This window comes from Pollicipes pollicipes, unplaced genomic scaffold, assembly GCF_011947565.3.
Source record: "Pollicipes pollicipes isolate AB1234 unplaced genomic scaffold, Ppol_2.1 Scaffold_6138;HRSCAF=7277_pilon_pilon_pilon, whole genome shotgun sequence".
Classification (NCBI taxonomy): Eukaryota; Metazoa; Arthropoda; class Thecostraca; order Pollicipedomorpha; family Pollicipedidae; genus Pollicipes; species Pollicipes pollicipes.
This window is the reverse complement of record NW_023596818.1, coordinates 36399659-36526499: the sequence shown is the minus strand read 5'-3', so window position 1 is coordinate 36526499 and position 126841 is coordinate 36399659. Positions and strand designations below refer to the sequence as shown.

At 53.0% G+C, this 126841-nt stretch overlaps 5 protein-coding genes across 9 annotated transcripts; 1 reads left to right on the top strand and 4 right to left on the bottom strand.

Annotated features, from left to right (window-relative positions):
* Positions 1 to 5666: 5666 nt before the first annotated feature.
* On the bottom strand, positions 5667 to 25965 carry Culd (CUB and LDLa domain). Its single transcript, XM_037229089.1, has 12 exons — positions 25858 to 25965; positions 24885 to 25048; positions 24081 to 24256; positions 23351 to 23501; positions 22503 to 22706; positions 21502 to 21702; positions 20575 to 20703; positions 16250 to 16378; positions 15740 to 15850; positions 7446 to 7596; positions 6090 to 6234; positions 5667 to 5675 (listed from the first exon to the last, which is right to left on the bottom strand). Exons 2-12 carry the CDS (start codon positions 24949 to 24951, stop codon positions 5667 to 5669), a joined length of 1473 nt encoding a protein of 490 aa, XP_037084984.1. The 5' UTR covers positions 24952 to 25048; positions 25858 to 25965.
* A 4746-nt stretch (positions 25966 to 30711) lies between these two features.
* On the bottom strand, positions 30712 to 42298 carry LOC119106382 (terminal nucleotidyltransferase 4B). Of its 3 annotated transcripts, none has more exons than XM_037230015.1 (9): positions 42271 to 42298; positions 40508 to 40868; positions 39365 to 39535; positions 39061 to 39181; positions 35326 to 35562; positions 33900 to 34043; positions 33337 to 33530; positions 32435 to 32579; positions 30712 to 31831 (listed from the first exon to the last, which is right to left on the bottom strand). In XM_037230015.1, the coding sequence occupies exons 2-9, from the start codon at positions 40762 to 40764 to the stop codon at positions 31811 to 31813; spliced, it is 1290 nt and encodes a 429-aa protein (XP_037085910.1). In that variant the 5' UTR covers positions 40765 to 40868; positions 42271 to 42298; the 3' UTR covers positions 30712 to 31810. The 3 variants fall into 3 exon arrangements, with proteins under 3 accessions (XP_037085910.1, XP_037085911.1, XP_037085912.1); XM_037230016.1 differs by lacking the exon at positions 42271 to 42298 and adding an exon at positions 42168 to 42253; XM_037230017.1 differs by lacking the exon at positions 42271 to 42298 and adding an exon at positions 42194 to 42230.
* Positions 42299 to 42648: 350 nt separating this feature from the next.
* On the top strand, positions 42649 to 49537 carry LOC119105854 (eukaryotic translation initiation factor 3 subunit H). The gene is made up of 7 exons (XM_037229409.1): positions 42649 to 42884; positions 45348 to 45498; positions 46322 to 46489; positions 46925 to 47076; positions 48064 to 48164; positions 48617 to 48740; positions 49157 to 49537. Exons 1-7 carry the CDS (start codon positions 42816 to 42818, stop codon positions 49385 to 49387), a joined length of 996 nt encoding a protein of 331 aa, XP_037085304.1. The 5' UTR covers positions 42649 to 42815; the 3' UTR covers positions 49388 to 49537.
* Positions 49538 to 50395: 858 nt separating this feature from the next.
* On the bottom strand, positions 50396 to 77348 carry LOC119105629 (photoreceptor-specific nuclear receptor). Its single transcript, XM_037229088.1, has 10 exons — positions 77298 to 77348; positions 61669 to 61839; positions 58183 to 58298; positions 54786 to 54971; positions 54597 to 54680; positions 53993 to 54156; positions 53350 to 53443; positions 52249 to 52401; positions 51922 to 52022; positions 50396 to 51051 (listed from the first exon to the last, which is right to left on the bottom strand). The coding sequence occupies exons 2-10, from the start codon at positions 61794 to 61796 to the stop codon at positions 50902 to 50904; spliced, it is 1176 nt and encodes a 391-aa protein (XP_037084983.1). The 5' UTR covers positions 61797 to 61839; positions 77298 to 77348; the 3' UTR covers positions 50396 to 50901.
* Positions 77349 to 110522: 33174 nt separating this feature from the next.
* LOC119106245 (coactosin-like protein) lies at positions 110523 to 126228 on the bottom strand. Of its 3 annotated transcripts, none has more exons than XM_037229847.1 (5): positions 126136 to 126228; positions 117431 to 117521; positions 114218 to 114335; positions 111755 to 111877; positions 110523 to 111439 (listed from the first exon to the last, which is right to left on the bottom strand). In XM_037229847.1, the coding sequence occupies exons 2-5, from the start codon at positions 117505 to 117507 to the stop codon at positions 111332 to 111334; spliced, it is 426 nt and encodes a 141-aa protein (XP_037085742.1). In that variant the 5' UTR covers positions 117508 to 117521; positions 126136 to 126228; the 3' UTR covers positions 110523 to 111331. The 3 variants fall into 3 exon arrangements, with proteins under 3 accessions (XP_037085742.1, XP_037085744.1, XP_037085745.1); XM_037229849.1 differs by lacking the exon at positions 126136 to 126228 and adding an exon at positions 118223 to 118294; XM_037229850.1 differs by lacking the exon at positions 126136 to 126228 and having other exon boundaries at positions 117417 to 117505.
* Between the last annotated feature and the right edge of the window lie 613 nt (positions 126229 to 126841).

Sequence of the window (126841 nt, the reverse complement as noted above, 5' to 3'; positions counted from 1 at the left end):
TATAAATATATATATTACATATATATATATATAATATATATATATACATATATATATATATACATATATATATATATACATATATATGTATATATATATATATATAACAAAAGTAATAAATATAGACATATCTTACTATGCGCAGCCCTTTAAATCAAGGCGTTCCACGTGTGCACGTACGAAGAGCTCATTCACTTTCTACAGGTCATGTTAAATCCTACAATTTGTGGCTGAGTGTTTCGGAACAACAAGCAAAATTAACTTGAATTGGCTGCTAACGACCATCAAAACCAAGTACGAACTTTATTCTTAGCTTAGTTGCGGCTAGCCGGCTGGACGATGCAATCAGCTGATGGCTGATAACTAATGCAGAATTTTTCCTTTGCTATATAGTAGTACAAAATATCCCAGCATTCAAAATATGTTAAGAACATGATGCACTAGTATAATAAGTGTCGCACGCTCAAAAGCCAATGGAAATTACACGTGCGACGCCGGCGGCACGTAACATTAAGTTTGACAATTACGCGCAAAAATTCACCGGCGCATATCCGGCTGCTCCTTTAAGGCGAACACGCCAAGGCCAATAAGGATGGAACCTGAGTGATCATGGGTGCCGCAGGAGGCCAACAAAGTAGCTGCCCTCAAAAAGTATAGGGTCCTCAGAGCAAGCAAAAACAACCGAAGGCCAACCTGGTGGGCCCTAAACGATTGGTAGTGCCCCGACAGGCTGACATAGCAGGCCCGGGCCAAAGCACAGTAACCTCTGAGCAAAGCGGAATTATCTGAGGCTATGATTAATACCCCTGTGCGATCAACAAAGCACTGGCAGGTTGACAGAAAGAGCCTCGATTATAGTTAAGAGTCGTCCGCAAATAAGGCCAAGGGCAAAGAGCCCTTGATCAAATTAGAGAGCCCCTGAGCATTGAGTTTCTCAATGCCTTACCTTATAAGCGCCCCAGCAATAGCACAAGGCCCTCCAGGCATGTGGGAAGAACCCGAGACTAAAATGAAGGGCCCCTGGGGAACTAAGCGCACCCCGGTATGTGGTGCCCCAGAAATAGCGTATAGAGCCTTTCGGGCGAATGGAAAGAATCCGTGAAGGAAAACCTGCATCGACCAAGAGTGTCTCGGGATGAAAACAGATAGCGTCCCAACAGCACATTGGGCCCTACAAGAAAATGCAAAGAGATCCATGGCAACGTGGAAAGCTCTTTAGCGATCAGATTGCCCCGGAAAGGGAATATATAGGGCCAAGGCAACCAACAGTGTAATGCTTCTGAACAGCGTAATGAGCCCCAAAGTTGCCCCAAGCAACGCCCTCTCAATCAGCGAGAAATTAACTTTGTCTTCTTAGGAACTCTGTTTTGGAACTGTCTTAGGAACTCTTGTTTTACTGGCAATTTTTCTTGGTCGTCTGTTGGCCCAAAGTCGTCCAATTTTGTTGTGTTTTTGTTGTTACAAGAGTACGTCCGTTCGGGCAGTTATGGGCTCCTTTGGAGCGTCTAGATCCCCTCGGCATGGTCCAGGGGGGCGTGATCCTGTGCCCCCCCCCCCCCTTCTGCATCCGCCACCGTCCCAAGCAGCTTAATGGATGGAGCCCGCCAAGAACATAGGGTCATCCATTAAAAAAGAAATGCTCACGACACAAGGTGTAGGGCCCCGAAAGATGGAGTGTACCCGAGCAGATTATCGGATGACCCCAATAGGAGCGCAGGGCCCTAATTTCAAAGACCCAGATTCAATGTGCAGGCCCCCCCCCCCCGAGCAGTCCAGTGTAGTCGAGGAGGCGAACAGATGGGGGCCCGACAGGTGCGTAGGGCCCCGATTCAAATGGGACGTGCCCAGGAACCGATGAAAAGGACCCCGAACGTTCGAATGAGCCCGAGCAGGTTATCAGATAGGTCCCCACAAGAGCGTAGCCCCGTTCCCATTCAGATAAGAAGATTCCAAGACCCAGTGTGGAAGGTCCCCGAACGACCAAGTGTGCCCAAGCAGGCTATCAGATGGGTCACCGACGAGAGCGTAGGGCCCTAAGCAAGTGACGGAGAGTTGGAAGCGCCCTAGACCAATGTAGAGGCCCCCTGAACACATTACGTGTGTGTCGGTAGGTGAACCGAGATCCACGTAAAGGGCCCCTGGAACAGCCGAGACTACCCCGGCAGGTTGAGATATGGGGCCCCGGCTATAGGTCACAGATCCTTTCTGACGAATGGAAAGAATCCGTGGAAGGGCCCGTGATTGACAAGAGCGCTCCGGCGCGTTAACAGGAGGGGGCCAACAACAGCGCAGGGCCCTCCGAGTAAAATGCAAAGAAATGGACAACGTGGAAGGCTCCTTAACAATCGAAATGACCCTGCGAGCTGACATATAGGTTCCCCAGAAACAGCACAGGGCTCCTACAGTGTAATGAGGCTGAGAATTCCCAGCTCACAACTTCTTCTATCATTGAAGTTTTTTTCTACTTCTCGTGGGCCTTTTACTTTTGCTTGCAACTGTTGTTGGTCGCCTGGAAATACAAAAATGTCTAAGTTTGATGCGACTTGTGTTAAAAACCGCACCTGTTCGGCCGGCTATGGGTCCCCTTGGAGCCGATGGCCTCTTCGGGGTCCAAGGCGGGGGGCCATGGCCCCGTGGCCCCCTCTCCCTGGATTCGCCCCTGGTTATAGGAGGTTATTTGGTCTTCCCGTGGTGTGTAAAAAGCGCGTTAAGTCCACGAGCTTCTGGGCCCGGTCCATCTTCACACGTAATTACTGGTCGGTGCAAAACAGCGCAAATACAAAGCAACCATTAATGGTGATGTCACAGATGCAGGATCTGCGAAGAGAGAGAAAGATGAGAGTCAACACATGTTAAAAGACGAAGTTCGGCACATGTTTAAAATTTGCTTTGCACCAATTACTTTGCGCGCTTTGGGCCACCATTTTCTGTTCATATGTTCGCAATTTCAATTTGGATAAACTTGAAGTGAATGTGTTACGTGAATGTGAATATAGCCTCAGCAGCTGAGTGCGTCGTAAAGCCCCAATGACATGAAGTGAATGTGTTGCTCACTTGCTTCCAAAAACAAAATGTCGATTGTACAAATGGAGTGACATCCCACAATTCTCTTTGGGGCTGCGCACTCATGTCAAACAAAAATGTCTTCACAATTGGTGCTCATTAGCACTTTTCAAGCTAGCAGTGCAAGGCACGGACCTAAGTTGGTATCAAATCTGAAATACACGTACAGTTACACAAATACAAAACACAAGTACAAAACAGCTGGTCAGTGGTGCTATGGAAGCGTTATTGTTTCGTCATGTCGACACCATTTCACCTTCATAAGTTTGCAAAATAGGTCGCGTGCGACCAAGCCATGAAGCACGCCACATGTGAAATGGCGAATGGGTAGGCGCATGGTGAGCACATTGGTCGGTCTCGCCACGATATGCATGTACGCATTTTATGTAATGTACGTCTTTCCACGAAAAGCCTTTTCTGAACATTACGATGACGGTGATAGTTACGAGGAAAGAAAAGGCCTACGCGTTGCGATTTACTCGTCATTTTGATGAAGCTGACAATATTCCGTGGATTTCGCTCCATGTTTCCTAATTTTTGCACCTTTCAGATTTGGCAACAAAGTAGATCTGTCTTAAAGTGTCAGCTTAAGAAGGGCTGTTAGAGCTGTTGCACATGTAAGCTCAGTCGAATATGGCTTAATAGAAATGCATTTGTAAGCATACCAAGTCCTGATTGGAGATCTCTCGCCGTGACGTCAGACCCATTATCAAAAGCGGAACAACCATCCTCAGAGGCCTTGGCCCAGGGGCGTAATGTAACTCACCAGGGGCATCCGCATATCGTAGCCCGCAGGTCACGTGACTCCCCCCCCCCTTACCGAATTTATGCCGCACTTTGATATAACGTGACTAAATGTTGACAGCTAAAAAGTCTGGGTAGATTGGATAGATGAATTCTAGTTACACACAAATAAAGAGATTGACAACGCATGATGTCATTCCATCACACGTATGAACTGCGCGCGCCTGCGGTACGCTTGTTTGTTTTTCAGCGAGAGTTTTTGAGTTGTGCCGTTTGTCTTCCTTCCCGAAATCCAGTGTGCGCCGCTGGATGCGGGTCTCGTTTTTGCTTCGGTTCGCTTCTGCGCTATTAACATCACTGATATCTTCGTTGTTTGTCATTCAGGCATTCATCTTTTCCATATTTGTTGCACTTTTTACCTGCTTTTCTTACTATATTTTCAGCTTCTTTTCATTCAGGAACATTACGAGCCTCCTTTAGTCCCTTTGTTGCAGGAGTATTCAGTCCACGGTTAATTTATTTACATTTTCTAGATCAAAGCGATGATACGTCCGCGTGTTTCACCAAATAAAACCATCAGGGAAAATTTAATAATATAGCAGCATTTGCAAAATGTAACATATTTTTTTTAGCAATCTGTTATCATTTACGCATTCCATGCCTGGAGTTTTTAGCTGTTGACAATATGCGGCATAATCAGATTCATAAATCGCAAGGCATGCGTGCATTATATTTGCGCCCAGATATACGGGCGTACGTTCATTGAATGGATCCTTTACATTTATTACAGAATATCATAAGGTATATGCTGAAAAAGTTTTATGAGCACTTTTGTTCTCCAATTTTCACCAATCGGCTGTTGAACCCTGTTATAAACCCTTGTCAGCTTAGCACTGAATGAGCTTCCAAAACTTACGAAAACAGGCAAACGGTCTTTTTGATTGCTGATGTCCATCGTAGGCGTCATTTGTTACCTCTGTTAGAGGGATATGCGCTATATATGTATATATGCTTATATAAGTATATATATGTATATATATATGTATATATATATATATATATATATATATACATATATATGTCATACATATATAATTTGCTTATGTTTCTGCTTATACACGCGTTCCTCTCTGTAGGGCTCTCGCGCTTTGGGCATTCTGGGACAATAAAGAGGTATCAAGAAAGCATTTCAAAGTTCATCCTCAACCAGAGCCCAATTTTCCTCATAACATACCGGAACATATGAGAATGTCCGATGAAAGCCGGGTACGATGCCCCGCGACCAGAAGCAGACCGTAAAAGCGATGCTGCATGTGAGTGGTTGGTTGATACCACGGCTGCGAAAGACGCGTAGAGAAAATTTGTCTGCGCAGGGACATTGTGCAACATGCTATGAAATAGCAAAATTTTCCATAGCTGAATCCCATGAAAAACGACGCTGAAGAAATGATTGAGAGAATGAGCTGTAATGCGAACACCCAGTAGCCAAATACAACTACGCCGCATAACCACATCTATCGCTGCATCCGAAAAAGATAGAAGGACCAGACACTATCAACAACATATATCATTGACAACTCATTAGGTTCGCATGTTTGAATGAATATCAGCGATAGCTAATAAGCACACGTGCCATTCCCACAATCAGTGTATGAGAAGTCAACCAACCGCGTTACCCCACAGCATACGAATAGCGCGGAGCGCGATAACAACATTACGACCCACGTCTGGCCGACACCCGGTATGCTTTAGACGCATCTACTCCGCCATTCACTGAGAAAGTTCGACATTGACTGGAGTTGCATTCACGGCGTGACATGCTCCGAGCCGAATGAATGGCAGCCAGGCTGCTGACTGCCTTAAGCTAGCTGCGACGGAGGCCGAATATGCGCTACGTGAGAGCTCATCGATCTGGTGTTCTGGCCGCGTCCGGCGCGTCCACCAGCTCGTAAGGCGGCGGCGGCGAGCGTCCGCCGGCGCCGCCGCTCTGGAGAGAGACTGCCGCGCCGCCGCCGCCGCCGCCGTCGGGCGCCGCCGTCACCAGCCGGTCAGTCTCCCCCAGCGCCGTCCCAGGCCGGCTGGAGAGCACGTCCACGGACTTGGACCGGGGTATGGAGCGACGGCGGTCGGCCGGCGCGCAGCCGCACGCGCCTGCGCAGGCGCAGCGGCCTGCGCGCGCTGCCGCCACCTGCTCGGGCAGCAGTACCCGCGACGGCTGCAGCTCGACGCTGCGGTCCGGCGGCCCGGCGGCCGAGGGGCCGGCCTGCTCGGCGGCTCCGGGCGTCGTCGGCCGGGTCGGCGGCCTCAAGGTGGCCGCTAAAGTGGTGCAAGCTCGGCACGGTGTTGTGCCGCGGCAGCTGACGTCGCGGTCCCCGGAACAGCGCCGCGTTCAGCTCCGTTGACAGCTGGAGGCGCAGGTTTGGTAGCCTGCGGCAGCGGAAGGCATGGTGTCGGGGATTAACACACAGGTTTGGCAGCCTGCGGCAGCGGAGGGCGTAAAGTCAGGGATTGACGCGCAGGTTTGGCAGTCTGCGGCAGCGGAGGGCGCGAAGTCGGGGATTAACACACAGGTTTGGCAGCCTGCGGCAGCGGAGGGTGGAAAGTCAGGGATTAACACACAGGTTTGGCAGTCTACTACAGCGGAGGGCGTAAAGTCAAAGACTAACAGTGGACAGCGACGGAGGCTGGGTGGATCAAGGACAACGGAGAGGGGTACACACGATGATTGTATTTAACAGACAGCGCATTAGTCTCCATGAACGACATGTGTCATATTCAATTATTTCAAATGAGCATCTTATGTCCTCCAAAGGGCTGAGAACTGCGCCTTTTACATGATGTCCAAATCGTACTGTCAAGATATTTAACAATATAAATTACCTTGTTCTTATTTATGGATAGCTTTCAGCGCACACAAATGTTGGTTTCATGTGTATGTGGCACATCCATGGCCAGCCGAAGGATTTGACTCCGTATCGCATAAACTTTAAAATACAAGGAAACACACCCAACTACTCTGGCTGAACACAAATTAATATGAGGAAACGGGTCCGGTGAAGTTCTCCCTGACCACGGAGGTGCGAGAACGCAAGCTCCGCCGCCGCGAGTTACCGCATCGGCACCGCTGTTGGCTCCTGCGCTAATGCGGCAGCTCGGCACCGCTGCCTGCTCCTGCGCTGGTGTAGCAGCTCGGCACCGCTGTTGGCTCCTGCGCTAGTGTAGCAGCTCGGCACCACACCTGTTGGCTCCTGCGCTAGTGTGGCAGCTTGGCACAATACCTGTTGGCTCCTGCGCTAGTGTGGCAGCTTGGCACCATACCTGTTGGCTCCTGCGCTAGTGTAGCAGCTCGGCACCACACCTGTTGGCTCCTGCGCTAGTGTGGCAGCTTGGCACAATACCTGTTGGCTCCTGCGCTAGTGTGGCAGCTTGGCACCATACCTGTTGGCTCCTGCGCTAGTGTGGCAGCTTGGCACAATACCTGTTGGCTTCTGCGCTGGTGTGGCAGCTTGGCACCATACCTGTTGGCTCCTGTGCTACTGTGGCAGCTTGGCACCACACCTGTTGGCTCCTGCGCTAGTCTGGCAGCTCGGCACCATACCTATTGACTCCTGCGCTAGTGTGGCAGCTCGGCACTATACCTGGAGTGCGGCCGCTGCGCCGCCTTCTTCCCCCGCTTCTTCTTGGGTTTCCGATGGACGGCAAAACAGTGCACGATCTGTTCGTAGTCTGGCGGCGGTTCGTAGACGGGTGGCTCGTCCGGTGCAGCGCTCACCACCTCCACGCTGGACTCTGTAGGAGGGGACGTCACCGTCACCACCTCCACACTGGACTCTGTAGGAGAGGGTGTCACCGTCACCACCTCCACACTGGACTCTGTAGGAGAGGACGTCACCGTCACCACCTCCACACTGGAATCTGTAGGAGAGGGCGTCACCGTCACTACCTCCACACTGGACTCTGTAGGAGAGGACGTCACCGTCACTACCTCCACACTGGACTCTGTAGGAGAGGACGTCACCGTCACCACCTCCACACTGGACTCTGTAGGAGAGGACGTCACCGTCACCACCTCCACACTGGACTCTGTAGGAGAGGACGTCACCGTCACCACCTCCACACTGGACTCTGTAGGAGAGGACGTCACCGTCACCACCTCCACACTGGACTCTGTAGGAGAGGACGTCACTGTCACCACCTCCACACTGGACTCTGTAGGAGAGGACGTCACCGTCACCACCTCCACACTGGACTCTGTAGGAGAGGACATAACCGTCGCCACCTCCACACTAGACTCTGTAGGAGAGAACGTTACCACCACCACCTCCACACTGGACTCTGTAGGAGAGGACGTCACCATCACTACCTCCACACTGGACTCTGTAGGAGAGGACGTCACCATCACTACCCCCACACTGGGCTCTGTATGAGACGACGTCACCGTCCTCACCACCTTCAGAAAGCAGGGTCATAAACAGCTTCAAACTGGACTCTGTAGGTTATGAGAGGGTCATCACGCTCTTAAAACAAGTCAACTTTGTAGGCGAGGACGCTGCTATCACCACTCCCACACCGGACTCTATAGGAGAGAACAGGACCATCGCCAGGACCATCGCCAGCTCCACACTGCCTGTCGGAGATGCTCGGACATGACTTACAGGAGACTGCATTGCAGTGCGAACCATTTAATTGGCGAATTGGTAACATCCGACTGCCAACGTTTAGGACTTTCAGCAATGATGTTGAAACTCTGAAAGTGAGCATCATTTTGTGACGATTGCAAACAAAGATGAAGTTTGTAGGAATGTGTCCAAGCATGAAGCCAGAACGAAATCATGAATTCCCCGGCTCGTACTCCGGGACGAAATCATCGAAGAGATCTGAGAGCTGGCATGCATTAGAGCGTTGGCTTATTCGGCGGACCCATTTCTCCAGTTGCTTGATTATGAGATGACAATAGCCTGCTGAGATTAGCGAGACATCAGAGCGTGATACATATACTTCCGAGGACATTTGTAAGGCAGTGATGTGCTAGAAAATGTCGAAGATTTGAGGACCTTTGAGAAAGCACACAGAAAGGTTGCACTATATCACTCTATCGCGGAAACGACAATGGCACGCATGGATTTAAAAAATGGACTTCGTCCTGGTTCATTTCATTAGGCCACTCTGCTAAAAACGTTGTTCGAGTCGTGCTGACCATGAGGGCGTGTGAACTTCAAACAGTGAAATTATTTGAATAATTCAGCAAGAATAACTGAATGACGTCTTTGAAGTTGATTAGGCAACTAAGTTCATTTTACGTAAGTTGTGAAGTGCATTTGTGGGGAACATTATGCACGTAGCATAGCCTTCTTCCTCGGAGGAAAATCTGGAGAATGGAAATATAAATGTGTTGATATTCCGTCAACATGCCTTTGTCGAAACGAATAGCAGAAGCAATTTTCCTGCTATTCGTTTTTATAAATGCATGTTACCAGCATATCAACGTCCCTATATTTCCATTATCCCGGCTTTTCTCCGAGGAATAAGACTATTACCGCTGTCTTATCTAAGCTCATTTTAAGCTTTTTTTTGTTTTCTGGGAATAACATGCTCCTGTTCAACTTTTCCTTGCCCAGCTACACCAGCTCCGGATTAGTGACTGTTCGAAATTGTAAGATTGAATGGAGGTCGCAATAGCTTGCAGCTTGCATTGGCATAAGTGCATAAATAGACTGGCTGCAAATATCACGGAACCTTGTAGACGTTTGATCTCTGTAAAGTGGTCTTACATTTATATATATATATATATATATATATATATATATATATATATATATATATATATATAAATGTAAGACCAATGTAATGTAATGTAAGACAAAATGTAAGACAAATGTAATATATATATATATATATATATATATATATATATATATTTCTCTCTCTCTCTCTCTCTCTCTCTATATATATATATATATATATATATACATATATATAAATCACCGAAGAGATCTAAGAGTTAACATGCATTAGAGCGTCGACAAGTTCGGCTGTTGCGTGATCTCATGATGTGTATATATATATATATATATATATATATATATATATATATATATATGTTGTTTTAAAAGACTTCATGGCGGCTTCCGATGACAGCGGGGCCAGCCGCTGCGCTGCCGCGGCGGACGGCCCGGACGTGACGCGCTGCGGGCCAGTCTACCTCCCGGGGACCCCGGTCCCGCGCTGCAGGCGCGGAGCGGAGAGGCAGGGGAAGGGGAGGGGATCAGCCGGCAGGCCAGGACGTGGGCGCTTGTCAAGTCTCCATTGCGTGCGTGGCGCGCGACACTCTGTGAACTGATGCTTCGTGGTTTGTTTTCAACCGCGCTGATGTTTGTGATGGTTGCCTCCTCCGTAACCCGGAAAGAGGCAGTCCTGACCGAAGATGTACCAATGCCCAACAAACATCCAAACAAGTGGAGACCTCGTCATGTCGTCAGTTTTCGCCATTACAGACGCGCTTCCTCTTAAAGCTTGATCAGGTAAGTGCTTGGTTATTCGTTGGTTCTTTCGCTACTGCCCATCGTATTTTAATGTATACCGACTACGAGAGCAATTTTGCCTGCCAACAAATGGACCCAAAATTACCTTGATTAGATGCTCCCTGACATTAGGTACCAGCAGAGGGCCTGGCGTCAGGACCACTAAGCGGCACTCTGGGGAAAGCCAGCCTGTCTGCAATCACACGACCAAATCAATATAATCTCGTTCACCTGCCTGCAATATGCTGTCCATCGCTTCCTGTGGGGACATGTGTTCCTTGTTAGCCATATTGGCAAGTTTCGATACAGACCGCATTGGATATTTATGGTCTTGAGTGCAGTTTACTTCGGAAACATTATAGCGTATCCAGAATTAATATCCATCCCAGAACGAGTCGTCTCCTGTGATACCCGCCCACCGTTGGGTTAATCAAAACAAACACTTTGGAACAAAAAACTGCTTACAATTGTTATCAATCTCAGGCAGGGCAATGCGCTCACCATTTTACCTCATTGCTTTGAAATCACATATTTCATCCCAACGTTCACATTTCTTAGGGCATCCACATTTTCTTCGGTCATGCGGCTCTTAAACATGCCCACAACGTCGTGATACCATCCTACCAATCCTTGTGCTCAGTGTTTCGGGCACAGCATTCTATTAACCTGTTACAAATTAACTGATTCTACGGTGTTTTAATGCGCTGAAAAACTATTAAAAGCTGATATGGTGATTTTAGGAAGTCTAGATGTATACTAAAAAATTACAAGAAAACTATTGTGTTGATGCGATGTCACTGGCATTCAATAGCTAAACCGCCTTGATCCAAACTCAGTATAAGTTTATTATACGAAACAAGACTCTTGATAGACTATTGTTTCTTCAGCCTATGCCTTTGGTTCATCCGACATCTAGTATAATACCGGGCCAAGCACCGATGTGGATAGGTCCAGGGCTTTTGATGCTGACCGCACCACTTCTGTTTACATCGGCGCCGGCTCTGGCTGGGGCAGGGCGGGCTTTGAAAACCATCTGATTGAAGGATCACTCGTCGTAGACCATGTTTAAGTATGCGAACAATGTAAGTTCTGCGCGCCTATAATAGGGACAGGATAAGATAGCCTGCAGCGTGTTTTGTCGCGTCTGCGTCAGAGGCGCCACCAAATCGTTTTCACAGGTTGAAATATTTTCGGAAAAAGCTTGTCACAGCTACTCGTACAAGTATGATCTTGCTTATAACCAGCAGACCGCAATTATACTGACATAAACGTCCTTAAAGCATGTTTTTAAATCTCTGCAAAACAAGCCTGGTCACAAATCGTTTATAACAGTTGTGTAGCTAAAAAACAAACGCTGAAGACTTTCGCGTTGTAGTCTCTCGTGGAAACGGCTGTTGTGGCAGGCATGACCCCAACAACGTGGCAACCAAAAACACTAAACTAACAAGAGAGCTTAAGAGCATTAAATATGAATTCATGCGACATCTCACCGCCTGGCTGGTGCCGGCACGCGCGCCATCTTGTCGTTTTACGAGACTTTCAGTTTTAAGGAAATGTTCCACATTTGAGGATACTGAGGCAAGCATGACACATCGTGAAATAAGCTCACTTATGACTTTTGGTATGCCTTTAAGTGGAAAAGGCTGCTCTAGACGACACGATGTCTCTGCTTAGTAAATAAACCCCTCAATAAGTCACTGTTTGACTACGTCCATCATACCTTGTGCAACATCGATTGAGCGCCAACTGACGGCCGTTTTATCAGGAAATCGTGCTCCCGAACGCCAGATATTAACGACTCGACAATTATAATTTTATTGGCCTTGATCGCCGCATGGCCAATAGAATGACAGGGTTTAGGTGACGTTATTATGGTGTCATACATGCACGGATTACCTTGAAAAAGTCTCCCCAAAATAGTCTGCACATTTTCGCGGGCGTACAGCTGAGAAGCTAGAAGTGTTTAGGTCTAAGAAGGACAGGGTTGTGAACTGCACCAAATAGTCTTCTAGATGAATGTTCCGATTCAAGACAACCTCATACAAACGTGGAACGCTCTCCTCAAGGTCTACGGGCTTTCTCTCCCACCTAGTGGCAACACTAATATATTTTCAGGAGATATTCCACCGGAAGCTGGGCCAACTGATGCAGGCGCACGCTCCTTCGTAATTCACTGCGCTCTAAGCACCGGACATCCATCAGGAACAGCGCGATCCTCGTCGAAGCACGGTGACCTACATCAGCTATCTACATAAATCTGCCGTAAATTTTGCACAGCAACTAGCATCTGAATCTCTCATATACAGCCATTCGGCTTGACAAGCTCTGCGGAATGATTAATTTCCTGTGGGAGCTCAGCTCAAATTTATTGAAGATCCGCCGGGATTTTAGATCAGCCCAATAAATGCGCGGGGCTCGGAAGCAATAGCATGAAATGACATTGAGGCTGACGAAGATTCAACTCTTTTCAATGCAGTTCCACACCGTCAACGTCACCATTCGCCACAGCTAACACGTCAGCTTTTTCCTATCCGAGCGGAATCAGATATCCAACTTATTAAATGCTTCTGCTACGGCCTTTGACCGAGCCAATAAACGGCCCTCTTGTTGAGCATGCGCTCAACTAGAACACCACAGTACTCACCAACGTTCACGTTTTTGATTGGTTGCCTGGAAAGACGTCGTTGGGGCTTGGAAGGAAGCCACTCTTCCTGCCGTTACGGTTCATAGCAATGATTGTAACACGTTTCATTTCATCCGCTCGCCCCCGCTCGTTTCTTCCCGGGCTTGATTCGGGCGTGTTAAAGCTGCCGAGCCGCGCCATTATTGCCGCTCAGACGCCCTGAGCATCGTCATGTGCAGCTGCGGTGGTGGCTCGCGACGGCAGTGGCCGTGTTTCACATACGACGTCCATCTATCCAGCAGCCGGGCTTTATTCAGAATGCTCTCGCAGTTGCGACCTCTCAGACCGATAACATCCAAAGTCATGTCAAGGTCATGTCAGGGCTCGGTGAACAGGGTCTGCAAACACCTGGCACGGACGTGGACTTAGGTCAGCGTAAGCCGCGGTGGTGGTGGGTGGCCCTTCTACCTGTAGGAACGGGCACGCTCTGAACCTACGCTGGATTTCCACCTCTGGTTTCGCCAGTCATTAAAAATGCCCCTGCGATTAACATGCAGCTTGTTTCGATCCCTTTCCATTCGCATGAACCTAGCTGAGTACATTTTGAAGGCAGTCCACTGTCATTTCATTTGCCCGAGGCGTGTGTTACGCGGATTGATTCAACACCCTACGCTCTCGCTGAGCTTCGCTGACTGCTTGATCTGTGTTTCTGACATGAGTCTTTCTTTGCTCGTGAACTGGTCGCGTCATTGACTGCATTTGCGAAGTTTGGTGAGAGGAGTCGCAGGCGGCATACGGATACAGTAACGTCTTCTTTGCCGGTGTAGGGTAACGCGGCGTCTTTTGCCCGACTGACCTAACAATAACTTCTTCACTCACCTAGTTTCACTCATTACCTGATTTATTATAATATTGCATATAATATCATACGTATAATATCATATTAACATTATATATATATATATATATATATATATATATTACTTACGCATATAAATTATAATGACATGTAAAATTATATATAATATGATAATATAGTATAAATTTAGTATATAAATATATAATATTCAAAAATACATCATAATATCATTACTTGAACGTGTGCGTGCGTGCGCGCGCGCGTGTGTGCATGCGTTTGAGTGTGCATGTGCGTCCGATCTTAAATATATATATATATATATATATATATATATATATATATATATATATACGATCTATTCCACTTTCAGCACACCGTTGGCCAGACAATTTGTCGCGCGCCTGACATGTCTCATCAGTGGTGTCCTCCCGCAAGAACTATAGTACAGGGGTATCGAGGCACTTATCGCTTGGGGGCATTTAGGGGGACACTAACCGCTTTTGCGACAGTCTATCATAAAAATATATAGAATGCCTGGTGATGATGTGTACGTACATGCCTTCGTCTGCTAAATTCCTCCGACATTTTTAAAAAAACGGCAGTTATAGAAGTTTATGCGTGCCGCTCGACGAGTCTTACCCTATTGTGGAGAGCGATTAAGTAATACTGGAATGTTCAATGCAAAAATGAAATTATTCACCTCACAGGAAAACAAATGAAAGGCATTGCCACAGACAAACTCTTCCCTACCGTATGGGCTTCCGCACATTTACGAGAGGGCGAAATTGGACTGCTGTCCTGCGCTCACTTCGTGCCAAGTCACACGGGAGGCGTTTATCTTGTGCTGTGACGCAGCCAGCAATTGTTTACAGCCGGGATGTCCTGGCTGATTGGGGAAAGCTGGATCGACTGACCCACTTTTGTCCACACGCTGCTCCGCCAAGTTGGTGACACCTGTTGATGTTTAAGGGATCTTCAGGAAATAGTTTACCGAACAGTAAGGCGTCCTGACCCTGCGTCCCACACAACCAGCCGTTACTTGACAAATCATGAGCAGCCTCTGGCCGGCTCTCATAACGGAATGTGTTTTACTTTGAAATAAGCTTTTTGGGGACGTCTTCAAGTTGGGAGGCGGATCCAGTCTCACACAAAGGAGCTACAAACCAAAACACCTCTAAATCTCGCCGCATCAGTGCACGCCCCACAGCTGATGTGGCCTCGCTAACACGCCTTATTCATCATCAACAAGACCGAAAGCCGAAACAAAATCGACGAACTGCCTACCTGTAAGCTCACTCGGCACGATTCAGAATTGCGAAGTTGGTATCCTTTATTTTATGAAACTCAGCTCTGCATTGATGGAGGTGTCATGATTCCTCACTAGCGTCGTCAGCCACATGTTGAAGATCTCCGCGTAAAGCTACCGCTCCAGACGCCATTACGCGATAACTTGCTTTCCATACCGCCATAATTGTATCGACGTGGAAGAAACGATATTGTCATGACAATATCGATGTGTAGTAACAATAACGAAGTTGGCAATATCGATGTGCAGCAACAGTACTGTCATGACAATATCGATAACGACAATACCGATGTGGATTGTACTTCGGCTTTCTTCGTGTACAGCACTGTATCAAGTCACCCAATTTTGGACGCTATTTTGTTTATAATTTTGTGCTATTTCTGAAGAAACTCTTAACACAATTCTGTAGACCGTGTAACATCAAATCATGGTGTGTGTGAAACCCTCAAGCTGTCTTTGTCGGAGAAGACTTTCCCGGATTCGCGACAAGCCATGGGGCCTGCTATATTTCACGGGACAGCGGACAGCCACAGCTCATGATACTGGAGATTTGGGTTCACCACAGCGCTTGGCAGCAGACACCCGTCTCGCGGCAGATCGGAGATGATAGAGAGGATACCCACCTCGCATGAGATCGGAGATGCTCCGCAGGAGGCGGTTTCGGGCGCGTCGCTCTGCCACCCGGCCGTTAGAGTAGATGAAGATGACCGCAGATGTCATGGTGAGCACGATGACTGCCAACGAGAGGCGCGGACGTCAGTGCGAGGAGGCCAGCGGATGGACGGCGGAATGGAATGGGGTGGGGCGAGCTAGCGGTAGGTGCAGTTGACCATGGGACCTAACGTAAGCTGCTAACTCAGGGGACGCAACGGAGAGAAATGCGGCTGGAAGATGAGGAATGATAAAAGGCGATGGCTGTCAACATTGCTCGCCGACACGCGAGGCGCCCTGCGGGGGTGTCGGAGAGGTACGTAAGGGGAGGGCAGGACAGGACGGGGCAGGGAGACTCCGTCTCCGCTGCACACGATGGGCCTCAGGTGGGCAGCGCGGCGAGCGGAGACCGACGGCGGCTGTCACGAGCTAGGGTGATCCGCTGCGACGCGCCGCGCGCCGCGGCGGCCGGCGTGACTTACTGAGGCACATGGCCAGCAGCGAGAGCGTGGCCGACTCTATCGACGCCATCGAGTGGCTCGGGCCGGGGAAGTAGAAGTTGGGCGGATTCAGCGTCCACGTGTCCTCGTTCTGCACCCCCAGGCTGGTCGCTGAGGGAGGGACACGCGCTCAGCCTGGCTGCACTCAAACGGAGATCAATCAGTGGGGTACCGGACGATCAGTCAGAGATGACCCAAGCGAACACTTTGTCCCGACGCAGCATTCTCGCAGCGGCCGAAAGGTCAACCCCGGTTGATATTGTTTAGGCGCCTCTTGGTACGCAAACCCCGCAGGCATGAATGCCAGGAAGGCCATATGCCAAGCAGACCTTACTCATTGAAATAATAAGTGTCACAGCATGAATAGCCGAAAAGCTAATTATTAATGATTGACAACAGCTGTAATGTGTTCAGGGGGATTTGCGCGCAATGTATGTGATGAGACGTAGACTTCTCGCATCATCGCGATATGACCAATTTTGTCGTCCCCATTTTAATCGCTGCATGCCATAATAAGATACAAAACACTTCAATGCGCAGCATATTTCAAACGTACGCCGGTTTTACCAACATACAAGACATTTCGCACGAGGAAGGCAAAATTCATTGGCCATATCTGGACACGCTGGAGGAGCAGCGACACGAGCTCAGCACAACTAAATTGGGGAAAACAAATGGCCGATAGCGTCAGCACCAATGCGCCACAATGCTCCACAATGCGTGCGCCAGTTGAACCATGCGACGATCCTCCGCGGCAACGTGAGCGCCAACGACGACCGGACCGTTTAGCACGCTAACGTTCAATGCAAGCAACCAGACCGAATCTGGACTTGAAACCAGCTGCAGGGTGTTGGCAAATGCGGTGTGCCCGCATCGCAGGCTCAGCGCGGCGCAGGGTAAAATCAGGGGGGAGCCGGCAACCGACCTGACAGGGGAACAGCCTAGACCTCCACTACATCGGTCTCGAAAGCAAATCACACACGAGTCACCTACCAGCCGAGTGTATTCGCGAGAGAGCCACGGAAAACGTGGCCGGATGTGAAACCCAATCAGCCGGGACCAATGTGTACCCAAACATGCTTACGTTTGTGTCAACGTTTCGTGGCAATCGATGCAAAACTAACTTGGTGCAAACTCGTCGATGCCGTTGTTTGAAACAACCGTGACAGTTGCTGGACTGGAACAAATCAAAGAGAGTTCAGTAATCTCTCGGGCAATATTGCTTGCTAGTTGGTGGATTGTTCGTTAGTTGGGTTATTTGGGCCTAGTTGATGGATAAAGACCACATCAGTGAACACCTCAGAAAAGAGTTTCACCGATAAATTACCAGCTAAACCCTCGTGAAAAACGGACATGTCCAATGTTCATCGTTTCAAGTTAGGCTCATTGAAATGCCTTCCACGCACGGCTGTTATACAAGCTTGCATTTTGGTATCGTTCTGCCTATGCCCATTATTCGTCCCATGCCAAGTAACGCGTCCCACTGGCAGTGGTGGAGGATCCTCAGAAACACTGGTGTGACAAAGCTTCCGGAACGGGCATTCCTCGAGGAAAATGTTTAAATCATGGCCGTTTGAAGCTGTTACGTCTCCCATACCCTTCACTCAAGTTTTCCATCCACGTTTGTTGGGTTACGCCTGGCCGAGGGCCAGCAACTTACATTTCCCCAAGGTTGGAAAGTTTGTGCTCGGACCCTGAAAGCCGGGCCCATTTTCTACCGGTGCCGAGAGATCACGCGGAAAGGTCGGTGGGATACGCGGCACGGCTTCACCTTCCGGTTCTGGGAGAGCTGGGGGACAGTATGAGACCATGACGAACAATGCTCCATGGGATTGGGCTTCTATTTCCTCGCAACATTAGCGTTATGGATGGTCATGCTTTAGGATAATGGGCCATATGAGACCTATTTAACGCTGTCGCGGTGGGCGGAGACAAATGTAACCGTGTAGATTGTCCCAGAGCCTCAGCCTAATAACACCCACAATTCTAAGAGATGTGACAATCCACGTCATACACGCCGATATCTGTATACGTAAGGCATGCGGCGCGGTTCAACCTGAAAAGTTATCCACTCTTTCATTCTCTGCACGTTTCGCTAATCCGGACGACTAACGTGACGGTTTAGGCTCCTGGGATCGGTCTGAAGGCCTCGGCTCTCCGGCGCTCTGTTGGCAACGGAGTTCCCGCGTCTGCTCGATTCTGGGAGAAAGGTCAACGTCGCCCACCGGGGTCATGGGGACTGCTGGGGACGACCAGGCTTTCAGTCACCAGCCTCTGGAGGATTTGGCTTCCCTAATGTTTCAGCTTAAATATAAGCACCGCTCAGCGTTGGGCGCATCATTAGGCCGGAGGCCACGCCAGCAGGTGTATGTACGCCGTTTGAACGCACTACCGTTACCGTTATCGTTGCCGAGCAAATGTTACACACATTTTTAGCAGCATGAATTCATACCTGACTGAAAAAGGATGCTGGAAAACATGCTGTGGGTTGTACTGGCGAGACTGGCTGTAGCGCTGGGACGACACACCGAAGATAATCCTCGAGTTTAGTGGCAGTTAGCTCGCTCCCGACGCTTTCTCAGCGGAGTCCGTGCTTTTGTGACGTCAGCACCGGGACGACACACCGAAGATAATCCTCGAGTTTAGTGGCAGTTAGCTCGCTCCCGACGCTTTCTCAGCGGAGTCCGTGCTTTTGTGACGTCAGTTCTGCGCTTGTTCCATTGACCTTGCTAAGTTAACACGATGTGAGAACGCATTCCATGAATTTCAGGTGGCATGCCCTTCAAGTCAGAAGCGGTACAACGGGAGTGTTCCATTCTTAGAAACACGGCCGGGAGCTGATGAGCAGGGTCCTAGTGCAGCTTCTATTTGAGCTTGTCTACGGCCAGGTTTTTCCGTAGAACTATGGGTGCTGTCGCGGACTCACTCCAGGAGCGAATTCCAGTGATTCCTCCAACAGTCCTGTTTGGCTTCACCGAGAAAACCTGCGCAGCACATTGCGGGAATAAGACGCAGTGTGCGAGTGTGAATCGAGCGAAGCGATGACAGCCCTGAGATTATCATCATGCAGATGATACTGAACCCAAGTAAATGGACCCACGCAAAACCTGAGCCAGTTGAGCCAGACGAGTCATGTTGACAGGCACTGCAACGCGCTGAGGAACTCGTCTTTTAAGACGGTCTTGAGCATGCAGGTGAACAACTGATGTAGCTATCATACGCTAATATTCAACTCACAAGCTTGAGGTCTTCTTGCTCGCTATAAGCCGGACCAGACCTAGCGTTTGAGTCGGGAAGTCGATCGACTGAGAATGCGGTGCCTGAGACCAAGTAGTGAGAACATGTTAAAACGTGCCATGCTCAATGCCGGTTTCAGGAACGTGCTACGAGTCTCTTTCTGCTCCCATGGGCTTCCCTCCTGGCGTCCGTTTCATTACTGGTGCGCCCGTGAGTCTACCAGTTTTACGCTCATTCTCATGGGTCGGCCAGTTATAAGATGCCAGTGAGCTACGGACAGTGTGATCGCCAGCACTATGCAGCTGGTTTCGCCTGTTTGTCTGAACTGGTTGCTGACAACGTACATCAGTCCCTAAACACACTCTAAACCAGCGGAACTAAGCTTTGTGCTGGGTCGCGTGGGTACGTCTGAACTCGCAAGCTGTCCGACTCCCCCCCCCCCCCTCCCCCCTCCTCCTCCGTTAGTCGGAGCTGTGACGCTGCGCTGTCGAGCCGTGGGTGCAGTTTTAACCCTTGGCGTGCTGGAATTCAAGTCTGCTCAGTTATGGATTTATCATTTCCATGCTTGCCTTGTTAATCGAATGGGAGATGTCACATTCGGTTTGCAATATGATGCACGAAAATATTGCCGGGTAAAAGCATCTGCATACAAATTTCTTAAGATTCAACTAGCAGAATCTGCAATGAGTTCCACCCATCGCTGCACTTTGCAACACCATACGGAACGTGAGACATTGGTCTTTATGATGCTGACGGTAACGCAACAATGCTGGCGCGTTGTCACCGAAGGACAGAGCTTCGGGAAGCAGACCTTCGCGCACGGGCGGAGGCAATCTTGGGTCGGCCGAGTAGAACCAAGTCGCCATTGCAACAGGTCCTGGCATGCGAGTCTGTGCACCCGTAAGTGATCGTTTACGATATGCGACGAGCAGATGCCGGATGCTGGAGTCTCACTCCTCGGCAGGCACTTGAGCCGAGTGGTCGCTGGGCCTGTACGAGGACCCCATAATCTCCGAGCTCTCTGGTGTCGACCACCGCGGATCCTGCGCTCCGGTGACATGCCTACTTACACAGTGAGTAGGTGTAACAGGAGTCGGCCTCGTCCGACTTGTCCGGGCAGTGGGCGAAGCCGTCGCACTTGAGAAATTGGGCGATGCAGCGGCCGTCGCCGCACGCCATCTCACGATGAGCTCCGCAATCTTAAGTGAAGGTACAGTACGTGAAAATCGCCGAAGCGCGGACACCCGAACAACAACCACGGACAGCAGGGGCAGAGTCAGAATTTGCAGCGGGAGTGGCTACCATTTAAAGCGATGGGAGGGTGAATTTCTAACCAGCAAGTCCAAGCTTCATTGGCGTACCTACGCACTGCTAACTGATTAACGGACACCACAAACGCTAACACGTACGGTGCCTGGCGTATCAACGAGCTATCGATGTTGGTTTGCCCTTGTGCCTTAGCCAGCTGTTTCAGCTGTTACTGTCAACATTCACTCGGCTAGACGCAGATCTCGCTGTGATATCGCACCTGTTGGCCTCTACATGTCGCTGCTCATGTTGGTGATCGTGAGATATAAAGCCAAAATAGCTTTCCGGATCACCAGATTTCGGAAGTTTATCTAGTAGTACCGTGGTGAAAAACTACGCTCGAAGCTGACAGAAGGAAGCTAAGGCTCCCCTTTGTCTGAGACTGAGCCACCTCCTCCATCTTGGATGCGCCAATGATGACATTATTACTTAAGTCGACTCAACATTAGCGACTCATTACTTAAGCATGGCAGGAACTTCTTGAAAACCAGCGCAGGCAAATGAAGTACAGCGTTAACCGCTGGCTGTTGGTCGGCGTCGGCGCAGGATCAGAATCAGCCGGGCCGGGCCTTTGGTGCACCAATGCATGGACGTTTGCGAAAGAGCTTGTTCTCATGGGTCTTGCACCTATGGCATGATGATGATGGTGTGATGGCATACTTGCAGCGCAGTTCCCTCAGAACCCTTACCTCCAAGTCGGAAGGATGAGTAAATAAGAGCCAGCTGGGAGGAGGGCCTGAATCCAGCCTGCAGATGCACGTAGAAGCTGCCGTCTGCGTCTACCACGTGCTCGGCGCTCGCCTCCGCCCCGCTCAGGTCAGATGTGACCAGGGTGACGGTAGCGCCTCTGGTGGTCGGTCCGTCAACTATTTTCAGGCGGCTTCCGGGAGCTGCGAAGACCGGGTGCGTGGCGGGGCTCAGTCCCAGCACGAGAGACGGACCACGAGCGCGGAGGAAGGCCGCTGCCGCGGTGGAGGAGGGGGGGGGGGGGGGGGGGCGGGCGTGGTAAACATGACCCGTGAGGTATGCGATACGATAATAAAGCTGTACAGTGGCGGTACTCTCGTACGTGGTGTTGCCGTTAGACGAGCCTGAGACGTGAATAGACACGACGGACCTCGCAGGAACAAACCGTGCGGCGGAAGCTCTGACATGACATGGCATGACATGACGAAGCTCTTGCGGACATCTACCCTTGTACAGTTCGTCTCGCTTTATCCTGCATCCATGCGACGCCCCAGTTCTCTGGGGCAGGCTGCACGCGTCAGCCAGATGTGGGCCGAAATGCTCCCTGGTGAGGTCCTCCGTCCGAGCGCCCAGCACACATCCCGCAGAAGGGTCCCTGTGCTGGCATAGCCTCCGCGGAAAGGTTTCAAGATGCAAGTAGTCTTGCCCACAATAATCCATTCGCCCCCCCCCCCCCCTCCTTAACCTGAAAAGGTCATGGATGGCCGAAAGGGCTCTAATCAAAACAACGTTGGCAACACACCCTATCAAAGACGGCAGCTACAGTGCAACGCCTTCATCTTCGAGAATGACGGCATCGCATTACAAGAGCGCATTTCTATGAGAGACAGCATTGCCTTTGCGCACGCATTGTCCACCACTCCGAGTGACAGACACCGGCGTTGCAAGCATAGAACTACAAGACAAGTCGCTGGCCTTGCAAAGAAACACCTGACCAACTCACCGAAGCCTCTGAAGACGCTGAGCCGGAGGGCTAGCCGGCCGGCGTGGCCGCCAGGCAGGCGCGCGCGCAGCAGCCATACACAGTCGTACCAGACGGTGCCGGCGTGCGTCATGTTCAGCATGGTGATGGCGCCGCCAGCGCTGAGCACCACACCGCCGCAGTCGGTGCGCGGCGGCAAGAGCGGCGCCCCGTCCAGCGGTGGCGCTGGAGACGTCAGGGGCGTCAGCAACGTTAAGAGTGTTGAGGGTTCAGGGACTGCAGGAACGCCAGGGGCGTCAGGAGCGTCAGGGGTATCGGAGGTCTCAGGGTAGTAGGGGCTTCAGGGGTGCCACGGTCGTTGGGGGAGTCACTGATGCCAGGGACATCAAAGACGAGGGATGCCGAGGGCGTGGACGGCTGTTGTTGCTGGTCGCGGTCGCGCAGATGGCAGACTAGGCGTAGTGCAGCCAAGCCAGCAATGTGTTTATAACTGAGGCGCTCACGCGTGTAAATGGACATTAGCGCCCCGTCGTGACGGGCAGAGCATAGCAGGTGAGCTGGTCCATCACAATGCTGTTCATGAATGGATCTTAAATGCCAGGGAATGGTTTCCTCGACTGTTTTTCCTCCAAAAATTCGCGTCACCTTATCCACGTTTCAATGGTGCGAGTCCCAGTGAAAGAACTACAGCAAGCCAATCTGATTCACATAAGGCGCATACATTGTTAGCATGCATCGCGTTAATGGAGCTCACGCACCACATCAGAAGCGCGGCGTTGCTCCTTACACCTGAGCGACAAGAGTGGTGCAGCCAAGTCCAATGGCACCAGCTGGCACGGCGGCGCAGTTCCCCGGAGCGGTGCGCTTACGGACGAAGTCGAACTTGGCGCGGAAGCCGATGCCCGGCCGACCGTTGGCGTGGAAGTGCAGGTGCAGCGCCGAGGTGTTGGTCACGGTGACCGGCGGCCGGAAGACGTCTCCGGTGTAGCTGGCCACGCGGCTGCCATCGGCGTCCGTCACCTGGCGGTCAGAGGTCAGGGCAGAGTGTGACCCCGGAACGCCTCTCTGTCCTGTCTGGAACGCGGCCGCATGCCCCTGGCCATGCAGCCGAGTTTTCCATCAGTTTGCCTATGGTAAGGGAGAGGGATCAGCCACATCAGTGCCAGGGTCAGTCAGTGGTTCCTGTCTGACAATGACCTTCTCATAACCGCTGATCCGGGGCATCCGCTCGGACAGGGTTTAACCGAGATGACACTGGGTGTTACGTCAAGATTCGTCTCGGTGGGGGAACGGACGGGGGTCAACGAAGCCGTCGCTTCACGTGCGCCCACGCGCGTCATCTTCGCTAGCTATGGCGGCAGAGGGACAAGATAAGTAGGGCCAGCCACCCTACCTGCGTAATGATTGAGTCAAACAGGCTACAGCCCCTTGTTCAGGAGAGCGCTCTCATTCAAGCGTCTAAAACCTACTGCTCGCACTTTTCCCCGACAGTTCTTGCAGTGCGGTGGGATAGCAGTGACCGTGCTGAGACACAGAGGCTAATGACTCAGTCCAGTGCTTGCACACCTACCTTGGCATCAGCCCAGTGCCTACGCTCACCTCGAGTAGCGCCCAGGGTGCGAGGAGGTAGTCGGTGAAGGAGAGCAGGATGGCAGAGCGGTGGTCGTCGGCCGGTCGCCGGATGACGTACTCGGCCGCGTAGTGGGCCGGGTAGCCGGCCGGAAACCGGGCCGACTCCGCCACCTCGGACGGGTCACCGTAGCTGAACACGTTCTCTGCGGCACAGCAGGGTGACGTCAGAGTGACGTCACGGCCCCGGTGCGGTGACGACTTGGAGGTGCGGGCGGTCTGCTTAGTAGGAGAGCGCCATCTAGGGGGGTTGTGCAATAGCACAGTGAGAATGTGAATGGGGTACTTCAGCCGAGCGTGCTGTCTGTCGAACAGTGTCACTTTGTCCCGACGAGTGGCGAGTGGGTAACATGTGGAAGTCGCAGTTGTAGTAAAACCTCACTTTAAGGCTAAACTGACAAGGAGAAATCGCCATGCGTGCTGCACTGCGAGGTATAGATGACGAAAGGCTTACCGCTTAGCCACAGTTAGGGAACGGTAATCATTTTCATGCATGTTGGATGGGACTGACTTAAATCAGATCCAAGTAAGGATCTAAGTGCGGAAAGAATCTGGCAGGCAGGGAAGCTGGGTGGTGATCAGACTGGCACCTTACGGCCTCAGCAACTGAGTACGTCATAAAGCCCGAGGGCGACGACGGAAAACAAACTGGATGGAGATTGTCGTAGTAATGCAGAGGAGATCGTCAACGCACGCACACAAACGTTTCCAGAACATTGCCTTTAAATTTAACGCCACGAAACACGTTCAGACGCATCGCTGAAACCTTTTCACCTTTGGAGACGACCCTGAAGTGAACTTCTCCTGTTAGCGCCTCAGAATACGAGAAGCGCACGTCCATCGTCCGCCCCACGGAGGTCACGGACAGGTCACGGTCAATGTCGCACCCGGACGAGCCGACATCTCGACCATGCTCCGTCAGGCGCAGGTGGTGACAGCTGCGCACCGGAGACGCGAGGGGTCATTTGGGGTCATGTCCTATGACTCGAATTCCAAGACCACTCACCCACCGACTTGTCTAATCGCTGCAAAAGTTACTTTCTCTTCGTCCCCAGCATTTAAGAAAAGTCATCAATCCGCGAAATAGCTCTCCCTTCTCTTGCCGTTCTCCTTGATCTCTCTCTCTCTCTCTCTCTCTCTCTCTCTTCTCTCTCTCTCTCTCTCTCTCTCTCTCTCTCTCATCTCTCTCTCTCTCTCTCTCTCTCTCTCTCTCTCTCCTCTTCTCTCTCTTCTCTCCTCTCTTTCTCTCTCTCTCTCTCTCTCTCTCTCTCCTCTCTCTCTCTCTCTCTCTCTCTCTCTCTCCCTCTCTCTTCTCTTCTCTCTCTCTCTCTTTCTCTCCTCTCTCTCTCTCTCTCTCTCTCTCTCTCTCTCTCTCTCTCTCTCTCTCTCTCTCTCTCTCTCTCTCTCTCTCTCTCTCTCTCTCTCTCTCTCTCTCTCTCTCTCTCTCTCTCTCTCTCTCTCCTCTCTCTCTCTCTCTCTCTCTCTCTCTCTCTCTCTCTTCTCTCTCTCTCTCTCTCTCTCTCTCTCTCCTCTCTCTCTCTCTCTCTCTCTCTCTCTCTCTCTCTCTCTCTCTCTCTCTCTCTCTCTCTCTCTCTCTCTCTCTCTCTCTCTCTCTCTCTCTCTCTCTCGCTCTATGTCCCACAATCTCTCCCACCGTGCCACTGTGTAACTGTTAAGCTCTCTTGTTTTGCTTTACCCTTTCCCTCTTCCCTCCCCTCATTTCATCCTGTCTCCGACGGCTTCTCACCTGCAAGCGTCCCCTCCGCCGCAGTCCCCAAGCCTGATGGAGACCACCGCCAGCTGCAGGTGGCAGTTCAGGCAGCTCACCAGATCCGCCGCGCACACGCGCCTCCTCGCCGCCGTCCCGTTGGTGCCGGCCGCCGCGCCGGAGAACCGCGTCACCAGCACCACCTCGCTGGTGACGTACACCAGCCGCGGCCCGACGCCCGCGCACAGGTCGTCGAGCGGGTGCGGCTGCAGCGGCGCCGCTAGCGCGCGGCCGGCCGGCGGGCCCGGGCCTGCGCACGCAGGGCACCGTACAAAGCCGGGGCAGGCGAGGGCGGCTCATGAGGACGAGCGGGCAAGAGCTGGATGCAACCGAAGCCATGTTGGGTGAATTTAACGTGTCGATAGATCGGTGATTTGGTATGCGTTGTTAAATTCAGGCTGAGAGCCCATTGATGACTCAAAAGACTACATGCGTTTGCACCGCGTGACGTAGCTAGCGTAGGGACCAGGCCTCCTACAAGCTTAACCGTGAACTTCACTAGCAGCGCCAAAAACAATACAGATCAATTGTAAAAAAGCGACGCGACGTGCGCGTGCTGTCGTACAGGGCGCAGCGCAGTCCGGCCTCAGCTCCACCTCAGCGGCGCGAGAGCCGGCTGACGCCAGCACGCCCCGCCGCACGGACACCGTGCCGCCGAGGCCCCTCACCGAGCGTCAGCGGCAGAAGCAGGAGCAGCCGCGGCACCGCCATGTCTCCGTCTGCGGGCCGTCCGCCGCCGCCGGCTCCGGGACGACCCTGAAGCCCCGCCGGACGACAGCTGGCGCCCCGCCGCTGATGAGATCACATCCCATTGTATGGCTGCCCCGTGTGTGGCCTCGTGTGGCAGAGTCAGCTCCAAGGCCACGGCGGTCGCGGCCAGCGGCGCTGGACGCGACCCTTTGCAAGGTCGCGGCGCTGTCCCGCACTCGGTTTGGAGCGCAAGTCTTTGTATTGTTTTCTGCATGATTGAAGTGCCACGATGTTTTGCAGCAGCTTGAGGTCAAACTCATCTTCCCAGGAACGAGTCGTTTAAACAGACCAGCCAACCGTAACTGGGACGTGGGAACGTATCAGTCATGAAGCGGACAGGGTCTTTCGCTTAGATCGGCTCTAGTTATCCCACTAGGATTTTGTTTTCAATTTTACGAGAGACGGTTGGCCCATGGTCTTATTCTGTCGCCTGTGATTCGCATTGAGGCCAGCTCGGGCGATCCAAAGTAGATAAGTTCAGGCCCGATCCTGGCTGTGGAAGAACCGCACCCACATGACTGTCCGCTTGGACGCGGACATTCTAACGATCTCCCGCAGGTAACACTTCCGCGTCGCCCGTCCTAGCCGAACCAAGCTCCAGGCAGCTGTTCCTTAGCGAGCTGAGGCTCGTAGATAACGCGCTGATCGCGTCATCTGCCGGGAAGCGGCGGTCTGACGCTGCGACCCTCTGAGGTCTGACGCTATGAACCTCTGAGGTCTGACGCTGTGACCCTCTGAGGCCTGACGCTGTGTCCCTCTGAGGTCTGACGCTGTGTCCCTCTGAGGTCTGACGCTGTGATCCTCGATCCTCTGAGGTCTGACGCTGTGTTCCTCTGAGGTCTAACGCTGTGACCCTCTGAGGTCTGACGCTGTGATTCTCTGAGGTCTGACGTTGTGTCCTTTTGAGGTCAGACGCTGTGACCCTCTGAGGTCTGACGCTGTGAACCTCTGGGTTCTGATGCTGTGACCCTCTGAGATCAGACATTGTGACCCTCTGAGTTCAGATATTGTGACCCTCTGAGATCAGACACTATGATTCTCTGAGATCTGACGCTGTGACCCTCTGAGGTCTGACGCTGGTCTGACGCTGTGACCCTCTGGGATTTGACGCTGTGTCCCTCTGAGGTATGACGTTGTGTCCCTCTGAGGTCTGACGCTGTGACCCTCTGAGGTCGGACGCTGGTCTGAGGTTGTGACCTTCTGATGTCTGACGCTGTGTCCCTCTGAGGTCTACCGTTGTGTCCCTCTGAGATCTGACGCTGTGACCCTCAAGGGCCTGACGCTGTGTCCCTCTGAGGTTTGACGTGGTGACCCTCTGAGGTCTGACGCTGTGTCCCTCTGAGGTCTGACGTTGTGTCCCCCTGAGGTCTGACGCTGTGACCCTCTGCCGGTGTTTTCCCATCCCTCGCCGTCAGCCGGCGACAATAGCCAACAGCCAGCCACCTCGTGTCAGTGCCTGTCTCCGGATAACACCCTGACGACAGAACACTGGATCCCTCGTGGATCTACGGTCATATCCGCGCCATCGAGTTTAACTCATGGAGCATATTTCAAGTCCTATAAGGTCGTAAGGTCAGTCTGTACCATGCGTAGGCGCATCCCTCAGGGCAGGCGTGTGCTGCCACCAAAACTCAGGGGGATTGAGATTGTGTGCGGCTTAAACGGAAATGCTTTTTAAAGAAGCCCGTTCCTCGAAAAAAAAATGTAGTCTCTGTCGCTGCGCAGGGTGCGCATACACGAAGGAACGCTGCCAGGAGTTGATTAAATGTAAACCTTGCTCGGACTAGAAGGCCTGGTACAGCTGCGACTGGAGGCGCACCAACAAATATTGCCCCACTTGCGATATCGCGTCATTATCTTACCTTCTGGCTTCCATTCAACTGAAGACAATTAGGCAAATGCGAAAAGACAAAGGCGGGCAACGGACGTCGCAGGGGCATGTCTTAACGCCGTTGCTTTCGCAGTTGAATGTGCAGCATCAGTCAGCCGGCAGATCGGGACACGAAAACGCAATCGGGCAATGGCACCAACCGTGAGATCCTCCATGGAAGCCGGCTCTGGTCAATGAGCGATCGGCCAAGGACACCACCCGTAAGATCCCCCATTGAAGCCGGCTCTGGTCAATGAGCGAGGCTGCTCGAATCATATGAGGCCGCTGTGCAGCGGGTGAGGCCGTCGCACATAAATCCATACTAAACCAACTCAACGCGGCTTGCGTAAGCTTGCGTCAGTGACCGGTCGGTCAGCCCTGCAGCGCCTTAGGAGGTTATACGACGGCGTTGGACGGCTGCCCAAGGCGGATTGACGGGGCCTTGTGTGGCCTCCGCCGACGGGCGGCGGAAGGTTGCGTAAAGGCCTCGTAAGTCCCGCCTCCGGGGAGCTCTCGCACAAAGGCACTGCTGGTATGGTGCTAGAAGTCAGAGGGATCTCCAGGGACAGGCAACTTTGACCGCTCAATGTGATCTTCTTCATGTCTACCGACGTGAAGACATTTGATATTCACATTTGGATGTTTTCATTCCTCCCTGGATTAACACGTGACGGCGCAGCACGGCGGGTGCTGCAGCGGCCACTTCGTCTGCACTGGATAGACATGGCTTGTTCCGAGTCGTGCCTTTGTCTGCGCTGGATAAACATGGTTTGCTCCGGGTCGTGCCTTTGTTTGCGCTGGATGGACACGGTCTGCTCTGAGTGGCGCCTTCGTCTGTGATCGGATAGACATGGTTTGTTCCGAGTTGTGCCTTTGTCTGCGCTGGATAGACACGGTCTGTTCCGAGTCGTGCCTTCGTCTGCACTGGATATACATGGTTTGCTCCGAATCGTGCCTTTGTCTGCGCTGGATAGACGCGGTCTGTTCTGAGTCGTGACTTCGTCTGCGCTGGATAGACATGATCTGTTCCAAGTGGTGCAATGGTACTACCGCAGGGTCGCACGATGTGTGTACTGCTATGTGTCACTTGTATTTGTACTTCTACGTATATTTGTAACGGCGTCAATCCACTAAAGCTACCTCCCGCTGCCCAGCCATCGTTATGGAGCATGGGCTATGACTGTTCTCTGTCCTGTGTTGTAACTCCTCGCCCAGATACGCTCAAGTGAGGGTATCCCAAAATACGCTGAGAAACAGGTCTCAAGGCAGTGCAGTTTGAAGTTGCAAATCAGTGAGTTCTGGTCACCCGCGTCGAATTAAAAAAAAAACAGCAGTGAAACCCCTGCTGATCCGCTTTATCGGTGGTGGCGATCATGCCGTTCGATACGGAGACCAGCACGGCTCCCGCTGAGTCCGCTGAGTGACGACAGAAACCGTGCTGGGAGGCTGAAGGGAGGTTATCATGGGAAGATAGTGCTGGAGCCGCCGTTGGACGAACCCTCCACTAATCTCAGCGATGACTGGGACAAGGGATATAGATCCGAGCTCGAACGGGCCGTAGGAATCACCGGGCTTGTGGATGGGGCGGGCACCCGAATGTTTCCACGGATCGCGGATGCTGCGATGGACCGCACTGGAATTGACGATGCGGATGATTACGTTACCGAGTCGCCGCTGTCCTGACGCCGGGTGGCTGGTCAGTTCGCTCGCGGCGGCGGTCCCCACAGACGGTCAGCCCGGCGGGTAGGCCCTGACCTGATGACGTCACGTGCAGGCCGCGTGACGTCACTACGGGCACCGCCAGCGGGCGCACCGGGGCTGTGCAGCCGCGCCGCAACGACGCTATCCCCCCGCCACTGACGCGCTCGCTTCGGCAGACGGGCCAGGTCAGCTCCTCTCACATCCAGCCGTGCTTAGAACAGGCCAGGTCGCAGTCCTTGCCATGACCTCGGCCTGGCACGGGTCGCGCGGGCCTGACCCCCAGCCTGCTGGTGACCTCTGTTGCCGGCCGGACAGCGAGTGTGCGCGCCGTAGACGGTGTCGCTGAGCCAGGCGCGAGCACGGTCGGGCTCGGCACGGCGCGCGAAGCTGTCGCCGCAATGGTAAACCTCCAACCATAATGGTCTGACCAATCAGAGCTGATTCTTGCAAAACTAGTCAGCCGATGGGCTGCCCGGAACAGCATCGCACCTTACGAGGCTCAAGCGAACCACTTGTTAACAGTGATGCATTTTCTTTGGGAAAATAACAGTTTCAACTGATACAATGCATACACTATCACTGGACAAGGTCCGTGGAGCCGTTTAATCGCCACACAGCCGCATGCAGACATGGAACACATCCAAATCGATGTGCAATAAATAAACATGACTTGTACTTTGAAGTTTTCGAAGCAGGAAAACCCCCAAACTTGATACCCGGTAAAAACCTTTAAATCACCTAAGTGCATCTATCAAAATTTTTTTTAAAGAACACTTAACCGGCATCGGTTCATGCATAGAAGGCAGCTATTCATCCCCGTTCAAAGTCTGAGTCTATGATCACCAGGCTAGAACTGCGCTCCACCTCCACGGCAGCCACGTCCAAACAGTGTGCAGCCAGCTGATCCCCGTCTCTCTATCCTCTGACGACACTCCCAACATTACGGCCCGGATCACAAGCCGTCTCACTCACGCGTAACAGCCGACGAGCAGACCGCCCCTCCCAGGGACACGCCCACACAAGCCGAGCCGCCCCTCCCCGAGACACGCCCACACGAGCCGAGCTGCCCCTCCCCGAGACACGCCCACACGAGCTGAGCCGCCCCTCCGCGAGACACACCCACACGAGCCGAGCAGTCCCTCCGCGAGACACGCCCACACGAGCCGAACAGTCCCTCCGCGAGACACGCCCACACGAGCCGAGCAGTCCCTCCGTGAGACACGCCCACACGAGCCGAGCCGCCCCTCTCCGAGACACGCCCGCACGAGCCGAGCCGCCTCTCCCCGAGACACGCTCACATGAGCCGAGCCGCCCCTCTCCGAGACACGCCCACATGAGCCGAGCCGCCCATCGTATACACAGCAGGTCAGACGACACCCCGGCATCCCCGCAGGTCGGATCGTCTCAGCGGCGGTGATGAGCGCGGGCCGGGCCCGGCGGCCAGCTGGCAGCTGTGATGGGCAGACCGCGGCGCCGCTTACGGGCAGCTCCAGCCGCGACGCCCGGCGGTGCCCGTCGGTGGGACCGTGCACTGGCGCTGTGACGGCAGGAGGTGTCGGCAGGGGCGGAAGGTCACCGGCCGGGCTCATCCAGCGCCGGCATGGCCGCCGGTCATGACCTCGTGTCAGCGTCCTGAGGGAACAGGCCTTGATCCAGTGCAAGGGACGCAATGACAAACACTGTTCTCAACCTGAGACATGCGCGAGAGGTTCGCTGGCCGGTCATCCAGTAATGATGGGCGCGACTGGGTCACGTTCCTCCGTCAACAGATGACACAGGACGGGCGATGGCCGAGTGGTTAGCGTCTTGGACCCCCACGTGAGGGCTCAGTTTAGAGTCCCGCTTGCGCCATGGCCGCTGAGCGCATATATGGCCCATACGGTTCCTGGCGCCCCATAAAAGCGGCGCGACGACGTGCGCTGTGCTCCCTTTTACATAAGACGGGTGCCAGTGTAACGCGATGATTTGTACGGTAAAATCAAACGCCCCTGTCATGTCTTTTCGCCCGCACGCCAAATTGACCCAGCTCGGCGAATTATAGCTTCAGGCGCTTTTCACAAAAGAGAATTAACTCCACATGCTCCACCGCGCATTTCCCCAATTGCGACTGCCACTACCCTCCCCCGGCAGACCGGGGGGGGGGGGGAGGGGGGGGCAGGGCGTGGCATCAGCTACCCGGGTATTCGCGACACATGTGGGCCAACAGTCCGTCGGAAGGCGGGCTGTAAGGCGTACCGAGCCGTCCGACGCGTCCTGCTCCGGCGCCGCGTGTCCGGCGCGGGCCAGCCCGTCCTCCTCCTCGGGCGCCGGGAAGCAGGCGCGGATCCAGCGTCGGTACTCCACCACCGCGTCCTCGATCACCACTATCCGGCCGAGCAGGCTGAAACAGCAGCAGAAGAGTCACGCGGTGGTGCCAGCGGTCACCAGCACCACAGACCGGTGGTGCGGCACTACGGTAGGTCGCCGGTTCCACAGCATGGCCACAAGGCACCGCGGTACCTCGTGACCACATGGAGGTCAACACCGCAACAGTGCGATCACACGCCTCAGTGACTACGGCCACACCATGCCACAGCGAGACCTCATAGCACCGCAGCGTGGTTTCGCAGCGCCGCGTCCACAAGGTCAGACACGCCACAACACGACTGCACAGCGTGGCAGCGCAGCCATAGTGCCGCAGTTCTGTCACTCGGCACCCCCAGTCCGACGAGAGCACGGTGTGGTTACAGGGCGCCACAGGGCGGTCACGCAGCAGCACAGGACAGCGCATAGCACCGCACGAAGTTCGCGTGGCACCACAGCACCGTCACTGACACCACAGTCCCGCCAAAAGACAGCCATACAGCAGCACAGGACAGCGCATAGCACCGCACGAAGTTCACACGGCACCACATCACCGTCACTGGCACCATAGTCCTGCCACAGGACGGTCATAAAGCAGCACAGGACAGCGCACAGCACCACACGAAGTTCACACGGCACCACGGCACCGTCACTGGCACCATAGTCCTGCCACGGGACAGCCATACAGCAGCACAGGACAGCGCACAGCACCGCACGAAGTTCACACGGCACCACGGCACCGTCACTGGCACCCCAGTCCTGCGGCTGACGATGTGCAGGGGCCCTCGCCTCACCTGGCCCGGCTGGGGTCGCCGGCGGCTCCTTGGGCCAGCACGCTGAAGCGAAGCTGGTGGTAGGCGTGCGTGAACGCCTTCTTGACCTTCAGCATATTGTAGGAGGAGCGCCCCACGTCGTTGGAGTCATTGTGCGGGTCCTCGATGCACAGTGGCGAGTTGTGGGTCGCCACGCCCACAAACTGCTCCTCCATCTGACGGCAGGTGACGGCGGCGGAGTGAGGAGGGACCAGCCCCGACGTCCGTCAGCTCGCCACCCGGCGGGCAGCCAAACAGTGGCATGCAACGGGATCGTCCCAATCAGCGACATACAGATCAGTGAAATGAACTGCTTAAACACAGTCACCAATAGCAAAACGGGACGTATCCAACAGCACGGCGCGTACAGCTGCATAGCGACGTAATAAAACGCGAACTGACTTCAAAGCGCACCGCCCATGACGCACACCAAATCCCTGCCCTCTGGAATGACCTGGGTGTGCATACAACGGAGCACCCCGGCGGCCACCCCGCAGGCCACCCCGGCGGCCACCTCGGCGGCCATCCGAGCCGCGGACGCCCACCTCGTGCCGCGGCGCGTAGCCATTTTCCTTCACTCGGATACACGTGCCGTGGTAGTTGAACTTGAGGCCGTACAGCTCGAAGAATTCGATCAGCAGCACGCCCAGGTTGCAGCCGGGGAAGACGGCCAGCGCTCGCTCGTGCGTCTGTCGGGGAGCGGGACCGCCATCACAGCCGAGCCAGAGCTCGCGTGTCTGCCGGGGAGCGGGACCGCCGCCACAGCTGAGCTAGAGCTGGCGCGTCTGTCGAGGAGCGGGACCGCCGTCGCAGCCGAGCCTGAGTTCGCGCGCGCGTCTGTCTGGGAGCGGGACCGCCGTCACAGCTGAGCCAGAGCTGACGCGCGTCTGTCGGGGAGCGGAACCGCCGTCACAACTGAGCTAGAGCTGGCGCGTGCCTGTCGGGGAGCGGGACCGCCGTTACAGCTGAGCCAGAGCTGGCGCGCGTCTGTTGGGGAGCGAGACCGCCGTCACAGCTGAGCCAGAGCTCGCGTGTCTGTCGGGGAGCGGAACCGCCGTTACAGCTGAACTACAGCTGGCGCGAGCGTCTGTTGGGGAGCGAGACCGCCGTCACGGCTGAGCCAGAGCTGGCGCGCGTCTGTCGGGGAGCGGGACCGCCGTCACAGCTGAGCCTGAGCTGCCATGCGTCTGTCGGGGAGCGGGACCGCCGTCACAGCTGAGTCAGAGCTGGCGCGCGCGTAAGCTGCTGATGCTATCACACCAGATGCCTTCATCACCCGCTCCTCGACTAGGGGCGGGCCCCTGCCCATGACCACCCATCACCAGCCCTGACAGGCGGTTTTGCGGGTGTCTGAGCAAAGCTAACTTTAACCAGGGTCTCCATCACGATGCACCGCGAATATCATTATCGAACACGTCACCATCAGCCGCGGATGGCTTCCTGCACCGCCCTGTCAACATGGGCAGGTGGGGGCAGGAACCCGAAAGGGCAAGCAAAAACGGAAGAAGCCGTCTCTTGAGATTCCAGAAACGCAGTCTTGGTGGCTTTTAATAGCCTGAAAAGGCTGTAACAAAACCTGCCTAAGCTGACCAGTGAGTGCAAAAAGCAAATGAAATTACAAACAGAGACCTAAAATGACGACTCGCGGCGGCCTGTATCTAGGCCCGAAATGAGTGAAATTCAGCCTGTCTCTCGCTGTGATTTCGGAGGCGGCAGATATTCACAGCTCCTGCATACAGCAGCTGCACACGGGCTACCCTAACCGCAAAGCGGCAGGCTTAGAGAACAGTCAAAATATGTTCTCGGCAACAGTGGGACGCATTTTGCGTTTCAAAAAGCTCGAAACCATAACGCGCGAGAGCTGGTCATGGGACAGCAATCAGCACGAGACCCCAAGCCCGGCGAGATCGCTGGACACTTCGCTCCAGTCCCATTCAATGCGTCCGGGTCGACGACGCCCAGACTCAGTACCTGCAGGAAGCTGACGACCATAAGGATGATGCTGTAGGAGCTGATGCCGCCCGTGAACACCTGGTTCAGCTCGCGCTGCATCAGGAACTGCTTTAGCACCATCACCAGCTTTGGCATGTGCGGATACTCGGCCTGGTACTGTTTGATCCGGTTTGCCGAGATCAGACCGTTCGTCATATTGAAGCTGATGTCGACCTTGACGTTTGTTCGCATGTCCGTCAGCTTGATGAGGGGCACCTGTGGTAAGGCAACATCGCATCAAACAGTCCCGTCATGAATAAGTTTTCGTTCGGTGCACAGCTTAAGTTCCACAATGAAATACACCGCGACCTTACCGGGACCATATTTATGGCAGGCCAATTTACTTGCACACCTGATTGCAACCTAAACATCTGCCAACCCATTAAAGGCACCTTTCAATCAGCCTCATCCATACATTGGCCCTCATTGCATCCTCAAAACATTGTATGCTCATCTGTTTGCCTACCACTTCGCCCCTTGGCTCCTCAACGTGCATTTTTTCTTTAATTTTTGAACTGTCCATTACAGACATCGACTACAAACGTTCTGGCTGCGAGGAATCAACAGTGGCGCCTCGAAGAACCCAGGAAACATTGGGGAGGCACGGCATGAATCCAGGTCCCACACAAGTCCCGCAACACTAATGTTCGTATGAAATATGTATATACGTATATATATATATATATATATATATATATATATATATATATATACATCGAATGAATATCAGAAAGGAATTCGACACGTCGCCATACAAGCACACGGAAGATATGCTCGTATATCGCGCTTATGATCATCTCATTACGGCAGGACTGTGATGTCTGCTCTCCCAGCACGACTCTGATGAGCAGAATTCGGATGTTTCATTCAAACAATGTCTCCTAAGAAACTCCCCACACTCCATTTTGTACTTTATTTTCTATGGTGGATCCATTTACCCGCATTTTCTCCCTATCCAACTCAGCAGCATGCGATCGCTGCATGCTCAATCGCGCAGCAGAGCAGTGTCGGCCCGAGCGTCCCGTCAACACACCCTGAACGCGGATACGAATACGGATACGGATACGGATACGGATACGGATACGAATATGGACACGGACACGGACACCGACGCGGACACGGACACGGTCGCGGACACGGACACGAACACGGACACGGACACGGGCACGGACACGGACACGGACACGGACACGGACACGGACTCCGGACACGGACACCGACGAGGACGCGGACGGCAGCGGCCGGGCTCGGCCGGTGCTCCGGCCAGCAGAGGCGCCGCCACCGACCGAGCCAAGTTCCCAGTCCCAGCGCCGGCGACTCGCCGGGGACCCGCCGACGCCCGTCCGCCCCTGGGACGTTATCGGCCGGACGCAGCCGGCTCGGCCATCATCAGAAGCGCGCACACCAACCACCACCGGTCACTGGACGGAGATCAGAGGCTCATGCCGGCCACTGGCGGGAGCCAAGAGTTCTCGCTGGCCACCGGCGAGGCACCACAGGCGTTCGCCACCCGCTGAGCCACCCGACGAAAGACCGGGCCGCATACCAGCAGTTTCCACCAGACGCTGGACCAGCGCATGACAGCCTCGGTATCAACAGTCCCCGGCAGATACTAGCTAGTGAGCTCGGCAGTTCTAGCCAGCCCCTGGACAAATTCACGAAAAGACAGGCGTCGGACATCAGCAGTTTTTCTGAGCCGCTGACAGGACATCAGCAGTTTTTGTGAGCCACTGATGGGACATCAGCAATTATCGTTGGACAGAGTCTGGGTGTCTTCAGCAGTTCTCGCCGGCCGCAGTCAGATGCCTTCAGTCTTTTCCCCCTGGCTACATTTCGGGTATCTCCGGTCGTTCTCGCCGGCCACAGCCTGGGTGTCTTCAAAAGTTCTCCCCGGCCGCAGTCCGGGTGTTGTCAGCAGGTCTCGCCGACCACAGTCCCGGTATCATCAGCAGTTCTCGACGGCCACGGCCCCGGTGCCATCAGCAGTTCTCGACGGTTACGGCCCCGGTGCCATCGGCAGTTCTCGCTGGCCACAGTCTCAGTCTCATCGGCAGTTCTTGCCGCCCACAGCCCCGGTGTCATCAGCTGTTCTCGACGGCCACGGCTCCGGTGCCATCAGCAATTTTCGCCGGCTACAGTTCGGGTGTCATCGGCAGTTCTCGCCGGCCGCAGTCCGGGTGTCTTCAGCAGTCTTCGCCGGACATCGAGCCGATGCACGAGAGGTTCGGCATCTCCACGATGCGCCGGTAGCCGATCACTACCCAGAAGTATATGATGGTCATGATGTAGACGGTGACCCAGAGCACGGCGAACATGCAGCAGAAGTCGGGACGCATGCTGACGGCGCTCGCAGCCCAACAGCGGCGGCGGACGGCGACGGGCGGCAACGCACACACAGCTGGCCGGCAGACGGCCCCGGCCGGCGCAGGCCCGGCTCGACGGGGCGGGGAAGGGGTGGGGAAGGGGCGGCGGGGCAGCCTTGCCTCGGAGCCGCCTCCGCTGAGGCGCGGACGTGCGTGTGGTCGGCGTCACTGCTCGGCGCCAGAGACGATCGGCAGGCGGGACGGAGCTGACTGGGAGCGCCGATGTACCCGAACATGGCGCAGACCGCCGGTGGGCGCGGCCACGAGAGTTGGCACCTCCACCCAGTAATAGACACACAACACAGGTGTCCGGGCCCAGCGGCGGACTCAGGCACGCGTTGCAGGGGGCACGGCGAGCGACACCCTCAATATAGAGAACAACCGCGAGATGTCGTCGAAAGCAGGAAACGAAGCAAATACCTGATTTATCACGCGGCGAGAGAATCAAATTATTGCTCGCATACAGGTTTGGCTACCGTTTCATCAGGTGACGTGACACGTTCATTTCTGCGTTACTAGGCACATCATCATTATCTCACCTGACTTGCGAACTTATATCCATGTGATAAGTCACTTCAGGCCGGAACCACGCCTCAATGCGTGCACCCTTAAAACAGCTGCTTGGAACCACCAAACAGGGTGTGACGTGTACTGTTGTTTTGTGCCTGGCGATCATTATTTTCAGTCTTGAAGTGCAGAGTCACTAACCAGCGCTGGTCGCTGTGTCGCCTTTTCATAAAATAAGCCTACACTGTCAGATCAAACGAACACTCGTGGGGGTCAGCAAAATGTAGCCGAAGCGGATGAAAGCCGTATTTTGCATACAGCACGACGCCGGACGGTTGGCTTACTACGGGTCAAACTGAGAACAGCAGTACCATGAAGCACCGAAATCTCCATTTCACATAGACACAACCTTGGAATGCATAGTGTCACGGTGGCATGAACGCCAACACGCGATAATTTTTCTCACATCCCAAAGAATGTGGGCGCTCGCACTTAGGCCTCTGCGTGCGTGCGTGCGTGCGTGCGTGCGTGCGTGCGTGCGTGCGTGTGTGGCTTTACGACGCTCTCGGCTGCTGGGGCTATATGGCGTCACGCGTCTCTCACCCTGGCAGAAACGGCGGCGTGGCGGGGGAATCGACCTCGCACTCCAATCGAAGCTGGCTTATCGTCCAGTGCAACAGCTGACCGAGTACAGGCGTCTGCACTCATCAACAGCAGTCTAAAAGCTGACCAACAGCAGCAGTCCAACAGCAGTCCAACAGCTGACCGAGTACAGGCGTCTGCACTCATCGTCGCCTAATGTGTCCAACAGAATGATCCAATGTGGCTACCCGTCAGTACTCACCGCGGCTTTGTCCAGCACTCTGATTGAGTCTGGATGGCAGATCTTGGCTCGGATCAACACGTCCTTCAGCATCTCCAACGGTGAGTTGTTCCACTTGCCCGTCACCACCATGTCTATATCACTATCGGGGCAAACACACACAGGTACGAATTAACGGTGGCTGGCTGTAGGCCACAAGCAAACTACCAGAAGTAGGTAGCGTACTCTTGTTGCCAATCAGATGAGATGCACAGACAAAACGACGCTTAAAAATACTAGTAGAGGAAAACGCGCGCAATTATTGTCCGACATGGCGGCAGCCCACCTGGTCGGCAAGTAGAGCCCCGTCTCAAAGCTGCCGAATATGAACACTTCTGCTTGGCTCCAGACGCCCTTTATGACGTCACGGATCGCTTCATACACGAGCGCGCGCATGTGATGCTCGTCCGGCGAGGGTGAAATGTACTGGTAAAAATCCTCAATCTCTTCGTGAAGCCTGCAGAAGACATAAAACATGGCGTAACTCACGGCATCCACATGCATCCACCATACAGGGAATGATCGCTGATGATTGACCGCTATCAAAAATACCTCTCCTTGGTACAAAAGGCCCGCAGCTCCTGGTTGTGCAGCGCGAGTTAAAAATCCTTGTGTTCAGTCAACAGCCTTAAGCAGTCAGGAGGTACCAGGTTAAGCGATGTTGTAGTGCCAGACAGCAATAGCTGAACTGTGTTCATCTTCAAGAGTGATGAGCACATGCTCGTGAGGATGATGACAGCTCGAAATTTGTATTACCATCAATGTCACCATTATATAACACTGCTTCATTTGTCCAGCATCTCCCCATACCTTGAAGGGTGCTAGCTCGACATAAGAACTTTGTACACAACATGACAAAGATGTTTGCTCTGCTATCTTGCAATTCAATTTTGGGAAAACAATAAAGTCTTCTGAAAAGTGTCAAAGCCTAAGTTAATAGGAGATCAATTTGAAGCTCAATCCACGTATTTCTGTCTGAACACGCTTCTTCCTGGAACTTGGGTGGACGAGGTTTCTGACATAACATTACTGAATCTGAGCACAAGTGATTTAATCTGATGTTGCATGAATCGAATTACTAAAAATATTGGTATCAGGGCATTGCAATGGTAACTTGTACAGCCCAAGCATTTGGAACTGGTACATTTTCGCCCTGGCCTCCTCGCCAAATGTGTCTGGAGGCGTATCAGAGCACCCAGCACGTTCATGACGCGGCATCCATCGAAACCGATGCATCTATTACTGTGAGAACAGGCCAGCATGCTAGCCACTCACACTGAGATGGGCCGGAAAGCAACACAAGTTATGTTCAGTGTCGACAGAACGCATCTCGCAAGAGCATCAAACTCTCCTGCATCCTGATTAGCGACACAGCCCGCCCGCATCCCGCTGAAAGAGGCGCGAGGAGAGACCCTGCCTGCCCACGTACCCGACGATACCGCGGCTGTAGACCTTGCCCGGCTCCATCCAGGGGCAGCTGTGACGCGGCGCCGGCGTCCGGCCGGGCCGGGGTCGGGTCGGCGCCTCCCAGTCGGCGGCCGCCCTGCGAGCCCGCAGGGGGCCACCCCCAGCTGGCGCCCGGCCGCGCCGCCGGCCAGGCCCACCCCCGCCCCTGGCTGCCCGGCCAAACGAGATGAAGTCTTGCTGGGTGTGCGCCACGGCACCTCCAAGCTTCTGCTGCTCCATCCGTCAGGCTGTGAGGGAGGTGGCACAGAGCGGCACTAGCAGCTGGCTCTCCTCACAGGGCCTGGTGTAAGTCTGGTGTAAAGGTTCTGGTGGGCACTGCCAGCCTGAAAGAAAATAGGTGATGGTTCTGATAAACTGTGGAACAAGCATCTCCCGTCAACTAGTTGACATTGGCCCATTGGACAATGAAAATATACAAGGCTTATTGAGCTGAGCCTGGACCACCAACCCCAGGAGCTCTGTCAGCCTTCAAACTTTGTGACATGTGCACATGACTTCAGGAACAGCCAATCAAATGAAGCTGTGAAAACTGGAACTGCATTCAATGCATGGCCATGAAAAACCACAAAATTAATGTGGTGCTGGTAGCAATGTGAGATCAAAGTTGCATGCAAGTGAAAGTGATGAGTATGGTGCAGATAACAGTGAAAATCATTATTCCCAAAAGCAGTAATTTGCAAAGACAATGGGGGTCAAGAGCAGGCAATATAAAGCTTCAACATTTCCCTGATTACAAGCATCCTCTTTAACTACTCTTAATTGTTGCAATGTCCATGATTCCCATCAATAGTTTGTCATTGTTGAACACAACTTTCCTCTTTTTTTCTACATATTGATATGCACCTGGACCTTCTCCCAGTCACACATCCAAAAGCAGGTCAAATTAGATAATAGGTGAAAACTATTTGTTTGTTCTTAATTACTTCATCAACATTCCACTCATTCTAAACAAGCATTAACATTTTATGTGTTAATGTGGTTTACTATAGTGTAATGTGGTTAGCATGTTAGTGTGGAGACCAGGACCTGTCTCTATCAAACTATTTGTTGAAAACACCAGTGATGTCGAAGGGCACATGATAAGAGCAATGCAGCATGTGATTCTCTTTTCAGTTCATATGCATATTAACATTTAACTGGCATGTACCTCACTTTGGGCCACCTCTAAACCCCATTGTGTTTGCAGAATTAGGTGCACATGGTATACATTATCCCAATGAGCTATGCTATACAGAAGAATCATGTCTTTTTTAGTGGCTTCAACTTGCATTATTCACCAAGGGAGGAAAGCAGGGCTCTGCAACTAAACCTGCACAAACCTGGCCCATCTTTCATAAGTCTGGTGACCACTTTAGAAAGGGGATGCACTGGAAAACCACACATATGCAATGTTGCTTTGATAGACTAGGAAATAAAGAAATATGGTCAACACGGACCGTCATTCAAGGTTTTCCAGATTCTCATACACAATGATGATTTAATCCCCAAGCCCAAGGCAAGATCGGTTAAGACAGGACCACTGTCGCTTAGCAACGTCTAGAGGATGTGGGGGGACGGAGTGTTAACAAGTTACTCGTCACATGGTGACGTTCTCCAGTAAGAGCAGCACATCCAACCAATACATGTTCTACTGCAAGCTGGCCATCACAAGTCTCGCAGGCGCGTGGTGCAGGACGAATGAATAGGTGGTTGTGTGAGCCGAGTGTGGCTGCACCCCTAACGCACCAAAACCCCTCATCTCTGCACGTTCTCCTGATGACACGCGTGGTAAATGCACGCACATTTTTGTTTCATCCTTTAACTGTCTCTGCCTCGTCAAAAATGTAATAATTTGGTATCATTAGGGGAAAAATGATTTTCCGAAATGAAAAGAAAAAGACGTTTGCCCGTCTCCGCCTTCCTCCTGACATTTCCTTTTTATGTACATTTAATTTTACGTTTCTATTTCGGTATTCATTTCCATACTATTCCTTAAATTTCAATCCTCCCCGTTGTTGTGTTCACTCGCAATATGTTTCAAAACTGTTCATACCTTTGACAATCCTTTGTCTTTCACAGCCAGCACTGAAATATGGTAACATAAGCGGCGAGCTGCCTGCTCCAAGCGCACGGCCCCATGTGCTGAACGCCGCAGGAATATCGCGTTGTGTTTGCGGGAGATTGGTTGTTGAAACCATCTGTTTTCTGTCGGAAGAGGAGTGCGAAAATTGTTTTAAACGTTTGGATTGGACTATTCATTACATATTAGTTTGAATCACTGCAAGCGAATCATGGCATCAAGATCCAGAAAGGGAGGAGATTCGGACCCTCAGATTACTCATGTCCAGATTGACGGACTGGTAAGCTCCGCTCGTGCTTAAGCGATGAGCGAAAATATCGGCATTGATGGTCATATATGATGATTTTTAGGCTTTGGGAGCATGGAGGTTTGTCTGTGTAGATAATCGTCGCGCATTTGGATTCTTCACTTTGCCAACATAGGTTTTTTACTTCTATGATATAGCTACAATCGTAACTGCAAATACAAGAGATACACATTTTGCCAGACATTCAATGTATAGCAACGTAACAGCATCAATATCAGCACATTATTCTGTAAATATGAGAGCCCTGAGTCAATGTACAAGGGCCACCAGTTTCAGACCATGTTGCACAATGACCACCAGTCTTGGAGAATAGAAAGTTAAAGTTTTCAAGAAGTGGCCCACTGTCAAGGCACTTTCAAGTAAAGATATCTTCCAAACCTTTAAGCAAGGATGCCATGAAAATTCAGTGCAATTTCTCCAGCTTGAGTGTGCAGAACAAATTATCTAAATTCAGAGCACCAATGTCATAATTGTTTGTTGCAGTGAATGAAAGGTTCCAGATAGGCATATAATCCTGCTTTGCAGTCCTGATTACTCATGGGTAAAGGGGTATTGACAGAAGCTTTGTAGAAATAAGAGCTATAATAATATTGTTCCATACCAGTAGGAATATTGTTAGGCATATACTATGGTAGCATTATTGATGCAATGTGATAGTGAAGGCATATGCAGGTTTAAATCCCTGGAAACCTGTTTTGTCATGCTTAGGGTTTGCATGATTTTTTGTGCTTTGCATGTGAACATCACACTTTTTCTTGTCCACCTATTTGTACACCCTTACCCAAATATTAGCATGCTTGACACCAGGTATTATGACCATCTTTTTGTTGTTTGACTTTGCCATTAACGCACTCCCATGTTGCCAGTTGAATATGCATCACTTGGGTGGGCATAGTTAATCTGACCCCCTGAGATCTTAAAAACTAAGATAGCATGAGATACAAAATATGCAGGGTAGATAAGCTTCTACTCACTTCTGCTGAAAGTTGAGGTTCCTAGGCCATAACCTTGAAGTCAAACAAGGTCAAACAACAGATTGGTATCAAGTGCCCCAGACCTCCTCATGCAATCACTGCTGGGTGAGATGCCTGTTCTAGGCTAAAGGTCACTATGGTCCAGTGACCTTGTGTGACATTTTAAGGGTGAGGCAGCCAAATATCTGAAAGATTGCTCTTATTTCATTCTTTGAATAAGCAAAAGGGGTGGCATGGGGTGGCATGTTCCTAATAACAAAATGTTGACCTGGGTCAATTTAGGTCTGTGACATATTCTGACCCTTGAAATGTCTTTCAAACATGTGTTGCGGTCCCTGTCATAAAGAATTGACCTTCTTTTGACTAATGCCTGACCCTAGGTCAATGGGAGCAGATTTACTTCTAAATTCACTTGCTCTATTGCCTACGGAACTATCCCAGATATGTATGGCTTTGTGTTACACTCTGTTACTACATCACATTGAATGATTCTCTAGAAATTCCCTTTGCAGACAGCCATGGCCTGACTATGACAGGTTGCTCTTGTTATATTGGGGCATGGCCAGGGGTGAGTGTGTGGTATGGGTGTACTCGTCTTGTGATCGTCAGGTTAAAGAAACTGGGTTACATTTAAGTAAATTGCACACATTCTATGGCCAGAAGGCCTTTCTTTTCACTTTCTCTCCATGATCAATGTCACTTGATAGGTCTTGATATAGCCAAATGTCCAATGATTTCATGGTTGATTCAGTTCATTATTTGATTCATCATTCTGCTGATTATCATTGCATATCTTATATCTGATATATCAACATCAGTGCATATCTGATTCATCATTGTTCAGGCACATATATATGATGCAGTTTGATGAGAGGTCTCCAATCTTATTTGTTGCACAGCTCTTGGTGATGATATCTCAGGGGGCCACTGAGGCCACTCTCTTAGGCAAAGGTGAAAGCTCCCTAAGGATGTGGATGAAAGAGGATGATTTAGCCATCTGGTATGAGGCAATGTACCATAGCCTGCTGGAGCTACCAATGCTGTTTGAAAAAATGGGCTCATTCACCATGTCATAAGTGTGTGCACAGATCAGTGCATGCATCTGCACAAGCATAGACTTCACCTGAGCTGGTTGCTGCCAACTCTGTGACCTGTTGAATGGGTTGGGCCATTGTTTTTATTCACCTGTGTTAAACAATTTATGTCTTAAGCAAACATGCACATCAGGCTTTGAAGTTCATTTTGCATGCAGCAGAACTAGTCAACATTAAATGTGTTACTAATGGATACTGACCGTTTTGAAGAAAAAAAGTAAAAGTTTGTATCAAGGTCATTTGTGGACTGATTAGGTACATGACTGCATTGCCATTGTGGGGCATATTGATCCAATGGTACAAAGTCAGCAAAAATAGGTGTCTGAAATGCAAACCAACATCTCACTATGAACATACATGCCTTGCAGGCAATGATGAAGATCATCAAGCACTGTCACCAGGACCTAGCTAGCCAGGCTGATGAAGCACAGGGTGTTCTGCTGGGTCTCATCATGGAAAACAAGCTGGAAGTCACAAACTGCTTTCCATTCCCAAGGAGCATAGATGGTGTTGATGATGGTATGTGCATTGTGTTTTCATTTCAGCCATGTTGAGGTGGCACATATTCTAAGCAAGGTGTGGCCAGCATGAGGGTTTGTGTCTGAGAAACCACACATATCTTACCTGTCTATTGCAGTCAGTTAGCAAGTGGCCTGGATGGTTATGCAAAGTTGGGGTGATGATGATCATGCATTACATACACTCAAAATATAGAACTGATGTTATGTTGCACTGGTGGTAAGATGGGATCGCCACACTTTATGATCTGTGGGGCTCAGTGACGAGAGTATTAGTGGGATCAGCACACTGCATCATCTCTGGGGCTTGATGGTTAGAGTAGCATTAAACAGCTGAATTTTTCAAGCCTGTCAAACTTTAATGTGTGCACATTGCACACCATAAAATGAGGAACTTGCATTCCTCCATTCCCTCTTTACAGTTGTTGATATGTTAATGGCAAGCTGAAGGGAGCATCAATTACCAAGGTGTTACCTTTAAGGTGAAATATTTCCAGTTCCATGGCTTTCATTTTTCGGGCTTTTTCCAAACTCCGAAAATCCACCTTCCATAGCTGGCTATGTTTGACTACATTGTGTTTGTACTGGGACGTGTTCGGCACAGGCCCGGGGTAGGACGCGAAACCCGCAGCCATCTGCAGCCATGCCATCAGACCATTTAAAGCACTGTGCGCCACTGAGAAGACAGCCTGCGGCGACCGATGCAGTGTCATCGGGCTGACAGTGCCATCAGATGTAACTTTTGTTGGCGCCGTCGGCCTTTTTCGTGCTGCGGTGTGTGTGTCGGTGCGTGTGCTGACTCGGCGCCGCGCGGGGCAACACAGAGCGCTACCAGCTGGACATGATGCGGCTGCTGCGGCTGGTCAACGTGGACTACCTGTCGGTCGGCTGGTACCAGAGCGCCTCCAGCGGCAACTATATCAGCCGCCAGCTGCTCGAGTCGCAGTTCCAGTACCAGGACTCCATCGAGGAGTCGTTCGTCATCATCTACGGTACGTGTGCCGCCCGCCCGCGTGGCAGCCGCGGACGAAGCCGTGCCGCTAGTGGTCCCTCATGAAGCGTTTTGTATGAGCAGGCAGTCGGAGGAGGTGGTGGCATGTTTGAGACTGTTTAAAATGAATGTGGACCGAAATCTGTGTTGGGCCGGTTGTTGGTTGGTGCAGCACTTACGGCACGGACACGGATACGGTAGTTTTAGTGTGGGGTTCTCGTCGTCTCTCGTCACGTTATAGAAGCCAGGATCATTCTTTCGGTGTAAGTTAAGTTTTACGTTGGTTTGCGGGCCCTGTGTTGTTTGTTTTGTCAGCGGTAGCGGGCGAGACGTGTGCAGCCTTGGCAGACTGGTGTGTGTGGTCGCGCCGTGTATCCCGAGCCGCGTTCTGTTGAAGTCGAATGACGGTGTGTGGATGGGCGGCGGTGCTCAACAGACCCAATGAAGACGGCCGCCGGCTGCCTGGCCATCAAGGCGTACCGGCTCACCAAGCCGGCCATGGAGATGGTCAAGGAGAGGGGCTACTTCAACTTCGACATGCTCAGGACGCTCAAGATCGGTCACGAGAACATGTTCCAGGAGCTGAAGGTCAGACTGGTGGGCGGTGCGTGGGCGTGCAGTCTGCTGAGCCTCATCGTGGGCGGATGGTACGCGCGCGGTGCCTTTAAGCTTCGGCAGGACGTTGCATGTTCTGGCACCGCTTCTTTATGGCGTGGTAGAAGAAATCGCGTTTTTTGTCATCGGCCGTCATTAAGGCTAACAAGACGTAATTAATCATCGCTAAATCTGACTGAAGAAACATTCTGAAAACACGAATAGGAATTGCAACAAAAAGGTGCAACTTTGCGCAAGTTTTGCTAAAAAATGCGACTTTTTTACCAGGGGTATTTTTTACGCTGTGGTGAGCACGCAAAGGTCTGGCATTGCCTTCGATTAAACTGTTGTGGTGCTTAATTACGGTGACGTGCTGTTTCACAGCTAAAGAAGTTTACCAAGAGTTATAATGTGATCATAATCGTATGAATGTAATGAAACATTAACCATATATATATATATATATATATATATATATATATATATATATATATATATATATATACATATATATATATCATCTTATAAATATCTATGCATACATCGTGATGTCGCGCATGTGACCTGTCCGCTACGTTATAACGCTACCGCGGGAATTCCCTGCCACGGTGTGTATGATCAAAACTGGCTGGCCTCCCATGACCAGTGGAGACGTTGGAGAAATGTGGTGTCAAAATAGTTGTAGCTGGAAAAAATATCATGCCTTGCGAATCAAATGGGGTGCCACCATTTTCACCTACGGTTTTAAAATAATCTGTGACCTTTTCAACGCCTTCGAGTCGAATTGCATTAAGCGATGCACCGGTCTGCTCTCCGAACATGCTTTCATCGTATTGTTGGTCACATCTGATAAAGCCTAGCGCGGCTGTGACGGTAGCGTCTCGGCGCCGTCGCTGCCGCCGCCGCCTGCCTGCCTCCGCTGGTGGCGATCGCCGCTCTCGCCCGGCGAGCGGCACGTGACGTGCGGCCCGGCCTCCGCAGGTGGTGGTGCGCAACTCTCACCTGGTGAACGCGCTGCTCTCCGAGCTGAGCGAGGTGTTCCCCGAGACGCGTAACCTGGAGATGATGGATCTAGGCACCGCGTGAGTCTTGATCGGAGGGCGCAGACTGGGCGTTAAGAGTGGGTCGCTTGTAACGGTCTGATACTGCAGTGTTTGTAGCGTCTGTCCTTGTGAAGCTCCGTTATGCACGGCTGCAGCGGCGGCTCGGCGCTGGTGCCGGCTGGCCTTCTGAACTGAGCCGTGGGGCCAGGCTAGCGGGGGCACGTCTTTGTATCAAATCTTGCTGGATCAGACCAGTAGGGCGCCGCCAGCGCGTGAAGCCGTTCGCTGTTGGCTTAACATGAGAGCCACGAAATGCCCAACAAATTAATTTAATTCTGAACATGGCCCGGCGGACAAATTCAAGTGTATGAGATAGCAACTGGTTGGTTGGTAAGTAGGTCGAATGCGCACAAAGCTCCGTGCGGCGCTCTATGTGAGGCGCTAACGCCTCTGTGTCAGACCGTCGTCCGAGCCTACTCTACGGCCCTCAGGCCCGTGCTGCAGCGCCATCTGCGCAGCATCATGGACTGCACGGACGAGATGTCCCAGTTCCACCAGTTCCAGAAGCAGACGGTGAAGCAACAGCTGGAGAAGCAGCGGTACACGCAGCGACGGGTGAGCAGCGCGGCCGGCGGTGGCCGGGTGACCGCGGGTGGCGCGTGGCGGCGCAGGGCCCGGCCGCAGCAGGGCACAGATCGGAGATATGAACGAGGGGGGGGGGGGGGGGACTGATTGTATCCGCATAACCAGTGCTGTGAACACACAGTTGACGGAACAACGTATGTGATACTGCCTGGATTATGTGATTCCCTGATCGGTGACTGGGTTTGTATCTCTCCTGGCATGAGAGCCGGGCTTCACCGTGCCGCAAGTTGTTACGTTCTGACAGCCCAGCCCAGTTCGGGCCAGGTTTGTCTGAAATCAGCTGTCGAGTCCCCTCATGCCAGCTGATCCTGGCCCCCATTGCGCCTGAGTTCGAGCCAGTCTTGAGACGTGCCGGCCAGCTGACGCCGTCTTCCCACGCCCGCCAGAACGTGGAGAACGCGGCGCGGAAGGCGCGCGGCGAGCCGCCCCTGCCCGACGAGGATTTCAACTTCAAGCCGATCCAGCCGCCTCGCGACCTGGAGGCGGGCGTCATCGTCGGCGGCCAGATGGCCATCTACTGCCAGCAGATCAACGACTTCTGCTCGCAGGCGCTGGCCAAGCTCTTCTTGGTCGACTCACTCCACCAGAACCCGGCGCCGCGGCCGCTCGGCCAGTAGTGGCGCCACCGGGCGGCCGGCTCGCAAACTGCCGCTCGCTGGTGGCGGCGATGGTGGCGCCCGCTTCGCCCGCTCGTTTGGTTTCACGCCCGGTGTGGGTTTGCCGCGTTATATGTGGGGAAGACGGTCAATACACGTGCTATCCGTTTTGAGGTGGCTTTGATATGAATATGTTGCGGCGGAAAACAGGCCAGTGATGTCATGTTTGCACGTCGACCCATGAAAAGTAAGTTTGATTCTTGGTGCCACTGATATTTTTCTAAGAACTAAGCACGACGAAATTTTTTAGCGGTTTGATAGTTTTACACGTCATGATATGACTGGTTTGAGGGCCATTCAGCACGCCCACGAAAAAACTAAGATGTTGAAAAGTCTAATGCTTTTTAGTTTGTGTTAGTTCAGGTTTTATATTTTGTGAAAGCCCTCTTGCTGTCAGTTTACTACATGATGTCCGCCTGTGTACCTCGTGCACACCATCGCTGTTATTTGATTGCTTTGTAACAGTAGGTTGAAGGTCAACTGCGAGCCGGCGCCTACACGGCTGTTGTAGCTGGCTGCTGTCGTTCTGTCGCGCCTGAGGTAGATCGCCGCATCGTTACGCCACCGGCCCCGCCGCCGTGCGCGACGTTGAGCTGCTGGTGTGACCCTGCAGCTGGTGTTCGCCTGCCGTGGCAGCAGTGGTGAAAAACGGGCGTCAGCTTTGTATACGGTCTGAATTTTTTGCTTTCCTAGTTTGACTGCACTCGCATGCTTCTCTCGTCAGATTAAGTCAAACAAAATCCGGGCCTTTCCTCTCTCGGTGTAGTAGTTCGGTTGCTTGATGGTGAACGCGATTCTCAATCTGACCATCCACTTCTCAAGAGGAGGGTCAATCACCTGAGGCGATCCCATAACCTTGGTTGACCTGCCTCTTCGCCGAACTTTCATCTGTTTATACATGCGACAACAGCTGCACACTGAAGTGTCCAGCATTGCGTTGGACAGATGTTTAGACTGCCGCTACCGTGGGACGATTCCGCCAGCAGGCCTCGCCCCACGCAGGGGCAGGGACCTGGACTTCGTGCCGGCGCAAGGGTTGGGCCCTAACCAGGGCGGCAGTGAAGCCGGCTCATGACGCGACAGCCGTAACCTGCCCTGGAAGGACGGGGACGCTGCTGGGATCCGGTATGGAGCGGGAAATGAGGAAAGAGGAGTGTGTGGTCTGAAGACAACAGCCTGGTGTACACCTAGAAACGTGTATGCAACATCGAGATGCGGTCGGTCGTGGCGCTGAAGCCGGGCGTGTCGGCGACCGCGAACAGAGCTACCCTCCAACACCTGGCTCGGTTGATCGCCGCGGCTGCCTCCTCTGATCCGCTGCTGCCACCCGCCAACAAATAACACGCGCGTGAATGAACGCGTACCCCTGTCACCGACGGCACGGGGCTCGCCCGCTCCATCCCGGCGCGGCACAAACAACGAGCGGGTGACGCGGGCGGTGGGCCAACTAGAGCTGTCAGTACCGCTGCCTGCCGCTAGATGGCAGTGGAGCTGCCGTTGAGGTCCGCCAGCAGCTGCGATATCGGCACGCCTCCCAGCGCCCGCTTGAAGAACACCTCCTGCAGGAACGTGCCGGACACGGTCCGCAGGGACGAGAGCAGCAGGAGCAGGCGGCCGAACCGCGCCTACCGACGGACGCTGACGTCACTACACCGACGGACGCTGACGTCATTACACCGACGGACGCTGACTCATCACGCTGATGGACGTTGACGTCACCACACCGATGGACGCTGACGTCACCACACCGATGGACGCTGACGTCACCACACCGATGGGCGATGACGTCACCAGACTACTGTAGCAGTGCACCGCGTCTCCGATGTGGAGACGCGAGCTTCAGCGCCGTACGTCTCGTAATTGGTTAATTGGTCATTCCTCGACAAATGGCATGCAAGATGTCAGTGGCCCTGGCAAGGTCACTGGGAGCAGACTGTTAAGGCTCTGCGGGCTGGACTTTAACATGACGCCTGTGGGAGCTGAATATAAATAGGCTTAACAGAAATAAATAGAAAAAATTCAGGCTTCGAGCGCAGCCTCCCCGCAACTCTAGACATGTGATGGGAACTCATGTGAGCAACTTAGATGCTGAGGGGGGAGGCAGCCATGCTTGATCACGCTAAGCCTTTGATGCGCCGCACATTTGTCCTTAGTCATCGCTCCAGGTTTTACGAGCCCGAGACACGCGCCCCTATTTCCTCACCCACCGCTTCATCCGAAATCCCCGTAACTCCCCGTTAACCCGAGGCAAGCTGAAACATCAGCCTGGAGCGGGCCCATGACGGGTGAGCCGCCCAAACGTCCGAACACAGCCCAGAGAGGCTTCCCGTTCGGGCTAAGTCCCAGCCACACAGCACCGCCAGATGCCTGCAGCTGTTTCCCGGGTCACTCTCTGTGTCCCTTCATTCCAAAGACATGAAAGGTTATTGCTGGCCGAAAGGGCCCTTATCCCAGCTAAACCAAGCCAGGGTCCGTGGACCAGGATTTAAGCTTACCTTGGCCGCCATTTTCTGAGAGAAAACATACTCGTACAGCATCAGGTGAGTCTGATCCTGCAGAATTTCAATGTATTTGGGGTCTCGTACCGACTTCACCTCTGAAACAGCACATCACACGTAAGACCTCGAAGTTAGGTATGGTGCAGCCGCCCGCTAAATCGATAAAACAAGTGCATAGTGGAGATAAAATACTGCACAAATGAATCACTAAGTCTCTGGCGGACCCAAGCCAGCACGCATAACCACATCATCTACTGTATGTGAGTACCTGCCCTCGGTTACCACATGGAGCGCGGCGCGGCGCCCGTGTTCATCAGACCGCACCTGGTTTGAAGAGCACCAGCGCCCGCAGGCAGGCGTACTCGGTGTGATCGACCTTGAGGTCGGCGAAACGCTGGATGATGTCGATGAGCCCGGCCAGCTGCCGCTCCAGCTCCGGCTGCAGGCGCGGACCGCAGGCGGCCGCCAGCTCCGACGCTGAAACACGGCCCGGTGCTGAGACACGGCCTCGGTGCTGAAACACGGCCGGGTGTTGAAACACGACCTCAGTGCTGAGACACGGTCCGGCGTTGAAACATGGCCTCGGTGCTGAGACACCGCCCAGTGCTGAGACGGTGCCCCGGTGCTGAGACACGGTCCGGTGCTGAGACACCGCTCCGGTGCTGAGACACGGTCCGGTGCTGAGACGCGGACCGGTGCTGAGACGCGGCCCGGTGCTGAGACGCCGCTCCGGTGCTGAGACACGGTCCGGTGCTGAGACGCGGTCCGGTGCTGAGACGCGGCCCGGTGCTGAGGCGCGGCCCGGTGCTGAGACGCCGCCCCGGTGCTGAGACGGTGCCCTGGTGCTGAGACACGGTCCGGTGCTGAGACACCGCCCCGGTGCTGAGACACGGTTCCTTGTGCCAAGACACGTCTCCCGTGATGGAGCATGGCCGAGCCGCCGTCTGCCGTCGAACCCGTCTGATGCGGACACCCGGCCGAGCTGATCCTCACAGACGGCCGCGTCCGCTCGCGACAAACTGCCAAACCAAGGACTTGGCAAAGCAAGGGCTGGAGGGCAGACATCATGGAGCGAAGTGCAATGCTGCACACACCGCCTTGTCTGCCGTGCACTCGCCAGTCAGGACAGCTCAGAGAGATCCAGAGAGTCAGGGAAATGGGCTTTACGATCATCCGAGAATAGGAGATTGGGCCGAGCGTTGGTTATGACGTCAAAAGATCCGATAAAAGGAGATTGGGCCGAGCGATGTTTATGGCATCAACAGATTGCACTGAACAATCATCACGTCAGTGAGGACATTGGTCTGGACGGTCATGACAATGTCATGGGCGCACCTCCGAGCGACCATCACCAGATCACAAGGTTGAACCAAGTCAACCTTGTGAACGACCTTGGCCGCCGGGCAGCGGTCGAAATGGACGTACGGCTGTCGATGACAAGAGGCCACTGGGCGGCGCTGATGACGAACAGCTCACTCCAGCTGGCTTCCAGCAGCGCACTCTGCTCCAGTCGCGACATCTGTCGGCCAAACGATGAACAATAATATCCGCCGCCAAACCCTCGCATCGGTTAAGATTTGTTAATACCCATACGAACATCTCACCGCAAATACTTAACAGGGTGTTGATGGTTGGGTCGGTGAAAGCAACAGCTATACCTCGTAACAAAGGAATGGAGGAGACTGCAAGGCATTTACCAATAGCATCATGACTACTCAGTTTCGGTGTGGTTGGTAGTTCTGGCGCTATGATGCAATGTAAAAAGTTGCCTTCATGTGGCAATGCATCGACAGAATGAGCCTTATCATAGATGACTATAACATCAGATGCGACTGTAAAACCCAATGCAACCAAATCGTCTTGCTGAGGGGGTTTCCTTTGGCACCAAAACTTGCCTGAGCCATGTTGATGAGAAATGCGTTTAAATTCGAGTATATCTACACCCATGTGAACCCACCACTCGAGCTCGTCCAAATCCTAGGCACCTGTGGTCCAAGCAGCAAAGCACATGTTTCCATCACTTCGCCGTTAGTCTGTCGACCAGCCGCGGGCTGCAACGCCATCTGACCTGTATAAAAGATGGTATGGTGTGTGCCCAGCGCACGGCCAGGAAGAGCAGCTTGGCGGCCGTCTCTAGAGCTGCCTCGGACGGCCGCGAGGTGGCCGGGTGCAGCTCATCAGATGGACGTCTGTCGGCTGTTAGGCAGGGACCCGCCGCCAGCCGACCCTCCTCTGAAACACACGCGGACGGCGGCGTCAGTTGGGTTGCTCCACTGTGGGGTGGCAGACCGGAGCGCACCTCCAGGCTACCCCTTCTCTGGAGCAGACTGCGGTGAGGTACATCTGTAAGGCTGCATCCTGTTTTGGGCTTGTGTAATCTTTTTTGGTTTATTTCGAAGCCATGTAATGTGCATACCCGCTGACATAAGCTCTTCGGGAGAAGGAGAGGGTTCTTAAACACTCTTTCGTAACCTATCTCCAGTTAAGGCACCAAGATCACAGTGGACCCAGTCTGCTGCCACACCCTCAGAAAACAGTACATAGGGCAGGAGAGGTACGACCTCCTGAAATAATTCCAACCATTATTGACGCGGTCCCTTTCACCTCCTGGTGCACGTGCACGTCTTGGGTGCACGTCTCCAGGCCTCCTCGAGATGGCCTGAACCTCTCACCGGCGGTGGCGGTCGGCTGCTCGGGCGCCGGCGAGTCGTCTACGCGAACCACGTCGATCTGCGAGCTAGAGACCTCCTCCTCCTCTGCGCGGCGCGGCGGAGGCGGCGGAGGCGGTGGAGGCGGTGGCGGCGCCGCCGCGGTCGGCGACCACAGCGTCGCCGCCGGCCGAATCGGCGTGAACGCCGAGCCCGCGTACGAGCCGAGGAACGGCGGCGGCACCAGCGGGAACGGCCGGAACGCCGGGAACGGGCCCGGGTAGGGCGCGAACGGCGCGAAGGCAGGCCCGGACAGCAGGAGCGGCGTGGTGCCCTCCGGTGGCAGCAGACTCGGCTGGCGCTTCACGCAGGAGCGTGGAGCCCTCTCGTGCTGCACCGCTGCCGGCCGAGCGGTTCAGGTGAAGGGCGCGGGTGGTAACGTCAGGGGATACCACTGGTAACATCTGGGGATACCACTGGTAACGTCTGAGGATATCACTGGTCACGTCTGGGCTACCACTGGTAACGTCTGGGGGTACGACTGGTCACGTATGGGCTACCACTGGAAACGTCTGGGGATACCACTGGTCACGTTTGGGATACCACTGGTAACGTCTGGAGATACCACTGGTCACGTCTGGGCTACCACTGGTAACGTCTGGGGATACCACTGGTCACGTCTGGGGATACCACTGGTAACGTCTGGGAATGCTACTGGTTACGTCCGGGGATGCTACTGCTCACGTCTGGGGACACCACTGGCATCGTCTGAGGATACCACTGATCATGTCTGGGGCACCACCAGTCACGTCTGGGGATACCATTGGTGTGTTAGTAGTTACTACTGGTCGTAACACCGAGGCAATGGAAACCACAGAAAAAAAACAGTAACATTAGAGTTCTCTATCAACATCAACTTCAGAACGAGGTGACAGGGAACGAGGGACACCACTGGTAGCATCAGGGTTCATCATTGGTAATAGCAGTGAGCCATACGTGAACCATCAGAGGATTTCAATGGCACAGGAGAAACCTGGGTGCAGTGACCTCGTCACGAAAAATTCTGCTTTTGGACCCGATACCACCGTCAAAGAAACCATTCGCCCCCACCACCGCATTATGCAGCATAACGAGACACACTAATGCTTTGATAGAAGTCAAATGGTGTTCAGACTGGTAACCAGACAGAATCAGACTGGTAACTGGACAGTTTCAAGACGGCAAGACAACACCAACAAGGCGAAGGGATGCAAACGGCAAGGTGGGGTCATGCACAGTTTATGAGAAAGGGCACAGTTACTCGCTGAGAAAATCAAAGATAAAATCGTAAAAGCCGTTTTCGCCACTTTTGTGATTGTGCCATAATATGGCCATAAAAATTATGTGGCCATACAATTTTTACGGTGTGGCCATAAAAATTGATCAGAAAGACCCTACTGTCTCCATTTTCCTGCGAGCAGTTCGCTTACATTTTCCGACATTGTCATCTAATGTCTCTAATGTTATTCCGCCGCAGCATAAACCTTGGAGCATCGACCCGCGCTGCATCAAATACAGAACTTCTCGAAAGTTTCGCCAGCCGCCGACGCAGCGCCGGGCCGACTCGCTACACGCTCGTCACCGACCGTTCGCGAGCCTCGGACGTCACTCACACGCCTCTATAAGAGCACGCGCCGACCGACGGCCGCCGCGGCGCGAAATTCGAGTTGCCTATTACTGGTGAATGGTCCATATTTAATGTGGACTCCTCATCAAACATGGATGTGTTGGGCGAGCGGTGGCTTTTCAATGACCTTTCACCCCCAGGCTGGCGGCCATTGTGGTCGCCAGGCTGTTTGCAGAACCGCGAGCGCCGCGCTGGGGGGAGGGGGGAGGGGGACGACGGCTGTCGGTAAATATGCCGACGTCCTTTCACCGATGGAGTACCTGCCACCGGGGCAGACAGCGCCGACAGCGGCTCAGAGGGACCGGCCGGCCCGGCTGCCCGCGCGACCGCGCGCCGACTAACGACGCCGGTAGACAAGGACGTAAGCGCCGGCGAGCATTTGGCAAATTTGGCTGCTCGTCACCGATATGGAAGCACCGCCCAAGGACTCGCGATTTGCAACGACGGGGATGACAGGATTGACGGGGGCTCGGAGCTTTTAAGAAGCGAGTTCCGACTCACAATCATGTTATCTACGCACCGCGAACAGACTGTGCAGACGAGCCCTTATAGGTACGCAGTACCTAGCTGTCTGCAGGTAATCATTGGTTTGCCTTGGCGCCGCGAACAATTGTCCCAGTTGCGCAGTGTGACATGTCCACTCGGTTATCCTCTGGCCTTATCACTACATTGCTGTTGTTTGGTGCGACGCGTTACTACTCATGGTAGTCAATAACACATAGAGTCAAAACAAAGTCCTGATCAGCAAACTGCTGAACTACTTTCAAGAGTGTTGCAATTGAAAAGCTTCGCTCAAACCTGACGGTTTGGGGTTAAAGTTTTCGAAATACACTACATGAAAAATATCTAGCTCGATAATTTGACAGCCAAAGTCTAGTTGAGTTTTAATCGTGGAACTATTTATCGGTCTCGACTCAGCACCTGGCAATGATGTAGGTACGCCACGAATAATGCACTGCATTGCTGGCACGTACGCGATTTACGCGTATTTCCTAGCACCCATACTAAAACCAAGATCTTCATCCATAATCACGGTGTAGATACCGAACAGCCGCAGATGAGAAAAGTAAATGCGTTCACACCGCATGCATAGGGAACGTAGTGCAGAAATATTCTGCGTGGACTTTCATCTCCAAGTCACATGAGCAGGCGCAAGGCTTTCAAGTGCTCGAGGAGAGCGCAGGCGTGGTCAGCCGGACCGGCACCAGCTCTGCTCGGGAGTGCGGGCCGTGAGAGCCGGCCGCTGGCGGGAGGTGTGAGAGTGCCGTTTGCCGACGCCACATGAACGGGTCAGGCGTCAATACGGCAGGCGCCAGCGGCGCCCGCCGGCCGCGCGCCGAAACTCGGCCCTCGTATATCAATAGTCCGCTGTTGTGGGTGTCAATAAAGCGGCTGATCGATGACTATTAGGTAACAGGAGACAATCCGGCCGCACCTGATCGGTTCTCACAGCGCGGTGGCGCCGGCCGATCGGCGCCGGCACTGCCGTCCTGGTGAGCGCAGCGAGAACTAACGCCCACCCGTAGCGAGCGAGTTGGCTGAAAGGACTGGGGCTCTCAGAGGCCTCTCGGCTCGAGAACGCACTGGGCGCCGGAGGTTGTTGCGTCCCGCTGGGCACACAGTTTCTGACTGATTCTGTGTGTTTTTATTTTTCGAACTGCTTTTATTGTCCTACCCATCGCACAGCGTCCCCGGTCTTCCGGAGCGTCGGTGTAGACCGCTGGCCCCGGCCCGCAGCGCTGATGCTAGTTGGGCTGCTGAACTCCGCGGTTTCTCGCTCATGTCAGCCCCAACCGGTTTGCCCCCAAAGTACGTCGGTTGCTAATGTAACTGCGCCAAAATTTCACGCCTTTTTCGCGCTTTCAAAATTTCACGCGATTATGTCAAGCGCCACTTAGTCTGTCTCGAAGAAGACCCATCGCCGATCGCAGCGGTGATTCTTACCTTCTCTGCGCATGTTCACGTTGAGACACTTTGAGAAGCGGCACGCCTGGCACTGGTTCCTCCGAGCCACGTCCACCACACAGCGGCCGCTCTCCTTACAGACGTACTCCAGGTTCCTGCGAGTGCGCGCAAGCCCCTATTGTGAACAAACCTACCGCAGTTACCTACAGCTGCTTGCCAATGTACAAGGCGTGACACAATATTTAACAAGCAAGGGTGGCGGTTTGACCACATTACCACGAGATAATTGAGGAGGGAAGGTATGGGGATGCTGCTGATTCACAAACATCGGCGCAGGAACTATCGGGTTATAGGGCACTCGGTGGTCTCCCGCCCCCCCCCCCCCTCCCCCAACATTTGGATCAAATAGCACTGAACATGTGGAAGTGCATGGAAAGAAGCGACTTAGCAACGCCTCTGAGTCGCCTAACCCTGGCCATCCCCCCGCTCCCGTACGCCAGTCATAAGCAGCAAGGTCCTCGTGAGTCGTGCGCTGGCGCCCATGCGCGGCCGGCACAATCGCCGCCAATGTCACGCGCCCGGCGGCCCCCGGGACAGGTGCACTGGACGGGAGGGGGGGGGGGGGGTGGGTGACAGCCCGGAACAGGCGGGAGCCGCGGCCGCCCGCCGCGCGCCGACTTCGTAACAATGCCACAGATGAGCACCGCTGACCGATCGTAATTCAATATCGCATTCATCAGCGGTGGCGGAAGCGGGCGGCGCTTCCGACCGTGCCGTCAGGGATGCGCCAGCGCGGCAGGGGTCGGCCGGGGTCATCAGGTGTGACATGAGCGGTCATCAGGGGTCATCAGGGGTCATCAGCAGTCATCACAGGCCGTCGGGGGTCGTCAAAGGTCCAACCGTTGGCGCAGGGGCACGCCGACAAGGTCGGACCGGGGTGGACCTGGCAACAGGGTTATGGACGTCTACTAGCAAAGGCGATCTTATTGGCGCCGACGTTGTCGCTCGGAGTAACCATTGGAGAGATAGCGCCTTTGTTGATGACACTCGACTCGTGGGCACTCTGTTGCCAGATGTGGTTGCTGAGAGCATGACACGCGATCCCGAGCAGATGTAATATGTTGGGTATGAAACCGAGATACGTTATAGATTTACTGCCGCGCAGCGTTGCTTGGATGATGCAGTTAATAAGCATGCGATTGTGGGTGGCGGTAGTTCAAGATTTGCAAGTTTAACGCCATCACAACAATCCTGTGTTGGACTCTGACTCCGAATTAGAGTTCACTCCAGAGTCAGCCAAAGTTGAACTGAGTCAGGTTCGAGTCCAGTCCATTGTAACCTTTACAGGGGCAAAAGTATCAGGATTTATTTATTTCGTCGACTTCATTTGCAATATACAATATGTAGGTTTGGTCAACGCATTGATGTGAATAGGACTGAGGCTGAGACACAGGTAAGCCGCTCATTTATTAGTAGTCCCTGTCCAATAACAAGATCTTTTGACGCTAGCGTTCTTAGGCAGAGGCCTTATTTGGTGCCAATTTTAAATGCTCGAAGAATGAGATCAGCAGGAGCGAAAACCATGGTTGGTCTCCAGGGTAATCAAAATAATCGTGAGTTTTCCATGTGAGGGCGTTTTGTTTCATCGCCATGCACTGCTTCGTCATTTCACGTTTGCATTACTTTACAAATTTGCCCAATGGAACCAAAAACGCAAGCATAGGATAACAAATTCGTACATGATGACGAAACCAAAACGTTTCCAGAATAATGCTTACCGGCTATTTTGAAAGGCTCAACTACAAAAGATGGGTTTCATCCCCTGTTTATCCTGTGTCCCGTGCATTTCACGATTAGATGCTTGCGACTGACGGCGGGACCAATTTACCTATCATTGGAATAGCGTTAGCGTAAAAAGAGCTAAAGCACACTTTTTCCAAAATCTGTCATGCATGCTGATAGTGGCTCCAAGCCGCACTTATTGGCTCCTGGCGTCTAACTGCTTACCTTATATGCTTAACGATGTGAAAAGAGAAGGAACAAAGCCCAGTGAGCGATACGTAGAAGATAAGAAGTTGGCTTCAACTCCCATCGAAATGGCTTAGAAATTTACATGAACGGTACGTCGGAGTCAGTTAACTGGGTCACGTTAGTTAAATGACTCCATTTATGTTTGGACAGCTGGAGTCAGGTGTGAAATCAGCTCAAACTTGCAATAGTTGGTCGGAGTTGGACTCAGGCAGAGTCCCAGTCGGTTTTCTTGAGTCGGAATCGAGCACAGGTACGTGTCAAGGAGGGGTCAAGCATGCGCTCCTGTTGATCCGACGGTGAACGTACATCAGGGTGAAGCGGTCCTCCACCTGTCAAAACAGAGCCCCTCCACAGCTGAGTCTGACCCAGCGCGTGTAACCCTCCTCCCACCACGTCCAGCCGACGTCCGAATTCAGTTCGGCATCACTGACAGCAGGGTCCTGCCGACGGCCGCGATGTCGCGGCGCCGGAGCGACCGCTGCTCACTGCCGTGGTCCCGGACGGACCGCCGGCTGGCGGCCGCCCGTTCAAAGGCGGCAGCCTCGCCGCCACCCCGACCCAGATAACGCCATCAAACGCTCGTCGGTCCCATCGTTTTCCGATCCGTCAGCCCAAATTATGCGGCGCGTCGCAGTCAGCTGCATTATTGCGGCCCGCGCGGCGGCGTCGGCTCGACGGTGCGGGATGAGGGATGCTCTTCTGTGGACGAGTCCCCAGCAGCGCCGGCGATGTTTGGGTGGCCTGTGAGCTCAGCTCTCTGGACGGTGCCCGATATAGAGGGACGGTAGTCGAGATGGTCCAAGGAGCTGCGCAATACAAAATATTGTGTCGTGTGTTACTATGACTGGACATGATTCCGATGTCATCCCATCTTAAAACAGCATGGCTCTTGATACCAATACATACTGCCACCATTTTAGTGTCATGGCTCTCCAGCATCCATCCCCGTGAGAGAGGATAGTTAACCGATGGTTCAAGCCCAGCAGCACGAAACACACACACCTTCCTTATGCTTTCCAACACACAGCTCAGCCAAGAACCAATCAGTGCCGTGGGTACGTGGATAAAGTGGACGTGGGTAAAGACTGAGCCACATTTGCTTCAACTGGCCCGGTGCTCCAAACGAAATCATCAACCAACGTGACGCGTGAATGCTTCACTGTGTATGCATGCTAACCCTCATCGCCCTATTCCGCCCTCACCCCTGTCGGGGTCGACACGGGTCTAGGACGGGGGCAGGGGCGGACCAAGAGTGTCGGCTCAGAGGCCCGCCTGCTCGTACTGACGGGTCCCGTCGAGTCGGTGAGCTACGGCCACCAAGACCTGATAAGGCTGCAGCACTCACCGCGGCGTCCCTCGGGCCGCAGAGCATGCAAGGTGGCGATGTCAGACCAACTGGCCGAACCTCAGAGGCCCCCGGCCCAGCGAATGCTGTCTGCTTATCGTCCAGCCTCTCACTGCTGTCCACACGTCATTGCAGTCGCGCCTACTCACTGTCGGCAGCGGCGGATGGAGCGTTTGAAGAAGCCGCGGCAGCCGTCGCAGGAGGGCACGCCGTAGTGTTTGCCCGAGGCCTTGTCCCCACAGACGCGACAGGTCAGCTCGGCCCGCCTGTCCTCCATGGTGCCGCGTCGGGGACCGTCTGCGGGGCCCGCGCTCGCTTCCCTGCCGAGGATGGAGGCACACGCATCTGACCATGTCGCCCGCTCAGGATGCAGGAGCGGCGCTCTCACCCGCTGAGGCCACAGAAGCAGCCCTCTAACCCGCTGAGGTCATAGGAAGGGCTATCTCACTCGCTAATGTCACAGAAGCGATCTTTTAACCCGCTGAGGTGACAGAAGTGACCTTTTCACCTGCTAAGGCCACGGGAGTGACCTTCCCAACCGCTGAGGTCACATGAGCAAACATCTGACCATTCTGCCTGCTGAGGACATAACCTAGAAAGCTTGAGGACCGATCACTCGTTGGGGACCTGGTCACACACATCCTGCTATTTTTCTTACAATAGGGCAAACATCCCATCAACCATGTCATGGAACATGCATTCTAATACAAACCCGAGGAATAATCAGCGTGCATGAATGACATACTTGCTCAGATGAAGGTACATGTGAGCATTGCTTGCATGTTAACATACGCACACTGTATGTTATATTGTATTTGTTTGATTGGTGACGTTTTCCGAACATGTTAATTGGCCGCTTCTCGGTCGATTGCTGGTGCATCTATGTGTCGAACAGCGTCGAGAAAGCCTAGTGATCTGGGGACGGCACTGTAAACTACACCATCCAGATTATTTCACGCCTGGTTGCCTGCCCTGCTTGCCTAGATCCGAAAGCAACTCCTCAACGCACCACAAATTCGCGGATTCATGGTTTGCGTTGGAGTGCGCAACACTAGCTGCACATCACTTACATCACTTTTTTGTGCGGGCCAACAAATTTCAAGATTGTTTTCCTAGAAATTGCAGCTTCGTGGGTACAGAAATTTCATTGGCGGGCACGTTAGTTATACTTCATCATGTTTTGCTGACCACATTTCACCTATCGACGTTGACCAAGAACAGCAAACATTTGACATGATTGTTGCAGTGAGCAGGGTTTGGCAGCTGTCAGAATGCGACTTTCAGATGTGAAGTTTTGTTTCTACGCATGGAGGTACAGCGCGTTTGCACACAACAGTTTGACAGTGCCCGGAAAGACACACGGCATGACCACGATGGCGTGGAGAATCATCGCAGTCGTCAATATAACTGCGCAGGACGGCTGCCGCGCCGTCAGCAGCTGAGACGTGACCATTGATCTAGACCGCGTCCTACCTCTAAAAGCCGCCGCGCACCGACCAATCGATTGCTACATTCGGCTGAAACAGAAACGCCTGTGAACGACTTTTGGGGCGTGGGGGGGGGGGGGGGGGAACGACAACTCACTTTATTTGGCCGCGTCGCGAATCGGGCTCAGTCGCTGGAGCTGCGTGACTGAAGTTCAGGATATCGTTAGAAGCGACAGAGAGAGCAGCGTATCGTCCTGGGATAGCAGCAAGCTTGGGGGGGGGGGGGGGGGGGAGCGGCATTATATTGTGATGTCGCGGACGGCTGGGTCCTTAAGACCAGGTACCAATAAATTCATTGAGCTATGTTTTACCAGCCCCCGGTAAACCAGGCCATTGCCTCGGTGTCGCACCGGCGAGTGGCACGCTCCAATCGAAACAAAAAAAAAGCATGAACAGAACAGAACAGATTACAAGAACATGCGGGTCGAGCATTTCTGGTTCAAGCAATGTTCAGCTTCGGCACTAATGTACGGAACGAATCATGTGCGTGCGAGTGCTTTTAGACAGAAGGCAGAGATCGACCAAAAGATGAAATAAGACAAAATTACGGCAACTTTCTGTCAAATAAAGCAGCCGGATCACCTGCAAGCAGTGTCCTCCAGGAGCGTCTAAGGCTTTCCCTTTCGGAAAGCTTCAGCCCGTAATACCTATCAAAGAGACGCACTACTTTCACTGCGAAGGAATCGGAAACCTGAGCGGCTCGAAAGCATGACCTTAACACCCGTAAACGATACACAACCATGAAGCTTTCCAGCGTCCGACGTTCAGCACGGGCCTAGTGCATCTCCAAATCCCGTGGGAGCCGGAGCGCGGTCACTGACGGAACGGGCCACGTCCTCATCGCGGCCGGCCGGCCCGACGGCGGCGGCCACGCGCCGACCGCCTCCTCATCGACGCCGACGATCTCTCTGTCGCCGTCGACGGGCCGCCCCGCCCGTCGGCGGCCCATTGATTGTGGGCGGGACTAATCCGCGCCGCCGCCGTGAAACCGAGCCGCCTCTAACGAGCCCCACTCGGCGTCATTGGCGGCACGATTAATTAGCGCGCACAAAGGCCGTCGTGACAGTTTGAGGCGGCTGGTGCGTCGTAATCGTCATGCTGACAAATGGCTGTCGCCACTCGCGGCGCACCCTTTTGTGTGGGCGGCGAGCCTGACGCGCCGCGGCCGGGGCTCTCTTCGCTCCCAGAGGCCACGAGGCGCGTGCATAATGTCGGCCCGGGTGGGCGGGCGAAGTCGAAGAATGCACCGCCGGCGGTGGGTGGTGTGGAGGCCTGAGCGGAGCCTGTGGAGCCTGAGGCCGAGCCGGCGGCGTGACGCGTGATGGCGCTGCCAGCGCCCATTGCGTAATGCCGGTGGTGCGTTGTGCTACGCGTTACACACGTTGCACTGCGCGTTACGCGCATTGTGTTACGTTATGATGTTTGTGTCTGGATAGCATAAGTTAGCTCTCTTGCGGAACTTTTTAAATGTGTTTGAGCTTTAGGTTTCAAGAATGTTTTGTGCTGCTCAAAAGACCCTGCAGTGTGCGGATATTCGTGCATATAAATGGCTGCAACTGGCTGAAAACGCCTGTGGACGTTGCTGTCTATTGAAGACGTTCCTTGCAGCACTATAAATGTCCTAGAATTATGGTGCTTGGCACGTAAACAATGTTGCATTACATAAGCGAGTCTCACCAACTCGTTGGATGATCAAAGATTATATTTCCCCAAAACATGGGGCTTTATGTCGTTTGCAGGATGTACTTTTTGTAACAATTTGATGATTTTGGTGCAATATCGCGCGGGCCGAGACGGGCATTGGGACTCTAATTTTTCCCAGTAGGTCCCATTCGTCTTGCGCTTTGCATCATTTTCAGCTTTTTGACTATGCTATAAGGTCAGAAGGGCTGCTTTGCCGTCTGCTTGCCATTCTCAGGTCCCATGTACTGAGCGTGTAGTAGTGTATGATGATAGAAACAAACAGAAGCACTATGAAAAATGCTGTGGAAGATCGAGAACGGTCAGCGTTGGACCACAAGGTGCATACCAGCGTGTGTGGTCTATGTCTGCGCCACCTATATTCCAACGAATAACACAAGCATAATTTTTCGGCGTGGTGAGCGGGGTGACAACAGACGTCAGTCCAGACGCCATGCAAGTGAAATCAAAATCGTATTGAGCCTACACAGCTAGATTTTATCATTGCTTTGGAATATTCCTGTTGCAGGTTTTTTGGCGTGCGGAGGTGTGTTGATGTTAAGTGCTCGCATCTGAACTAATGAATGACCTTGACAGAAAATTGGCTGGTTGTGAGTCTTTGGCGAGGGCCCCCAGTTTAACCAGAGCTGTTGTGCACTGTGAAATGGTTTACGTTTTCGGTGACTCTAGCAAGGGTTTTGCGAAACACGCAGATACTTGATGTGGATGTTGATCACATAAAACCGCGCTGTTTATCAGTGTAATCTATCGGGGCTCACCATTCCTTAGTCCACGGCGTTTCTCACTTGAAGTCCGCCTAGGAAAACATGACATTGGACGGTTCCGGACCGATTACTGACGCACACGTGGGTCGGCCAGTCCTGAGGCTGTCAGCGAATGGTAAACAGTACGTCACCTATGCCGTGCAATTGGTGTCACATCGTTACTTGTTCGGTCGCAAGATGCAACGTCAATCCCTAAAAGCGCCCAAGACGGGCGCATCAATGTTCAGTGCATAACAGTGTGCGGTCAAATGCCAGTCTCGATCTGCAACTCCAGTGGACAATGATACTGCCAGTATCATTGTCCATTCACTCCACCGTCTGAATCGGCCCGTCTCGAATTGCCGCGACGACGTGTTGCTGAGATAAATGACTTGAGGAAATAAATGAGTAGGTAAAGGGTGTTGCAACTGATAGGCAGTTTATAGGGGATGGGTATGATCATGCCATGACGGGTTGCGGGTGGATTGGGTCGAGAAATCCTTACTACAAAAACCTCTAGATAGAAAAGCTTCCAAAACTCATCGAATCTTTTTTACTGCCTACGCTCAGGCCATTTATCGAGGTAATTTGGAACTGCGCCGCTACACGTGCTGGGGTTACGTGAGGTTGAAGATCGCGTGGACCCTACAGAAGTGGAGCCTGGGGCGTGCTAACGGCACGTCATGGACCGTGTCGTACTATGCGGTGCTGCGTTGATTACGATAGTCTAGTCTCGCCAATGGTGAGTGATAAGTACCACGAGTTGATTGCAGGTGCCCAAACAAGCTGCAATAGAATACTTTAATTATTTAATTAAAGGTCATCTGGTTCCGTAACCAGACACAGTCGGATGCGGTGCTCACCTGCCTATAGGGCCAGGTGAGGAACTGTTGGGGGGGGGGGGTCTCCAGGGTAAGGTGAACGACTGACAACCGATCACGTCTATCACTGGGCACTGCCGCATGTCATGCTTACCGGGGGTTACAGGACAAAACGTCAAGATACAAAAAGTCAAAGGCCAAAAAGTCGAATAGCAAAAATCCAATGGCAATTATTCAAACAAGATCAAAGTAAATACAAAAAAGACGAAAAGCCGAAGTCAAAGGGACAAAAATTCAAAAGGCAGGAGTCAAAAGAATAAAAGTGTAATGCACCTAAAAGCGATAAAAGCTAAAAAAATAAAAAGCCAAACGGGGGAAAAACCTCATACAGATGGAAGCCAAGGATAAACGTCAAACGCAAAACGTCAAAAAACGAAATGTCAAAAGTGATAAATGTAAAGTGGACAACGGCAGAAGATGCTATAAAAATCACTTCCCTGGTTTTCGCAGTGCTTCTAAATACACCAAGGCCCTCTGGTCGGGTGTTCGAGGGGAGGGCTAAGTGGAGAGGGAAGAGGAGAGGAGCCCACCCCGCTCAGGCAGTTGGAGTAAGCCATTTATTGCCTCCGCGAAAGGAGCATAGGCTGGGCCGAACTTTGGATCGAAAAGGGCCCACTCGCGTGATGGTAAATACAGGGGTGCAGTTTTTTATAAATGGGTCGGGTGGGAGCTTAACAGCGAAAACGAACCAACCAACTTTAAAATATGCCAACAGAGGCTTCTGTCCAGATTTGGCCCTCCTTCTTCGCAAAGCTGGATGGGCTCAAGCCCATATTGGGGGGCTCAAGTGCCCCCCCCCCCCCGTCAGCTGAATAGGAAACAACACCCCTGGGTACTTACGTTCAGTGGCGATGATTTTTCCACGGTGTGAGGCCTTTTAGCTGATTTGCCCTAGATCCTTTCAACCAAAGAAAACCAGGGTCACACAGAGCATTCCTCCGATGAGTGGTGGCACGGATTTTGAGCTGGGTAAGAACTTTTAGGTGGTTTCGGGTAACATAAGCGAGATGGAGCCTCCCCGCGTGGGAACCTCCGGGGCGGGGCTATCTAATGGGTCCTCTGACCTTTGGCGGGGTAAGACAAGGGAACCCGCACAACATTATCATCATTGCCCATTCCATCCCCTAAGAAAGGTACCGTGCCTCCCCAATTTGGAGAAATTGTAGCTCACGTTTTTCGGTAACTTCGGGTTCTGGAAAGGCGTAAGCAAACCCAGTTGTTGGGTCGCTGAGACAATAAAAGAAGCAAAAAACAATTTTAGACCTAGGGTACTTATTAAAACTTGTGAAGATTACCTTTTTGCCTATTAGACAATTAATTTTGTGATTAAACAAGTTAAAGTCGTGAAAGCGACAGTTTCTTTTGAATTGTTCAGCCAATGATTAATTACAGTGAAGCCAAGTTTCTGATCAAGCTGTGCGATAAAGGTATAACGTTTTTGCAATTGCATGGCCAGATATTGGGATGGAAAAAGCTACATGGTTAACCATGGGCTCTGTAAGTAGACTCATAAGTGGGGGACAATTGGGGAGTACATTATTTTCGCGGTCTTTACTCCTTTTGTTTTTACCAACTTTGACACTAACAGTTGATCTTCATCGTTCAACTTTTTACATTTGAATTTTACCTTTTTTAGCGTCTCACTTTTTGCTAATTGACTTGTTGTCCTTTTGACTATTTCCCGTTTGTCTTGTATCCATATGACTTTTATCCCTTTTGACTTTTTGCGCTTGACTTTTTCCTTCCTGACTTTTTTGCAATTAACCTGTTGTCCTTTTGGATTTTTGGCTCTTTGATCTTATCCATATGATCTTTTTCCTGTTCGACGTTTTGTCGTTTGACTTTATATCATTTTGCTTTTTGTCCTTTAACTTCTTGGCTTTTGACCTATTGTCCACTTACCACTCACCTGTCTGCAGGGTCAGGGGAGCGACTGACCACAGATCACGTCTGTCACCAGGCACCGTCAGATGTGGTGCTCACCTGTCTGCAGGGTCAGGTGAGCGACTGACCACAGGTCACGTCTGTCACCGGGCTCTGTCAGATGTGGTGCTCACCTGTCCGCAGGGTCAGGGGAGCGACTGACCACAGGTCACGTCTGTCACCGGGCACCGTCACATGTGGTGCTCACCTGTCTGCAGGGTCAGGTGAGCGACTGAGGGTCGCTCCCACCACCTGGCCCCGTCCGGCGCCCCCAGAGCGGTACAAAAGCCTCCTGTTAGCGCGCCGTGGCCTCACTATCAGCGTGTGACCCGCGCAGCCGGCGGCGGCCAGGTCAGCGGTGATCACGTGATCTGGCATGCCAGCTGATCTGATCCCAGGCCTATCGGGCCCCGGACAGAGCCGCCCTGTCCCTCGCAGACGGCGTATCGGCCCAGGCCGCCCAGCTATCTCCGGAGAGCCGTGCACCCGGCTCGCGGGGCGCTGAATTCCCCAGGCGCGCGCGCCGCTGATTGGTGCCGCCCTGGGACGGCCATCAGGTGCGCCTTGTACGCGGCCTGCACGCGCTGGGTTGTCCTTTCCGCGAGGGGCGCTCCGCTGATGCGGCGACAATGCTGCCACTCAGAGGCACAAAAGGTCGAGCCATCGTGTGTAAACTGCGCGGCAGGAACAGTGATACATTCCGGAGCAGCCTCTTGCACAGACATACTCTGTTGCTCTGTTGGCTTCCGTTGTTTGTGCAAGGCGATGTACGTGACTCCTGCAATCGGTGCGAGATGGAGATTCCCGCCTCTGCATGACTTCATACAGGAGAAGTCAATGCACGCCGTTATTGCGCTAACCTGGGCATTTCCAGAGTGGTCCTGGTATTTACAGCAGCTGCGTATCTTGCAGGCAGAAAAACAGACACAGGATAACGAGAGCAGCCGCCTGCTTGCCACATGCTTCGGCCACTTCGTCACGCTCACAAGAACACAGTCAACATCTGAGAAAATGCTAACACCAGGTGGCGCATGCAGCTGGGCGTGCCGCGCACTTTGAGCGGTACACAAATGAAACGTCATAATGCAGCAGGTCAGGTCCACTCAGGATTCTCCGGCGGATGCACAGAAGACTGCCCTCTCGTCCGAGGAGCAAGAGTTCTCTCGTTCTCAACGGAAGGCTGACTGGTCTACCACGGGTTCACAGGCAGTTGTGTGTGTGCACATTGTGTATGTACAGCAGTCTGTTTGATGTAGGCGACTTGAAATGAAAACAAAATGAGTCTCTCTTTATCCTGGAATATGCAAACATTGTTGCCCTGGTGTTTATCACTTTCATGCCTGAAATCTGTACAAATTCAACAGCCCGTTGTTGGGGTAATTTCCCCCATTCAACTATATTTCAAGGGACGTTATTTCATAAAGTATGGGAGAAACAAAGTTGCAAGTACGCGTAATGTGTAAGGAATATGCACTCCCAACCCGTTTTCCAATAGCCTATTGGCGGGTCACGCGAAAACAATATAGCCAGCGGCGGCATTTTCACGTAAAATGTTGGCCTCGGATCTGGCAAATAGGGACAAAATATGAAGCAGACTTTTTGCTTACTTGTTATACAGCTCTTTTGGAAGCAATTCGTCAAGTTAGAAAACTGAGTTTTTGTCATGGAATCGATCCCACCTCTGACACGCACCACACACCAGATACCCGCACACCATGCCTGGCGATAACCGGGTCCTTCCTCGCACCCATCGCGCTCCGCCAGCGATGGGGCGGCGGGATGGTCACTTCTCCTTCCAGACCGACACCGGAGGCGCACACCCTGGCGTCGGCGCGTGGCATTAGTCGACTTGTAGGTAGATCATAGCTCCTAATAAGGACATGCCAGCGTGATAATGACAGCAGCGTAATCAGGGGGCGGGCGGTGTGGCGAGGGGTACGCGGCTGGCGCCGCTTTTCCGCCTGGCTGCGTCCATTGTGGCGACGAGGGTGGTCGGAGTGGACGCCGTCGACCCGTGTTTACCTGTGGAGCCCACGCCTTGCAGCAGGTCAGTTGTCGACTGCCGACTGACTGTTGTCGTTGGGCGGATGCTGTTCGCCCTCTGCTTGTCGGGCTGATACTGCCCAGCGTGGCTCGACTGCCGACTGACTGTTGTCGTTGGGCGGATGCTGTTCGCCCTCTGCTTGTCGGGCTGATACTGCCCAGCGTGGCTCGACTGCCGACTGACTGTTAACGTTGGGCGGATGCTGTTCGCCTTCTGCTTGTCGCGCTGATACTGCCCAGTGTGACTCGACTGCCGACTGACTGTTAACGTTGGGCGGATGCTGTTCGCCTTCTGCTTGTCGCGCTGATACTGCCCAGTGTGACTCGACTGCCGACTGACTGTTGACGTTGGGCGGATGCTGTTCGTCTTCTGCTTGTCGCGCTGATACTGCCCAGTGTGACTCGACTGCCGACTGACTGTTGACGTTGGGCGGATGCTGTTCGCTCTGCTTGTCGCTGATACTGCCCAGTGTGACTCGACTGCCGACTGATGTGCGTTGGGCGGATGCTGTTCGCCTCCTGCTTGTCGGGCTGATACTGCCCAGTGTTGGACTGCGACTGCCGACTGACTGTTTCGTTGGGCGGATGCTGTTCGCCCTCTGCTTGTCGGCTGATACTGCCCAGCGTGGCTCGACTGCCGACTGACTGTTGACGTTGGGCGGATGCTGTTCGCCTTCTGCTTGTCGCGCTGATACTGCCCAGTGTGACTCGACTGCCGACTGACTGTTAACGTTGGGGGTGCGATGCTGTTCGTCTCTGCTTGTCGCGTGATACTGCCCAGTGTGACTCGACTGCCGACTGACTGTTGACGTTGGGCGGATGCTGTTCGTCTTCTGCTTGTCGCGCTGATACTGCCCAGTGTGACTCGACTGCCGACTGACTGTGACGTTGGGCGGATGCTGTTCGTCTTCTTGCTTGTCGCGCTGATCCCTGCCCAGTGTGACTCGACTGCCCGACGGAATGTGACGTTTGTGGCGGATGCTGTTCGCCTCTGCTTGTCGCGCTGATCCTGCCCAGTGTGACTCGACTGCCGACTGACTGTGGACGTTGGGCCTGGATGCTGTTCGTCTTCTGCTTGTCGCGGCCGATACGGCCCTGTGACTCGACTGGGCCGACTGACTGTTGACGTTGGGCGGATGCCTGTTCGTCTTCTGCTTGTCGCGCTGATACTGCCCAGTGTACTCGACTGCCGACTTGACTGTTAGTTGGGCGGATGGTGTTCGTCTTCTGCTTGTACGGCCTGATACGGCCCCAGTGTGACTCGACTGCCGACTGACTGTTGACTTTGGGCGGATGCTGTTCGTCTTCTGCTGTCGCGCTGATACGCCCAGCGTGGCTCTAACCGCCCGACTGACTGCTATCGTTTGGGGGCGGAGCTGTTCGCCTTCTGCTTGTCGGCGCTCATGCTACCCAGCGTGGCTCGACTGCCGACTGACTGTTGACGTTGGGCGGATGCTGTTCGCCCTCTGCTTGTCGCGCTGATACTGCCCAGCGTGGCTCGACTGCCGACTGACTGTTGACGTTGGGCGGATGCTGTTTGCCTTCTGCTTGTCGCGCTCATGCTACCCAGCGTGACTCATAGGCGCCACAGCCGTGGCGTAGGCGACAGTTGTTCAGGTCTAAGGACATTTATAAAATTCATGCTTTCAGGAGAAGGGCGTATAAAACACGTGCTGTTTAATTTTGTTGGCTCAGGCAACGTGTTTAACACCTAAAGTATCGCACTCGTGGAAGCAGGGTGTGGTTCCTTGTTCAGCTAGGGGGCCTCAGCCCTCCCCTCTCCCACCCCCCTCCAATCTCGCTAAGAAAGTGGGCCAAACCCAGAGAGAAATTCGGTTATTGGGGTATGTTGATGAAAGACTGTCGTTTTTTTCTCTTGAGCCCCCATCCCACCCCCTTCCAACCACTTTTGGGGAGCTACATATCTGGACGGAAGAAGGAATCTAAAAGGAGAAACGACTACACTATATTTGTCACCTTTTCTGATATCGGACTTTTGGTCATCGTTCTTCTATTAGTCATGAAATTGGCTTTCCGCCCTCGGCTCACCGGAATTTTTCATCATCGAAATATTTTCACGGCTCAGTGACCCAACGTGTCTGGAGTCGGGGCCAGATACCCTAACGGTGATAACAGCTCTCTTGGCTGCCGCCGAAACAGAGCCACAGAGAGAGACGACCCCGGAGCGGCCGTCAGAATAGAGACACATCGTTACGACAGCGGCGCCCTTCAGCGGAGGGGCGAAGGGGCGCTGTAGAGGGGCTGTTACGCCGTCGCCGGCCATAGGTCGTCCACTAATGACAAACGACGACTGGCTCATTACGCGCGACCGGCCGCCACCGCTTTACGACAGCCGGCCCCGCCCATAAATTACCGGCCGTGATTACGGCATGAATTCTTTATCGGCTGACGTCGCGTGGCGATGAGGGTCACGTGACGGCGCGTGCCGCAGCTTGACCGGGGGTGGCCGTTTACGAGCGGGGCTGCTGAGAGGGTCTGGTGGCCCCGCAGGGGTCAGGTGGCGCAGGTGGCGCGGGGTGGCAGCAGCGAACTGGTCCGCTCGAACTGAGTCGATCACAGGCCTCACCGGTGCTGCGGTTGGCAGGGGAAGGTCGTCAAAGGGACCAGTTGTCGACAAAACTCACTGTCAAAGTAGGTTTTCAGCTGCCTCAATGAATTGTGCTATTCACTTCATGAATTCACGAGGAATAAGAAATTTTACGAAGTATACAGCATTTTGGGAGAACTTGTTTTGACCAGTTTGACGTCCAGTGGTCATTACGATGTCGTTAGAAGTAGGAAGTTCGCGGCGTTTGTTCTGCGACTGTGACGGGACCATCCAGAAGAGTGCAACCTGCGCTTACTAAATTTATTGTTCATATTTAAACTTGTAAACAGACCCACATGAAATGTGCCCCATATCATTGAATCTCGCCATGTATGTTGCTTTTCGTTTTTTAGCATTATCATTAAGATCATGGCGTTCTCGACACGGGAACGCTTTCACGTTATATGGTAGAATTATCCATTATTTGCTCATGCTGCCAGGGCCACGACACCGGTACCGGTTTCACACAGTTGTTGCACCGTTTTCGAGATCATTTTGAAGGGTCGTGTCATGGGCGCTATCCCTAAATACCGCACCGCCGCAGCATTTGCCAAGGTGTCGAGCACCGCTGCCGACGGTGACTCATCGTCGGCAGGACAACATCACGCAGGTTCAAGCAGCAAGTTTGGTACGATAATTTGTCATCAAAGTTAGCGTTCTTTTCGCCCCTCGTTCGAGCGGCCATCTAGGAGCAGTTAGCAAAGCGGTCCAAATGAAAGGCGCCATGTAGCTCACGTGCTACATTTTAGAAATAAGATGGGAGCCTTCCGACACGCTGCATTAGCCCTGGAGCGACGCTCACAGCGCACGAGAAGTTACGTAGGACTATTGTACCTCGCCCACTAAAACGCTGTGGTCCATGACTAAGCATTTGTGGTAGATTTGAGCGTACTGAGCACAACGCAATGGAGACAATTGAGGACACTTCACGCAACATAACAGTTCAGTAAGAATTAGTTTTGTACTGTGTGCATGCCAATTGATGTTACTTAGCACAGTGCAGCTAAAATCCAAGAATAGATCAATTTGTATTCAGTCGCGGGTAAAATAAAAAGGGTCTGACTGCATCTGACATTCAAACATGCTGCAACTGTTCCACTCTTTCAAATTTTGTTTCTTAGAACTAGCATGTATGAACATCCCATAGCAGAGTTGAGGGAGATACCCGCATTAGCTGCTCAGAAGGCGCACTAAATGGGCGTTTTTCGGGGCATTTAATCTGCTGCGTGCATAAGCTAAGCGTCGTTTGGTGTTGCAAATCATGTCGCAGCTGATAAGAGTGCTGCTGAGACTAGTTTAAGTCAAATGTAGATACGTTGCACCTGACTGAGCGTCTTGAAATGGCAGCCGATGTTCCCACGCCGTTACGTAATCTCGGCCAGGAGCGAATTTTCCGCCGTGCTATGTGATGGTTCGTGGAAAATTGGTGCCAAGGTAATAAGGATATGACTAACAATATCATGAATCTTGTTTGTGACTGGATTTAATGCAAAATACTACTCCCGATAGATAACAAGCCAGATTTCCCATATTCGCTACTACCCATTGCTGTAAGTTGACTGGGTCGCTTTTTCCAATAAAAAATAACGAATGCGAAAAACTGAATGAAGCCATGAATCACACACCTCGCGTTGATGTTTCAAAGGTTGCGACACTGCAGCAGAGAGTCACGGATTCATATTAACAATTTTTTTTGCTGCGCCGTACCGGATTAAAGCGAGCTTTATAGAAATTTTGGGAAGCAGATTGGTGGTAGATTCTATAGCAGTCAGTTTAAATAGACCAGGTCCAAAAAATCAATTCATGAAGAGCTCTTCTGTGTGTTTTTTGTCTGATGCCACGGAATGTACGACTCCCAAAAATCAGCATGATTGAAAACAAACCGTTGTCGTAGCCAGTACTAATATGAGCTCTTCAAATTCTTTCCATTCCAACATCTCAGCCACCTCGTGCCAATTTACACAATTGACAGGCTTGTCACGTATGCCTTTCAAAAATTTGTGCCATCTACAACATGGTGGTATTCAGAGATCCAAAAGTACCGTTCTAATTGCCCCCGAACAATTCGGCATGACATTTGACCTACAGCATTTGGCGAAATGTTCTTGCTGTGACATAAGACTTATTTTCCAGCGCAGACTGATTCGGGTTTAAGTCAGATGCTGGGAGAGGGTACTGCATGCCTTAAAAACTAGAGCTAGAGGGAGCTAGAGCTACTAGAGCACACGTACAAGCGTTCACGCTTTTAATTCCTCCAGGGGCGTATGACGTCGCGCTCGAGACGTCACCAAACAACAATGTGCAAAAACCAGTAATTTTATGGTTGCAACCAGGTTGCAAGCAGCATTTTCATGCGACGTTCATATCAGGCAATTCATTTTTCTTCATTCAAAATACTCTTAGACTACTTAGACTACTTAAACTCTAGAATCTTCTTCCGAACTAGGTGATCCTTTCACCAGCCGCTCTGTCGGCAGCTAAGACAAAACGAGAATGTTAAGGTTAGGAGAATTGCCATGGAAAGGTTGAACATGAAAATTGCGGAAAAACGAAGATCACAGATGGATGAGTCCAGAGTTCAGCACCTCGGGATCCCAACACACGGATCAACGCCGTCTGGCGAAGGAGATAGCGAATGAACGCGGTGGTGAGCACATGGACCGATGTGTGCGACCGATCAAGGGCGCTCGAGCACCGCTTGTGGATCCGTTGGACTTGTGACGTCTGCAAGTGCTGGTGTCAGGTTGCAGTAGCCGGAGAAGGTAAGGACGTGATCAAAACTGCACGCGAAAGCGATGACAACACTCAGGCGTCAGATTGAGAAACATTCCGGAGGACGCTCCTGCCCTTCATCAATGTTAGGCCGTTGGTTAAATCACATTTGTCAGATGAAGGGAAAACTTTTAGAATTTGCTGTGCGCCGAGGTCTTTCTAGTTAAATGCCGATTCACGTCGTTATCACATGCGTACATTTTGCACACGGCAGAGCCTTCATTTGCATTTGTTCGGCATTCTTGCAGGACTGATGTATATTGGAACATCCCAAGCACTCGCCTTAGCCTCTGCCTTACAGCGCGACTGCTGTCAGGCTCGTCTGGTGGCACTTCCTCAGGCTCAGTAATTCACGGGACTGCCCCGGTGACCAGTAATTCACAGGACCGCCCCGGGGGCCAGTAAATCACAGGACTGCCCCGGTGACCAGTAAATCGCAGGAACGCCCCGGTTACCAGTAAATCACAGGACTGCCCCGGTGACCAGTAAACCGCAGGAACGCCCCGGTTACCAGTAAATCACAGGACTGCCCCGGTGACCAGTAAATCACAGGAATGCCCCGGTGACCAGTAAATCACAGGACTGCCCCGGTGACCAGTAAATCACAGGAATGCCCCGGTGACCAGTAAATCACAGGAATGCCCCGGTTACCAGTAAATCGCAGGACTGCCCTGGTGGCCAGTAAATCACGGGACTGCCCCGGTTACCAGTAAATCACAGGACTGCCCTGGTGACCAGTAAATCGCAGGACTGCCCTGTTGACATGAAGCGAGGCCGCACTCCCGGAAAATGTCACCAAACCGAAGGGTCTACTGCAAGGCAGACCACGCCCGTGATCACGCCACCGCGGGCGCTGATCGGTCAAGCGTCAGTCTCGCAGTGGACGACCACTCCCCAGTTGGTGACACCTCTTGGGTAGGGGCCGGTTGAGGTCAAACCCACCGAAGTCTGCCTTGAACCAGGATAGCACTAGCCAACTGCGCCCAACACTTATCTGTTTAAAATGAAGAGATGAAGCAGTATGTGTGAGCAAGTGCTTGATCAATTATACCGTTACATTCTGAAGTTGTCATAAACCACGAAGCTCAACATGATCTTTCACATGCAACGCTTGGGGATTTCATCATTTTGAACGTCAGATATTCACTTTTTTAATGTAAAAGACAACAAGTGACAAGAAGACAGACACGAACAGTGTGCATGCACGGCAGCTTTTCATTTGTGGCTCACGTTGTTTGTCTTCGCTGTCATGGGGTTGATAGCCAAACGTTAGAAACGAAGCACTTGTTGCCATCAACCGTAACAAATTGACAAATTCAGTGGGGTTCAATGTCCTGGACGCTTTGCGGTTTACCAAGCACAGCTACTTTTTTACCTGAGTCAACTATCTGCTACCAAACGTCGCATAGCACGATCGCCATGGAGTCACCACCATGACCTTCTTAATTGACGTCCAAACATGATGGAAGTGCCCTGGCCATACCGTCCGTGTTGCATCACGCCAACAACTGCAGGGAGGGACAGCCTTCCACCCCGATGGGGCAACGTAAGACCGCCGGCAGCCCCGGTTGATCGTCTGGCGACGCGTGGCTCGCCTCGGCGCGTCGGTACGGCACCCACCTGCCTCGTCGGTACCGTCGAGCCCGCGCGCTGGCCGCCCCACCGGGCTCGTCGGCGCCGTCGAGCCCGCGCGCTGGCCGCAGTCGCCGCCGCTCGCCACACCAGCCGACCGGGCCGCGACTTTTGTCCTTTGATTGGCGCAGCCGCCCGCCGCCTTTCAGCAAATCCCGTGACCGGGGCGTGGTCCGAGCGGCGGCCGGTGGCGCCAATTGGCTGAGACGCCAGGGGCCGCGCCTCTGATTGGCCGGCTGGGTCAAGGATTAGCGGCGCCGAAGCCAAAAGCCCCGTATTGAGCGGGGCGACGGGCAGAATATGTAATTATGCCGGTGCGGGGCAGCCTGGTCGAATGGTTCCGTCAGCTGCGTCCAGGCAGACCTGAAGATCCTGAGAATGTTGTGCATTTGGCTCGTGTCCTGAACAGTAACTGGACACAAGTCAAAAGCAAAGAATTCAGGGAACAAAAGTCAAACATGAAAGCGTCAAATGACAAAAGTTAAGAGGGATAAAAGCCAGATGGATAAGACTCAAACGGTAATAACTCAGAAGGGCAAAGAGTCAGTTAGAAAAAAGTCAAAATACGGATTAGAGCCATCATACAAATGGGCTCATTCCTCTTCAAGAGCCAAGTTCGGCTTGGAGCAGGCAGCCGAAGCATCCGGATCCCTATGTAGAAAGCAACGTATTCTCTAAGTTGTCTACAGACAGAGTCAACGAATCATCATGAAACTGATTTCAAATCAGTATTTTTCCTTCGTTATCAAAAGTCTGATTGTTCAGCAGCAAATAGAACTTATCACATTTGACAGAAATGTTATTGCATGTCATGATTTTTTAGCCCTATTTACTAAAATATGTCCGCAAAACAAGGTAGCGTATAAAACGTGAGGAGATAAAGTTACTCTAACATTGGGCATCGTAATGTACCCACGTTGTGCTCATTAACGCCTGAAATTAACGCCTTTGACTCGCTGAACATCAAAATCACTGGAAGGAAGGCGAGCTTCAATCTCTCCAAAGTAGGAAAGAACGCTGGGCACAGTTCGGAGGAGTACAAACAGGTTGCTGTGGGGGTTCCTTTGTCCTCTTCCCGCCCAAACCAGGGAGGACATTGGAAAAGTCATGCCTAGGAGACCCCCCCCCCCCGCCATGTGCTAGGATGCCCCTTTTGCCTAGGATGCCCCTGAATCTTGGTGTGCAAAGAATAGGCAGTTTTTCAATGACCATGACATTCTGATTTTGGAGCGGCTCAAAACCGGTGAGTTAAAAGGCACCACATGGTGCAAAATCATTCTGCGTCAAAGGCACCGAGAATCGTGCGGAAGGCCCTTGCAAGCCAAACTCGGGACCTCCCACCGGCTAAGCGAAGGTGGGGTTTTACACTCACGGGCCGTACTTGGTGGGTTTCTGTGCGCTTACAAGTTGAGCGATGGAAATTATGTAAGTTTATTGATCTTATAATAGTTCATCTATTTTACATATCTTTTAGAAATCATTACCAATTGATTTCTCCATTTGCTGCTTTTCTCCGAGGAATAAGGCTATACCACTGTTTAATCTAATCAAAGTCATGCGTTTCTTAGTAGTTAAGTCTAAGAAGCTTCCAGAAATACAAAGACACAACCAAACAAAACGTAGGAATTAATATTTTGATTTCTTTTAGCAAAGGCCCGAAGGGGCTGAAAATCCATGACAGACGTGACACCAGTGAACTAGGCTGCAGAAATGAGAAATTGTATGCAAACAAACCACAAAACAGTTCCAGAAAATTATCTAAATGATCAAAGTTTTGTCTGAACTCGTTGAGCAGCAGTCAGGTGTGTCCGTTTTTACCAAACACAGCGCCATACTGCGTTTGACTGTTATAATGAAGCCGAGGTGAACTTAAATTATATTTTTTTACACAGACATGCCCCACAATTACCATCAGTAAAAAATTACTATCAGACCGGAACATAGCGTAACTTTTTTGGCCTTGACCTAACCCACTGATTAATGAAATCAGCAGTTATTGGTGTATCAAATTCGCAGCCGTTGTCGACATTCTCATAGTGAGAATGCAGTTTGTCATACCTGCGCGTTTCCATGCATACGAGAACATGTAATTTACGACTGCGATAACAGGGCCCCTACGGAGATACCTCTTACCATTATCGTGATTGCTGTTTATTTCCCAGCGTATTTGTCTGATAGAGTATTCAAGCATTGCTCTGCTCATCATGTCTTCCGGTCCCGATATGTCGATCATGATCTGTCATCCGTACACAGGTGTGCGCCAAGAATGCCGGTTTCACACATGACATCAGTCAACCTTTCCATATAGCTCCGAAAGCTGCAGTTATCAAACACGTTTTGAACACGCTCCGCTCGGCTTTTGTGCTGGTCAAAAGTCTGCTTTTATGAAGTTTTCCTACGTGATGTGTTCAAACATTGATTAGTCGTCACCAAAAATCACCGGCCGTCAAGTGTTATGGAGTCTTGGGAAGGGTTCGATGATACTTGGCTGTCAGCTATGCATGCGTCACAACCCGAATTTTCTCCTTGGAATTGCTGGGATTTGAATTAGGTTGTCCTTGGCCGGGACGTCCTTCTCGGTTACCTCAGTTGGCAGAGCACTGGACTCGCAAGAAGACGTTGATTCAAATCCCAGTTATTCGAAGGAGAGAAATCGAGCTGTGACCAGAGGTGCCGATTCCTTGAAGTTTTTACCATCCATTCAGTCCCATCCAAGGTACAAGGATGGACCCGTCGAAAAATTGTCTTAAAAAGTAAGATTGTTCAAAATGTCTAACTGGACAAAGCTTGTCTTCTGTCACAAAAGCGGCGCCTGTGAAGCTGGGATCAAAAACTGGTGCAAACTGCGATTATTGGGAAAGCTGGTGTTCACATTCTCATCTCAATTAAATAAGTCCCACGATCTCAAGAAGGTGTGGCAGTGCTCACGATAATGGCATCTGTCTCATGTTTAAGAGAATGGTATTTCCCAGTGTGCTATATCAACATCCTGTACATATTCCAGAGTCAAATGATTTTGAAACTGAGCAGCATCAAATAAGTTGAGATGCATGCCAATTTGTGACACGACCGAACAACATCGGCTGCCCTCAAAATTCCAAAGATGGTTGCCTCTACCCGTGCAAGTCCCAGACTGGACTATAAGTACAAGTCCCAGACTGGACTATCCGTACAAGTCCCAGACTGGACTATCGGTACCCTTTAATGGTGACGCATGAATGGCTGATAGCCAGATATCATGCAGTTCTTCTCAGGTCTTCACAGTGCCCGGCGACGACCGGAAGTTTGACTGGCAGAAACACTGCGCGCATACTGGCATAACCAGATGGCGACGACAGGCCGAACGATTCTATCACCCGTGATATGAATACCTCGTTTCAGACCTTCCGTAAAGCTGTCAAGATGTCTGCTCTTTTCTAGAATTGCATCTTATTTGTGCCCCTGTACGGTGAGGAGGGAAATGAACTGAACCGAACTGAACAGAATTGAGCAATGAACTAAGGAGACTGCGCACGACTTGAAAGCATAGCGTATGCCCTTACTTGTCAATGCAAGACCATAAGTCGACGCAGTCAATTTTGGAGGATCTAGCCCATGGTTTGCTGACACCAGGCACAGGAGTAGTCCTTGTGTCGCACCCTCGGGGGGGGGGGGCTCAGGTTCGGATTCTATCCAGATCCTTTTCATTTGTAGTTTTAACTAGCGTCGCATCGTTTAAAATGAAATCGAGTCCTGTAAACATTTCGTAGACAATGTGTTTTCATAACTGACTGTTGTATCAACCCACCTATTAGTATAAGCCAAAAATGTTTGTGTACTGGACAACATAGAAAGTGTTATTGGATACACATTCTATGCATGAATCTAAAAGAAGGAAATAACATCACAAAGTACCGGTTATACTTAACTCACGCTTTGGTTGTTAATGTCAGGTTAGCAAAGCCCACAACACAGTGGGCTGGCATTTTGGAAAAGTTGCGTCTCCGGCACAGATGTGACGCAACGCCGGTGTTTGGACATAAATACAAGGGCACAAACATGGAACTGACAGATTACATCTCACGTGATAGGTGCAGGTGCAGGTCCTAGGTCCTTCGCCCTAGGTCCGGCTGGTAACACGTGCTCAGGCCTCTGCAATGCGTCTCATGTGTAAGTAGCCCGCGAAGGAGTTCAGCCGTACTGGACCTGTTCACAGGGATCAGCGCTCTTCCGAACTGCTCTCGTGACGGCGCCCGAGCAAGCTGTGTGGTGGCACCGACGTAAACAGTGCGCGGCGTACGCGTGGATACCTGTACCTCCTCCCCCATCCCCTCCCTCCCGCGCTTGTCTCGCACCTGATGCCTGGTACGAGGACCGAATCACCCAAAACAGTGGCGAAAGGTGATGAGCAATGCATGTTAGAAGTACTTATGATGGCTGTGTTTTTGGTTTTTGTTGTTTTCTTTCTAGAATTTGGAGCTGGTTGTCTAAGGACCTGTTGAATCCCGCATCTGCACACGCCTACAACAGCTGATTTTCATTCACTGTGCAGAGTAGACCATTTAAACTTTTTTACAGGCTTATTTTACGCGATTTGTCCGCCGGTATCAAGTCAAATAGTTCCGAAGTAATATTCCTGACGCTTCAATCACACGTATCACCCGTTCTACAGGAGCGGAGATGGCCATAGGCACAATGGCCCCTTACGCGGCAACTATAACTATTCTCTATATTCTGAACAAAGAGGGAGCCCCACCGCAGTGCGCTCAATGCTCGTGCCCCTTTTCAACTGCCGTGTTGCCGAACACGTGCTTCTCTGCGAGCTGGCTTGCAATGCCCTCGACGCAGGTTGAAATGTGCGAATGGAGCACTTCCGTCCTTGGAAATCTACTCCCGAAACGCGTTTCCATCAACGCCTTGTGTATCACTCAAAAGCTTGAAATCGTTCCCACATCACCTATTTCACAGACACATAAGGTGGCAATGCGTTTTCGTTTCATCCAACCATGCCGCGTCGTTCCTATTGCATTTAGGTGGCCCAGCGACTGCTACCTAGCACCATGTGTAACGAGGTGGCCTGAAGGCCCAGCGGATAGGACGTTGATAAATGCGCTACATTGTAGCATAATAGGATACGATACAATACAACACATTACTACAACACAAGCCCGGGCGGGACCAGAGCCGGGTGCCTCCTCTCGCACCGGTCCGGCCCGCCCCGCCGCTAGCGCCGGCCGCCCCCCCCCCCCCCCCCCCCCCCAGGCCTCGCACCGGTCCGGCCCGACCCGCTGGTAGCGCCGGCCGCCTCCCCTCGCACCGCACCGGTCCGGCCCGACCCGCTGCTAGCGCCGGCCACCTCCTGCAACCCTCGCGCCGGTCCATCCCGACCCACCGCTAGCTCCGGCCGCCTCCCCTCGCACCGGTCCGGCCCGACCCGCCGCTGGCGGCGGCCGCCCACAGCGCCGATTGCACTTTCGATCGGAGCGGCGCGCCGCCGCGAGTCAACACCGAGACATGACACGGCACTTTGGCCGGCCGGCCACCACCTGGCCGGCTCCCACGGCCGGCGCCGCGGCCGCCCGGGGACGACAGCGACGCCGGGGACGACAGTCGCACTGAGCGGGCGGCAGGGGCGGCAGGGACGACAGTCGCACTGAGCGGGCGGCAGGGGCGGCAGGGACGACAGTCGCACTGAGCGGGCGGCAGGGGTGGCAGGGACGACAGACGCACTGAGCGGGCGGCAGGGGGTGGCAGGGACGACAGTCGCACTGAGCGGGCGGCAGGGGCGGCAGGGACGGCAGTCGCACTGAGCGGGCGGCAGGGGCGGCAGGGACGACAGTCGCGCTGAGCGGGCGGCAGGGGCGGCAGGGACGGCAGTCGCACTGAGCGGGCGGCAGGGGCGGCAGGGACGGCAGTCGCACTGAGCGGGCGGCAGGGGCGGCAGGGACGGCAGTCGCACTGAGCGGGCGGCAGGGGCGGCAGGGACGGCAGTCGCACTGAGCGGGCGGCAGGGGCGGCAGGGACGGCAGTCACACTGAGCGGGCGGCAGGGGCGGCAGGGACGACAGTCGCGCTGAGCGGGCGGCAGGGGCGGCAGGGACGGCAGTCGCACTGAGCGGGCGGCAGGGGCGGCAGGGACGGCAGTCGCACTCAGCGGGCGACAGGGACGGCAGGGACGGCAGTGGATGTCAAGGATGGTGGGGTAACGAGGCGAGGGAGGCGGCAGGGGGGACGCCAGACGTCAAGGAGACGGAATGTGCACTAGGAATGGCAAGGAGACATAGAAGATGGCCTACGCTTGGAGACACCAGGAAGGTCAGGGACGTCAGGAGACACCGGGGATGGCAGGGATGTCGGGAGACGCCAGGGATGACAGGGATGTCAGGAGACAACAGAGACGCCAGGATCGTCAGGAGACACCAGAAATGGCAGGGATGTCCGTAGACAGCAGGGATGGCTTGGCCGTCAGGAGACGCCCGTAATGACAGGATCGGTTCGTCAATATCGCGGTCAGGCTTCGTGAGACTTTTCGAATGAAGCCGTCATACTAACTTATGGCGAAACAACGAAACCGTTGTTTATGTGCGCCCGTAAACACAGATATTTTCTTTTGGAGATCCTTTTGGCTCTCACCACTACACGTCCCATGCAAAGGACTGCGTAAGCAAACAAATGCAATGAAAAGAAAGTCATGCACGAGGAAACGCAATAATGATAATCGCGATGCGAATAATCATGCATGGGGATAAATGCGATGCGATGAATGGCGCATATGAAGACAAAGTCTGCGTAAAAATGCGATGACGGAGATACTCTGCCATGAAATCGCATAGAAAGAAATGCGTTTGCAAATAAATGAAATGAACAAACGCAATATGAAAAACTGCACAAATCAATATTTCCTTCCAAGGCTTGCGAATGAAGAATTGAGTACGAAAAACTATGATAGCAAGATTCGCCATAGTACCATGAACCACCCCATCGTGAATCATGTCCGCCGAAAGAGTGCTGTCAATTCCAGGGGTTTCCTTGAAATTGGGTTTTTTGGAAGGTCGTCTTGGTGACCCACAGCAACTGAGAGCAGGCAGAAAGGAAACAACCGAGACGTTATGCAGACCGAATTACACTACTTGAGGGTTGCTTTGATACATTGTATAGCAAAACCTGCAGTGTTGTGTTTGTTTTGGAGGAATTTGTTTACAAAATACTTCGGTTAGTTCACAGTGTTAAAATATTAACAGCTACATGGTTCTATGGAACATATTATTTAAAAAACATTCGTGATATGACTGCTGCCAAAATGGTTTGCACATCCAAAAAGCGTTCATCGGATAAGCATGAACGCTTGACAGGACATAAGTAATTCGTGGAATTAATTTGACGGAAGTTTATTGTGACCCCGATATATTAGAGGAAAATGGGTTTAACGTGTTCGCAGACTCGCCATATCGTGCTAGGCTAGCTAGCCTCGCTGCAGAATACACAGTTGCCAACGAGAGGCGATATTTTGAATCACGTGAGATCACTGACGCAAAGCAAGGGAGTCGTGTCCCGGAAACCACCGGATTCAATCGCCTTCCCTCATGTGGCTGCACGGGTCATCAAAGTCTGGGCTAATGAGGGTGCTCCAACCCACAACCCGTACTACGTCTCCAAACGCGTCAAAGCAGAGATACGATGCTCTTAAGAAGATGAACAAAAATGCCAAGAATACCAGCAAGAGGAGGTAGGTGAAAAAAGAGCAGCGCCTACTTTGCCAAACCGTTTCACATCGCCGAGTGCAAGTACCGCTCTCAACAACTTGCACTTACCCAGTACGTAACAAAATTCCGGGGAAAGAATGGGCGCTTGTGAAAGACCAGTTAGCCAGCGGAAGCTCACTCTGGGAGCCGTCGACAGGACAACAACTGCAGTGAGGGAGGCGCTCCTTCAAGGAAGAGAGTCCCGACAAATCCAGCATCAACGGCAGGCTGCTGATCCTGTACCTGGACCAAGCAACACCACTTGCAGCTTCGACAGGGACGGCGATGTGAGTGTAAATGACAACATGAGAGAGGCAGATTTCTTGTCGACTGCCGTCGCCTCCGAGAGGAACCTAGACAGCCTGGCTCACGCAGCGCAGGCCGCGGATCGCTATGGGCGTCTCCGATCGGGCCGCTTCCCCCATCATAGACGCATTTCATCAGTACTTTGGTCGTTTAAGTCCACAAGATAGATCACGCGTTGTCGACCCGAACAAGGCTGGCAAGGGCCCGAGTGAAGCAAGAATCGGCGCACGAGAACGCAGACGATACCTTGGCGTCGGGATTAGTCGGTTCATGCCTCAACCGACGGGAAGACAAAACCTGCGTGGACCGCACCACCGTCACTGGAACTAAGGAGCGCGGCATTGTCCTCACGGAGCCGGGTGAGAGGTGCGTGGCACACTTCACCACGTGGTCCGGGAGAGCCATCGACCTGCTGAACGAGCTATACTCGACCAGTCTACAGTTCGGCGGAGAAGTGAAGATATTGGGCTGCGGTGGGACAGCTGTGAGCACTGGCGCGACTGACGGAGTGTGCCGACTCTTCGAGCCCGTATCCGGGGCTCCAGTTCAGTGGTGTATCTGCCGGATGGTTGCCAATGAACTGAACCTGCGACCTGTTCTGCTCACCCTGGACGGGACCACCTCAGGGCCACGGCCTTTTACAGAATCCTCGGCAAAAAGTGTGCCACCCCTGTTTGTCAGCGTGAGGTGGGGGCATTCGATGCCGTCGCTGGATTCGTGGAAGAGATCCCATACGCTGTGGTGCGACAGCACATCCACGACCAGGATCAGCTGTACCGCCTGCCTCGTGCCGTCCAAAACGGCACCGTCCCGGACCGGTGAGCCAGCAGAAGAAAAGGAGCGCTGAAGCACGCTAGGCAAGCGAATTGAAGTCTGAAATGTGTTTTATTTGACACTATTAGTAATGCATCAATCGTTCAATAACGTTACCAATTACTCCACAGTACTGAGGACGTCTAAATGAAAAACTACGGCTTGAGTTATGCGCGTTGTTTAATGATATTTCTCGTTTGAGATCCGGAGGGAAGGTGTCTCTGTAGACTGCGCATTGCACGTTAGGGGCTGTCCACTAATTACGTTACGCAGGAGGGAGTAGGTTGGGGTCATCTGCAGCGTTATAAATTGTAGCACGAGAGAGGGAGGGGGTTAGCATCTTGGGTGGTGCAAGTGCAGCGCTACGCCTTGAAGCCAAAATCATCAGCAACAAGTTTTTTTAGTGATTTCTTGGTAAAACTCCTTGATCTTGATTTCTCGATAACGGGAGACCGTTCGTAAAATGTAGTCATGATGGCACGGTTCAGTGTGACAAGGTGGAGGGGCTAAAAATATCTAATTTCGCATAATGTCATCAATGGACGGTCCCTTATAGGTACATTATACAATACACACGCACACGACAACATGTATTTCATTGTTTTTCAGGTGGCTGGCGATGGCCGCGCGCCTCGTGCGGCAGTACGTATGGGCCTAATCTCCGTCTGCTGAACTGAAACAGCTGGTTAAGTTCATCGTGGCGGCCCACTACGTCCCAGTCTGGTTCATGGTGCGCCAGAACAGTGGCTGCACCTCCGGCGTCAAGAGCCTACGCCGCAGCGTCGAGCTGTTCTGCCATCAGCCGCCGAACATCTGGACCATCGTCCAGCCGGTGCTGCAGAGGAACGGCTACTGGGCCCACCCGAGCAGCTGCTGCTCGCCATGGCCTCCGACGACAGCCGGCAGACACTGGAGAGGGCGGTCCGCCTCGCCCGTGCCGCGCGCCTACGGGGGCGCAGGCCGACAGGAGCTTCAGACCTCCTGGTGTCAGCTTCGGAGCTGAAGGGTACGTGCGCCTTATCACCGGGAGCTCAGTGGGGGTGACTGAACCACAGCTGCTGCGAAACCCCAGCAGTGCAGACCTGCAGGAGATCGTCAAAGCCCCAGCTGCCCCCCCCCCCCCCCCTCCCGCCGTATTCAGTACACACTCAGGCCGGTGAGAAGGCCGTCAAGACGGTGACGGAAGCCTGCTCTTCGATGCTGGGCGAGGAGTCGAGGCACGGCCTTATCACAGCGAGGCTGAAACACCGACACATCGTCCCAGCCTCCAACTCGAAGCAGGACCCACGTCCCTTTGAGACATGGTACCACTGCCGACCTTTGATTCATTATTACATTATTAGTTTTGTATACATGTATAAATGTTTGTATACATTATTAGTTTCAAGTTCACCTTAGCGCATCCAAATAACTACATTAACACTAAGTAGTAGGCATACGTTGCAACTTGGGCTCTTTCATTTATTCACTTGTCATGGAATTATATTAAGATTTATTTAAAAACCAGATTGCCATGATTTCGACACATTTTACGGATACTTAACTTCTCTTGAGTCGTCAGAAGTCTTCATCAGCGTGCAGATGCAGTCCTTCCTCGAAACCTATTGCACTAGAGCCGATGTTTCTGTATTCCAACACGACACCTTTCTAAAAAGAATAAGTCGTTCATCTCATGGAGACCTAACCTCGCACCTGAGCGTTTTCATGGAGCCTCTCAAGTCCACATCGACCGGGGTCACTGCGGCCTGCTGACGAGTGGCAGTGGCCTGACTGTCCTGCTGCACCGCCACAACCCCGCCCGCTCCGTCAACAACTCCTGTCTTACGTCTGGCAATGCCGAGCTCAGCTCAGCCGGCGCCAGGAGTTGCCGTTCTTTGGACTTGGATAAATGCACGGGTTTGTAAATCCGATTAAGAAGCGCTGAATACGGCTTTAGCATGCAGTTTTGTGTTATTGCCCATCTATAATCAACAAGCTACGATAAAACGAGGATTCATGATCGCTTACCAGGGTCATTAAACATGATAGCTCACTTCAGAACTATGGGCGATATAGATGGCGCTACTATCGACAGGCCGGAAGAATGGTTCTTAAGTAAATCGCCTCTAGCTCAATTTTTATTGAGCTAGAGCTCCAACAGATAATCAGATTTGATGTTGTCTATCACCACTGCCACGTTTTACCACATTCCAATGCAATTTTGTGATTGACGACACACCTTAATACGCAGCATTCCTACGCGATTCACAATTTGTGATACGGTCATCGGATAAACGTAATTAGTTTTTTGACTCTAGTGCACTAGGGACTTTTTAAGATTGCATTTATCTGAGCTTTGATAGGTCAAGGCAAATCTTGCTATTACGGACCACATGTCGTACATCTTTGCCCCTCAACAACTCATTTCGGCCGTATGTCTGTATCATTTCGGTTGCCGTTTTACACTAACACCTCTCCTTACTTAGTTGTTACGCCGCTTTAATAAATATCATCGACCGCATTGGCCATATCAGCGTACGGCTGTGGTGCACCCGGGATTTAAGACCGAAACCCCACGAGGGAGCCCATGTTGCGACCCGCTCGGCCATTACGCCTCGTTGCCCGTTCCCCCGCCGTCTCGCGTCGTCGTCTATGTTCTTCGCTTATTCCACTTTCGTTGAGTTTCTCACCATCTTTCTTGGCAGTAACGTATCCCGAATCGTTTATATTAAATATTGATCCTTTTCGGCGTTTCGTACACAGCACTTGCTCTTGAGAGCAAATATTTACTCTATCTGCCACATGTGATAACCAACCACGTTACCACGATGTGATAAACGACATTTGGCGTATTATGACGAACACTTCCAAATGACCTTTTTCGTTTTTCGAAACCATGAAAAATATTTTTGCCAGGTCACACGGCCGCACGGTTTGTTGCGATAACAATCACAATGCGCATGTAACGCCATGAAGAGCTGGCTAAATAGCCCACTCAAGCTGTACTTAACATAGCTTGCAACTGCAATAATAGGCCACGGCAAGGCAGCTCAGATACTGCGTGCGGGCGCACATAATTCAAGGCCATAACCTGTAAGAGAACGTAGCGCGTATTCGCCTGGACTAGTCCAAAGACCGACTGGCACCTGCGAGCGTCGGGTCCTTGCCGCCGCCTCAGCGGCCGACCCTTGACCCCCGGCGAGTCGGGAGGCCCGCAGTCACGTGGCGCCCCCCGGCACCCAGTGAGATACAGAGCTCGGAAGACAGCGAGGGAGAGGGCGCACACCCCGCACAATCACGTCACGTAACCTGATCCAACGTTCGGAAGATCACTGTTGCTTGCACACAAGTACCCATATGGAAACTGACTTGACAAATGAACAACCAGCAATACAGCACGTTTTCCATCAGCGACGGCGCATGCTATGCCTGTCCGCACACACCTGTTTCACATTTCTCCGGCCCAGCGTAGCCTTGACCTTGGCCCTAAAATCTCGCCATAGCTGGTTGCACGATGCACGTCAAAGTGATAATGCCGTAGATCGCAATACGACTTTCTGGAAAGTTTGGGTGTAATAAATGCCGTCTAAAGAACAACTGATTACATTGGACCTAGCTTGACATCTGGTGGCCTTATCTCTCGCCCCCAGGCATAATCAGGCCCACATCGCTGTTTCCAAAATCCGTTCTGTTTGTGAGACGAACACATTTGCCAGAGAGTGAACTGCATTGTCGATATGGCGGGAGACCTGACTGACAGCCCATCCACAAATGGGTGATAGGCGGGTTCAGTTTCCTATCCAGTTGGAGGCTCCAGCCCAACTCCCAACTTGGGTTGTCACTCTTTTGCAGGGGTGGATTGAGAGATGAAGGGGAGACACGGGGCCATGACTCCCCCTTCCCTTACCAAAATCGTATGCTGGAGGGGCACCAAAAATCTCATTTCGAATCGACATAAGCTTTATGTTCAAGAGGCCCCCAATTCGAGGGGCACCACAAATAACACACAATCTTCATTTCGAGATGCACCAAATTCCAGGGGCAACCCAATTGGCCACACGCCCTCATTCTCAGGGGGTAACACATTCCAGCGGCACCGGAATGTCTGTGAATTTTACCTTGGCAAAATTCTGGATAGGCCCGTTCGACGAAGTAACACTAGGAACCTTCACTTCGGGGCATCACAAGCTGTATTTTCCAGAAGCACCCAAATCCAGGGACATTACAAAGAACCGCAAATTTTAATCCTTGCGGAGCTCCAAAACCCAGGGATACAGCAATGATCTGCCTCCCCATCCAGACAGAACTCTGGATCGGCTCCTCAGGCAAGGGGGCGTCAAAACCTCTAGCTTGTGGCACAAAAAAACTCCATTTTGGGGCGTTGTCACTCCGTTTGAAGAAGCACTGAATCCAAGCTTAGTCATTTGAAAGGCCCACACCTTCATTTTAAGGGGGATCCAAACCTAGGGGCCCACCATTTGGGTGCCTTTTACCTGGGCAACATTCTGGATTGGTCCGTTCGACGAAGGGACACCAAATCCCTTCATCTTTGGGTACCATAAAATGCATTTTCCAGAGACACCTAATTCCAGAGGGCACCCCAAGGGCCCCAAACAGTTCTATTTCCCAGAGACATCAAATTTCAGGGGGCACCGCAATGCCTGTGCCTCTCAATTGACCAGTTCCAGGATAGGCCACTCTGCGAGTGGTACTAAAAAGCCTCATTTCGGGGAACCATTAGTCATGATATCTAGTTTTAAGAGGCACAAAATGTGAGAGGGGCATTCAAAGAGCACCAAACCCTTTGTTTTCAAAGGAATTAAGGACGCCCGAGTTTATTCGCCTTCCACCCTGATGAAATGTCGGATTGGCCGCTTCGGCGAAGGAGTACCAGACGCTTTCTTTTCGTAGCATCATAAGCCTCACTTATGATAAGAGGCACCCAATTGCAGGAAACACCACAAAGGGGCCCAAAACCTGCATTTTCAAGAGGCAACAGAGTCCAGAGACAATTCCAGAACACAACAATGTCCGTGCCTTAACACTGGCAACTCGCATGATTCGCCTATTCGACCAGGGTCAACAAAAGTTTCGTTTCGGGCACCGTAACCATTTCGGGCACCATTGGGTGCTATCGGGTCTTATACGTTGGCCGCGTGGGGTGCTCTCGACTGCATGGGATGGCGTGGTCGATGATGATATTTTGGTAACATAACTTGGCAATAACTGCGATCGAATACCCAATTCATCATTGCTGCGCGTTGTATGCGCTCATGGGCCGAATCATCTACATCTACCTGTTGCCCATATTTTTACTGCAAAGCAGTCTTCAAAGCCGCGTATGACGCACATGCTTGTGACGTCACAGGTTGCTGCCTCAATGGGCGGAGACTGACTGTCGAAAGCTGGGCCTTGGAGCCATTTGACGACCTCCGATGTTCATGACCTTGGAAGACGCTCAGCGTGTTGTCCTCCTGTATGTATTCATGCTAGCATTCATGTTAATATGAAATGGAACCGCATAAATATGCAACTGGTGCGTCACTTCAGTCCAAATCGTAGTGGTAGAGTCATGCATTCAGTTGCAGGGGCCTCAGTCTCTCCCCTCATCTTTGCCGCCAGACCCCCTCCCACCCACCCAATTTCGAAAGTAAAGGTGTAGCTTGATAAGGAAGTCATTTTGAGTGATGTAGGGAAAGAACATGAACACTGATGGCATGCGTCTCGAATAACATCTTGACACAAGCACAACCACTGAGGAAGGAAATTTTGTGCATACTGAGGCAAAAATGTATCACAGGGGACCGCTTTTTAGTTGTTGTGGCGTGTAGGGCCCTTAGAACGAGGTCATAGGTCGATTAACTGAGAAGGAAAGAACTTGAAGTACGTAGGAAAGGTGCAAGAGAACTTTCGAAACTCAGGCGGCCAAGATTTTGCCACTGCGTGTTGAACGGTTTTAAAAAATATATTCAAAAGACAAGGGTTGCATCAGCATTATTTCGAGAAGCAAGTATGTTGTCTGGTTGCTGAAGCTGGCACGAGGGAGCAGTTGCAGCAACATGGTATCTTGCGAGTGTACCGTGTACGGCAGATGCATTTGGTCGTGGTTTATGACTTGTACCGGGCACATGAATGGTCCCTTGTCCATATCCCCGTTCATGCGTTTGTAACATGGGTGGGCGTGGCGCTTGAACGATAAAGTCTTTGTAGAAGCCATGAAGAATGAACGAACGAACCCCGTTTATGAACCCCGTGAACCCCGAACCCCGAAACGAACAGGAGTTTTTTCATGAGTTTTTTTTTGTTCACTTCACGATGATTTGGTGAGGTGTTGACCTTAGCTTGGACCCCCTCTTCCTTTGATTCAACTTGCCCAGTTTCGGTAAGCCATACGCGACGTATGGCGCATGCCGAGTGACAAGATGCGTACACGCATACGGTCAGCGGTGCTCTTAAAGGTAGATGGGGCTGCTGTGAGTCAGCTGAGTGACTCAAGACTAACATTAATCGCATGGATTTGGAATAAACCGCCCTGATGTTACTTGGACATGATGCCATTCACCTTCCTCTCCCTTATGTATCCAAGGAGCAACAGAAAAAGGCGCAGGTGGTACTAGGTCCCCTTTCAATTTCTTCAAACCTTGCCACAGAGATTCAGAGCATCGACAGAGCTGTGGCATGGCTGGCTTGTCTATTTGTGTTTATTTCCATGCATTTTCCAGACTATTTTTAGTGCTATCCCATGTTATCTTCTTGTATATTATCTTCATGAAGTAGTGCGTCATGCATAGAACAAAACTATACAGAGCTGGCGTAAAGTTTCATATAAATTGAGCCAAGTTCCGGACGGCAACATTTCGCATGACTGCCCAGCTCCACCTGGTCCCACGCCTACAATGTGGAAACGTCATCGTTAGACTAGGCTGTGACCTTGTACCCAGCTGTTGTTGCTCTTTAGCTGAACACCGCGCGAAAGAGTAGCAGCAAAACTATAAAACCAAATACGTGACCAATGATTTCCCATGAGGCACCATTTATCCTGTTTAGTCCCAACATAGGAATGGTCTTTAGGCAGGACAGATTCGGTCACGCCCGAATGGTGGCCACACGTCTTGGCAATGTCGTTGCTGATACGTTTTCATAGAATGGTTGGTGAGAGGTCTTCACTTCATTTGACGTCCACCAAAAGTGTTGAGAGCGGCATGTGCACACAACTTGTGCCCCCCCCCCCCCCATAGTGTATTGGGAAATTCGTTTGCTCCGTCACATTAAGATATCCAAACAAGCCAATGCCGCCTTCCTCAGGTGCCTTAACACGACTCAGCTGATTTCCGACATAAACAGAACACGGCCGCAAACTTCAGAGGGAACAAAGGCGGCGGGGAAGTTTTGGCGCCCTAATTCGCTGGGTGGCGCGGCGGCGGCGATTGTGGCGCGCCGCCGTAACTGGCTGCTAATGCGACCATTGAGCTGGTGTCAGTGGCAGCCGCGGCGAGTCCACACGGCGCCCGGCCGCCTGGTCAAAAGACGCCATTAGGCCCAGGTCGCTCGAGAAGCTGGGGTGCGGGCCTGGCGGGGTCCGGCGGACGACGTCGGCGGTGCTACGCTGCCAGAAGGTGAGGGGGGGGGGGGCGGACGGCAATATCTGGCACGAACAGGAGTTGGCTGAATAGAGGGGAGGACTATGCAATCGCGAGCATCTGCAGGCCTGTAGAGCATACAGGGGCGCCGGCACTAGGAGGGCACAGGGCACGTAGCCCCCCCCCCCCCTCCGTATGTCCCACGGGGCCTTAAGAGTCACTCGGAACCGGGGATCACGGAGCCGATTGAACAAGGATTTTCCAAACGGAAAAGGATCCGATTTTTGGACAGATCATGACTGTAAGAAAATGTCCCCAGGCCACTGGTCGTGAAAGAATCGGAAGTGGTCGCCACTATCATCTACGCGCGCCTGTGTGGTCGCTTGAATACCGTTCCCTCGGGTGGGGGGTCAGTTAACCCGTCGCCCCGGCCATCTCAGAAACTAAGAGGCCTGGAGACGCTAAATCCACACGATGTGTTAGCGTGAACTCACTTGTGTCAAATATTGTGGTTTCTAGGTCATGATCCTCCGGTCAAATAAAGTCAAACAAGGTCCAACTCCAGATTTGTGTCTAAAGTGCCCCCAGACATTCTCAAACAACCACTGTGAGCCAAGATACCTAACCCAAGCAAAAGATCACTGGTGCTCATTTAAGGTCAGTGATCCTTTTGACCTTTAGAAAGTCATGGTGAACAAAATCATACAAGACTGCTTTGGTTTTTGCATTTGAATAAGCGTCAAGGATTACGCTGGCCGTACGTTCCTAAACACAAAATTTTGACCTGGGCAATTTTACGTCTGTGGTCTATTCTGACCTTTAAGAACTCCATGAAAGATGTGTGGCGCGGTTCCTGTCCTGAGCACCTAAGCACCAGGTTCCTGAACACTATAACCAACAGTGTTAAGCCTCTCTTACGTCTGGGTGGATAATGACACATTTTCATTGTTGTTTATGCCTCCCCACACTTTTTTTCTTTCATCCTCTCCGCCACAAACCAATCGAATTAATAAACATTTTGTCTGAGCACACCATTAACTGCCATTTAGAGCGTAACAAAGCATTTGGCCTATCGGTTGCATTTCCGACCTCTGGTGTGGGCAATGTTCGCATCATGTGATGCGTTCAATGACTGCGATCTGACTTGATATTTCAGGTGACCCAACGGAAGAACCAGGGGCCATCCTTCATCATATCCTGCATCCGGCAAACTGTCATCTACCAGAAATGGAGAAGATGGCGACTGCCCTCTGAAACTATCATACTGTGCGTCCTGCATGTCTCACCTGTCTGTATGGGACCCGACCTAGTTTGTGCATCATAATATAATCCTGAGGCCCAAACGTATCCTTTAGTTCATGGCGAATTGAAATGAGCTACATGTCTACAGAACATGTATTATAGGCTCACATAAAAAACACACTAGAACTGAACAACATTTGATGACAATAATGCAGCAAGCATTGACAGATTCCATCAGCATGGAATGAGACTGGAAGCTGCAATCTACAGGCTAATAGCATATCCAACGTCATTGAAATGTTCTATTACACCACTCGGTCATGGGTCATGGGGACAAAATCACACCACAAAGTAATGACAGGGGCGTTAATTATTCGGAGACAATGGCAGTCAGTCAGAATGCAATATAACCACAAATAGCACTCTGATCAGACGCACCGGTCTAGTTCTAACCTACCTTGATTCATCTACAACCCACCGATCTCCAGCCACCCTCAAACCAAGGTAATTTACGAAAACAAACGAATCAGGATCGTAACACGAGCACCAGATTAGCCCCTGATAGTGCTATCCTCGCCGGTAGCGAGATGTCAACTGCCGCCCTAGACGCGGCATTCGCTTACGTCTGTCAGCAAGGACGGATGAAGTTCATAAGCATATGAAACGATACTTTGGAGTTTGGCCGTGTAGTCCAGAAAATTTGATTCAAAATGATCGTGGTTTTATGTGTACATTTGCCTTTTCGTTACATTTTTTGTGGTTTCCGGCGTCATTTTTTATGAGCAGGGGCCGTTTTAAAGCTGCTCTTTGCGGATTAAAGGGCTGAATTGAAGCCAGCTTCAACTGAAATAGCAAAACTTTATAAAATGATAAATCACGCTGCATAAAAACCGTTCGAGTAATGTTGTCCTAGCTTTTCTATGTAATTGAAAGATGTATCTATTTTCCATTCGTTGCTGCTGCGTTAAAGTGCCACCTAAACCTCCACCCTAGCCTTGTTATGGCTAACTGACCGTCATTTGTAAAAAAAACTTGTGATCAAAGAAAGGCGTTAATGTTTTCGACAAGTCTTTGAAATGTCAAGTTATTCCGTGCGAGTTTTGGGGCATTACATTAACTTTGCTGTCGTGATGTCAAAAGGGTGTGAATTGAGGATGCCGATTCCGCGACAAAATTGTGATTTGGGAGCACTGGATGCGACCTGAAAAAACATGAGGCGCGTGTTGAACGAACGTAGAGATTTGTGTGGAGTGTTGGATGGGTGAAGGGTATATTGTTTGATTTATTCAACGTGCACATCGGTGAAACAAGCCAAATTTTCTCCATCTATGGCGCCCTTGACTAACTTTTCTAAAGCCTGGTGTTGAGGAATGTATGCTACTTAGGTGAATAAGATACTTGAAGAATGTTTCCAGGCCGCTTGCACGCCATCAGGTTAGGCCCCCCAACCTCAAGCACCACGGCACACCATGCACACCTATGAATACAGATGGGACGAGTACTAAGTGTAGGTCAGTGCTGGGCTGTGAACCATGTGTATGGATGCCATTTTTCGATTTACTTCAATATTTTAGGTACGTAGTTTTCCCTGCAGTGGTGAGTGCTCCCCCAACTTGGTTTCTAAATGTGCCGTCAAACTTTTAGAAGAATTTGGGACACGGAAAACCCATTTGTGAACGCATTTTTTCGGTACATTTTGTTATGTCCCACTAAGCAGGCGTCCCCAAAAACGTGTTTCAAAATGATGCCTGTCATGTGTACATCCTTTTGTTTGTGTAGGCAGCATATACCTTGATTTAAGTGGCATCAAATGAAGGATGCAAAGTTAATTGTAATTGTTAACTGTCCGTCCCGGTGGCTCAGTTGGTTCGAGCGCCTGCATTCCGACCCACCCACCCGTGGCGGGATGGGTTCGAGTCGCTTTAGGACGCTCGCTATTTGCCCTTGGCAGGTATGGCCTGCGGCCGGTGGCAGCGGTCGCGCTCAAGGTCAGTCCACGTCAGAGGGCAGGACGGACCGTGCCGAGCATTGCGGCACGTAAAGCTTTCGCCACTAAATCCTGCCGTTGCCTGGAATTGCGCTATCGGATGGTGAGGGTCAGGGCTCACACAACAAGCACTGCTTAGCGTGAGCGCTGACCCCAGAAATCCATTCATTCAAAGGATTCGGACCAAATTTTTTTAAAAATTGAAATAGTATCTTCTTGCTGCAATCATATCATTTTGGAATAATCCAAAATGTTGTTATTCAGGGTGTTGGAGCTAAAGGGACCAGGCTCCCGTAGTCCCCAGCAGTCTGGTGAAATTTGATGTTGGCGATATGGGCACTGCTGCAATATAATTCGATCAAAGCTGCTGATATTCCTTTTAACATGAGAGAGCTGTTTGCAGGATGATTTCAAAGCTATGTCTCCATGTGAACGCCGATTATTTAGTGCCTCTCTTATTTATGTAAAACATTTTTCTTCGAAGAAAGGGCGTTAAGTTGGCCACATGCCGATTATTCAGTACTCACCAATTTAATGTCAGCAATGAAGCGTGTTGCCTCGTTGGGTATTTAGTACCTAATAAATGAATCGTTGCATTTATCAGTAACTTGCCCCATTATCATCTGAACGCAAGTTGTGAATGTCATACGCGAATAGAAAGAGCAATGTTATCGTCTAGCAGAAAGAGAGAACAGCGGTTTCAGGACATAAATTGTGTAAATGGCACATCGCCAACACCTCTTCAAAGCTGATCAGGATTCAGGATCAGGATTCCGCCGGCCTTTCAGAGGAAGAAACGGATGCGACGGTATTTCGGTGGCGGTCTGGAAAGGAAAAGGAGCTCCAGGGATAGCGACAGAAGCTTGTCCGCCCGGAGCGACCTCTTTGGTGCATACTGGGTACTAGACTATTTACAAGAAGTTCAACAAAAATACGGGCGTCCCTATGTTTTCTGTTTACATTCTATCATTTCAACGGTGAATTCGTTGCTATTTAAGGGTTGGTTTTGATATCAGACATCGACATCCTTTCCAGCTTTTTTACATTCGCACACCCTACCAAGAGTGGATTTTGGAGCACTGAGAAACAACCCCATATAACAAGCTCTCAAGTAAAAAAAAGCCGCTTTTGACCTTTGTCTGGCTTTAATAAATGATTCTATGCAAATTATTTTTGTTAGTTTAATTGTTGTGTTGCCCAAGAGGTTATCTCAGAGATGTATGTCTTCGTCTAACACTCCGTTGCTGCATCAGATGGAACGATCCCCTAGAAATTGCGCTTCGCCGAAACCACGACCGTGGCAGGTCCCTGCATTTTTGGTACCAAACCATCCGCTACTCAATTTTCTACAGCTCTCAAAATTTTGCCGCGATTACACGGCGCCGTTCGGAGATCGTTCCGAAAAAAACCTTCGGGAAGATAAATTGGCCCTCACCGGAGCGCGTGGAAACAGTGCATGGTGATGCAGCAGATCATCCGCCTTCAAATGACACGCCGGTTTCGATCAGGTGTAAGTGACCATTGCACAATCACTAATTGTTATCTCGGCCAACTTTCCAGGTCACCCAAAGGATTGGGTGGCCTATATCTTGTGACATATGTGGCCTAGAAAACTAAAAACCACATGGACGTAAAAAGGGATGTGAGTAAGCCTACATGCGAATTTATCACATTCGGCGAGATCATGATGAACATGGCCTGGTGATCTGTCGTGGAACTAGCCATTATGCAGATGGGCTAGCCATGTCTACGCAAAATCCCTCGCCCGGAAATGGCAATGGTTTTCCCTTATTGTTTAGCTGCGTAAATCGAAATGAGGTCCAAAAGTTGTATTTACATGGTCAGCCCATGTTTGCCTGAGGATGTCCATCCATATTCTGAATGGACTAGTGAAACAAGCTACATCTAAAAGCCTTGAGGCTGCGCGCTCGCAATCTTTAAGAACAAGAACGCGGAAGCTGCGGCCGGGTCGCAGCTTCCGTTAAATCCAGTAGCACTGCAGCGAACAGCAGGCGGCGGGCAGGGGACGCGTGGGAACGACCATGTGTCGTGAGAGAATGCTTCAGAACATCTTTCAAAATCAATTCGCACCGTTCGAAGATTAGACTTGGGATGCGTTTCATCTGTACAATACAAAGTTGGCCCCATGGACAGATTGACAGTGCAAAAATACAAAAAAGGGATTTTGGCACTGTTAGGCCTTGCGATTTTCAATTACAAAGTATCGGAGACATCAGATGAGATATACCCACTAAGCTACCAGCTTGGACTAACCGCTAAGCGAATGTATTTATGTCATAAGTATTCAAAAGTGCACCTTTCATGGCGCAGGTGGGGCCCTTTGTCAGCACTGTGCCTTTACCACTGCCCTGGCCGATACCCTGGGAGAATATGGGCAGCCTGGCCCAAGTTTTATGCTTCTCTGTCGCACGAAACATCTGTAAAGTGGGCTACTCCACAAACGAACACCAATTCACACCAAACAACAATTGGACGAACACCAGTCCACTAAACTGAGATTGCAACTCGGAACGCATATGTCGACCAATGCAGTCACAGTACAGCTCTTTGCATAGAAATGACTCGTCACGATGTAATTTTATGACTTCATTTGCACTACAAGCATGAATTTATGTATGGTTCGTGAACAAAGTACCCACAATCCTTAGCTGTACTAGAATGGTCCAGCCCAGTGAACTGTGAAAGCCTAACGCCATTTTCGCAGCCACTCGGCTAAGAGCACAGAAAAGCTCAAACCATGAGTAATAACTAGCTGATCGGCTGTAGATAAAGCCTATCACACCAAGCATTGTCACATACAAGCATCTACACAGATCCCGAACGCAGACCACAGCAGAATCGACATCTGACCCAACAGCAGCGCCCTCTATATCGTTGTCCGCCTCACCAAATAGATGACACTGCTGTCAGTCTAAACTGAGGCCCGCCACTGAGGCTACTCACTTAACTCATGCCTTAGTCGACTGCAGTGCAAGGACACCATTTATGCACTTAGTCTCCATGAGGATCAGTTTAAGGGAAAACCAAAGGCATTGCCGACTGACGCCGATTTTCGGTACCTGCGTCTCGCTGCCGGCCCCACTGGCCGGCGCGCCCGGTGACACGGTGGGCTCCGGTGAGCTCACGTAAGCGGGACGGACGTCTACCAAAGCCAGCGGAGCACAGCGTCGGCGTTCGTATACCACGCCCACGTTGCCTGGATGGCTCCATGTCGGGTCGCATGGAGCTCGCGTGCTCCTCGGCACTCTGGGGTATCCTCGCTGCGAGACGTAGCGGCAGGACTCGGGATGAGGATCGCGCAGTATCCTCAGCCCTGTTCTGGCCCGGCGCTCGTGTCAGCCTGGAGGTGTGGATGTCACCGCGCGGCTGGTGACGGTTGTGTGGTTGCAACGCACGGCTGGGGACGGCTGTGTGGATGTCACCGCGCGGCTGGTGACAGTTGTGGCGTAGCAGCATGGGTAAGGGTTGTCAGCGCGCTCCGTACAGGCCAAACCTTCCGGTACCTGTAGGGTGTTTGTATTGCCAGGCACGGTAGCACTAGGACGGCCTTATTAGGGGGTAAAAATGAAATGGCATGGATGCAACTAACGAACTTTTACGTTTGCAAATAATAAACACCACAAGTGTGAAAAGACGTCATTTGCGTTAGCATTTCAGCATAGCGCATTTCGTGCGCCCTTAGCGCCCTGCATTATGTGCCAGTTCTCAGTTCTCGGCTTGTCTTCTGAGTTCTTGTGGCGAGAGCACTGAACGGAAGCTACTTTCAAGGGCCATTTTCAGCACATATGTACTGTTGTATTGTAGACAAAGCCAAGGATGAGTGCAGAGGCACTGATCACATAGTGAAAACGGCATTGATCGAGGTAACTTAACGCACCTGTATTCAATAGTATTTTATAGTTTGCATTACAACAGTCGGAATGAAATAACACTGTAAAGTCAGATCAATTGTTCACCACAGTTAGCATGTGCACATGCGCTGCGCGGGTACTTTCTGTATTACGTGCTGATTGAACCGACACACAAGCCCCTGTGGTCGGCTTATCTGGCACACTTAGCACCCGCTCAGCACACTCACCGCGCATCTTCCAACGAATGCACGAATTTGGTGCGGGGCTCACTTCGGAGCCTGATGCACGTTGATGCTCAAGTGGCAGACGGGATCGGCTGAGGCGGCCGCGTCCAAAATCGGCCATACCCAGCTGATGATCATCATTATTTACTCGGAAATTTTGACGATGAAGTCAGCTGAATGAGCCCCATCGCAGACGGCATTATCTCCAGCGACTTGCTGGCAATGCCGACCATCGACTGGCTCATCAGCTGGGCCGGGCGCGGTCACCCCCCTGCGTCAGCCGCTTGCTCGGGTCGGGAGCGCCGCGCCGCTGGCCCTCGTCGCTCGAGCCGACCTCCGGGCTGACCCCACTACGTGAAGCTGATGCAGACGCCGTTCACCAGGAACGTGGGAGGCGGGCACTGGAGGGGTGGTGGGAGACCGTCGCTCGCGCAGCAGCGCGAACCGCAGCGCACCAGACCGCCAGGGCAGCCGACGACGACCACGGCGCCGGCGGAGTTGGTGGCGCCGCCCAGGTGCGTCTGCCGGTTGGTCGAGTACGCCTCGCCGACAGCCAGCAGCAGCGGCAGCAGCAGCAGGGCCTGTGGCGGTGGCTAGGTCATGCACTGGAGATGGTTGTGTACTCAATGTATCAACGAATGCAGTTAAGTGCACAAGTGGATCCCTTCGCAGAAAAACCTTCACAGCCTGCCTTGGAAGGGAGAAGCTTCAGTTACAATCTGCCTTCTTAGTCAGTCAGATTGCATAAATCAGGGAGGTTCCCGTGGGCCAACTCTCTTTGAAACTGGTCCATGACATCACCAGTAAACGATTGGAATAACCGCAAGGAGCATCGCGGGGATAAGTCATCGCTTGGTGCCGCAGATACCGGTTGCTGAGGCATCTACCACTACGTCAGTATCCTATTGCACAAGCGGCGACCAATGGCCGACGTCATATGCACGGACAGACAGTGCAACTCAAGCAGATGAAATGGCCATTATGACCATAGCGGCCACTCGGATAAATATTGTATATGTCAGTTAGCATACAGCAGGCACAAAACTCCAAAGCAAGCGGATCAAAGCAGAAAACATTAAACCCGTCACTCGGTGTTTTGCATATAAACTCACACCATGAAATGGGGCCTGTACATCTGTACAGACCATAAACCCCGTAACGCGCATTACAACAATCTTCTTCAATTAGACGTCATAGTTATTAGACATCAAAACGAATTGAGCCTACTGGCAAGGAGTTTTTCAATATTTAGAACTTGCGTTCAGTTATACTCAGTCATTCGCTATAACGCCTTTGTAACGAGCTTTCTTTTTGTGCTGAATCAATTCTTCCTAATCACTTGCCCGATGGGAGGTCAGAACCAGTTGCCGTTCCTTTCTTTATATCAGCGACCCATTCCACAACATGGCACAACAGCACAGAAACAAAGCGCAATTGTGATAACATATCCTGTGTTCATACTTTCTGGGGAGTGAACATGTGCTCTTCGAAATCCCTGTCCACTCGTCCCAGACAAGTTTGGTAAAAAAGTTTGGAAAAGTAACCATTGGCACGGAAGAACAATTCGTTGCATGCACATCTCATCAGAAGACACCAGGTCATACACGGCCTTCACAAATGCGGCGCGGATCTGGGAGCTATCCTCTCACCCATCCCGTCCTGTCCATCACTATCGTCCTTTCACCCGCACCGCAGACGCCAGACGTGACCTGCCTCCTACCTACGAACCACGACCTGCTACTGGTATTGCTCGAGTTCCCCCGCCAGCCAGCCGCTGGCCGATCAGCCACCTACCGCAGCGAATGGCAGCAGGCGGTGTGCGCGCGCCATGGCGTCCGCTCTCCGGCTCTCCCCTCACTTATTAGACTGCTGAGCAGTGGTGCTCTCGCTGCCCGGCGGTGGAGGCGTCAGTATGCCAGGGGCGGCTCCAGGCACGGCACGGCGGCCGCCGAACCGACCCGGCTGTGCAAGTCATCGTGAAAGTCGCATTTGCGTGCGGGCTGGCTCTCCTCCAGTCTACTGTGCTGACATGGAGCCAAGCTCAAAGTGCATTATCCGGTGGTACCCTAGTCTTATATCTGCCGCGACGCCCATGCGCTGCGCCCAAGCGCTCGTCACCCAAGATGCTCTGTATTTACCATTATTCCACAACACCACATGCGTACTGGGGTGGATCCTGGAACTTGGTGAACCCCCAATCACAAAAGTCCCCGGATTGCGGCTATTTTATCTTAAAATTCTTTTTTTGGTGGGTAAAATATCTTCCACTGGAATGGTCCACGAATTTGGCCCAGTTGATTTCTAGAGGTCAGTTAGGTCTTAACGTGGAGGTCATTTATCTTTTATGCTGAATTTCTTTGACTGAGAGATAAGCCAGAAACATCCAGACGATGCAGTTCATCACGTAATTAGAAGCCAATACATAAAGTGGAGTAACAATTAGGTGACTGCATCAAATCAACAGCAAACGCTGTTCACCTTGCAAGGGTTCATAGGTAGCTTTCTGTCAAGCAATAACAGTCAGGTGCGTTGCCGGATTTTCCCACTCTTTTCCAAAGATGATGAGCGGCCCGTGGATAAAACATAAGCGCTGATCAAAACAGGGTCAACATTTTGCATTTATATTCCCAATCCTCGTTCGCCCGCCGAAATTAATCCATGCTTTAGAGCCAATCAGTGAAACATAAATGTATAAAATAGTCTTAAGCACGTGCGCTCGCTGTCTAGGGGAAGGAACACGGACGCACGACGCACGGAACACCTACCATGACTCCCTGAGCCGCGCTGTCTTGACCTCGCGGCAACATCCGGCGGCGTTCAACGGGCGGGGAAAGTGACCATGTTTCGGAAAGAGGTACTTTCCAACGCTTGATAAAATAAATTGGTATGCGTATAGAAGGTATCCTGTGTGATTTCGCCGGCGATATTTTTTAATTGAAGCTCGGGGCTGATTACCACGTACAGCGACACAGGCTCGTGACGCACTGACATTAACTCTTGCTCGTGTTGCTGTAACTGCTGATCAACTGAACATTGCAGAGGTAAAATGTTTCGGTCAGGAAGTGAAGATCATTCTGTCTCCTCCCGGGGTCCCCAGCGGCTGCCACTCTGCCAATAGGTGAACTGGCCCCCTGGTCGGGACGGAGACCCTCAGAGGGGCACATCATACACGAATCCCTTACCTAACGCGGCAGGCTCTTCACCTGCGGCGCAGGGGCCCTCATTGATGAAAAGTGAATCTCTTACTGGCGCAGGGTACCAAAGCAGCAATTCGGACTATCGGTTCCTGTTGAAACAGTGCGGAGGACACCTCGTTCGGTGCTGGGGCCTCTTTCTGACGCAGGGCCTTCCCACTGTCTCATTTGAACTCGAACCCCTGTACAGGCTTTTCTCATATCTCCTTTCATTGTCATGGGGCGCGACCAGTGCGATGGTCCTTTGACATAATGGGTTTTTTGACAGGGACAAAAACGTTTCGGGGCGTTTCAACCAACCGTTAGGATTTGGTCCCATCGAAAACAATATGTTATGGCTCCCCGAAAGGAGGGTTTTGGTGCCACCTCGCCGAATGAGCAGATACAGGATTTCGTCAATGGAGAGCGAAGGCCATTGCGGTGTCCCTGGATAAGGCTGCAAGTGTTGGGCCCGTTGTGGTGCCTCTGGAAAAAGGTTATCCAGAACGAGTCGATTCATAATTTTGTCAGCGTGAAGCGCACATAAATTGTGGTGTCCCTCTGCTTTAGTCCCCGCTTAAAGTTATGGTGTTGTTGGGTGCCAGTAGTGTAGTGCTTAACGCGTCTGCGTTAGCATTGCGCGTCTGGGAAACACGAGGTACGGGGTTCGATACCCCGCGGTGCCCACCCTTCCAGCCAGGGTGAGAGGCAGGCGACGCCATATAGCCTCAGCAGCTGAGTGCGTCGTAAAGCCCCAATGATACACAAAGTTATGGTGTTGGACCCTTTAAGTGCTCACTTTGATTTGGTACCTCTTAAAAATAAAGAGTGTGGTGTCCCGCAAGGAAAGTTTTTGTGCGCTTCGTCCAAAAGGGTGCAGACCAGTATTTCATTAGGGGTGGCACAACAGAGTGATGCGCTGCGATTTAGAGCTGCTCAAGAATAACAGATCTAAGACCCTTTAAGGTGCCCTCTGGGATTGAGTGTTTCTTGAATACAAAGGCTATGGTGCCCCGAAATAAAGGGCTTGTTGCTACCTCGCCGAATAGGCCGATCCAGGATTTTATCAAGGGACCAGGTACAGACATTGCGGTGCCCCCGGAATTTGGGGACTCGGAAATGAAGATTCGGGGTCTTTTGTGGTGCCCCTGAAATTTGGTGCCGTATGAAAATGAAGGTAATGTTCCAAAATGAAAATCTTGTGTGCGCCTTCACCATGAGGTTGTGGTGCCTCTTTGGGGCACAAAGACCTCATGGCGACCCCAGGGTCCCGTGCCCCCCCCCCCCTGCATCTGGATCCATTCCTGTTTTGCTGTGCCCATGGCATTGTGTGTCTCTGGAAAATGGGGTGCATGGTGCCCAGAAATGAGTTATTCTGGTGCCCTTTCGTGAAATGGGATGATTCAGAATTTTGTAATGGTGGAACATACAGAAATTGTGATACCTCTGGATTCTTGTGCACTTTTGAAATCAAGGTTTTAGGCCCCTTAAGCAATCCTCCTGGATACAGCGTCTCAGGAAAGTTATGGTTATAGTGTCGCCAAATACAGGTTTTGGTGCGCCCTAGCACAAAGGGCCAACTTATGTCGTCAGGATGGGAGGCACAACATGGACAATGCTCCTCGAGAATGAAAGTTTGGGGCCCTTGTGGTGCCCTGGACTTCGGTGTCTGTCGGAAATGTGGGACCATTTATAGAGTTGCTGAAATTTGGTGCCCGTTGAGAATAAAAGTTAGTGGATTCGAAGCGAGGATTTTGATGCTCCTCCACCACGATATTTTGGTGACCCTTCTGGCCAAGGGGGCATGGTCACATCCCCCTCTGGACCCGCCACGTGTGCGTAGACTGCGCATGTAGCTGACTCCAGAACGGTGCAGAGTGCCTTCGTTTCCCGCAGCCGGACCGGAATCCCAACTGGAACGTATAACACTTCCTGGACGTAAACCGCGTCCGGCTCCAGCAGATTGCGACTTGGCTTCCGGTGGAGGAATCAGACGTCTGAGCGCTGCTCTCGCCGAGAAGAGCGGTGTATCCGATAAGCAGATTTACTCACACGCGAGGGCTTGTCTTCATCCGTAAGGATGATTTTTACTCGTAAGGCTCTTCACCCATAAGGATCTTTATATCCGAAAGTATCTTTGTCCGTAAGGATCTTTATTCGAGACATCTTTATCTGTAAGGACCTTTATCCACTAGAATCTCTATCGATAAGGATAAAAGCCAAACGCGATACGTGAAGCAAGCTGGCAGTGTGTCACTTACCCAACCCCCCCAAAAAACCGCGCGCCCCATCAACTCAGGTAACATAATGTGCCACTTTGCGGTTTATAATTGGTCTGGCTAGACACCCATGCCACACCAGTGTTTTCTCGGATGTCTTGGTAGTTAACTTGTGGTTAGCGATATGCAGTAGTTGAGCTCGCGCCTGGGAACCAGAGACACGAGACTCGAATCCATCCGCCCTTCCTGGCATGGTGAGAGATAGGCGACACCATATAGGCCTCACCAGCTGAGTGCGTCATAAAGCCCCAATGACGACGATAGCACTCTCGTCGGACGACACAGAGCACAGGTGTGACATGGGAGCACGTGAGCCCCGTCCCTCCCACCACGCTTACGTCTCGCGTCTCCTCATCGCCCTCGTCTCTCGCCGTATGGAGGGCGCCATTCTCGCAGCACAGAGCGGGCAGCCAGCCATCCGCCCCGCCCTTTTGCGCGTGCACGCGAGCGCCGGTTGGAGGACGTGCTGTGGTGTGTATATCTTCCATCTGCCAAGCGTCCCAGCGTGTTTGACATTGACTGTGACGCCTGTGAGAGCTCCCAGGGGATTGTGTGGACGTCTGTTTTGGCTCATCAGTGCAGTCAAAGCAGACTAACAGACGTACTGCGACAAAACACGACAAGCTTTATGTATTACGAGTAGTTTGAATTACAACGAGCCAATGTTAAACGAGTTCCTAGCCCATACCGATCATCCATCGGTATACCATGAATTGCAACTCGTCTTGACACAACAACAAATGCTCATACAGTCTCTATAAAAGACCCCGTGTATTTTAATCAATATCTTACCGATGACATCTGGAAACGTCTTACACACTCAGGCAACACATCACGTAAATAACCCGAGTCGTCACGCCCGGCGTAACAAGATGGAGAGTGCCGCCCGGCGTGGTAGCGCCGGTGAGTGTAAGGTGATGCTCACTCTGACCATTTTGGCCTTTCCGTTGCACATCACCCTCCGTTTGGCGGGTTTGGTGGTTTGAAAAGTGGTCTTGCAGGGAGTCGAGTGGGGGAATCCTGAACAGCATTCGGCGTTCGGTGGCGCCGCCAAAGGGAGGCGCCCATACGGCTCTGCCCCCAACCCCAGCAGGTTCGAAAAGGGAGGCGCCCATACGGCTCTGCCCCCAACCCCAGCAGGTTCGAAAAGGGAGGCGCCCATACGGCTCTGCCCCCTGCCCCAGCAGGTTCGAAAAGGGAGGCGCCCATAAGGCTCTGCGCCCAACCCCTGCAGGTTCGAGCGCAGGTTTTCACCACGACATTGCTGACTATAATCCCAGAATCTGGTGATCAAGAAGATATTCTGACTGTAAATCTCATGGACAATATCATTAGCAGCGACATGTAGAGCTCAACAGCCGTAATGTAGTAACGAGACTGTCCCTTCGGCTAGATTACTATCTGAAACAAGGCTGTGTGTTCTGTAGTCGTGCTGGGCGCTGGCTGGGAGGTGATTGGTTTTGAGATACTCAATGGGCCGCTTTCGTAAGATCGGCACAAAAGTGCGGGGACATATTTTGCAGCCGCCACTTTCGTGATGGCCGTAATAGTTGGCCCGGGCGCCGACCAGCGGGGCTAAATTATGCATTTCCATTAGGTATCGCTATCACTGGAGCATGGCTACAGACGATTGGGACGAGACCGTTAGCTAGACTGGCGTTGACAATATCGAGCAAGAAGCATCATCCTAATGATAGTTTTTGAAACATTAAATCTTTAATGCGAGCGCTCCGGATTTATATGGGGCTTTGAACTGATATAGCCATCTTGAAGACCTTCCGGTGCTGGTCACAATCCTTTCCGTCTTAAGACCTAAACCACTCTAGTTTTTTAGCTATACGCCTACAAAAAAAGAAAATGGAAAGGTATATCGGGGAGAGTATTTTAAAGTAGCCTTGGCATTCACGGTGTCATAATAACGTCATTCAAATATCATCACTCCACAGGCCACGCCGCGATCATGACCGGGACAAATATATTTGTCCAGGCGTTTATATCTGGCATTCGCGGGCACCATTTCCAGATATGACGACGGTCAATTGGTTCTCAATCGATGTTGAGCAAACTACGATGACGTTATCAAACCACGAAGCATTAAGCATCATATTTTCTAAATAGAGAACTGTGCTGTCTACAGCAGTCTTTTCCACTTAAAAAGAATATCAATAGTTACAGGTGGGCTTATTTCACTATATCTGATGCTTGCTGTCATGTCTTCAAGTGTGAAACATTCCGTTTAGAAAATTCAAGCATTCAAGCTAAAGCAATTGGTCGCTTAGACACCAGCACCCGAAGTCTCGTCGATTGGTCGACCTCAGGCATTGGATTCCCGGCCTCTGGTCGTAGATTTTAATCAGCTGTTGAGCTCGATCATTTTCCTCCTTTCCCATGAGCCTTACAAACAGCCGAGTGTCGTTTGCAGGCACCGCCTGACAATGGGCCCGGCCCGGCCTGTGCACGCCCGGCCCTGTCCGGCCTGGGCAGGAGGGATGGCGGGCGGGGCACAGGAGCGGGTGATACCGTCCGGCCCTGCCCGGCCTGGGCAGGAGGGCTGGTGGGCGGCCCTGCCCGGCCTGGGCAGGGGGGATGGCGGGCGGCCCTGCCCGGCCTGGTCAGGAGGGATGGCGGGCGGGGCATAGGAGCGGGTGATACCGTCCGGCCCTGCCCGGCCTGGGCAGGAGGGCTGGTGGGCGGCCCTGCCCGGCCTGGTCAGGAGGGCTGGCGGGCGGCCCTGTCTGGCCTGGGCAAGAGGGCTGGTGAGCGGCCCTGCCCGGCCTGGTCAGGAGGGATGGCGGGCGGCCTTGTCCGGCCTGGGCAAGAGGGCTGATGGGCGGCCCTGCCCGGCCTGGGCAGGAGGGCTGGCGGGCGGCCCTGCCCGGCCTGGGCAAGAGGGCTGGTGGGCGGCCCTGCCCGGCCTGGGCAGGAGGGCTGGTGGGCGGCCCTGGCCGGCCTGGTCAGGACGGATGGCGGGCGGCCCTGTCCGGGCTGGTCAGGAGGGATGGCGGGCGGTGCACGGGCCGGGCTTGCTCGTCTGCACGCGGCGACAATTCAGCGTGAATGGTGTGGAACGTTCAAGGCCGTCGTGAAGTTACAACATGCAAATGCAAGTCAACCACCAACACCTAATGAGGCATGAGATACGCAAAGGTGATTCAGACCGTACGCCATCACCTCCTCGCATTGTGACGAGACGGGCTCTGCCTTTGCAAAATCTTCCTTTTGCTTCGAGATAATGTCCTGCATTATTTTGCTGCACTCACGTAAAACAACAAAGCTTGTCCGTTCAAACGTACTGAGATGTGGCAGTACGACTTTTAAAAGGGTTGTTTTGACTTTTTAAAGCATTGAGTAGTTGGCATGTACATCACGCATTACAAACTGCTGTTCAAGGTTCTGAACATCCCAGGTCTTAACTGTGCATCGTTTTGGTGAGGTAGAACAATACCAGCTCCAAAGTGACTGCGCGGCTTTACAAATCGTTGGGTGTGTACAACGTTCTCTTATAAAAATTTTGAGGCCTCCGCGCCAGCTGAAAATTGGCAACACAAAAGGATAATTGAATGCAAGAACTTATTGAAAGGTATACAGAGTGCTGCATACAGGGAATGACGTACGCTTCAAGCTCAGTCAGCTATCAAGTTTGAAGCTATCTAAAGCTGCAGACAGACTGTCGGCTTCTCATATAGTAATACGGCGGCTCCCCACCCGCAGCGTGGTGAATCAGTACGGTGAGAATGATCGAGAGGCTTCTATCACTTGGCATGCGCTGAAACAAGCGGACGGACGGAGCGCGAGTCGAAATCACCATCTCGAAGGCCGTCCGGCATCTTAGAACGTGCTGTTCGGCTTACGTGAAACGTGAAAAAGGACCTAGGCCCGTCGTGACAGCAACGTCCCACCTTGCCATCGCGTCCAAAACACGGGGAGGGGGGGGGGGGGGGCACATCCGCGAGATGAGAGCCGGGGTGATGGGCAACCTAGAGACAGTTTGGTAGCACTCGTTCTGCAAGCACGTCCTGAACTAGCAAGACATCCAAACACGTGCGCTTAGCGTTGTGTATTATAAAATTTACGCGTTGCAGAGGTGGAAACCCTCCAACCGCGAAAATGCTTTCGCGAACGCAAACGCTGAGGAAATCGCAGCTTCTTGGAATGATGGCATTGTCTTGGAATGAGTCTACCATATGAAACGAAATAAAGCGTTCCATAATGGAAATGCAAAAGAGCAATACAGGAATAGCCTAGGACGGCGCACACCAGCATAAACCTATGGCCTAGGGGTGGCCCATTCTGGCTTAAAAAATGTTTGGCGAACAATCGGCAAGACTAGGCATCGACACCGCCGTCCTTCGCCGGGCTCTCGCATAATCACAGTGCAAAGATGCGTGATCCTGACCCATCACAGCGCAGGCAGGCACTGACAGCAGTCGATGCCACGGGACCGAACACGTGACGGCGACCACGCGCGCAGCAACAATACAATGACAAACATCGCACCACCCCGCCCGCTGGCCGCACCAGTACCGCGACGCGGCCGGTGGCCGGGCGCTCCGCCGGATGGCGGATGGCGAACAATGTCCCATAACTCCAGAGGCGATGAATCGGCGGAAGCTTTCCTCTGCCCGCGGCGAGACAGGTTGTGACGTCACACCTGCTGGAACCAGACGTCACGTCCGGCAGTGACGTCACGTCGGCGGGAGCCGGCCACCGGCCCCTGTCGTGACCGGTGTCAGGTCAGCTGGGATTGTTCGTGGGCGCCTGTGACCCGCCGCCCGGCTGCGACGCCGCTGTGGCCGCGTCCGTTCAGCCATGGCTGCGTCGGGTAGGCATCTGTGACCCGCGCCAGGTCAGTTGCCGGTGCCGTAAACAGAGCCGCCAGCCTTCTCCACCCGGGAGCGGATGTACTCCAGGTCCAGCTCCCCCCGCGACTCCAGCATGATTTCCACCGAGAAGTTCTGAAATCGCCGCACGCACGGTCGGTTAGAAGCCCGACGAGGCCCCCGAGTTGCAGAGCTGCCAGGGACCCGACAGGCCGGTGAATGCGCCCAGGGATGTCCGCTGGCGAGGAGGATAAAGAGCAATCGTTCCTCGCTCGTAAAAATGGTGACTTGCAGTTGGTACGGTTACCGAGGATCATAACGCCGACTTAAGTGTCAGCCATAGTATCGTGGGCTACGCCGGAGCCGACACTCCAAAACCAAGCACCGCGCCGTTTCGCGTCTCGTGGGCGGCAACCCCACCAGGGTCACCCCATCGGCGCGCGTGCTGACCTGGATGATACTCTTGACTACGGCCCGGTCGGTGGACATGCGGGCCCGCTTCAGCACGCTGACGTCAGGTCCCAGCCAGATGAGCAGCACAAACTTGGTCCGACGGCTCATCTCGTCACCCGTCTGCGGCGCCCAGCAGGTTAACGCCTCCGATGCGGGGTCGCAGGGGTCACAGCGGACGGCAGGGTCATAGGGGTCGGGCAGATAAACGCGGAGCAGCGGGCAGATGAGAGAGCAAGGAGAGTGAAGTCACAGAAGTCAAAAGATCCGCCGAGGGAGCAGAAGCCACAACGGTCAGATGCGTGGACAAAGCTTCGCAGCTTGAGTTGGTATTGAGAAGTGACAAATGATGCAGCCTACCCCCAAACTACGCCAACGAACGACTCTCTTACCGGATTTTGAACAAAGTTTTCTCAAAGGTGAGGGAGAGGGCTGGAGTTTGCCATTCCCCTGATTCGCCGTTTTTCATGACGCGGACTGCGAGGCGGTCGAGGACGACCCATCTGCCGTTTCCAAATTAAGAAAGATAGAACTTAGCATAAGCCACCAGTGAATTATCCACACCTTGATCTCTTAATTAGTAATAGTTTCATGTTTTTATGTTAATAATTGACTTTATCATGTCAGATCAAAGGTCCAAATTCCCGAAAGAATAACGTTTTCATCTTGCTATACTCATATGTACGAAGCCGTGCGTCGTAGGGACACACACCCTAAACATGCGTTCTTCTTTGTTAATTATGAATACAACAGCTCACAGTTGTATGCATTTTGAGTCCATTATTAAGATGCGTGACTCCGTTATCGTAACAATGCCGGCTCGCCGAGGGCAGCCCGTGGAGTCGTCGGCTGCCGCTCGCCGCCCGCGTCTGCCGTAGGCCACCACGCAGTGTTCCTCGAAAAACGTCCCCTGCCCCGACACTAGACAAACTGGGACACGTCTTTGGTGTCAGAACACGCGCAGTGGACGCCACGTAGGCCGCTGAGAATTTGGGCGTGCTTGAACGACATGCCAGAGAGGTACCCCCAGAAAACCTCAGGGAGGTCGCATCGATCCCCCTGTTCCGGCGAGGGTTAAGTGTTGAGGGAGGGGGCTGGAACTCCAACCCAACAGGAAACTACGCCCCTGGTCCGATGTGTCATTGCGGGGAGCAGAAGTGCCATGAGTCAGGCAGGGGTGAGCGAGCCGAAGAAGGCCACGCGAGGAGAGCAGGCCGGTGAATAGAACATGGCCCATACAGCTCGACACAGGGTCAAACCAGGCCACGGTGATCGGGAGGTTCGGTGCAGGGCTCCAGGACAATGAGTTTTATGCAGCTTGAACATATCATGGACTACGCTGATCAGCAACGGAAAGGGGGTCGGCTGACGACGCGGACATGCTAATCACAGAGTACATCCTGGCAGTACGGGCAAAATAGCTCGGGGCAAGGCGAGTGTGTGTGGGGGGGGGGGGGGGGGGGGGGGGAGCGCACATGCGCACCGTGCAAAACAATGTCCGCAAGTGTACATGGAAAAAAATCCCGCACGGTAATAACATTGACCACGTCGCTTGGGTGCAGCTAAGTGCTGATAAGCAGCTTGCAGCGCGATGGACAGTTGAACAACTCAGTAGCAATCCGGTTCTCAACATGTTCCGAAAGGAAACCCGCTGTTTCGCGCTCGTAAGTTCTTGCACCGTCCTGCAGGACATTGTCCGGAGCGATGATCGGCACGGCGGACACGTCCGCTATACACGCTTCCCCCCCTCCCTCTCCCCGGGAGTAGAAACGGTCGTCACGGTACACTGACATTGATACGTCCATCATGGTACACTGACATCGATGCGCCCATCACGGCACACTGACGTTGATGCGCCCATCACGATACACTGACGTTGATGCGCCCATCACGATACACTGACGTAGATGCATCCATCACGATACACTGACGCTGATGCGCCCATCACGGCACACTGACGTTCATACGTCCATCACGGTATACTGACATTGATGCGCTCATCACGGTACACTGACGTTGATACGCCAATCACGGTACACTGACGTTAACACGCCCATCACGGTACACTGACATTAATGCGCCCATCACGGTACACTGAAGTTGATACGCCCATCACCGCACACTGACGTTGATACGCCCATCACAGTACACTGACGTTGAGACGCCCATCACGGTACACTGACGTTGATACGCCCCTCACGGTACACTGACGTTGATACGCCCATCACGGTACATTGACGCTGATACGCCCATCACGGTACATTGACGTTGATACGCCCATCACGGTACACTGACGTTGATACGCCCATCACGGTACACTGACGTTGATGCGCCCATCACGGTACACTGACGTCGATACGCCCATCACGGTACACTGACGTTGATGCGCCCATCACAGTACACTGGCGTTGATACGCCCATCACGGTACACTGACGTTGATGCGCCCATCACGGTACACTGACGTTGATACGCAGGTAGCCGAACGCCCGGTCCCCGTCGCCGAAGTGCTGCTGGAAGGCGTCGAAGCCGTCTCCGGTGCTGGAGCAGATGATTTGACTGCCCTCATACTTGAGCACCATCCTGCAGTCAGACGAGCGAGGTCATGACACGGCGAGGTCGATACACGGCGTCCCTGCTCCGGTCGACACGGCGTCCCTGCTCCGGTCAGCTCAGCTCAGACTCTGGGCATCGCGTCTTGCTATTGCCTCAAATGTTATGGTGCTAGCCTGCACCTCTCGCCAGGAGTGTCACTTTACGTTCACGGTAGCCCCACCCCTTCCCCCCCCCCCCCCCCCAATGCTAATCTGAGCCCCCTCCCAGATGAATATGCACACAAATGGAATACTGGACCAAGTAAATGTAGGCAATGTCCCTGAATTGATGGCACACTAGATACCTGAAGCCATCAGTATTGGTATCACATTCTTTCATACCACATAGTGCTCTGTGGGTACCTCACATGTTGAACCGGGACGTTGATACGCCTGCAGGCCTGATACGCCAACATGGCCTGCAGTATGTGGCAGCTTTTAATCATAAGGTGGGTTGCTTTGAGGTATAAGGGCTTTACAAGGCTGGCAATTCCCGGAGCACGAGCGTCGCATTCAGAACATCGCACGAACATCGCGAGCATTCAATAATTCGGGCTGTGGTGCCCTGCCAGTCGCCCAGTACGCCGCACTGCGCTAGGGGCTGCCCAAGACACCGGCGACTGAACCGAAAGGTTTCGATGACACGTGCCGAGCAAAAACATGAAAACCTATCGGCGGATGTCGGTGCTTGCCGCAACGACTAAAGAACTCTTTCTCAGTTTCTCAAACGCTAAGCGTGAGATTGCCAAAACCACAAGACGACGTTTGTATGTTCAGCCTCCGAATATGATTACGGCCGAGCAGCGATGTTAAATCCTGAGCAGCATTTGTTGCACCATGTCCCATGGCTGCGTGCCGGACCGCCATGCGTTAATTCCTGGGCAGTGTTTGTTGGACCATGTCCCATGGCCGCGTATCGGACCGCCATGTGTTAAATCCTGAGCAGTGTTTGTTGGACCATGTCCCATGGCCGCGTATCGGACCGCCATGTGTTAAATCCTGAGCAGCGTTTGTTGCACCATGTCCCACAGCCGCGTATCGGACCGCCATGCGTTAAATCCTGGGCAGTGTTTGTTGGACCGTTTCCCATGGCCGCGTATCGGACCGCCATGTGTTAAATACTGAGCAGTGTTTGTTGCACCATGTCCCATGGCCGCGTACCGGGCCGCCATGTGTTCAAATAGTGGTCCATGCACTCTCCACAACGCGCGTTTCCAAGGTGTTCATAAACCCGGTCCGAACGCTGCCGTTCCGTGTTGCCTTCATAGCTCATGCAACATCACTGGACTGAGCTTACAAGACACCTTATACGCTGCGTTTCTCCGTGAGCGCATTCCTTTCAGCCGATTGGCACATGCTTGGCGAGCCCTGCTACCAGCTGAACACGCTGGGGCCTCGAGGGATCACCAAACTGGCATGAATTTTAAACTAGCACAAGTTTATGTTATCTTAAATCCGTGCAAGTGATCCGATGGTCCAGTAGCACTCACTTGACATTTTTGTGATTTTTTGTGTGTGTGAATTACGACCAATTCTAAGCTTTTTTCACGAAGCTGAAGTTTAAAATGACTTGGAAATGGAAAGTCATTTTTCGGGGAAGTAACTTCATCGGACGCATAAGACAACATTTTGACATCGAAACGAAAATTTAAGTGGGCGAAATCCAACCACACACCAGGTGTGGGGGTTACATTAGGCTTATGTTATCGAACTTTCAATTGATTTGAGAAAGTGACGCCTTGGCCTTAAAACTTGAAAATACTGGATCGAAAACGGTCCGAATCACAATCCTCAAAAATGGTGGGTGAGCAACCAAATACAATTATATTGAATAGAGCATCAAACTCCACAGATGCAGCAGTTCACGCATCGACCACCCATTCAACTTAAACTGATGCTGATTCAGCTGCACGGAAGCCTATCAATAGCCTAGGGCGTATGCGAATTTCTGTTCCAAAATACATTCGTGTGACAATTGAAGCGCCCAATGTTTATGTCTGTGGTCAGCATTGTTTGTATGCACGGATAGGAAAGGGTTGTTTATAGAGAGCAGGGAGACTTGTACCAGTTCTTACTCTGAGCCTCCCCACATCTAACGCGGATAGCATAAACATTCGCACATCTGCAGACAGCTATTGCATTCAGCAACATCTGTAGCAGTTGGAGCTTGGAGAGCACACGTTTGCTTTAGTCATAACTGACTTCTGAATGAACTCCTTTTCGCGATATGACCTGCTTCACCCTGCGATAAACTGTGGCATATGGTGGGGGCTTTGTATTGATGTTTTGTTTGGCATGGAGTTGGCTCCATTACAAGAAGTCCAATACTGCTTGCGTTGCGATATCAATGAAAGTACTTTGCCTCTGTTGTTCCACAAACCATCGTGATTGTGATTTGCCTCAGAGCAAAATCCTAGGTGCCTACACCGACCAAAGGCGATAAGACCCCGGGAATCGTGCCTGCCTAATCACTGATGCAGGTCAGAAATAAATGAAGGGCACTTGTAGCTACACGAAAAAGATAGCCGGCGTATCCCAGACAGCCATTAGACAGTCCAGTGTAAACCAGACCACCGTTAGGCAGTCCAGTGTACGCCAGACCACCATTAGACAGTCCAGTGTACACCAGACCACCGTTAGACAGTCCAGTGCGCACCAGACCACCGTCAGACAGTCCAGTGCACGTCAGACCACCGTCAGACAGTCCAGTGCGCACCAGACCACCGTCAGACAGTCCAGTGCACACCAGACCACCGTCAGACAGTCCAGTGTACGCCAGACCACCGTCAGACCGTCCAGTGCACGCCAGACCACTGTCAGACAGTCCATGCACGCCAGACCACCGTTTGACAGTCTAATGTACACCAGACCACCGTTACAGTCCAATGTACCCAGACCACCGTAAGCCAGTCCAGTGCATACCAGACCACCGTTAGCCAGTCCAGTGCATACCAGACCACCGTTAGCCAGTCCAGTGTACGCCAGACCACCGTTAGACAGTTCAGTGTACGCCAGACTGCCGTCAGCATGCGCCTGGAGTGTGCACGCTGAGCTTGCGCTGGTCGCTCACCGCCTCCTGCTCACCAGGTCACGTCCGGCGCCTGGTCGGAGCGCACCTCCTCATAGCCTGACGTCACCGAGTCCGCGTCCACCGTCGTCATGGCGACGAACTCGTCTGAAATCAAACAGCGGAAATCGAGTCAGCTTGCTCGCTGCCGTGTGGACGTTGGGCGTGGCGACTGGTGCACAGCGATGGGGCGTACGAAACATGTGGACCCGGAAGGGGAGGAACGGGGGACGCTATCGTTCCCCACGCAGACTACATACCGATTTGATGTCCATCAGATGACTTCACTTCATAAAATGGCGCGAATGACCCTCTTTGGATGCTCTTAGCCTTTTAATCATACGTGACAACCAATGGAAAACACTTTGTGCGTCAATGTCTCTGTGTTTTGTGAATCTCCGGCGCAGCGTGACAGGCTAGCTCCTCGCACCTCGAGCGGGGCATGCTTTGATACGAGGGTGCCAGAGCGGCAGGGGATCACAGCGCTCCCTAATTTTTTATATAGGATATCATTTGCCACTTGGACTTGGGGACAAACTTTCGCATCGGCTCAAAGATGTCACATAGTAAAGAATTTCGAAACATTTCACTCTCGACGCCCCCCTCCCCCCTAACTTTAATCCAGACACACACACACATACACACACACACGCACGCACACACACACGCACGCACACACACACACACACACACACACGCACACGCACGCACGCACGCATGCACACACACACACACACACACGCACGCACGCCCGCACGCACGCACGCACACAAACACACACACACACACACACACACATGCGCACCCACCAAGGCTAGGTCCCCGCTGCCACACCCATCAGCCCAGCGCTCGCCGCCAACGCTCCCACCCTGACCGAGTTCTATCGCGTTAGTTCCGCGGCTGGCCGCAGCACGGCGCTGCCGGCGTCGGCTGGCCGGCGACGGGCTGGCGGCCGTCGTGGCGCCGCGGCTGCAGGGAGGGGAGGGGGTCCCGAACGAGCACGACGCCGGATCGTGATGTGCAGCCAGTGGCGGCATAAGTGGAGGTAGGGAAAGGGGCGGTAGGGGAGGCAGCCACAATCTCAACGCATTTTTCTCGCTCAAATGACTGCATAGCAAACGTCGGCAAATATTTACCCATAACAACTAAACACAAATCCTGCTTCCTAAGAAGGCCAGTGACCCTGCCCCTTGACACTCCACTGGAATCAGCTGGAATCTGTGACAACTTGAGGAAAATCTTGAAGGGTCAAATCAAAAGCAATGCTGTGCTCGTTCATGACATACAGAATTCGTGATATATGGCTGACAGATTTAGAAAACAAAACAACGATTCATGTACATTATGATAACCGGAGAAGCAACAAAATCATACCAGATAATGCATCTAAGCTTATCCTGAAATGACCTTGACCTTACCCTCACCCTTGGCCTATGATACCACCCTGAAATGCTCAGAAGTGCAAGAACGCGCTCTAGCTCGGTGCTAGTTACCAATCCGCTCAACTTTTACCAGGCGTGCTAGAGAAGCCTGGAAGCGTCAAAAGGTTGTGACGATCTTAACGCGCTTTGCGCGACCTGTGAAATAAGCATTCACGTGCCAAATATCGACCCAGCGACGTACAGCTGAAATCAACCTGGGCTACCGAATTCCGCTCGAATGTTTCCGGTCTGACGATCAGGCTTTCAAGGGCCGAGGGGCAAGCCGCATTGATCTTCCCTCATGCGCTCAGGCGCGGTGAAGCCCTGGGCCGCGTTCAGCGTTACCAACAGCTGTCCACAAGTTGCAACCTGTGACGCCAGAGGCAAATGCGTCACAACAGCTCCTTCTGCTTGGAGGATGGTCGCTCGTGTATGACGTAGGCAGCTGCGACGTCATCGTTGGCAGCTCAGGTAGGTACGTTTCCAATGGGGATTGCGGCACTGACGGCGCCCGGTCAGTGACCCGAATCATGACGTCACCGGGAAGCGTCACATGAGCGGGAATGACGTCAAACCCGGACAGCGGCTTGACCGCCAAACGGCACTGTCGGCCGGCAGTCGGCTGGGTGTGAAGGCTGAGGACATGTGCAGCACGGCACAGCTGGCCCGAACCCGTTTTTTTCAAAACAATGGCACTTTCATTTTTGTGAAAGGCAAACACACGGTCAAATTCAGCGCGCGCTGTTTTGATCAAGTGTTGTCCTTCTCTGATAGGCATTAGGAAAGGCCTAGCGAAACGCCCTTTTCAAATGGTCCAGTTGAGGCGACTCCGCTGCGAGTAAACCAGCTGGGAGAAGTCCCGTTAGACATGGTACGGACAGAGCGAGGCTCCGTTAAGGCCCGGCCGGAGTGAGGCGCTCACAGATGTCAGCATTGATGTCCCGAGTCCTCACCAGCCCCGCTCCGGACCACTGCCCGAAACGGCGCGACGAGAAGCGCTCGGCCGTGTCTCGTGACGTGACGGAACGAGATGGCCGCGTGCATCCCACGCCACACCGGTGCTGCCGTTGAGGCCGACCGACCGGACGACAGTGTGTCGCTCGGGGCGAGCCGCCGCGGGTCCCGCCGTCTCCGGCGCCTCTGACCTGCCGCCGTCACACACCAGCCGGCCCCGGCGCTGCGTCCTCGCGTCCAGGCTTCACAAGCGTCAGGATCACGTGCGCTGGCGGCCGCGCCACGCCGCGCCGCTCCACGCCGGCGGCCGGCGACCGGTTCCTCGGAACGGCGCCAGGAAGTCGGTCGCCGGCCGCGGTTCCCGGGACGCGGGCCGCCATCGCCCGGGGACAGACCTCAGCGGGACGCGCCGCGGTGCGGCCGCCGGCGCGCCACCCGGGACCGGCAGCACCGTATAAGGCAGTGGGCCCGTGACCGGGGCGGGGGTGGTGAGTCACCCGGTCCCGCAAAGCCTCCATATCGACCCGGCGTGGTGGCGCGCTGCAGGTCCCTCCCCGGGAGTCCAGCCCAGTCGGCGTCGGCGCGGCGGGACGGCGTGGCGGCGTCTCTCCCGTCCGGAAGTCGCTCGGAGCTCCTCCGATTAAGCCGGGGTTAAATGCCACCTCGGCTCATTAGTACAGAACGACGCTGAGGGTCAGGAGCTGACGGCCGATATGGTTCGCTGAGAGCTCTTCATCCCGGTCGTTCGCAGATTACGCACATTACGTTTCCGAACCGCAGCGAGAATTTCCGCTCCGTTGGTGCTACAACGCCTCGCTGACCACAGAAGCGCACGATCTAAATCGCGTCGGCATTGACTTCCCACGGTCGGACGCGTACACGAAACAAACCATAAAAACCTGTAGCGCCGGTCCATTCGCGACCGATACGCTGCTCAAATACCGCAACAAGCCAGGCCCAAATACGATATCAAGCTGACTCAACGTCGAGCGAGGCGGTACGGTGTTCGTTCCCTTCCCCTGCACGCACAGCGTTCTGGCCAGCTGTGCCCTCCCCCTCCCCTGCCCATTGCGTGCGGCCCGCGCGTGGTCTGAGTTGGTGCAGGTCATGGCCGAAGCCGGCCAGCCGGCGCGCCCCAACCGGTTTGGACCAGACCTTTGACGAGATGACTGCGGACGGGCCGCGCCGGCCCGAGCGCCGATCGGTTTGGACCAGACCTTTGACGAGATGACTGCGGACGGGCCGCGCCGGCCGGAGCGCCGATCGGTTTCGCAGGACTCCCCTTCCACCCCGCGCCAGCTGAGGAGCCACGAGTCGGTCGCGTCCCGTGGCCAGACAGCCGGACGCACCACCGGGCCCCGTGCTGGCGACGCCGGGGGGAGAACCACACCCACCCTGCGGCTGAGCGGGTGATGACCGTCGCTCGTCGGGGTTTGTGGACGTACCAACAGCACGGGACACTTCGCGCTCGTGCTCGCGCGGCAAGGCTTGGAGCCGCATCCCACACCGAGGTCAGAACTGCATTCAAACCACGCCCCGTGTCCGTACGGGCCGGAGCTACGGGGCACGAGCTCGGCAGCCGTTCCGCCCCCAGCAGTTTCACCTTGGCCCCGTTCCGCGCGGCGGCGGTCTCACTCTGCTGACCGCCGCCGGCGCCGGTCGCGCCGCTCCGAGTCGGCGGACCAACAGACAGCCGGCGCAGCCGCCTGTTGATTCACCTCGACGCGGCGGCACCGACCCGGGTTTGACCCGGGCCTGGCTCGGGGGTTCCCCTCCCTGGCGGCGGTGAGCCCCTGGGCCTCCCCGGGGCTGCTGCGGTCACGGTGGATCATCGCAGCAGCGGGGTCGGCCGCCGCCGCCGCCGCCACCGCCGCCGCCTCTGCGTCACGACATCCCGTGACGGGATCACGTCACGACATCCCGTGACGGGATCACGTCACGGTGTCACGGCCGCGCGGAGGTGGACTCCTTACCGCAGAGCAGAGCTGGACCAGCTCTGGCCACTGCACAGTGAACCAGGACATCTGCGCGTAGCGGGGCTGGACCAGTCATGGACAGTGAACCAAGGCGTCGGCGCCGGAGGACCAGATGTATCCGGAGCGTGGCATTTCGACGCTGTGGATGAAGTAAACGTCTTTGGCTAATTTTTGAAAAGCTTATCGTGTGGTCCATGTCTGACTCTCGGAAATGGAGCGCGTCGCTAGCGGACTTCATATCATAACGTCCGTTTTAATAACGTCATAATGCTCAATACCCTGCTTCGGCTGCAATCCGAGCCTGTGTTTTCAAAAGAAAAAGCTGCTCGGCATTCAGCCAGACGTCACATTGGAGCCAGAGATGATCGGTGTCTTCAGCACATCCAAACTGGATGACATTCAACCTGATTCCGACCAACTAACGAGCTGAACTTCATGGTTTCAGATTATGCCCTGCTGCCAGAAATACGTGCTAGCGATTTCTCGATAAACAACAAAACAATACCACCCACCATCACCAGACCGGAACGACGCCGAAGGACGCTGTCCGGCGGGGTCGACGTGAGCCCGCGGGGTCCGGAGACAGACAGACGCTTGCTACATCTGCTGGTGACCTGACCTCAGCGCAGGCCCTGGGTTATCACGCGCTCGCGATGGTCGCGTCCGGCGGACCTCAGCGAGCTTCGCGGGCGCACCGCCCGGACTTTCGAGGCTTTCCGAGGCTCTCTCGAGGCTCTCCCGCCCTCACCGAGTCAGCTGCACGCCTGAGTCACTGACCTCGCGGCTGCGGCACGGGCCGAGCCGGCTGGTGTGCTGCACGTGCCGCCGGAGCAGACGTGGGTTACCGCAGCACGCGCTGGCACGGGCGCCGTCTCCCCCCCCCCCCCACCGCCCACCTTCCGTTCCTGTGCAGGTGGCGTGCGGAGCAGCCACTTGCGCGGGGCGTTTTTGTTGAGCTCGTAGTCCGTTGTGCTACACAGGATGCGAGCTGCCGCGGCAACAGTCCTGGCAGTAAGTTGAAGGGACACATATCTATCTGCAACCTGCAACTAGCTCCTCAGTAGGGGGAACTCGGCGGCAAAATATACAACAGCCGGTTCTCATAGCTCTTTTGTCGCAGCATCCTCCGGACGGCCGATTCAAACTTTAAGCCCCAACCAAACGACAGGGATTTTGTCATGGTTGCGATTTGTCATAACCACCAAAGTGCACTAAAGTGTATAAAACGTGCACAAAGTCACCCGGTTATCTGGTCAAAAAGTCGTCTGGATAGCCTATGATGGACAAAATAACGCCCGCGTTGTCACTGCTCTCGCTCAATCGTGGCGCCAGTGAACAGGGCAGGCGGCTCTGGCTTCAGCTGGCTTTTGGCGCAAGGGAACTCAACACACCCCAACCACGACAGAGTCTGCCCACATCAGTTTCAGCTGGCGCTGACCACTCCACCGGCTGGAGGTCGTCCGGCGACGGTCGCGGTGCCCGTGCCGGGCCGGGCCGGCTCGGCATGCGGCCGAGGCGGACGCGTCCGTCTAGCGCACCCGTTCAGCCGGGGTCGCTGGCCTATCACCGCCGCTGAGGCGAGGCTTACTGGCTGGATGCCGAGCAGCAAAAACTGGCGGCGCGCGGGGCGCCCCGCCGGCGCACGCCGCCGGACAGCGGCCGGACAGCGGCCGGATGACGGCCAGATAGGTGTCCGAGGGCAGGACAGCGGCCGGACAGCGGCCAGATGACGGCCAGATAGGCGTCCGAGAGCAGGACGGTGGCCGGGCAGCTTTGAACGAGCGTGACAGGGTTCGAACTTGTCACACAGTTGAAGGACAGGTCAGAACAAGGCCCAGCAGTGGGCAGGACAGGGAAGTGACAGAGGGCAGAGCAGAAGCGGGACAAGGCCCGGCAGAGGGCAGAATAGGGGAGTGACAGTGGACAGAGCAGATACGGGGCAAGGCCCTGCAGAGGGCAGGGCGAGAAGAAGCGAGAAAAAGGCCTGGCGGAGGTCAGGGCAAGGGGGTGACAGTCGCCAGAGCAGAGGCGGGACAAGGCCCGGCAGGGGGGGGGGGGGGGGCAGGGCATGAAGACGCAGGACAAGACCCGGCGGGGACAGAACAGGGGAGTGACAGTGGGCAGAGCAGAAGCGGGACAAGACCTGGCAGAGGGCAGGACAGAAGAGTGACGGTGGGCAGGGCAGAAGCGGGACAAGGTCCGGCAGAGGGAGGGACAGGAGAGTGACAGTGGGCAGAACAGAGGCGGGACAAGGCCCGTCAGAAAACGGGGCGGGAGAGTGACAGTTAGCAGAGCAGAGGCGGGACAAGGCCTGGCAGAGGGCAGGGCAGGAAGACGCGGGACAAGACCCGGCGGGAGGGGGGGGGGGGGGGGGCACGGCAGGAGCGTGACAGTGGGCAGAGCAGAGACGGGGCAAGGCCCGGACTGTCGTTAAGACAGCGCGCTGACAATGACTGAAGAAGCGCAAAACAGGAAGGCAGAGGTGTGCAGCGGGAGCAGGGCAGAGGGTGAACGGGAACAGAGGCAGGACAGTGTCTGGGTAGGGACTGCACAGGGTCTGGTTTCACGGTGCATGACAATCGTTAGAGTCCTGTTGAAGGCGCTTGGACGCATCCTGATGTGATGGAATTGCAAATTAGATCCTGTCTGGCTTCGTCCAGTGGCCACAGCTGCTAAGTGAATCCTGAATGGCACGGTCCAGAGCTGCCGGCTGCAACACAAACCGGCTTAAGAGCTGTTGAATGACCCCAGCTCCACGCGCCGACCTTTCCCGGTGTCGGCGTGGCGGCGGACCGGCTGCAGAGACCGCCCAGAGCCTCCATGCCCGTCACGCGACGCTCGCGAGCGACCCTGCTGTGAGTTGGAGGCTGTTGCGGGCGGCGGGCGGCGGCTCCATCGCTCGCTGACCGGCCAAACGCCCCGGGGTCGATAACGGTCAACACTATCCGCCTATACCGACTGCGGACGCCTCATCGGCCAGTTACGACCAGTGAATAACCAGGATTGTGTATAATCAGGCTCAGGGTCATGGTGAAAGCAGTAAAGAGACAATACTGGACGTCATTTGAGCAGGACAGGCTAAGAAAATCAATGGAAAATATCTTGCAGAGGAGATTATCTTGCACGTGACTTATCGGCCAACCCGACAATCTTTGCATTTTTGACGATGCAAACCGTTATAGAGGGTAATTCGGGCGCGCTACCACGCATAAGTAAATTCCAAATGGATGAACGAGATGTGTCGACAGGGCATAGGGCGGGATTGACCCGACCTGCCTCCTGCGCCGCGCGTGGGGCTAACACGACAGAAATCGCACGGATGGCACATCACACTGCATGACGGCCCTCCTCCGTCGCCCGCCCCCCCTCGCCTCCGGTACTGCCGCTGGGGCTCGGCGGTGTCCGCGCTGCTGACCCCGCAGTGTCCCGGCCCCTGGCGGTGTCCGCGCTGCTGACCCCGCAGTGTCCCGGCCCCTGGCGGTGTCCGCGCTGCTGACCCCACAGTGTCCAGGCCCCTGGAGGTGTCCGCGCTGCTGACCCCGCAGTGTCTCGGCCCCTGGCGGTGTCCGCGCTGCTGACTCCGTAGTGTCTCGGCCCCTGGCGGTGTCCACGTTGCTGACCTCGCAGTGTCCCGGCTCTCGGCCGCGGACGGCCCGCCGGCTGTCGCCGCGGAGTGCCGGCGTCTGTACCGGCACCGGCGTGCTGTGACGCCGGCCCGGTCTGCAGCTGTCGCGCGCGTGTCTAACGGGAACCGATGCTACAGACGTGACACGGCTCTCATCAGGCAAACGTCTCAGAGCAGCGGCGCGCTGTCGCGGGTCAGTGACGGCCGGGAATGCCAGGCGCGCCCGCGCCGACGAGTCGGGCAGATCGAATTTGACTGCAGGTCGCCACCAGCCATGCAACTGTCGTTTGATCGGAGGCAGAGATAGGCACGCGGCAGTTGGAATATGCTTCTCCTGCTCAATCGCTTACAACTTCTGAAAGCTGGCCAATGTTCAGTTCTCTCTAGCTTGCCGCACAAAATGATTTTCGCGGGAAATGCTGCATCACGCATGCCGTGCCGGAACGTCAAAACTCTGTGGCCGGCGTCACACCAACAGCGACTGCCAAATTGCATCGTAAAGTCGTCTGCCCGAGGGCGAGCTTTGAATGCAGAGGCGCGCACACCGCCGCGAACAGCACAGTGGCCACAGACATTGGGATGAGCGCGCGTTACAGCAGACGTACCGCCCTCCACGCCGGCCGGCTTTCAGTCACGTACCAACACCGGCGCTGGAGCCTACTCAGCCGGCTGGACCACTGGTGGTGGCCTCAAAGTCACACGACACACTCTTATCCCCGCCTCCGACGCCACGCAGTAGCGCTCACCTGCGTGCCGCTGGGGGTGGCGGTCCGGCGATCGTCTGGGTAAGAACACAGCGTCCACGGCCCGGCGTCGAGCACGAAAGTCTCACCCCTCTACCGACAGTGACTAATGCCCGCCGCTCGGCGAGCCGCGCCCACCGCCTTCACCGCCATCTATCGGCTGAGGCCGCTACTGGACATTCGCCTGCACGACATTTAACCAGAGAAGTGACGCCGCCTCAGCAGTTGTTGGGAAACCTGGGAGGACGGGGACGGCGCTAGGTGCCGGTGGTCCAATCGATCGTCGTCATTGAGGCTTTGCGACGCACTCAGCTGCTGAGGCTTTGTGACATTGCCTGCCTGTCACCCTGGCAGGAAGGGCAGGCACCGCGGGAAATCGAACCCCGCACCTCTGGTCTCCCAGACGTGCAAAGGCTTACGCAAACGCGTTAACCACCATACTATCGGCATCCTTATTGGCCAAATATATGAAATAATCCGCTTAACCCATGACTGGGGGCGTCGGCAGAAGGAAAAGCATCGGCTGTTCTGAAATATATCAAGGTCAATTATGGCACGAGAACATACAGAATTATGTCTACTTTGCAAAATCACGCGACCTTCAAGACCAAAATCAAGGTCAAAAGACGGAGAACACCATATCAACCCAAAATGATCGGCTGATTTTAAACTTCTCGGCGCCAGAATATTAACCACAGAAAGAATTAGC

What these genes read in the sequence shown, in the direction of transcription:
- Culd (XM_037229089.1), bottom strand. Translation starts at nt 24,951, where the DNA reads ATGGACGTGCGCTTCTCGTATTCTGAGGCGCTAACAGGAGAAGTTCAC. An exon ending in GCTGCTGGCCATGTGCCTCA is followed by an intron (nt 15,851 to 16,249) that starts GTAAGTCACGCC and finishes TCTCGTTGGCAG; the next exon opens with TCATCGTGCTCACCATGACA. An exon ending in CATCTCCGATCTCATGCGAG is followed by an intron (nt 7,597 to 15,739) that starts GTGGGTATCCTC and finishes CCCCTCCTACAG; the next exon opens with AGTCCAGCGTGGAGGTGGTG.
- LOC119106382 (XM_037230015.1), bottom strand. Translation starts at nt 40,764, where the DNA reads ATGGAGCAGCAGAAGCTTGGAGGTGCCGTGGCGCACACCCAGCAAGAC. An exon ending in GGGCTCTACTTGCCGACCAG is followed by an intron (nt 39,182 to 39,364) that starts GTGGGCTGCCGC and finishes TTGCCCCGATAG; the next exon opens with TGATATAGACATGGTGGTGA. An exon ending in TGGTCGTCAGCTTCCTGCAG is followed by an intron (nt 34,044 to 35,325) that starts GTACTGAGTCTG and finishes GCTCCCCGACAG; the next exon opens with ACGCACGAGCGAGCGCTGGC.
- LOC119105854 (XM_037229409.1), top strand. Translation starts at nt 42,816, where the DNA reads ATGGCATCAAGATCCAGAAAGGGAGGAGATTCGGACCCTCAGATTACT. An exon ending in GTCGTTCGTCATCATCTACG is followed by an intron (nt 46,490 to 46,924) that starts GTACGTGTGCCG and finishes GGTGCTCAACAG; the next exon opens with ACCCAATGAAGACGGCCGCC. An exon ending in ACATGTTCCAGGAGCTGAAG is followed by an intron (nt 47,077 to 48,063) that starts GTCAGACTGGTG and finishes CGGCCTCCGCAG; the next exon opens with GTGGTGGTGCGCAACTCTCA.
- LOC119105629 (XM_037229088.1), bottom strand. Translation starts at nt 61,796, where the DNA reads ATGGAGGACAGGCGGGCCGAGCTGACCTGTCGCGTCTGTGGGGACAAG. An exon ending in CGTGAACATGCGCAGAGAAG is followed by an intron (nt 54,972 to 58,182) that starts GTAAGAATCACC and finishes CTCGGCCGGCAG; the next exon opens with CGGTGCAGCACGAGAGGGCT. An exon ending in GCTGGTGCTCTTCAAACCAG is followed by an intron (nt 52,023 to 52,248) that starts GTGCGGTCTGAT and finishes GTGCTGTTTCAG; the next exon opens with AGGTGAAGTCGGTACGAGAC.
- LOC119106245 (XM_037229847.1), bottom strand. Translation starts at nt 117,507, where the DNA reads ATGACGACGGTGGACGCGGACTCGGTGACGTCAGGCTATGAGGAGGTG. An exon ending in CAGGCGCCGGACGTGACCTG is followed by an intron (nt 114,336 to 117,430) that starts GTGAGCAGGAGG and finishes GTCTGACTGCAG; the next exon opens with GATGGTGCTCAAGTATGAGG. An exon ending in TCGGCTACCTGCGTATCAAC is followed by an intron (nt 111,878 to 114,217) that starts GTCAGTGTACCG and finishes TGGGCGCCGCAG; the next exon opens with ACGGGTGACGAGATGAGCCG.